General features: G+C 42.6%; 3 protein-coding genes across 6 annotated transcripts; 1 reads left to right on the top strand and 2 right to left on the bottom strand.

Annotated features, from left to right (window-relative positions):
• Window positions 1–41,356: 41,356 nt before the first annotated feature.
• Window positions 41,357–78,119, bottom strand: FHDC1 (FH2 domain containing 1). Its single transcript, XM_055797831.1, is given in 13 exon segments — window positions 41,357–45,249; window positions 47,872–48,036; window positions 50,114–50,231; window positions 52,583–52,653; window positions 53,551–53,658; window positions 53,769–53,839; window positions 56,481–56,581; window positions 56,663–56,748; window positions 65,262–65,364; window positions 65,975–66,036; window positions 72,890–73,099; window positions 73,101–73,521; window positions 78,027–78,119. Coding segments are annotated over 12 exon segments (3,405 nt in total). The 5' UTR covers window positions 73,374–73,521; window positions 78,027–78,119; the 3' UTR covers window positions 41,357–43,212.
• Window positions 78,120–83,656: 5,537 nt separating this feature from the next.
• On the bottom strand, window positions 83,657–127,892 carry ARFIP1 (ADP ribosylation factor interacting protein 1). 4 transcript variants are annotated; one of them, XM_055795478.1, is made up of 10 exons: window positions 127,727–127,892; window positions 123,389–123,468; window positions 118,569–118,670; window positions 109,324–109,432; window positions 106,503–106,598; window positions 104,946–105,055; window positions 99,967–100,188; window positions 96,340–96,497; window positions 93,144–93,318; window positions 83,657–85,294 (listed from the first exon to the last, which is right to left on the bottom strand). In XM_055795478.1, exons 2-10 carry the CDS (start codon window positions 123,464–123,466, stop codon window positions 85,139–85,141), a joined length of 1,206 nt encoding a protein of 401 aa, XP_055651453.1. In that variant the 5' UTR covers window positions 123,467–123,468; window positions 127,727–127,892; the 3' UTR covers window positions 83,657–85,138. The 4 variants fall into 4 exon arrangements, with proteins under 4 accessions (XP_055651453.1, XP_055651454.1, XP_013150785.2 ...); XM_055795479.1 differs by lacking the exon at window positions 123,389–123,468; XM_013295331.3 differs by lacking the exon at window positions 127,727–127,892 and having other exon boundaries at window positions 106,527–106,598; window positions 123,389–123,485.
• Window positions 127,893–128,048: 156 nt separating this feature from the next.
• Window positions 128,049–133,014, top strand: TIGD4 (tigger transposable element derived 4). The gene has a single exon (XM_005232544.3). It carries the CDS (start codon window positions 128,433–128,435, stop codon window positions 129,969–129,971), a length of 1,539 nt encoding a protein of 512 aa, XP_005232601.1. The 5' UTR covers window positions 128,049–128,432; the 3' UTR covers window positions 129,972–133,014.
• Window positions 133,015–135,464: the final 2,450 nt, after the last annotated feature.

Here is a 135,464-nt window from a genome sequence, read left to right as displayed (position 1 = left end):
GCACTGAAGAACAACTGAACTAGAGGCTGGATTTAGTGAGATTCACACAAATTGGTCAACAGCCCCTTCAGGCAGGGCTCTTACTTTTTCTCAGTTCTGTACAGCAGCTAAGCAGCTAGCTCACACCACCCTGACCTGTGACAAGGGTTTTGGAACAGGAGAAGAGAGGGGGGAGAAAAGAGAAACAGAAGTACATACAGAGAGCCACATCTGCCAGTCAGGAAGGAAAAACAAATTGCATTAAAAGGATCCATGGCCTAGAGGAGGTTCCACATTATCATTTACAAAATGTTACCGCTTTGATCTATAATCCATGTTCTTATCCCTCCTCCTCCTCCTTTCACATCCATGGGAAATTGTTATCCTTGATCTTGCTTGGGGTTAGAGCTCTGAGTCTGGGGAGACCACATCTTTCTAAAGTGCTTTGCCCTTTTGTGACAGCATTAAAAAGACAGCTTTCCACGACCGCATTTTTCTGTGGGCGCAGGATTCCCCTCCTGAAACAGCAGGTATCACCCACTAACTCTCATGGACCACTTAGAGATTCTGGACTGAAAACAAGTGCAGAGCATCAGCACATACATTTTAAAACCCAAGAGACCCTCTTCTTTTATTTTAGTGTAACTGGCAGAGCTTCCCAGACTCTGCAAGGATAACTCAAAACCGCTGATCAGTGCTTTTTGCTTTAAAGTTACCACAGTGTCTCCCAAAGTAAAACAAAACACTCCTGCAACAGAAATATCATACAAAATTTTATTACTATTTCTTTAGGACTTAAAGGGCCAAATTCAGCTTAATGAGGCAACTCAGGCAAACACTAAGTTCCAATGAGTTTGACCCATGGTATTCTGTTCTCTGCAACAAACCAGCTAAAGTCCATGATCACAAATATGTGCCCATTTCATCTGTGATACGGGTGCACAAACGAGCATGGGAAAGTGGATGGAGGGATATAGTCAAGAAAAAAAAGTTTTGTGAGAGTCTAGGCAAAATCCAGGTGAGGTAACTGATAGCAAGGAGAATTCTTAAAAGGGACTAAACAAGTTCTCATTTCAAACAAGAAGTTGTAAGATGTTTAATTTCCCCACTGATTCATAATGTCGTGACATTGAAAGCAAGAGGAGGGATGTGCAACAGAAAGGGGCAACGTTTCCTCTCCTGTAACATAGGAGCTATTCCAGAAAGGAAAGAAACAGAGTTCAGATCCATGCTTTGCTGCTCACAGCATTTGCTGACTGGCAAATAGATACTGAATGAGTGAAAAAGTTTAGGGATTTGACATCCATTGGCAAGGAGAAAGCCCATCATCTGCATCCCTTACAGCTGCTGATACTCAGCCAGCGCACTCCAGCTCTGATGTCAGCGGTCTAAATGAGGGCCATAGCTCACTGATAGTTTAATCCCAGGAAATCTCTGCTGAACTATTAGCCAAGGCTGACTTCCACAACAACTGCACACTGCTTCTCAAGCACAGGGAAGATTCCCTAGCTTCCAATTCAGGCAGGGAAGGTTCTGCAACCAAACAACTCTGGTGCAAAGTTCAAACTTACTTTCAAGACAGATCTGTTTACACATGTTCACCACCATGAGCCCTCAGCAAACAGAGAAGAACCACCAGTCCCTCAAGTAATTAGAGCAAGGCTAGGTCAGTAATAATTACTAAGTGCAGCAAAATGCCATCTTGGCACTGAATAAACATATTCAGAATACGTGAAAATACTGCAACAGCTTTTCATCTTCCCTTGCAGTGGCTGGAGAGCTAAAGTCTATTCAGCTTTCAGAGCCTCTTGTGGATACAGTCACTTTATGTATAACTGGGAAACTTGTTCGTGACTCATCTGCCTGTACTACCAAGTGGATTTTTTTAGTCCAATAACCAGACATCCATTATGTGGGCTGCTAAATGATTTACATTGCTTGAGTATGCACTGTACGCACCTCTTGCAAATTTTACATGCTGGCTGTATGGAGAATGAATGCTTGCTGCTTATGCTCCAAATAGCAATGAACCCAATTACCTAAGCTACTAACTCCCAGTAAGGAAGCCAGAAATACAGCTGTTACTTCACTACCTTAAAGAAACATTTATTATTTGTTTCCTAAACTACCATAAGTTGAAATAAATGAGTCATTTACAGTAGTGAACAAGAAGTCCATGAGTACAATTCACCTCTTTCAATAACTGTTGTTAATGCCTTATGCTCTAGAGCTTGTATTCCAGAGTAAGCCTTACCCCACACCTGCGAAAGCAGACAAGAATCCAGCTACTCTGGGAATCTGAGTGACTTCTGAGATGAAGCCACCAAGATGAAAAGCCTGGAAAAAAAGGTAATTTTTGTGAAGCAACATAAGGATACTTTTGAATCATCTTGTGGTAAAAAACTGACTTCTATCATACACAGCCAGAATGAACTTTGGTATGAAGAATGGGTACTAATGGCTGCAGAAGAATCATTTGAAAAAAAGATTTTGGCTGAAAGCAACATGTTGAGGTCACCTAGTCCAAACACCTTTTCTACCCAGGGCTAACTTCACACTAGATATTGAGATCCTAGGCCTTGCGCGCTCAAGGTTCAATGTGGATTGAGATATCACATCTCAGGCACTGGTTCCAGTGCTCTGCCACTCTCATGCAGAAGAATCTTTTTCCATGTTCTACTGGAACTTCCCCTGTTGCAGGATATCACTCTTGCCCCTTACCCCTTCATTGTGCACCTCTGAGCATTTAGAGCATACCAGCTTTGTACCTGGCGACAGAGCAGAACCATCACCACTCATGTACAGCAGTGATAGCAGTGGGCCTGCATGGGTGCAAGACCAAACAGACATCACCACCAGAGGAAACAGCTGAAGTTCTGTGGATTGAAAGCAGCTACAGATTTAGCCAAGAGCCTCACTTAATAGCTCATATTGCATTTCAGGGCTCTGACGCACATGTAATTGTCTGACGTCCCCACACAACCCTGCATTCATAACACTGCTGACTCTGTGCTTCAGGGGAGGACTTAAAGCTAGGACTGGAATAACAGGAAAGTCAGAGGAGAGTGAAGAACAAGCTTATTCTTCTAAGTTCACAAAGCACCTGTCATACAAAACAATTCCTTTCAAGAACACCACAGAAAGTCACAGAGTGTATCAAAGAATTAAATGAGAAAGCCAAAAACTACCAATGCGATTGAAATCGGATCCCTCTGCTCTTGTTCACTGAGCACCTTACGAAGATCAATGGTTAAATGACTTTCCATTTCAATCAGTAATGAAATTGCTGTCATAGTCATAGTCAGTAAAATCATGCTAATCCATAGGAAGGTTTCAGCTCCTGTTCCAGACTCTGAGGTATACCCACAAGTAAATTCGCCACTAAAAACTATGAGGGGGGAGGCACCCCTCACACACATCACACTGATGCACACCTCAGGAGACTCAGCAGACATGTAATCTCTTAAGTTTAGCAACACAACTGATCCAATTTAAAAAAAAATCTTTTTTAAAATGAAGTTTTGCATGTGAAAAACATCTGTCTTCCAAAACTCTCAAATTATGTTTACATATATTAACAGCTAAGGCTTAACCATATCATGGAACCTAAGATGGCTCCTGGCACCAATCCATAGGGTTTGGGAATGGGAAACAGTGCACACCACCAAAATGAAAGTTTCCCAGTTAGCAAAAGGTACAGCTCCAACTGCATAGAATCAGGCAAAGCTGAAAGAAATTAATTATGAAACTCCTCCTTACTCGCTGGAAAGAAAGATAAGGTGCTTTGAAGGATCTTTCTGGAGGCCAGTTTATCTGCCAATTCTCTCTCCTGCTCTGCATCTCTCAGACTACTTTGTACAGTGGCTAAAAGGGAGGATATGAACAGATGGCTGTTTGCTCTGGTAACTGTGTCTGCTCCTAGTCAGATTAATTGGTTATGACCCAGTTAAATATTACAGCCTGGTAAAATGATACAGACAGTCCTTCAGTTACTCTTCGCAGTCCATGTGAAGAGACTGAAATCCTAATATCATTACTAAGAATGAAAACACTTTCAAAACACGCTAGGAATTGTGCAAAACACATTGCTGTAGAGTACAGTATTTGTCCTTCCAGACTACTTAAAGAGTATAAAACTTACAGGAATATGATGGTCAGACGGAGGTTTAGAGACATAAGGCGTTCATGAGGATCAACAAACAAACCCTAGGATATTTGACAGAACAGTATCAGTGTCATGACTACTTTTTGTCTATTCAGGCCTTTGGCACCAAGCTGCTCATGAGACTTAAGGGCTGCAGCAGTATCTATTTTCATCTCTCTTCTGATTATGCTGAGAAGAGATTCCCCTTCAAAAAATGGGGAACAAGCCAGAAAACTATAGCATTGTACAGATACTAACTAAAAAGGATAATGTGTTGACCTCAGTACTTATAATCCTCTGTGCAAGGCAAGATAATGGCAAAAACGATGCCATCCAATCAATAAAGAATGAAAGGATGAGAACATAAGTAGGGCTGGTCTACCTGATTATATGGAAAATACATATTACCTCATAATCTGATTGCATCCTCTGAGACTGTGGGATTGATTGCCAATGATAATAAAAGTATAACAACTTTAGCAGAATACTTGACAAAGTGCTGCAGGGTACTCCACTTAAAAAGGTAGCTCTTATTCTACGCCAATTAAAGCACAAAAAGTGGATTTAAAATTGGCTAATTGGTGAACTCACATAGATAGTGGGGAAACATGATCAGCTGAGGAAGTTTCTAATGGGGTAATGTACAGTCTCATTTTGGGTCACAGCTCATAAAGCTGGGGGTTTTCCTCCCTCTTCTGTGAAACATGCATATATGTAACACATGCATATGTCTGTAGATGCGATACATACACATGTATGTTTACCATACTGAGACTGACAAAGGATAAAAAAACTTGATCATAAGTGAATTCAGCTCAATACATAGTACTCAAGCAAACTCAATGCAATAAATACTAAGAACAGCAAGCACAGGCCTCAAGAGGACAAACGTATATTCTAGAAAACAAAGAACTCTAAAATAATTTGGGTTTACACAAAATTAAGATATTACAGACACATCTGAGGAAAGAAAAAGAGTGACTACAACCCCTGTGTTTGTACTGTGCTACAGGGAAGGGGAGAAGCAGTAGAAAAGGAGCTTGTTTCTCAGATCTTTAAGAACTCTGAAGGAGGCACAAAGAGCCACAAAGAGGTGAGAGCTTATGAAAATGCTTTGCAGGGGAAGCCTATGGAGCTCCAGCTATTCAGGCTATCAAAAGGAAGACAGAGATTACCTGGTTACATAAAAGCTTCAAAAGAAGGAAATGAAAATTTTTAGAGATAGGTTTAAAACAGCAGTGAAAGACACACACACATACACACAAAACCCCAGTGGTTCAAGCCAAGAAAATTAATTTGTGAAATCAGACAACGTTGTAATTTAGCAGGTGATTAACCAGAAGAACAAAGTACCTGGGGTTAGATTTTTCATCTTTGCTTGGTGTTTCCAAAACAAGACTGGATGTCTTCATGAAGAACAGAAGCTTTAGTCTGACTCTTTGGATCAAGGGGAAAACAAAATGGAAACACTGCCAAAAGCACCAGTTTTCGGCCTGTGGTGCTTGTCCATAGTTTACTTCAGAGGTTGCATGATCCCTCTCACAGAGCTGAGATCCAAGTCTTTTGTCACCTACACTCAGATAAAATTCATCTTCTCTCACTACAAAGTTTCATGTTTCTTTACACATACGCCACTACCTTTTAGCAGGGTGGTGAGAAGGCATGACCATTTTTAATGCATGTAACGAAAAAAAAAGTAGTGTTTTCAAGCAGATACCTAAAAGCCCAGGGAAATACACATCATCCACATGATAAATAGCTGTAACACATCCCTAACACAGACTTTTAACTGACCTCATCTCTCCCTCTGCTACCGAAAGATGCACAGATTGTACCAGGCCAATACACGTGTTCCACACGCCCTGCCTCTCAAATAAAATCAGTGAAACAGATGACTTAGCTTTTTGTGTTTTTTTAATCTTAAGAGAAATCCCAGGATGACACTAAAACAAAATATTTATTAGACCCCATCCTCCCCTGTAACTTGGACATTACCTCTGCCCCGGTGGGCAAGAAAGCCTTCAGGAACACACACTGCAAATCCTTCATCTACTGACTGTTTCCTCCTCGTGAAAGAACTTGTGCCTATTCAGAAGCACAAGGCCAAAACATGCCTCATGACATATTCTCTCAGCACTCTGTAGAAACATGCAGCTCCCTCCCGACTTTCACCCTACATGCAACAGCTGCAGCACTAAATTGCCATTCATGGACGCAACACCCCCCGCCCACACACACACACACACACACACACACACGCCAGAGAGCGGCCCCACACGTTAAACGACGGCTGAGAGTCCCTTCCGCCATCTAAGGCTACACGTAGCACCGTCCCCCACCGCGCAGCACAGCCCAGCACAGCCCGGCACGGCACCGCCGCGGCCGCCCAGCGGGGAAATGGCGCCCGGCCCCTCAGGCGCCCTCACGGCCGCGGGCAGCCGCGCCCGCCGCGAGGCCTCTGGCGCCACCCAGCGGGCACTGTCAGGCGTCGCCGCCGGCCGCGGGTGTGAGGGAGCGGGAACCGCCCCGGAGAGAAAGGCCGCGCCCGGGGAGGGTGTGATCCTGCCCGCGGATTAAATCCTCCGTCTCCTCCCTGAGACCGTGAGGGATGAAGGCAGTCGGCTTTCCTGTCAGAGGAGCTGCTGCCATCCACCCCAACAAACTGTATTTTCTGCCCAGAGCCGTACCTTCCCAAGCAGCTTGAGAGGTCCCACTGGGGTTGGGGGTTATGCCACCAGAGCAAAGCCTTGCGGCAGGGAAGGAGCTCGGCTGCAGCCTTGCAGCTTGCTGCCACCCCTGCCTTCGGTGGTTAATTAAACCTTGGCCATGCTCTCACCTCCCATTAAAGAGCAGAAGGAGAAAAAGCTCTCAAGTACTCTCTGAAAGAGCACTGTAAATGTCATCCACTAATGGGAAGCGATGCGAAATGGCCGCCTGCTCCTGCTGGCTTTTTGTGGCCTTTCTCCTTGCCGAGGCTGCAGTCACTGATCATGGGCTCTTCATGTGCCGGGGCAGCAGTCAGCATGGCTGCACCCAAGGCCTTCCCCGCACTGCTGCAGCACAAAACCGCGGCAAATAGTCACGTACGTCACTGCTGCTCAGCAATGCCCTGCTCTGCGGGGACAGGGGGCTTCTGCACAGCCCACGGCTGCCAGGGGTTTCAGGCACCTATGCAGAGAAGGAGAAAATAATGAGATATATGCATTTTTATATATACACATTTTTATAGAGTTGGGGGGTTTTTTGCATAAGAAAAACTGCTTGTAGTTACCTGGGGTTGTATTTGTGAAGGATGCAAGTTTTGAGGTTTGCCTGTTGCTAAGCATAAAGCGGCCAACCTGAGTTTTCCCAGATTTCCCCCCTTCTGTCTGATCAACCCACAGAGTAAATGTGCATTTAGGGAAAACATTTTTAGTTCTAGCACCCAACCCAATTTTGACAAAAAAGTCAAAGGCAAACCCCTCCTCTGCCTTCAGCTGTGAGATCTAGGCCTGCAAATTACTATATAATTAAAAAAAAAAAAAGGGGGGGCAATTTTATTCTAAGAATTGCTGCCAGATCTTAGTGGTAGGACCACACTGAAGTGGGGGCAACAAAGAGATACAACAATATCTGCAGATGTCCTTTGGATGCATTGCCTCTTTCAACTACTTAACTGGTATAATGAGCTAAATGAAAGCATATGGTTTTTTTTATATCACAGAACTGCTGCTTACTTTTTTTTTACTTGAGGTAAACTAACTCAATTTTTAACATAATATCTCAACCCCTTACCTTGACTCTCAACATGTTCAGGAGCTAAGCTATAAAGTCTAACGATAGCTAACCTGCAGACCTCAAACTTGGTCTGAATTGACTCCTGTGCTCTGTCTTTTTTACCCAAGTGCACCCTCTCCCCCCTTTTCTTCCTGGCCTGCCCTCAGTCCTCATGCTGCTTCCCCACCTGCAGTACCAGCAAGCCAAATGCTTCCTTCCTGCTCTTATTTCTTCCCACTGCCGTATACTTCTGCCTTCTTATGCTACAGGATCACTTTGGCATAGCTTTTTTTGTATCTCATTTTGATAGCAATGTATTGATCACTATTCAAAGGGAAGAAAGCACAGGAAGAAGTTTTGTTTCATACATCCTGTAATTTTTATGACAGGGGTTTTTTTGTAACCTGCAAAGTGATCTGATAATCTGCTTGTATTCTTGATTTTCTCAGGCCTTGTCAAATCCTTTTGCTTTTTATATTGTTCGTTCCAAATCCTGAAAATAGCATTTTTTCTTAGCATTGCTATTTAATACTTGTCTTTTGAAGTCTGCAGGCATCTTGCCTCTGAAAAGAAATGTAAGTACATGGTCCAGAACAGCCTGCCCTTCTCCATCTGAAGGGGTTCCACCTGGGTCATCTAAGAAGGATTTTTTAAAAAGCTATTTTTCTTTTAGTTTATTGTGTCAGTGATCCAATGACAGCTCGCAAAGGAGCTGTTTATCAGGTCTCTACAAATTGCGGTTAATGGGCACACATACCTCATACCCACACAAAACCTCACTTGGTGGGCTCTGTGGGTAGACCTGGGCCTCTATTCCTGCAAATACTTGTGGGCACAACCAAGTCACATCCTTACACTTAAGGTAAGCGCACATTTCAGCTTATTTTTTGTCTCAGTTCAACACCCTTTAAAGTATATCAGCTATCCTGTCATCTCTACTTCTTCAAGTGCTTGCCATTTTGGTGTCACAGCCTGCTGGAGGGTCTGCCAGATACTCTGCCAATACACATAAACAACCAGAAGTAATAAACTGAGGCAGGGAAAACTTACTGGTAAGGTTTCTCTGGAGGTAGGACACAAAATATCATGTGTTCTACATATATAAGAAAAGGGCTTGAAAGGGGGAGTTTCAATTATGATTACTTTGGGGAAAACAAAAGTGAGTTTGGGTTTTATAGATGTCTGATTTTCAGAATTGCTAAGCGTGTATAAACCCCCCAAGAGCCAGAGGGAGCTGAGACTCCTAAATATCTGCAAGTTCATCTGCACTATGTTCCAGCACTGAACTTGTTCTTTGTGCTGATTTAGAGATGGTGATCAGGACCTTGATGTCACTTAATACATGTCTGACAGTGCCATTTTAACAGCAAAATCCTCCATCCACACGCTTTTAAGGAATGAGGAGTAAGAGCCTGTCAGGTGGATTAGCCATATGTCAACTCCCCAGTGCACTACAGCAGAGCCATCATTAATCTGAAAACTTGATCGCAAGCCAAAGGGAACAATTATATAACCTAGAAAACTGAAAGGCGAATAGCACAAAAGCAAACAAGAAAGAACAATCATCCTTACTTACACATGTGCACATTTTACTACAACTATTAGGCAATCAAAATTGTCATATAACTGCCTTTTTTTAAATTACAGAAATGATGGAAGGATTGCAGTAATTAAAAACTGCAGGCAAGATGCTGAAAGATGGTAAATTACATAAAGGCAAAGTGCAAATGAAGCAAAACTTCACAAGTGTTTATTTGCTTCCTCACGATTCACAGACTTTGTGGATTTGGTGTTTGTCTGTTCCTGAGTGCCATTGACAAATTGTCAAATTGATCAGAGAGACAGATACCTGTCAGAAGGAATTGAGTCACCAGAGTGGAAGATTACTTTTAAAAAATAGTGTCAAGCCCTAGAAAAGATACAAGCCGTAGGCAATCACCAAGACAGATTGCATGGGCAAGTTCTATGGCACATGCCTGAATTGCCATGAAATCCAAAGTAAACGTTGGGAAACTGACAACAGAAAAAAAGGTCCACTAGCATTATACCTTCTGGTTAAAGGAGATCATCGTGCAATTAATTCAGCTTATGTATTAGGACAGTGCCTAGGGCCTCTCAAGGTGGGGCCTTTTTATGTTAGGCACTTAAAAGCAGAACAAGCCTCTGCCCCAAAAGGACTTATATTCTCCTTGGACAAGGTAGGAGAGAGGAGGATAAAATACAAGCTGAATGAACAAGCTGTGGAAATGAGGTTAAGATAATACTCTAAAACACACTAGAAATTATTCTGAGAGGAAAGTATCCACCCAGGTAGTTTGAAATGCCAGCCTTTCCATACTGCCCCAGAGCCATCCTCCAGAGATCTGCTACAGAACTAGAAGCCAGTGTCAAATCCCACAGGAAGGTTGCCAGTCTTTGTAAGCTCCTAGGACCTACCTGATCCTCAGGGCTGATCTTCCACAGAATGACTCTTGGGAAGCTAATGGTCTCCCTGCTTCAAGGGTCCTGGTAGCAAGGGTCCAAATCTGGCATGCAGATTAACACCCAGTATCTGGACATATGCTTTTGTACCTGTTGTCTCTTGAGATACTATTTGCAACACACGGGTTGCGACCAACTGACTTGTATTTGTAACTTCCTTGTTGGTGTTTTTTCTCCCCCCTCCCCTCCCCCCCCAGCCCCCTACCCCCCTAATGCCCCAAGCTACACAGCTCTCTAGCATTTTACATGCACATTTCTGAATTTACTGTAGATATATGGCAGTGTTCCTCACTGGCACAGGTAAATTCTTTATGCTAAGTACTACTAGTAATAATAATACTTGTTATTTTTCTGTTCCTTTGTATCTTCAAAGCATTAAACAAATTAATTATCTAAGCTGATAGAAAAGCTTTTCTAGCAACATTTCAGATTTCACAAAACCATCCATTTGCTCTGTGGCCAGCCTCTCAAGACACTGCAGTGTGGGCACAACAGCAATCTACAGCAGAGAAACGTCAGACCTGACATATCTCCACTTCAGCACGTGTATGTATACACGATCTTGTAAGTTAGATGCATGAGTCATCCAGCTGAAGTCACAGACTGTGAATACTTTAACTGAGGGGAGTTTTTTATATGTGACGTGTAAAGAGTGAATCAGTGAGAATAGCCCTTAGTTTGGATTAAGGGACTGGAAAGAAACAACCCAAGCAAAAAACTAGTGAAAGGGTGTCACATACAATTCTGTCTGCATTAGCCTGTTCTGAGCTGGAGACAAAATGGCTGTCAGGCTTTCTTGCCAACTTCACCATTGCCAGGAGGCAAGGAAGCCAAGGGATTGTGTGCTGGCCCAGAACTCAGAAAGCCTGAGCCCCGCAAGCTGCGGGCTGAGTGACACGAGGTGCACTTCCCCATGCCCCTCTCTCCTCGCTCACCCGTTGCTACTTTTGTAGATCGTGAACTCATCTGGAGAGAAGCTGTTTTCTTATTCCATCTATGTACGGCAGAGCCCTGAGCTCAGTTGGGCCTCTAGGCACCAGGTTAATATATATAATAACAGTGTGGTACAAAAACCAAAGGCATAACAGTTTCATGACGGAACGCATCTCAGATGAGTTAATGTGTGCAAAGCACTTTGAAGTTGAAAGGTTCTGCAGCATGTAAAAAGCTGAGCATTACTTTCATATGGATTTGTTGATCTTGAGGACTCATGAAGCCACTCAGAACATGCCTCTACTCAGTGAAGAGCAGAGTGCGAATCCCTGCTATGCACTCCTGTCGCAGCACTCTCCAAACTAGCCAGCTGCAACAAGGTCTTTTACCATCACTTTTACCATTACCATGATACTCTTCACACCAGTCCCTCTGCTGCCTTCTCCTAATCTCTCCTCACCCAGGGCACACTCACTCTCTCTGCTTCTTCCTCACCTCTCTTCCTTGGCTGCCCAACAACTTAACAGAACCAGCCACAGCTGCACCTTGTCTACATCAACCAACCCACAGCTGTATTTTGTCAATGGTCATTAACCCAGTTTCATTCCTCTACAATTCTGCCCTCCCACTTTTTTTTAAACATTTCATACCTCATGTTTTTACCAATCATCACAAGCTTTTTTACAAATAAACTTTTCATACAGTCCAGACAACTTGTCCCTGAACTTTTCTTTCCTTCTTAACATTTCATGCTTTATGTATTTAACAATCATCACAACTTTTTCACAAATAAACTTCTCATACAATCCAGACAATTTGTCCCTGAACCCATACACATATTCCTTCTTCACTTTTATCTTGGGCTTTTCAGCTTCTGGGGGCTGATCACCTTTCTCCTCATCTGCTTTCTTGAAATCTGGGATTTTGTTTTCCTCAGAGGGGAGTTCTGATGAGCTTATAGTATATTGTCCTGTCACCTCCTGGGTCACACCGGACAATAACCTGAATGAGCTTTCAAACAGCAGATCTAGAATACAGCACTAATACATTACTCCGTGTCCCAACAAGCTTCTCAACATCTTTGCGGTCGCTCATTTCTTCTGAAATGACTGGAGACACCTTCAATGAGCACATAAACACCGGCAAGAATACCACCAGGCCAAGCAGCAGCAGCAACGGTGGGAGCTGCCCGCGGCACCGCACTGCTCCCGCGCCTTCCCCCAGCACAGCCATCACCGCTGTCTGGCTGGACCTGCTCTGGACCCACTGCTGCTGCCACATCTGGCCGTGTACTCCGCTGCTATCGCCCGTTACCCTCAGTCTCTTAACTCCACGGCAGTCAGGCTTCCTTCTCTTTGATCCCAACGGCTCACCTCTACCGGTGTCTGATCCAGATGCCCAGGCTCTTCCCACCTATCTCAATGTGATCTGGATCACAGGCTATCCCCGCCTGTCTCCACTGTGTTGGGCACCGCCATCACTGTTCAAAACGTCGAATGTCCCCCAGCACAGCCATCACTGCTGTTGCTGCTCATTACACTCAGTCTCATAATCTGAAGGTCATGAGTTCAATCCTCACACGGGGCAACAATTGTCGCAGCACTCTCTGAACTAGCCAGCTGCAACAAGGTCTTTTACCATCACATACCATAATACTCTTCACACCAGTCCCTCGGCTGCCTTCTCGCTCCGAACTCCAGATGAAATGGTATGGCCAAGAAATTCCTATTAGAGGATGTCATTAAGAAAACCCATGTCATTATAGGCAAATAGCCTTACTTTTAGCACCTTTCTATATTAAAAATTAGCATCCCTGGGGAAAAATGCAAATAGGCTTTTCACAATCCTGCTGATTTTGGCATTATCTCATCTCCATTGCTTTGAGTCACTCTCGCTTTCTGGGTCTCCTACGTTAAGTTGCCATGGGAAATATAAAAAATCAAAGAAAAAGTGTTACAACTTGCCAACAGATTGACATGAATCTTATCCATTCTGGCTCCTGGAACTGAACTGGCTTTCCACAGTTCACTGAAGCCCAGCTGATCCCCGGCCAGGAATAAACAGCATTTTATGACTCCATATCCAGGCTTCTTGGCCAGGTCCTTTCCGGGGCCAGAGCTGAGACCCAGCCCAAACACTCCCCAGACAGCTTCCAGACCCAAACTGCTACTTAGGATCATGCTGGCTGTAGTTGCTCTCACATCTCACCACTTCTTTTGGATTATTAATTACCGTATTTCAGGAGCAGGGAGTGCCCTAGCTCAGGATTAAGGACCTGTCTCATGAAGTACCACCCAGGCACACCCAGTGGTGGTCCCGGAGCTCGTCTTCTGACTGAGACAAGATGCAGCAGCTGGGGAAAACATCCCCTAAAGAGAGCAGAAGGGTTACAGGAGAACAAGGGCCTACGTAGATCAGCTTTGTGCCTTATTTTGGTGGATGGGCATCATGTCGACTCTTCTGCACCGTTTTGGTATATGTTACTATAGAGATCCACACCAACATGTACACTTGCACATGCATGCATCCAAAAGGAGAACAGCTATAATTAAGCACCCCTGATGGGCACCCACCGTCCCCACGGGCCGTGTCGCCCTCCCCCGCCCCAGCCACAGCCGTCCTTCCAAAGACGGTGCCACTAGATGGGGCTGAGCAACAAAATTCCTCGCAGGCCATGTGCACAGCTGCAGCATCAGCGGCATTGCTTAAGTCACAGGTTTAAACATGTTTCTTGCTTACCGGGCACTAACGTTGTCTCCCTGGCCAGTTGATACAGGGACAGGCCGTGGCGAATTGTCATTAAGGGATTGCAAAACTGTATTCCCCAACCATGCTGATTCACCCTTACTGGAGGATGATGTCAGTCCAGGTAGATTCTGCAGCCAGAAATGAATTTGGGAAACAAAAGAAGGGGCTTCTGCATGCCCCACAGTTTATGGGGTGGAAAAGCCTCCTCTAAATAGCTTCTTCTGGTTATCTAGGGAACAGGGGTCTGGCACCTCTTGGCCCTTAAGTGAAACACTTCTGCTCATCAACAGCTTCTCGAGAGCCTGGGAGGCAGGCAGGCAGCATCTCTACTTGCCCATGGCTGCCTTTCCAGCCTTCCAAATGATCCAATGACAGCAAACTGGACACGGAACTGCCTGTCTTCCTTGGTGAGAGGTACTGCAACACACAGAGATAAATACAGGGAAAAGCAGCAGTGAAATAAAACCCCAACTTCATGGTCTGGACAGAGCAGAAATTTCAGGGAAACAATTAAAATGCAGGCACATCAGGTATCAAAATTATTGTCACTACATCTTGTATAGGTAGTGGTGCTGAGAGAAACTGGCGCTGTGGAAACATGCAGCCCTGGGATGCCTCCCATGAGAGAAGTGACATTACCAGGGCTTGTTTACACAGAGCATTGGCAGCGATTTGTCTCCATCTCCTCAGAGGCAGGCAGAGGTAAGTGTACTCCGCACCCAACAGCGGAAGGGATTATCCCACCATAAAGGCAGTTAAAACCATCCCGTTTATTTTGTAAACTAGTTTACCTATAGATGCTTCCATTTCTAAACAAGAATGGTGGTGGGAAATCTGCTTAGAACTTCCTAACGATATTATAAACAGGAGAATGTGGAAACAAAAGGGAGGGAATCAGGTAATGGCAACATCTAAAATATTTTTTAGGATGCAGGTTGTCAGGTTAAATTTGAATTCTATATGTTGGCAAATACCATGGAGTTCAGTGAGAAGCAGAACGCAAATACAAGCACAGCTTGTAACATTTAATATTATTTAGGTTATGTGTTGAAACAGGGATAGGGATTAGCTAAATCTGCACCACACTGGGTCCAGTATAAACTTCAGAGAAACTAGTGTGAAAACAGAATCAGATCTTAAACTTTGCAATGCACTTAAACAAATTACATGTTCATGTGAGAAAAAAACATTAATAAATCATTGGGTGAATCTGAAAATACAGCATTTCTGTCCAAGCCTAACCGTATTATCCAAAACAAGCCTATTTTGTTATTTACTTCATCAAGCAGATGTATCTAAAGAGATACAGTATATCACCTCTCAGTTTCTTTATTCCACGTGTGTGTCATATTGTGGTAACTCCAGTTTTAGATCATTGTAAAATGAACACTTTCTGCATCCTGGCTCTTTAAGTGGCAAACATCTGCGGGCAAACACCATTAGGATGTTTTAACGGTACATTATGCAAAATGTGTCATACAGTAGTACCTTTCTATAATGGTAGCCAAGTGGCTAACCTGTCAGAGGACCACTTTTCTTAAGCCAACAATACTAGGATGCTTTTCAGTCCAGGTGTGTTAAAGCCTGCAGGAAAGGGTGTGGTACGCTCACAAAAGTGTGTCTGTGGCCAAGGTGTTCCCAGGAATGTGGGGTGAGTCACCAGTGTCACATTGCTTGGTTGTCTGTGATGGGTGACATTTGGTAGCTGCATTATTACTAAACAGAAGTATGAGCGAGGCTTGCTACATGGAGGCACTGAAGTATGACACGACCATCTGATGCCTTACAGAAAGCTTCAAGGAGCACACAGGACTGAAACTAGGATTACAACCTGAGGAAAAATGTGCCCGATGAACAGTTTTGAGGAGGCTGATAACTTTCAAGACTCTAGCCATATATTACCCCACTGTAACGCACAAAAATAGCTTTTTAATGATTTCTAATCTAATTTGATAATTAACCTTGTCTTCTGAAAGCAAATCGGTATTTACCGTAGTTGAAATCTGATGTTGGGAAGCTGGGAAACAAAACTTTTTTTTCTACCTTATTGGGCTTCAGGCAAACTTAGATGCCATCCTTAGCCAAGAGTAATTCAGCCTTTGAATTCAGCTGTGCTACCTGACTTAGGCCAATGGAAGCCCTGATGTGGCACTGTCACGTTCAAGCCTCCTTGGCCCTCCTCTAAAACGTGCAGAGGTGCTCCGTTTCCCAGGTCCCGCATTGCGCCATCGCCGGTGGCACCAAGGAGCCTGGCTTCCAGACCTGCTGAGACACATCGGCCACCCAGTGCACTGGCACACCAGCCTTCAGTCAGGACTTCCAGCTTCCCTAGGGCACCCTTCGGAGAGGGAAAACTCAGCTACCCTCACACAAACCCAGCCCATCGTATTTGCGGTGCTGAGGGAGCTGGACATGGGCGGCACCGAGCCCCACGTGCCCTGGCTGGGCAGCTGGCAGCCCAGGCGACCCTCTGCGAGAGCGTGCAGGTCACAGGACAAAGCATGCCAAAGCCTGTCCCAAGTGCAGATGTGGTCAAGGGGGTTTGCAAGCTTTGCCTCTGTCCTGTGAGAAACACATGGTGGCCTTGTGCTTCTGGGGTCCTCTCCAGCTCCTGCACTCTCCAATTTTACAGGATCTTGGAGCAGCCAGCTCACAGAGCCTCACTGCCCAATAGCTCAGCTCGACCTCTGTTCACAGTGCATATGAAGAAGGTCCTCCCTTACCCTCACCAGCTCAAGATGATGGTGGCAGCATGCACTGAACTAGAGGAAGAGCCATGAGAGTGTCCTGCCCAGGAGATCCCCAGCTCCCAGTCCCCCACGCTTGATGTTATCTTCTGCACATCCCCACTGCAGGGGTCACAACAAGCACGTTCAGCTGCTGCCTGCCTTCCAGCACCACAGACCCCATGCCTTTTGACATAAATCTGAGCCAAATATAGCCTCAGGGTTCAACTCACCTTAATCCTACTACAGGTTCATACACAGTGGTGTAGCTAAGGAGCTCATTACAAAAAATGGAAGAAAGGGGAGAGAGAGAGGTAAAAAGGGGAAGGGGGTGTGGGTGGTGTGTGTGGCACCTGTGCTAGAGACATGGCAGGGAGCAATTGGATGATTTCTGACAGCCAGTTTCAGATCACCTTTAATTTAAAAGGCAACCCTGCGTATGAGCTGCAATACATTACTGTGACTTTGAATAAAAAAAACAAGCATAAATCAGTTTTGCTGCTCAGGGGGTTTGTATTGCACCGGTGGGAAATGAAAGAGGAGAGCTGGTGAGTCGCAGCATGCAGGAGAGGTGCAAGGGGAGCTGCTGTCTCTGTTTCCACCCAGAGACACTCACTAACACAGCACAGCTGAGTACAGGGCAAGACCCCTGTTACAGTAAGCTGGGTGAAAGGTACTTTTTTCACTGAAAACCCACAAAAGTGGTTTGTACTGGGAGCAGGAAGAAGAGAGGCTCTTTCAGCAGAGGGAGGAATTCTAATGCCACCAGATCTCCACCATGAAGTCATAGTTTGCAGCACCTTCTAGTTAATTGGGGAATTGGGCAAACCACTCTTCCTTGCTAAAAGGCAGGATGGATTTGCCCACTGGCTGATGTGGGGGGAAGACAGACAAAGAAATCCCTTGTCTGCTAGCAGGTTTATATTGGTCCAAACTGATGCCTGGACTCAGGCAGCATCTCTCATGAGTCCATGCACTGATGGGGACAACTGGGGCACAGTGACCCTACAACCACTGCCTCCATACAGCTCCCTGCCTCCCAGCACAGGCAGCTGGGTGGGGAGCTGTAAAAGCGGCCTCTGCCCCGTGGTAGCTGTTTGCCAAAACCATAAGCCCAGCCAGGCACTGGGGTAGCTGTGCTACCAGTGCCAGGCTGCTTCTGGGCCAATGCTGTTGCATACCAAGGCTCAGCTGGGAAAAACACTGCTCCATGCTTGGGGGACAGGAAAAGCTGGGTAAAAACTGCAAGCACATGAGAAATGTCACCGGGATGAAATGGCAAAGGGTTGTTTTGGCTTTGCTGCTCAGCTTACAGGTGACACTGAGGAGAGCAGAACAACCTGGAGACAAAATGACCCCTTAGTTTTTGGGTCTGCTAGAAACAATATTTTGTGTCTTAGGTTTTCTCTTTAGCCACCAAACTCCAAAATAATCTTTTCAGCCAGCTCTAGCAGTGGTTTTAACATCTACCCAGGAAAGATATGAGGTGTGGTGTCTTTTTTTCTGTGTGTGTATGCCTGTTGACACAGTTCATCTGAGGTTCAGCATTAAACATGGTGGTGCTGCTTTTTCCTCCCTTCCTCCTCTTCCTCCCTGCTTTGTAACCCCCAGGAATGGCTCATGCTCTTACAAAGGAGTTGTGTGTCCTCTCAGGACAGACAAGAGATTGTTTTTAAGTCCAGCATCTGTCATTTATTGTTTACAGTGCAAGATTCAGCTTTGAGTTGAGATCAATGCAGTTGCTCTAGGTGTTGGAGAAAGTGCTCAGTTATCACAAATCTTTCTGTCATTTGTTCATGTTCTACTGCTGTGCGCTCAAGCTCCAGGCCACAAGCTCCAGCAAAGCCTGCAGAGCTGGACTGCAAAGGGAAACATGAAACACACACACACAGAGTTATGCCAAGCTGCTAAAATTAAAGCTGGTTAGAGCAGTGTGAAATGCCCTGCAGGCAGCAGGATAGTGTCTTTTTCCTAGGACCCTTTCGCTGGGTAACGATGAAAGCACAACTGTCAGGAAAGCCTCTTGCTGTCCTGCCTTCGCATACGAATGCTGCATTTGCTTCGCCAAAATAAAGCTGGTGCCTCTCAACAGCAAAAATGCTGATGCCTAGAAGTGGCCTGCCCAGCCTCTCCTGAGGTGTCTGTTGTGATCACATCCAAAGACCCCAAATCAAGATTGGAGCAGGTAGATGCTGCGGAGCGATGAGCTGGTGTAGGAAGTCCCACACCCTGCCACAATGTCCAGCCTGATGTGGAACAGGCCAGGGGAGCCAACAACTGGCTGCGGGGAAGGTCATGGCGAATGGCAATCCCATCAGCCTGGAAAGCATGTTCTGGGAACAATTTGATCTTTCAAAATCAGTCATAAAGGAAACCAAACAAACCCTTGTACAAATAGAGCCAGTTAGCTTTGAAAGCTGTTGCAGCCAGCTCTCGGTATCCCTCACAGGCTGACACAGACCATCTCACATTTGTGGCCCCGCTCTGCACCGTGAGGCTGGCACAGACCCCTCCAAGCAGCAGGGAGGGCTGGGGGCAGTGGGGCAGGTGGCACCACAGGGCTGCCCCATCCCCTGCCGCACAGCACGTGCCTGCTGGCACATCCCGGGGGGCTCCCGGCAAGAGCCACCAGCCCCTTACGCCCTCAGTAATCCTACCCCTGTCAAAACCTGGGTGGAGGGGGCCTAGCCCCACACAGCTTCCAGGCAGTTACAATGGGAACGAAAATTAAAGCCACCCATTTATGTAAACTACCTCAAAGTACTGAATGCAAAAGCAGATGAGCAGAAACAGAATTGCAATACCAGTTTCAGGCAGGATCCACTGGAGCACAAAATGAATTATATACATATAGGATTTCAAAGGGGATCGTTAGGACAGGCTGAGTTCTGCCCACGTCTTAATGACCTGAATAGATTAGCCTCTCCCTGCTCGCTGCCTTGTGCTTCTGGCTGTGGATTGAAACTGCAGAGATTTTCGCTTTGCTTCAGGCCTTAAAGCGCAGCTTCAGCTTCAGGGAGGGCAGGGGGGTGATGGTGTGGCACTGCATCACAAGGAGCTCCTGTCACCCTGCCGGGGTGGCTTGTTTGCAGAGGCAAACCCTGGGGCCACCCTCAAAGCAGAAAACAAGCAAAGGGTAAGTAGAGGGAGCCTAGCTGAGCGCGCTTGGAGTGAGCAAGGAAGGACAAAGGGCAAGAATCTGCCTGAAATTAGTGTGTCACTGGTGTTTCTCAAGCATCACAAGAGGAAAAAGAAAAAAACCAGAATAAACAGAGGAAAGAAACAATGAAGGAAAAAGTATGATATTAACTGGATGGAGAGTTTCAACCAAAAAAACCCAAGAGATTAATGAAGGGCATAGGAGATGCCCCTGCATCCTTCCAATATTTCCTTGCAACAACTTCTCTCAGTTCTGCGCAATAAGCGCCCATTGTCCAGTGGTGGAAAGGCTGAGCACGGCCTCCCCCAGCCCGCGCAGGGTGTCCCTGCAGGGCATGCACTGCCCACCCCTGCCTGGAGCAGCTGTGCCCTTCCAGAGCACCGTAAATAATCCCACGCTTCCACACCTTGGGGCGAGTACAGTTTTCCTGGGTGAATACAGGTTTTCCAAGTGATCAAGGTAGGATAAACAGGAGTGAAAAAGCAGATTATACAGCAGGACTCATAAATTTCCATGGAAGCCCAGGAACACTGTGTCACAGGTAAGCACTGCTGTCACCTCCGTTATTTTCCAAGACCACAATTTTCCAAAGATAATTTTTGGTTTGCAATAAACAGCCTTGGAGTCACTCTGGATTTATTCTCTGCAGATCACATCCATTGACTATCTTCTTATCAGGACAGTCGGTGGCCTTATGAGCCCAAACCTACAGCTACAGCGAACGTCCCATCAGGTTTCCCATGTTTTACATGCAGCACAGTGGGTCTGGATGGCCACATGCAACAGCCCAAAACTGTGACTCCTTGCAAAGCACCGGGAGACCTTCAGATAGAGCTGACCTTAGCATCACTTTAACCCCAGGCTGGTGTTGAAGAGGCAGCCTGACACAATCCACATGCTGCCTCTCTCTTTGCCAGGCAAAAAATGCTGCCATTTGGGTTCCCAAGCCATTTATTTTATACCCTTTTATCCTAAAGCTCTGGCTGTGTTCTTTAATGTAATAAACAAATCACAGGTCTTGTTTTACATATCTCCACACACAAAATCTCTTTCCAGCACTTTGTCTTTATACTTTTCTAAAAAGTGCCTAACAAACTGCTGCATTAAACAAAAATGAAGTCAGGCTTGGGGCTCCCATACCCAGAGCCCTGGGGTTTTACAGAGCCTTCTTTGTGCAGCTTCTATTTCTGTCTGATTAAGCTATCTAATTCTCAAAGATTAAGCTATCTAAATTGAGTACTGAAGCATTTAAAATGTAAACGCACCGAGCTTTAATCACAGTCTGCAGACTACCCCCCTCTCTCTCCACCTGTATATACGTGTGGGCTGTTTCCTCGCAATTTTTGACATTACACCTGCATCTAGTGACACTTTCACATCCCACAATTAAAGAGAGCGTGCTGGGGTAAAGGCCAAAATGTCCAGGTGTATGGATGCGAGGCTGAGGGTGCAGTTAGGGCAGCTAACATGATCCTGTGTCCCCTCCCTGTTCTGCTGCCCCCTCAGCCTCGCACGCTCTGCGGCACCCACATTGCTGGTGGCTCGGCTGGCCCTTGGGCAGCACTGCTGCCAGCATGGGGTCAGGGGGAGGAAGGCAAACCCACAGCTCTCCAAACAGGGCCAGTTTACGCTCCCACAGGAATGCACCTCAGAGAAGTGAGAGCTGCCAAACTCTCCTCCCTCCCAGTACCTCACCATGATATTCAGACGTCTTTTGATTTTTTTACATTTGAGAAAAATCCTCACAGAGGGAGTATTTTCAGTCTGGCATGGCAAGCCCTGGGAAGAGAAGACACTCTACAGCTGTTCTGCAGCTCGGGCCCATGGGGGCTATGGGGGCGGGGGGAGGGGGTAAGTGGAGCGAGCCTGGCTCAGCCCTGCAAGCCCCAGCACTTGGCAGCCCAGGGACTGCCCAAGCCACAGGCTGCATCTGCTGCAGCAGCTCTAACAGGCCTCCCTAGACTGCTGTCCCATTAATTTGCTTAATTGCTCTTTGAACCTATGTATAGTTCTGGCACCTGAAGCATCCCATGGCAATGAGTTCCACCAATTAATTATGCTTGTGTGAAAAAAAAGCCTTCCTCCTCTATGCCTTAAAAAATATCTGCCTGATGATTTCATTTAACATCCCTCAGCTCCTGTCTTACGAGCAACTGCTGCCATTCCTCCTGCTATTCGTCATGTTGTAGACCGCTGCCGTAGCCCAGAGTCGTCTCCTTCCTAGGCTGAAGTTGATTGATTCAGTCTCATCTCGTACAGATAGTTTGTGCCTCTCTGATCATTCCAGTCACACATCCTTTTCCCGTTCAAGTACAGCCTGAATTTCAGGAGTGCCGCACACCCACAACCCCGACGTTGCTCAGTAGGAACCACGTCCTTTAAAACCCCAAGTGTGCTGCTGTGGGCTGTGCAGCAAAAGCGAGTGCAGCCACCCCAGCGGGTGTCCTGGCGGTACCCCGTGCTCACCCTGCCTTTGGCGCAGGGATGGCAGCACCATGCCTGGCTCCTGGGGCTTCTGCAGGCGCTGGCTCTCAAGTGCCACCCATGGCTACCTCTGGCACTTGTTTAACTAAGCCCACAAATAATAGGTGACTGCCACAACATTTGTGTTTGAGATCATGGGGACAATAGAGGTAATATGTTCATTGAGCAATTTGAAGTGTTACCTCAATGCAAGAATTACAGGTGCTTGCAGTAGAAATGTTGCAGATAGGAAAAGAAATGACCTCAGACAGGATCAAATATGCAAAGCTAACTGTGGCTGCGGACTTCTCCCACAAGATAAACAAGTGGCTCAGCCCTCCCGCAGAACAGCAGGAAAGGGGAATCCCGGAAAGCTATTCTCACGCCAGGTGGGTTTTTTTGCAGGGCTCCAGCAGGAACCATGCCTGGGAGCCCAGGGGACGGCCACCTCCCTGCTTGCCTGCAGTGGCCCGGGCCACCTGCAAGCCCCGCTAGCCCTGCACACCACGGGGAGAACAGGTTCATGCCTGCTCCATCTCTGCAGTTGCTTTGAGTCCAAGTGGGACAAAACCATAGGCACAGGTTTTGAAAGGAGGGGAGAATTTACAAGGACCGAGCACCTAAGGTGACTTTCTCTTGTTCCTGAGATGCAGAGGCGACTCCAGCTTTCCACCCCCTGCTTGCGACAGCCACAGGAGGAAAGTCAAAACGTGTGGCAGAGAAAAAGCTGTGATCCAAAGCGTTATGTCCACCTCCCCAAATGGCTCAGCTGTGGGATAATCCGCCAGCCATTTCTCCCAGCACCACAAAACCTGGGGGGCTGCAGCGTGCCAGCTCAGAGATTATCTTTGCCATCTCTGGCGCTTTTCTAGCTCAGCCTATAATCCATCCTTCCTTAAGTACTGTTTTTCTTAAACAATGTTGCCATCCCCTTCAAAACATAACTCTGTTTATTGAAAACAAGCAAGTGTTGGTATCGCACCCCGCTGCTGCTGGGTGGTGCTTGACAGCACCGAGCTGGGGTGACGACTCCTTTTCCCAGTAGGTGAAACAGGCAAGTGCCAGCAAGGATATGCCCATAATAAACCACCACTTATCTGTTGGGGCAGAGAATTTTCCTCTGGTTGCCAACACAGATTACAGCCTGAATCTTCCTTTTCTTTAGCAAAAAGCATTTACAGGCACTTCCACCATTCCTTCTCTAAGTTTATTCCGCAAAGATGAGCAAAACAGTCAAACTGTTGGCTTAGCACGAGTGGGACAGCTCTTCTTTTAAGCTTTTAATCTTTTAATCTTTTAAGATTTTTGATTGTGCCCTGTTATTTCATCTCTTTAGAATATTCACTAGACAAAGTAATTTTCCTGTCTCTGAGCAGTGCTGTCAGACTCCTTTTCTGTGAGCAAAAGGTAGTGCAGCATCTTCTCCCCACACAAGTGCTTTTCTGGGAAAATAGAAAAGTAAAAAGGGAAAACACCTCCACTGCCCACTGGTCACTTAGAGGTTTATGGTTTTCCAAAGATAGCAAGAAGTAAACTGTGGCTGTTTCGTGTCAAACCTCAGCACCCAGGAATCGTTCCTAGCAGGATTGCCACCCCAGGAGAGCTAGCCCCACCTGGTAGTATAACATCAGGAGGCTCATTTAGCAGCTAAAATAACCCACCCTGCAAATATCCTTCCGTTTAGTTTTAAACAGCAGTGGGGCCGAAATTCAGCCTCAAGAGGGGGTGGGGTGGGGGTTGAAGGATGGGGGCAGGGCAAAAGGAGATTACCCAGAGCCCTCCCTTGCCACCAGCGCAGACACTGCCTGTGTTGTTTCTTTAATTGAAGAAACAAAGTGCTCTTTCAGGGGCTGCAGGTGGCTCAGGGCATTGCAGAAAAGGGACATTATGGCTTTCCATGATAGGGTGGTTGAAAGGTTTGGAGCCGTACGTACAAAAAAGCCTTTGCTGAGGGTATTGCTGCTGCATCAAGTATCAATGAACGCTGCATATCTGCTGTTATGAATCCGATCGCCACAGAAAATGAATGGGAAGCATTAAGAGTAGGAAAATGGTATTTCAAGCTGCAATGAACAGCTTCCAATTCATCAGTGAATAGCAGGCCTGGGTCAGTGAAATAATAGCTCTGTTTGAAAGAAATATGGAAGAGCCTTGAGCAGTCTGCAAGAGCAGATGTGCAAAAGAAGTAACCAAAACTGCAGGCGCTTCTGAGGTCTAAAGCAAAGCCTGCTTCGAGCAGGGCGGTCTGGCTGGGCATAGGGCCTGTAAACTCCCTGCATGAACCAGTTCACTGGGCCTTTAACACCACTCCCCTGCCTTTGGAAATAAGCTTCTTGGAAGAAGCAACGTGTACGTGCAACGGCACTATAGCCCAGCAGTTTACCTCCAAAGACCATGGTCCACCCTTCAGAAACCAAGCTGGCATGAAAAGCATGAGGGCTTCATCAGCCTTCCCACAAGCAGGGAAAGTAAGGGTGTCTAGTAAAGCCAGAAGCAGAACTAGGATGTCCCAGTTTCCCATCCCTAATCCTGACCCTGCTCCTCCACCAGCCCCCATTCCTCTGATTTCTGGGATGCTGCAGTGATGAGAGCTGCAAAATGCCAAAGCAAGCCTGGCTCACCCCACAGCAGCAGCAGCAGCACAGTCTGGCCTCAGGTTGTTACCGGTGGGTGCTGGGGACCACATGCAGGACCGAATGCCTGCCTGCAGCCTCAGCCCAGTTTGCCCCCTCACCCACTGGCCAGGGCTCAGTGGGCTCCGTGCAGGTTTTTTCTAGGTGTGTGAAAGCCACCCGATGCCGGTGAGACCCTGGTGATGGCACCCTGCCCACACGTACCACAAACTCAAGGGTGGACAGAGAGGCTGCGTGGTTGGCAGGGAGTTAGCTAGGACTTGGCTTCTTGGCCTGATGGCTGCTGGTCCCTGAGCTGCTGGGGGTGCCATGGGGCTGCGCCGGTCTCGGGACATGTTCCCCCAGTTCTGCGCTGCTTTGGGCTGCCCACTGGGCTCTTACCCAGAAATTTTGCTGCCTGACCTTTCCGTGGGAGATGTTGTCTTCAAGGGGCGGTGTCACAGGAATAGCAAGACAGCTGATAAGGTTTGATGGCTTTTTACTTAGGGGAAATCCTCTCGACTGTTGCCCAGGGCAAATAAGACTCAGAGGCCTGAATTCCCAGAGGAGGCATTGAGGCACCAGATCAAAGTCTGCTCCCCAGCTGTCACTGCAGAGGCATCACCTCCAGCCATAACAGGAGGTTATAAAAACAAGGTCTCTCCCTGACACATCCCAGGCTGCACAAAGGAACCAGCTCCAAAGAAGGGAAGCTGAGAGAGACCTGGCTGCAAGTGCAGTTTGGACCGTGGGTCCGGGCAGCAAGCTCCCAGACACACTGTGGGATGGTGGCTCCAGCCCTGGGGATGCTCTGGAGCCATGCGGGACGGGGGCAGGGGAGCATGCATTGCTTGGCTCTGCCTGTTTCTTGCTTTAGTTCCCATAGGCAGAGATGCATCCCTTTGCTTCCACTGTTATGGTCTCACGCAAGGGAACTTAAATCCAGAGCACCATGAGGCTCTTGAGTTAATAAAAGTTCTGGGGTATAGTTCTGAGTTTTTAAACCAACGGGAGCATGGGGTCCTGGCACCGGCAATGTGATTTCTTCTGAGTGGACACTTTCCAAAAAGGCACTTCATAAGGAGCCCAGCTACAGGCGGGCACAGGCTGTATCACCCCGCTCATCATAACAGCGACAGGACTCGCAGGGCACTGCGTGCTCTCACGACAGCGGCTGCCTGTTGGGACCAGGCTACCGGCACTGCTGGCACAGATTCTGCCAAGCCAGTGTCACGAGCAGCCAGCAGCCCCGTGCAAAGCTTGCCTGGTGCAGAAGAGGCCAAAGAGTTGAGCTGTGTTAGTTGATGTTGCTTTGATAATTTATATCACATTTTATAGCTGTTGATGTTACAACTCCTTCAAGGTACTTCAACATGAAAGATGGCAAGGTCCCTGCCTTGGAGAGCTTACAGTCTAGTACAGACAGGTAAACATAACAAGTAGAAACATTAAACCTGAGGTAGGGAGTGGGGACAGGTTGAGGGAGTATGTACAGAAATTATCTTTGGCACATCAAAGAGCTGGAAGAAGTCCATCAGAGGAACCTTTAGGCTATTTATGTATTTCAGGTAGCAAGATAAAATCATGAATAATGAGTTCCTGCAACCTCTTTGCAGAACCAGCACTGAAGCAATGCTTACAGAGGCACTTCCCTGCTAACGTGTGTCCTTCAGATGGGGAACGCTGAATCCTCCCCAGATTTACATTGCTGTCTTTTAACCAGTAATGAGAAAAGAAGCAGCACAAGCACACCAGCACCTTTTCAGGTTCTGGTCCTTGCCCATGGCTATATGATCACATCATCTATATGCCCAGCATCACCCTCAGCATCTCTTTCGTCTCCTTTCTTTTCACCATAGAATGCTCTTCCTGACCTCCCAAGCTACCTTCCTACTGAAAAACCTTGTTTTGAAGTCAAAGTTGTCAATCCTTAACCCTGTTCTCCCTTGCCATATTCAATCCATGCTGTATTCAACTGAAACATTGCTGAGTGAGGAAAACTGCACACCAAAGAGAGGAACAACTAGACCCAACAACAACTAGAGCCAGCGTGCGCTGAGGTGCAGCACAGAGGCTGTCCCACCAGTGCCCATCTGCACAGCTTCTCTGGATGGGGGGCAAAGAACTCGGACCCTTCCCTTAACAGGCTTTCAAAATATTGCAGAACTCAGGATTTCATTAGGGAAACAGAAAGGCAGGTAACCCACTTGTGCTATACTGTCACGCGGTGGGAGGCTCAAAAGCACCAGAGACAGCTTGGGCGCAGACCAGGAGGTGTTTCTAGGTTTAATCTTCTCATTTATGAGGGCTCCCTTGAGCAGACTGACACAGGACATGAACTCTTTCCAGTACAATGCAAAAATATATCACCCAAAAAAAGACACATGTACATGGCGACACTGTTAGCTGTTTCACTGCCAAGTAGCCCGAGCCAAGTCGGTTAGTCAAATCACAAAGAAATCCTGTGTGTACAGAGGCTGGAGACCCTTTACGCCAGGCTGATGTAGGTACTGCCAGCCAAAGCCCCAGCAGCCATGGCGTGAAGTTATAGAAAAAAAAAAAAAAGCAGCTCCTGCCCACCCTGGTGCTCCCATCTCCTGCGCTGCAGCTCCCACCCTGCCAGCCCCAGCACTGCTGCAAGGAGGTGGGTGAAAAAAATGATCCAGCTGAAAAACAACCTGGTGAAAAGTATTATTTCTTAGCCAGACAAATTCTGCAATCCAGTTCAACCTATAACAGCACCTGTGGGCTGTATCAAGTGAAAGGCTCGTCAGGCTCCATCCTTAATCAGCCCCTGGGCAACTGAGTTATGACTCCACTTGATGGCAAATGATTGCAAGTTGTTTTGTTGTTGGGTTTTGTTTGGGTTCGAGTTTTTTTCCCTCTTGCTGTTCCAGCCCTGGTTTGTTGGTCACCATCTCCCTTGTGGTTGCGGCAGATCAAGGAGCTTGGTGGCACAATGATCTTTTTGACAGGAGAAGGCTCCCCCCAGACAACCGGCACTGCTTCCCTGCAGCCTGGCCTCAGGGCACGCAGAAAGACCTGGGCAGAGCCACAGAACCCAAGGGCGACAGCAGCCACCATGGCTCAGGTGGCGAAGGGACAACTGGCAGGTCGCTTCCCCCTTCGCAAGGCTGGGGCACACAGGGCTAGCGAGAGGCTGCCTCTGCCTTAGCCACCTGATAAACTGAGACAACTGTCAAATTTCTTTTTCCCTCCTTCTTTTTTTTTTTGGCCAGCACCACCAGAGACCTGCCCTCTCCAGCCAGCCGAGGGGACCTCCCTGTTCCTGCAGCTCTCCTCACACCTCTCCCTGCTGCTACCGCCCAGCAGTTGTGCAAGCTGGGTTCCACCTCCCTCCCCATCCCCTCCCCTCACCTACAGCAAACACCCGCTTGTTTCCCTTCTGTTTTGACGACCCTATCAAACTGCTACGGAAAAGCAGAGGCAGATCTCCAACATCTCCTTCTCGGGCTGGTGGGTAAACAGAGACACAGCGGCGGGGAGGAGGCACCATCTCCTTCAACCCCTGCGAGCAACCGCTTCTATCTACAGAGGGCATACGGATTTCAAGGCACAAAGCACCCCACAGTATATCGCATGGGGAGTTACAAAAGGCTTTTAAGTCACCAAAGGTCCCCTTTCCCACTAATTCAGCCAGTGGACACTGTAAATCCATGTTACGCTGTGGACTGCAGATCTCTGGGGATGGGGTCATCTACTTGCCCTGCTTGGCACGGAGCCCAGCGCCTTGCACACAGCCATCCCCATCCCTGCCGGGCTCCTCTGCTACAAAATAAAAACTAAAAAAAAAAAAGGACCATGTGAGTGAAATTACCAGTCACTTAAAGGCAAAATAAACAATCAGAACAAAAAAAAAAGTTTGTAAGTGGGTTGGCTTAATCCATGCCAAGAGAAAAGGATGTTTGTTGCACAAATAAAGTGAGTAGGAGCAAGACTTTCCTGACTGACTGGTGGAGAGGTCCGTAAATCAGGACTGGAACTCCTTGCCACGCATATGAAGCAATTAAAGCACTCGATGAATCATTTATTTTCAACATAGGCAATCAGCAACAATGGTTTGATGTTCAATTGATTTCTCATTTGTCTTGCTCCCCTGAGTAATGACAAACAGCTCACCACTTACATGGTGCATGCCTCAACCCGACCGCTCCTGGAGCAGCTTCTTCTGCAAGGAATCATGCTGGGCACCTGCTCCTACCTGCTGACATTTCACACCTCTTGGTCACTACCCACCAATGTCTTTGGCTCTGCTTGTCTCACTCGTCTCACACCCCATGCTTTTCCCCTCAGGTTCCTCCTCCTTTCTTTCTTTAAAAATAAAATAAAAAAAAGCAAAATCTTCATTTTCAACATGTGGCAGTAGAGCCAGGATCCTCACTAGAAAGCATCAGCATCCTACTTCTCAAAAGCTCAGCACATCAGAAGTTGCCAGAGAAGCAGCACAGCTCTGTGTACAGCAGATGATGTAAAACACTCTGAACAAAGGAGGGTCTTTAGAATATTTTCTGTTAGATACCATATCTATACAGTACATTCCCTTCATCCAGAGTGCCTTGTAAAGCGTTTTGTGTAGACCTCTAATTCGCATTTTGGATGCCTCATGGTACATTTTAGTTAAACTCAGGCACGTACCGAAAGGAAGCCCTCAGTTCAGATGCTGGGCTACGCTGAAGTGGCAGCGATGAAGAAATGATGCCGACAGCAAGGAGCCCTGGTAGTCACACAGGTAATTTTAGGATGTGCGATTCTCACAGTCCCAGATATTGGTTCTGAAACAAGAACCCTTGGCTGTGGCTGTTGGTTGTCCCTAGCAGATACAAGGCACCCCTGGGTCGGACCACAATGAACATTAACAATCCTATTGTGACAAATAAACTGAGAGAAGATGGAGGAGAAGAAAAACTACTGGGGGACACTGAGTTTTCCCGTTCATCAAAAAAAGGTGCCCCTGCCCAGCTTGTAGGGCCGAGCACTGATCTGGGGGGACTGGGACCAAATTTCCTGGGGGGTCTGAGCCCCTCACCATGCAATGCCCCCTGCATAAAGCAGAGGCAGGAGCCACACCAGCCCCTGCACCCGGCAGACCACAGCCTCAGCTGGTCACTGCCACACACCAACAACGGTGGCACCACAGGCAGCGCAGAGGCTGCAGGTGATGTTCAAGGCATCCAGTGAAGGACTAAGAGCAGCTCCTTTGGCTGCATGACGGTGAGTATCAGGGATACAGGAGCTGTGCTTCACCTCCAGCCACCCAGGGTTCCCCTGGGAGCGACCCCTCCTCAGAGCATCCCCTCCCTGGCACGAGGGTCCCTGGGCTCCTTTTGCCCTCCAGCAGGCAGGGCAACCGACCAACAGCTCTTGCTTCTTTGTCCTTCCCCATCACTACGTAGCTCTTCAAAAATGATTTTTGGCCATATTTGTGCATAAAGCAGGCCTGAAAGAGCTGCGGGACAATAACTAACTTGTTTCCTCTGCACTCAGAACTTTTGCTTTCAGCCACTTCACTGGAGAACAGCTCAAAAACCTTCTTCCATTTATAGCCACGATTCAAAGATTTTAGCTCCTTTGTCCACCTCCTCACCTCTAAAGCTTTGCGAGATCAAGGGCCACCTTAGGGAACCAGCTGCAGGTGCTGCACTTCCAGCTCCTGCAGAAGTGAGACATGGAGAGCAGCCACTGCCCTGTGCCCCTTCCCGTGCATACACACTCTTAAAACCTGCTCAGTAGGAAAATGTTGGTATTTCCAAGATTACCCAACATATCGCACTGAAAGCTGTTGAGACACCTCTCTCAGAGCAGCCTTTGTGTCATTTGCTGCATTTGGGCAGCGCTGCGCACGCTGCGGTTATGACTCAAAAAAGCAAGTGCAGTGGCTCAGGGAAGTCCTTTCGACAGGCTCCAGATTCACCCCCAAGGAGCGGGCACGTTCAGAGTTCACCGAGCCCGAATTCGGCATCAGCTGCCTGATGTCATTGCAATTGCAGCTCACCTCCTTAAAACCCTGCAAGCCAGAACAGAGCTGGCATCCACAGAGGCTGTGCAAATAGTGTCCTTGGAGCTTCAGCTGTGACTTGGGCCACGCTGAGATGCATGCCTGCACTAGCAAAGCAGCTGTTCTGGAAAAGGCAAAGAGCCTTTTATCTGATAGTTTCCATCTCGCCTGCAAAATCATTAGAGAGCTTTCCGGGTCATGCAGCGCATCCCGCAGGTGCAGGGGGATCCTTTGCTCCAGTTTAGCAGCCCATCCCTTTTACTAGGGAAGCAATCGGACTGCCCTAAGATGGACAAATGTTATAACCAGACTGGGAAGCTGAATGGAAGGAGGAAAACATACCAGGCTAATTTTCATAAGTACTTCAAATGTGGGGCCTGATACCTTTGGACCAACGTGCCACTGAGAACCATCATGTTCATCTTCAGCTGTGATTTTCATGAGGCTCTTCCATGACACACACCAGTGTCGGGCCTGGGGAAGGAAAAATTAATGGACGTGAGCAGGGCTGGGCTTTGGTGGTATGGTCTGACGATCTATAGTGAGGAAGTTCCATCTGGGATCGTTTTTTTCAGTCCTATCAGCTCTTAGCCCAATGATTTCGTTATCTAACCCGCGCTGTCAAATGTGGTTAGCCACCAATATACACCTAACAGAGACAAGGAATGGAAAGCAGCTGTCAAAATATTACTTTGGGGATTGGCAGCACTGTCTAATTAGCACCTGGGATGCCTTGCCCGGGAAGAGGGATGATCACCATCACACTTACAGCTCAGGGAGTGAGCAAGTGTGGGAGCCGCTCCCCGCTGACTGCTCCTCACTGCAGCCCGCTGGCTTCCCACAGCCCCATGCACACTTCAGAGCCAGCTGATGTGGCACCTTGAAATCCCCAGGATCTCTGGGATGAAGTTTCCTTCTCTTTCTCCTGAGGTCTATGCTCCAGCTGCCCACAGCAGAGATAAGGGGCAGCTTTGAGCTGCTTTACTGTCACAGACACAAATTCCAGCTTCATTAAAGCCACTCCACTAGCCTTTCTTGACAAGACATGAGTAGATTTTTAAATTCTGTAAAATTCTCATCCTTGTACGGTTTCAAGATGATAAAAAAAAGAACTATCATTTTTCTGCACTGGTCTTGATTTTACAAGACCAAATGTTTTAAATAAATAACTACCACTTTTCATACCATTCCAAGATTTGTCTTAGGAGAAAAAGCACAGGGTTATTTTTTGTATTTGAAATCTGAAAAAAACCCACTGCAACCTCTCTGAAATAACACAATCAGCAACCTCTTTGCAATAATGACAAAGCCAATGGGAACAGAAAAATGCCATGAATTAAGTTTTTAGAAGAGGCAAAAGCACTTGATTTCAGCTGGAGTTAAACCTGAGTAAATCCTTCAACTGGGTTTGAACCAGTATCGAGGTAACTCAGCTCCATGGGCAGGACATGGTATGCAAAGATTACTTCATCAGACTCCACATCGTGATCACCCATGATAGGCAATACCAACTAGAGAATCCTGCGAGTAAATGAAAACAGGCAAAGAGGAATACTTAAAAGCAAGTCCTTTGTGGACCCTGTGCCGTATCATTCCTCCTTGCCTTACAGGCTTTGTTATGAGTGCCACCTCGAATTATTTGTATGTATCTTGAAGTCTCTTCCTTCCTTCCCTGCAAGGAGGATCTTTGCCTTGTTTGGTCCCACAACACTGAATCACATGCCCATTTAGGTCACCTGCAAGCTCTTTGCTGGGATGCCATTTCCCCCGGTTCTGAGGGCACAGCTCCACGTGACTTTATCCTTATTTCCTTCAGGAGGCAATGAGATCATCCTTCTGGTGGCCCAGGAATTGCTGCAAGTCTTCTCAGGCTGCAGTGATTCATGGGGAAGCTGCCAGAGGTGGCTTTGGTGGAGCATGGTACCCATGACTCACCACCGCGCTGGATAAACACCCGCGCCGCAGCGAGCTGGCCGGGCGCCAGCCGAGCCGCGGCTGCTGGAGCAGGGCTGGGCCCAAACGGCAGCTCCAGAGTCCTTCCTCCCTCCACCCTACCCCAGCCCCAGAGAGTACAACTGCTTCGGTTGCCATAGCACGGGGCTCCGCAATAACATCAATAAAGAAAAGTGACCCAGGATGAGACCATCTGTTTTACAGTCTCCTCCAGGCGCTGCAGCAGAGGTGTCGTGCTCGACCGAGAGACGTTTCGCTTCCGTGGCGCAGCGAACAGGAGTGACTGGGGAGCAGCACAGAGCACGCTGGCTCAAAAAAGGAAAAACATTGGGGAAAAAAGGAAAGGGGGGGGGGGGGGGGGGGAAAGAGTCCCCTCTTTCTAAAAGGCAGCCTTAAAATAGAGAAAATGGTCAACACAGTCAAAAAAAGGTCAACTGAGACGCAGGTGGCACAACCACCATTTAATCTGCAGAATAGCTCCAGGCACCTTGTCAGCCTTAGTGAAGGGAAGGAGGGAATGAAACCCAGGAGAAGAGGGGACAGAGTCAGAGCTCCCTTTTTCAAGGATGTCAGTAAAGGAATCATTACATGTTACCGCCGTCTCCTTAATTACAGAATGCTCAAGACAATCCCAAGTGGAGAGGAAGAGAGGTTTACTAACAAATAAATATTCCTAGCTTAAGGGAGAGCAGGACAAGGCCGAAGAGCTGCAGCCCAGCTCCACCAAGGGGTGAGTCCATAGCGTTTATCAGTGTCCACATTGGCCCCATCAGGGAGGAAGGAATAGCGAGTACAACAGGTCTGAGCAAAACCAGCCCTGGTGATTTCCAGCAGCATTAGGGCTCTGTAATTGTAAAATCAAGTAGTGGATGCTTAGTTGAAAATAAACATTTAAACAACATGTAGTTCTGAAATGAGTCCTTTTTGTTAGTCACATTTTTAACGTGACAGAGCTAAACTTGGATTTCCAAGGGTGGGTTTGGGAAACCACCACAGCAAACACAGGTCCAACCTTCCAGAGCTTCTGCTCTGTATCAAACCGAACTCTGCTGTACGGGTTTCTAAACGGCCCCTGTGGGTCTCTGCTGAGCAGGGGCAGCCCCACGGCCAGAGCCGCTCTCCCAGGGCAGCCTTCGGCACGCGTAGTCACAGGGAACCAGCCAGAGGCCAAAAGCCAGTACCCATGAGCAGGAAAACTGCCCCCGATGCCAAAAGCCACTGTGCCCTGCTGAGAATGAGGTCTCCTGTCCCAGCCCGGCAGTGGAAGCACGTTGGGACACCCTCTCCCACGTATTTCTGCATGCCACGCTGCCCCCAGGGCGTGGGCTGGCCCCAGAGCCACTGCGGGTCCTCACTGAGGGACATCACAGCTCCTGTCCTGCAAAGGCTTAATCTGAGAAGCAGAAATCCGATAATAAGAGCTCGCTAGTTTGGCACACAGCATTGTAACAGATCCAGTTACCAGCAATTAGACACTCCACCCCAACTAATTTGTGCTAGAAGAACTATGACAGTTTCAAACAGAGAGCTTGATTATCTGCTCAAACTATTTACCAAAGGCTGGGGTGACTTCTCTGTCATTTAAAATGTTTTATATTAAGGCTGGACATTTTATTCAGAGATATTTACTGTAGCTTAAATGAGACAGTCAGAGAAGTATTTTCATTAAACAAGAGGTTAGACTTGATCATACAATGGACCTCTGTCATTAGTCACAGACTCACTTTGCCAATTCATGCTGAATTTTCAAGCTACACATTCTTGCAGATCTCTGCTTTATACTCTTTTATAATACTGTTGGTTGCTTCTACAATTACAAAATATCTCCTGCTGTATTTCCACATGCCCTTCTCCCACGGGTTGCTTATGCCACATTTCACGTTATTTCAGATACCGCCTTTGTGTGGGCTGGGGACACCACGGCCACTGGGACCCCGCGGACACGGGGCTGTGCCCGGTGGCCTCGTTCCCCTGCTGGCTGTGCAGATGAAGAGCAGCCTGTGATTTGAGGGATATTTCTCACAATAGTTTAAAAAAGCTCCCCTTGCTAACACCCCACCCCCAGTCACTCATCCCTGCCTCTGTGCTGTATCTTCAGCTGGAAACTCATCTATAAATTGTCTTGCAGGGGTCTGGTTTTGGCCAGTTATTTTGTTTGGTGGGTCCAAGTGGCCAGTGAGAACTAGTTACGCTTCTACTGCAAGGTACATACAGGGAGGGCAGGGGTTGAGGTTTGGCTTGAGCATTCATGTTTTCCCTATAGGCATCTCCTTACTCAGTACAAGATCTTTCAGAGCACGAGCTCTGATCTGGGACTGTCCCTGCTGGGGTATGAATAGGTCTCACGCATTGCAGAGGCCACTAAAAGCACCAGCAGGAACTGCCATGTGATCCAGCCCACGCTCCATCCAGTTGAGTTACAAGTCTCTGGCAACAGATTGCATTGAATCCTTCAGAGCAACCTAGGCAGTATTTTGCTGCAATGAAAAAATATTTGCTAGGCTTACTAGTTAGCTGCTGCTTTACACACTCAATATGCGCATTTGTATTACTTGGGATGACCACAGCAGCTCTCCTGTAAGCGTGGGGGTGCTGACTTCATTAGTAAGGCCATGTTGCAAGAAAAGAGATGCATCAGAAGTAACACATTTTCAGGGGACTTGCTATTTACCTGTACGTGCATAAACAGGCATCCCATCCTGCAGGACACAAGCTAGTTACTGGAAAGACTTACTGTAACTTACTATTCTATTTGGTCCTTAATTCCTTTAAGAAGATGGTAAGCAAACTTCCACCAGGAAGGGTTGAGCTGTTGAGCTCACAAGGGTCATTCCTTGGTTCCCCATGGATTGATGATGGCGCTGCCAGCAGCTGCCTACCTTCAGCAGCACCCAGGGTAACAGTGCCGGACCGATTCCCAGCCTGGCTATGGAACACCTCTCACCTCTGCTCCTCTCTCTTCAACCAAACTGCCAGTGCCCACCCTTTATGACAAGCCTCTGCAACTTTCAGTGGTTTTTTTTTCTCTGGTTTCTCTTAAGCCACAAACTTCTTTCTTTCTCGCACCCAGTAGGCTCCCTCCTGCTTTTGAGGGTTCCTTCAAATTTCTTTCCCAAATCCTGCCTTTGCTTGCTTTACTGACTCCACGACACCGTCAGCTGCCTATGGCAGACTAGCATTAAAAATTGCAATGTATTCCTTGGGCTTGGTGGCAAACGTTTTTCGAGCTATAGCCTACAGAAGACCAGCATTTTCCTTAGTGTCTTTCCATCTTCAGCACCCTTATTTCAGTAGCAAAATCACATGCCTCCCTCTTAGAACCACTGTGTGCTAAGAACAACACCCCATGGCCCTCAGCAAGGTGAGCTATGTGGGAAGTTGGCCTTTCTTGGAGCAGGAGGCTGGGCTGGGTGACCTCCAGAGGTGCCTTCTCACCTCAGCTATTCAATGGCTTAGGCTATAAACCCCTAGGAGGAATGGCTGTCTTAGACAGGATTCAGGTTTTTTTTAGAAAGAACGTGTATGAATACCAAGTATTGCAGCAATAAACGCTGCATAGCCTATATAAATGCACTCTGCGTGCATTCCAAGTGCTCTCCACTTTATGCAGCGATTAGTCACTTCCCGCAGAAGGAAAATGGAGTACCTATCCTCCAAGAGCCACCTTCGGGCTTCCGAGTGCCGTCCTTTATTGTAAAAAAGTCTCAGTCTTTACCCTATGAGAGAAAACCAAATTCTGTTGGAGCCTTAACCCACACCATGAAAAGCTACGTGCTAATTTAAGAAACAATAATACAATTATTTTGCTCTGATGCGCAGGGAAATGGCCCTGAACTGACTGCACAAATCCATTCGCTTGTGGTACCACGATTATGGGCAGGGTTAGGAACTGCTTCGCCAAACGGCTTTTTAAGCTGTCGTCAACACTCTTTCATTAGGGCTTTTTAGACACCGCAAAGCTAAATTACTCACACCTTTATTTGAACAGACTTTTCTCACCCACCTCTGCACAATCACCTCATGCACTCAGCTTCTCAGCTTCCCCTCCTGCCCCCACGTAGGCTGCTCAGCGTAGGGGGTGAGCGACGTGCGTATAGAAAAGATGCACAGATGCACTTCTGCTTGGTAATAGCCTCCTCCAGCTACTCGTTCACAGTGACAAGGCAAAGCTGCAAAATACAGACACGTAAACCTTAAAAACCGAGTCCATTTTGTTGCTCTACTCCCACATCTTACTGGAAGCTGGCAGCAAAAAGTCTCAGCTTGCAGATTTTGCAGACGAGACGTTTGGGGAAAGGCTTGCATTGGCAGAAAGAAGAAAGCAAACGACGGAGCGGAACAGCCACTGGAGTCCAGAAACAGAGAAAGCACGATGAAGTGAACAGAAGAGTACAGAAAGACTGCCATATGAAAAGAAGATAAAGAAGAGGGATGAGTTATTAGTGGAGATTAGAAATTTTAACAGAGGAGGATGGAAAATTGTAACAGGGGAAACAGGAGTGGGAGGAAGTGGTCATGAGATGTAAAGGGGCAAATACAGCTGTAAAAGGGTGGGGGAAAATCAAAACCACATTTACACCCATTTTTCATCCTAAAAAAGGAGATTAAAGATTTGCATAGGGAATATGTCTGATTCAGTTTAGAATGCTGCATGAGAAACACCAGAAACCCAAGCACGAAGCTAGCGACACGTCCTATTTTCAGCTCCAGAACTCAGGCAGCTCCAGCAGTCCACAGCCTGATGCTTTCTGCGGGGGTTCAGTGGAATGAAGCACAGGGGAGTCCCAACTGCTGCTGGAGACTGTGGTTTACACCTGGACCTGCCAGAAACACCAGACACTCGGGGAAATGTGAGGGCGATAATGATAGAGACACAAGGACCCATAGGGCTTTTGAAAATTTGTCTGCAATTGTTCCTACCCATTTGTCGTCATCACATTTTCGGTTATGCGCATTTCCCTCATTTCCATAGGCTGCACACCAGTTACTGGGCTTCAGTAATTCCTAACACCTACTGCGCACGTATCCATCTTAGAAATATACTCACTTCCTTCCCAGAACTTGTGCTAGCCCACCAGAAAGATACCAAATCTTACTCTTTTTGAAGAAACTCACCAGAAACATGTCAAATCTTACTCTTTTTGAAGAAACTATCAAAATCACACATAGTCAGTCAATTCATTTCTTTCCCTAACCCTACGGGAAAGGAGAACACATCAGGGAAACGATGCAGCTGTGGGTGGCGGGTTTGCACCCCCCTGCCCTGCTCTGCTGCTCTCTGTTGAAGGTAGCTTTGTTCCTTTTAGTGACAATGAAATGGAAGAGTAATGGGAAATAAAATTCATTGTAAATGATTACTTAGAAGTGAAATCAAACATTTTCTATCCAGCTCCTTTCAGGTGCCTGAATGAACATTGCCTGTATTGAGTTGCTAGGATTTGTATTTCAGAGGAAAGAGGACACAGTCACTTGGATGTGTTCTGGAGCTGAACAGCGTTCTTGCTTTTATGCCTCTTGGGTTGCTGGATCACTGCAGCCACTAAAAATATCTGGTGCCCCTGTGCAGCAGCAGTTATTTGAAGCTACCAGCTTTAAATTAACAGTCAAAGTCCTATTGTTAAAAAAAAAAAAAAAAGTAGGTAGAGTTCATATCTTTCCTCCACTTGACCCCAAAAGAGGCATCAAAGGCTTTTTGCCTTTTTTTTCTCCTCTTCCCAATAAACAAGGATGGAGTAGGATAAAAAAGGAGCTATTGTTCAGACCTGATCAAAAGCAGAAGACACATCTCCCCATTCAAAGGGAGTCTGTCCAGAGCCTCTGCTTCAGATGGGATGAACGGTCTCAGACACACGTGTAACTCTCCCTCCCCCCCGTGCAGACAAGGCTGCCCATGCCGAGCATTTGCTTGACCACTGCAAACCTCACCCTCAACGCCACCCCTGAAGTCCATGTGCCTGTGTTGCCTGTTCCCTCCATGCTCCCCAGTGGTTCAGTGCTAAAAGGCAGGGCAGCAGCAGCTGGAGGTTAATAAGATTTTCCTTTTTGGTTTTTTTTTCCTTTTCTTTTTTTTTTTTTTTTGTAACCAGAGCAAGTTGCTAGCTGAGGCAGCGCCTATCCTGCAAGCTCAGCCTTCACCCTGAAAAGACACAGAATCCAATTATATGGCAAGGAACAACTGCTGGCTGGAAGCAATTAGCTCTAAGTGCAAGCAGTTGATTGCTGGTGGTCACGATCACACGTTGGGAAAAGAAACACATTTTCTTGCACTAAGAACCTTCACACGTCCTTCAACTCAGTGTCTTTTATGGTTGCAAGAATATTTGCTCACCAGCTTTAACGGCATGCAGGATTTCCAGAATGCATCTTTCAGCCAGGAAGAACATGACAGATTTTTTAATATTGGCTTAGAAGTAATAAAAAAAAAAAAAAAAAAAAAAGTACTTCTGGCTATTTAGATAGTGATGTGACTAAAACAAACTCCTTTGTTTTTAGCAGCTGTTAACAATACCTGTAGGGAGCTGTTCCCAAGGCAGTTATCTCTGGCACTGGCAGCGGTAGGATGTAAACACCATGTATCAAGTTAATGGAAAACACTGAGCGGCCAGATCTGAAAGGAGCCGCGTTAGGCCAGGCCCCTCTGGCAGGCATCGCCTTCTCACGTGTCGCAGCAGCGGCGACGGCTTTCGGAGGGCAGGTCTTCGCGGGGGTGGCCAGCCGGGGCTCTGCGGCAGCGCTGGGGACGCGGTGTGGCCTGGTCAGCACATGGCGAGCCAGAGGTGGCGAGCCCAGCCCAGCCATTACAGCCAGGCTGTGCGAACCCGGGGTCAGCGCCCAGCTAACCCACCGCACGCCTGCAGTGGCTCTGTCGGAGCCAACGCGTGGCTGTCTGCATCTGTCCACACAGACGTAGCCCAAGATGAGAAAGATACCGATGGGTTATTTTGAATGACATAGTCCGGGCTTGTACACTGTGGGAGGTGTGATGGGAACTCTTTCTGTCTTTCTTGATAATTTAATGAGCTGTTGTAATGAGGGATGCACCGAGCCCCTCATTTGTATGCGGTTCCCACATGAGATGTGAATATTAAATTCCTCCAAGTATGAATCAGCACCTCTTACTCCCACAGCTCTTTCCCTTATCTCTCCATCTCGACCAGCTCCGCGGTTCCAGATCCCCTCACAGCCCCCCTGGGCTCCCCCCACTTCACTGCCACCACAGGCAGGAGACACCCTTGCTGACCATCAGAAGAATGAAGCTGGAGAGAAGGTCTCGGTTTCTCCTTCAGAAGCGACTGCAGCCGGGTCAGCCCCGTGGCCTGGTCGCGTTTGGGAAAATTGCATGACGCGGCAAACTAAACCTACAGGGCATCGCTGTCTCTGACAGCTGGTAGTTTAAATAATGAATTGGTAATTATAAACCCTTTTGAAATAAGAATGAAGTTTTTTAAAAAAAAGCTATAAAGTTTGGAGACACACCTTTTGCTGGTGAAGGGCTTTCCCACGTTGGTTCCACTCGGCACGGGCAGGCAGCAGGTGCTTGCCGCTCCGCACAGACACTCACCAAACAAGAAAAGTCGGGGGCTAAAACAAGGTTGCAAATAGCAGCAATTCCAGTCCAAAAATCATTTCCATAGCAGAGGGGGGGAAGTGCTCCCCGAGGACAAGGAGGCTGGCTGGCTTTCACTTTTTTGTGCTGAATAGATGTTCTTTTGTACGCAGTGAAGAAGGAAAAATAATGGCAGAATGGGGCGAAATTGAAAAATTCGGAATTGCAGTGTAAAAGTCACCACCTGCTCCTGCAAAACAGGCTATTCTTTATTTCCAAAGCTGTGGGAGCTGTAAACCAGGATTTCTCAATAAAGTGTGCTAAGCTAAAAGGCATGAAGATAGCGACAGATCCAGACTTGTTAGTGCCATGAACGTTTGTCTTGGACACAACATACAACGTGTAGACAAAGCACTGCGTCTATCACCTAATGCCTTCCATGTCATACCCAAACCTGGGCAGAAAGTCCCACCTCAGAAATACTCAGAAACCAAAGTTAAAATGTACGTTTCAGTATAAAAACAAACCTAGCATTTTAAACGCCAGGATTTCTGCTTTAACGACTTTCCTTTTGGGACCTTCCCACCATCACCAACACCCAGACTCCAGTTGCTTGAGATCTCCAGGACCAAAGCCAAGAGTGTAACAGGAAGGAGAAAGTACAAACTCCATACCCAGTAAACGGGAACTTTATTAAGCTACTGAGTTACTCCGAAATGTATAAATGTTCCATTAAATACATTCAGTTTTCTTTTACACAGATTTATAGAAATTTATTTACATTTTCCAAACACATTTAAATTATTTTTCAAGCTTGCTACCAATAAAATTTTTTTGGGTTTTGTTGTTTTTTTTTTTTGTTAAAGGAAAAAAGTCAATCATCTGCTCTTGCAGATGTGCATACATACACACAGATACAAACAAGGGGGATGATTCTGTATCTAACCCACAAGGGAGGCTGTATCCAAAAAGCTTATAGGGTTTCAATCAAAAACTTACCCTTGCCGAAAAGTGGGCTATACAAATTCTCCCTGTGGGACAGACTCAAACAAGAGGCCCTGTGCAATACTTTACAGTGTTTGGGTATGATGTCTGCACCAAGATTTGCTGGTGCAGGGCAAGAGCTAAAGGCCTCTTGCCAAATTCAAAACACAAAGTGTCCCTGATACTAGCCCATGAGAAGCATGTGAGCAATTAAATGGGGCTCATTCTCATTGAATTACGCTCTCCCAGCACTGAGGAATAGAGCAGACAAACAGATCTACCGCTAGTAAGTCAATGCCACTTGTCCAAAGAGATTTTCCTTTTATTTTTTTATTTTATTCTTAAATGAGGCTTCATTCATAAGTGAATAAGAAGGCAACTTTTTGAACGAGACGCTTAGGAGAACAGTGATCAGTTTCCCCACCTACAGACACTGCCCTTGGGAAGATGTACAGCATGCTGAACAAGTTTTCCCTCGTTCTCTGTACCTTAGTCTGACAGGAGTTAAAATTTGTATCTGCAGGAAAAGAGGTGTTTTTCTTTTGTAAAAAGCTTATCAAATACTAGTTTAACTCATCTTTTAGAGTCTTTAAACATTAAAAACCACGTTTGAAGCAACCAAGGAAGTCTAAAAAACATTGTCATGCGTAAGCTGTGTGTTTCATGCTAAATATTCGTGTTGACAAGGAGAGGGAGAGGAGGCGGCGGTGGCAGGGAAACTAATGGCTCAATCAGAGCCATTGCAACATTCAAGTAATTTGGTAGTAGATAAACCAGTGGAAACATGGAATGGTATGAAAGTGCTCGGCACTACATCGCAGCCTTCAAGAGTTGAACTGCAAACATCCTTGATATGTATCATAAATATATGGCACTTCTGTATGGCCAAAAGCTGGTAAGTTTGCTTGTGACTGAAACAAGTCAGTAGTCATCATCCCAATGGTTACAGATGGCCATTCCAACAGGCACAGCCTCCAGCTGTGCTACTCGATGCAGCACCAGCCGTATCTACGTATGCATGCAAGACAATGCTGCCACATTCTTGGAGAACAAGCCTCCTGCCCAGCAGAAAGCCTTCTCCAGACACACATATACATTCATAAAACATGCTAGAAATTCTTCAGTGAGGTTAAAGACAGCCACAAACGGCAAACCTCTCGTTTTGCTGTTTCTTGGCCAGCCGTTCCCAGTCTGTCCAATTGCCAGCAATGGACTTCAGAACAGGCAAAAAGAGCTCCTGAATCCAAGGAATCGAAAGCAACGGAAAGCACAATCACCTAAGGTCATTTTCAGTACTGTTCCACAGGATTCACTTTGACATCAAATAAGGAACCGACCAGCACAAAGGCTGTCTTAGGAAGAATCTTACTGTCTCGGGAAGAATCTTATGTACACAAAAACTGGCCTTTATCCATGTTTTCTGTCACGTGTTTCATCTTGTAGTTTAACTTTTTGGCTTTTGGTGACCTTCTGTATGACAAATACACAAGACTTGCTGTTACGCTCACATTCCATCACAGTAGCTTCAAATACATTCAAATTCACAAAAAAGGATTTAGACCAGAACTTGCCCTTTTCCAACGGTGTGCCGTACTTTAACTAGCACATGATGCTGCTTATCGGCAATGTTACTGTTTTGAGGAGTTTCATGACACAGACATCCAGTGCTTGAAGAAGCGTTCACATTCCAAGAGTCAAAAACCCCTCCCCCTTACTTCAGTAATGGCTTCAGTATTTTACCAAACGTGGTCCGGTTTGCATCTTTCAGTTTGAGAGAGGCCTTCTCCGCTGTTCCCTGCTCCTTCGGTGCAGCTGTGCTGACAGCTTCTCCCTGCAGGATGCTTCTCCCAACCACTCTGGCACTACTTGCTCTCTTTAAGGTACTCACACTGTTCTCCTTTGGACTCAGATCATCAGAGGTTGCCACGGGCTTTGCTTTAGGCAGCCTCTGGGACATAGACCTTGTGATGGTTGGAGGTTTGGATGAGCAGGATAGATCTACTTTTGCACGCTTTGAAGAAGAAGCCACTGTATTCCTCGCAAAGTTTGGGACAGCGGATGGTGTTTTGGGAACAGTGACTGTGGCAACCTTGGTGTCATCTGTAGGGGTCTGGGGTTTTACACTGGAGCGACACATCTTCATTTCATCTGTCTTTGATTTGACATTACTCCTAACAGGTTTAGAGCTTGGCTTCTTGAGAGAGACTCTGTCCCTCTCAAAATGAGCACTGCTCGAGGTGACAGTGCCCCTTTGTAACTTTGGCTCTTCTACCGACATGCTATGCCTGTAAGGACTTCTTGGCAGCGTGTCTGTTGTGCCTCTGACAGAGCTGCGATGAGACAGCCGGCTTTCCACCGTGCTGGCTTCACGAAGCGCTGGCTTGGCTTCTGGCTTTTTCATGCTGCTCGGTGCTCTGTTTGACCGAGAAATAGGCACCACTTTCCTCATACTTTCATTCTCAGAGGCATTCAAAGTTCTTACAGGTCTGGAAGGAGCTGTATGGCTAGGGCGAGTGCCGCTGGATTTTGTGGAGCTTGGAGACCTATCTTTTAGAGAGTTTCTCTTTGGTCCTGCTGGGTCTTTATTTTTTACAGGCTTTTCTTTAGGAAGGGTGGGCTTGCTATTGGCATCATCCTTACTGTTTGCAGAAGTGTGAAGAGACAGATCCTTGGCTGAAGCAGAATTCAGGTTTGAGAAGAACGTTCTAGCACTGTACTGAGCACTATTCCCAGAAAAGCGTGCTTTACCAGCCTCGCTTCTTACTTCATTGCCTGCTGACTTAAAATCATTTCCCTCTTCAGAGTCCAACGTCAAAGAACAGTCAGTCGTCGTATCTGACACGTAGAACATCGGCCCGTCTTCCCTACTTCCCGAAACACTTGTATCCATAGACACAGGGCTGCTACTGCTGGGTTCTGAAGCTTCACTCTTGCAACCCACTGCCTTGGCTTTATGGTCGTTGGCCTCTCTGGAACTTCTGCAAGCTGGAGGCAGGTCATCATCGCCAGTGCTAAGGGAATGAAAGCTTATATCATCTAGAGTCTCCAAGTCTGGTCCACCAGCATCCTCTAAATATATCAAAGGTGCATCCTCTGCAGGCTTTGCTCCTTGAATATCAAACTTACGTAATCCTTTAACAAGTTCACGCTCCTCAATTGCAAGGGCCAGAGCATTTATATCTGTGGACTCCTCGCAGGACACGTTGGAAGTGTGCATGTTGTAGTCGGTGCTTCTCTGCAAGTAATGGGCACCAGGACTGGCTGAGCCACTGAAGTGACTGACTTGAGCTGGAGGCATCTGCAGGAGGCCACCACCTTCTACTTTGGTTTCAGACTGTTGGTGTATGTGCAAGGTATTTAAGTTGAGATCTCTCGTTTCTTTGGATTCAGTCCACGCTACGTTTGGTCTTGCTTGTCGGGCATTTGCACGGGGAAGGCTGTTAAACTTGTTTGGATCCTCATCTTTGGAGATTTCCAGGAAACTCTGCAACTCTCTGTCTGCAGTTATCCCCAAAGAAAGTCGAGAGCGTCTAGAATTGGGGTTTCTGTACAAAGGGCTTTGAGGTCTCTGCTGCAAGAAGGGAAGGAATTCTTCAAGTCCCTTTTTGGCCAGCATCTCCACGTCATTTTCACTGCTGCTCCGCCCAAAGCTCCCAAGCTCTCCAGCTGCCCAGGATCGACGCTTTTCCTCCAGCTCCTTCCGCCTTTGCAGACTATGAAGTTCCTGGATCTCTCGTTCCCTATTTTCCTGATGAGGAAAAGCATAAATACATGCCTCAGAGGACAGTGTCCTATGCACAAAAACCAGTCACACTCCTTTATCTTTCCCTTTATTTCCTCCCTTCAAAATTAGCTCCTACTGCTACCACTCTCTGCGCCCCCTCCCCCCCCCCCCCCAATACATACACACAAGAAATCACCATGGCAACCCCCGCTTGCAACCATTAACCCTATGGAGAGCAGCTCCCTGCACAGCTAATGCTGGCAACACATCAGTCTGGTCAGCGTAAGAAAAAAATGCACAAGTCCCTGCAGAGACCAAGAATGTGACATATCAAAGCCAAGCAGGTGTCAAGTCCGGCCAAAGAGTTCCGGCTGTTAAGATGGAGAGCTTCGAGTCCCCACCGAGTTTAAAGCTGGCCGTTTTAATCAGGTGAGTAAATGTCTACCTGATCATTACACTCATATTTTAAGACGCACTTCTCTGATGAGCACACACCCTATGTGTTCCTTCCATCCTCCCTTCTAACAACTGCAATGGCTCCTCAGCCATTGTTCTTCAGTTTCTACAGGGTTCTACTTACCTGGGACTGAAAATTTTGTGAAAAGACAACGCTTAATTGCATACGAAAGAAAACAGACGAGTTAAGAGAATGCCTCTTGATCATTACTTAGACATCAGCTGACACCACTCAAGGACCATTAATCAATGCCTCATTCCAGTTTTGGATCTTGCATTCACCCTTGGCTTCAAAAACTGGCAACTATTTGCACAGAAGTTGCCCAGGGCAAGCTGGAGATTTTGGCAGCTAGGCTGAGGAGTTTTTCTTCAGGAAGCCATAGAAGAGGTAGCTTGCGTTTGAAAGACAACACAGTAACACCTCGTTACTAAAATCATTAGCAGTGGATTACTGTGAATATCATTTTAACTGTCACCTGCAGGCTTCCGATTTAATCTAGCTGAACCTCTGGTTGAACTTTCTAGGTTATTTTCTGAAATGGAAAACCTGGTCTTCTAGAGCCAGTATGGCTGTGGCAAGAGAAAGAAGGGGGAGGCTAGTCTTGACAGAGGATTAACAATTTACATAATTTCCCAGCATATTGTTAAATCTGTTTGGAGCAGTAACACATTGTTTTAAAAAAAACACACCTATATTTGTCTGAAGCACTGTCTAGTTTGATCTTCCCATTGTTGTGACAACAGAAGAGCTGCACAGCTAGAAAAAGTTGCCTGAAAGCTTTCAGTAAACAAAAGCTGAATGCTGAAGCTCTTTTTGATGAATGGGTTAATCTACACCTCTTAAAGTGCATTTGAGACTACGCTGAGCTCTGAAAGATAAAATGCATTAGACCTAAGAAACCTGAACAGCTAAGAAAGGAAAAAGAAAAAAACACTTGCATTTCAGGAAAAACTTCTGTGGCAGGGAGTTTTCTTTCACAGGTATGGAATTACAGAATGAATTCTTGCCAAATGCAAAAGCTCAACTTTAAATATCCCGTTGTAAATAGAAATTGTTGAAAATAGTTGCAGGTATTATTATCATATTCTGTATTAGACACAGAACATTTTAACCTCACCCAAAATATATTTCAAGATATTTTATTCAAATGAAAAAAATCTAATTTTAAGCACACGTACACATGTTAAAAAAATTGCAAAAAATATTTAAACATTTAAAGTATGTGCACATGGCCACTGTGGTATGAGTTATCTTTTCAGACTGCTAGCTGTGCTGTCCACACATCACGTTCATTTGTCAAAACTGTATCTTTATTCCGAATTGTTCTGCTAATTTCATAGGAACAGAGGTTCATCCCCACAAAACAGCCAGTAACCAGATCTTCTCAACATTTGCAAGTAAGAGACTAATTTGTCATTTTTAGAGTGTAACTACTTACTAGAGAGAGAGGAGGGAAGATCCCCATTGGGCTTCCAAGTAATAGCTGTCCCAACCTGCACTTGTAATGTGTGACTATGAATTAAATTCCCAGTCCCAAACATATATGAACAAAAATATGCATGAAATCACCTCTCACTAAAACGTCTGGAATAGTTACCACCATCTGGTTTTATATATTTGTATAATGTTGGTAAAGGTTAGGTAAGTGACTGGTGCAACAGGCATGTTAGCTGAACATCTCCTCAGCCTGCGTGTCTAGCCACGTGACGGAGGGCAGCGGAAGCCTGAGCCAGGGCTGATTCAGGCTGGTATGTCTGTATCACGGGCCACCACATCTCAGGGCCTTTCCAGTGACCCAACGTTACCAGTCCAAAGTGTGAACAGCGAGCGCCAGCCAGCAAGCCTGTGCTACCTGCCTCGCTGCTCAGCTTCCCAGCCACCCACCTGCTTGCCGAAAGAGGAGGAAGGAGCCCACCTAGGAGAGGCCAACAGACCACCCCGACACACCACCTCAGCGGTCCAGCCTGCCTGCAGAAGATGGGAAGCAGCGGGACTGCCACAGGGCTGGACAGAACGACCACTCCCCACCTGGCTTCTGGCAAGGAATGCCTAGAAGAGGGCAGTTTGCTGTAGCCATTTGAGCAAATACATCAAACCCCACAAGATATAAGTCCCTTAAGCAGAAAAAAACAATTCATGTGAGTCAATATCCATGTCAAACGTGTGACAATCTCATTCAGTGCTCCTACCTTAACAGCTTTGTTGAATCTTACGCAGAAGTCCCTAAATATCTGGAAACATTCATCCAACTTCATAGTTTCTTTATCTTCACAGAAAAAGTCAATGAGAGCATTTCCCTCCTTTTGTAATTCTCGCTTCTGGTGTTCAAGCTCCTTTAGATGTCTTAGAGCAAACTGTAGCAAAAAAACAGATATGGCATGAACAAGGCAGAAAAATTAAATTGACAACAGGTCATGTATATATTAGGAACTAACGAAATGCATGTTCCAACCTAGGAGCTGTTACAGAGCCCAGGAAATTAACACTTTGAAGGAGAACTCCTACTAACAAAAGGAAACATGTAATTTCAGCAAAGTGAGTATGGAAGGTTATGGAAAATGGATCAATCAAAACGTAAATTCTAGTGACTAGGATACAAACCAGGCAAAATGTCAAAAGCCCTTGAACTTTGATTTTTAGATGAGTAAAATTAAAGACTGTACTAGGACACTGACAGACCACCTGGGAGCCCCTTGAAAGCTTCATGTGCCTTATTCTCCCTGCAACTTTCAACTAAGCATAAACAGATTAATTCCTCCTCCCTACTTTTCCCCAAAACCCACATGGATAAATTCATATATGTATGTCACAGGATTAACTCCTTCCTAAGTTGACCCTAGACCACAATAAAAAAAGGTTTTCATGTCAGAAAGGTAAGGAACTGCTAGAAATATGTATATTTTAAGACATTCAGAAAACGTCACCATAAAGTAGCACTTTGAATCATAAGTATAGAGCTATGTAGGCAGGGTTTGAGTAGATTAGTGCAAAAAGATTCAAGAGGAAGAGAAAAAGGCTATGGTAAGACCTTGAGCAGCAGAATTGCTTAAAACACTTTCAGCAATTGCCCCTCTGCCTCTCCTATCTGCATCACCAGGCATTCACTCCCATCCTTACACAGTCCCAGATCTGAGACAACATGTGGCTTAAAGTAACCTGGGAAAAAAGTTAATTTTAATTTTACTTGTTAGCCTTAAAAAAACCTCCAACATAAAAAAAACACACCCAATAAAAAGATGAATTGAAGATGAACTGGACAATTGATAAAAGCATACATAGAAAATGAGCTCCTCCCACATATTTCAGTAATTTATTCACAAGGATGAGATAATCAAAGCTAACTTTTAAATCAGCTTGGTTATCAACTGTAATTTAGAAACAAAAACCGGAAGTGTTTATGCAAGGTATGCATTTGTAAAATGATTTTTTCCAACATTTCTTTTGGAATGTGGCCTAAACAAGGTTGTAGTGTTACATAAAACCAGCTATTAAATTAAAAAAAAAAAATCCCATACATGTTAGAACATAACATTAAAGAGTCTGGGTGCTATGGCTAAAAGCCAACAATTCAGAGTGAATGAGGACAGGTATTTCAATCTTATCCCCCCACCCCCTCCTTCATCAACTTCTCATCTCCTGAAAAACTACGGGACTATTAACTACATTTGCAAGTTGAAAATCAGGGTGGGTTAAGTTCCAGATCAACACCTGCTCTCTCCTACTTTTAATAATTATCTGTAGCGTGAAAAAGAAAAAATCCTTTAATTGAAGTGTAATATGTATTTCTCCAGGCACCACCACATACTCAGAAAACACCAAGAACTCTGCTCCAAAGTTAAGTGTACAAATTCAGGTAAATATACATTCAGGTCTATAAAGTCAGTGCAATACTAAAAAAGAAAAGGAGAACCCACCCAGAAGTAATGGTGTGGCTCAGAATAATATGCTCTGTGCTAAGAGTAAATTAGTAGAGAAAGCAGTCCCTTCCAGCTTCTAAAAACATCTCTTCAGTTACCCAGCCATCAGGATTCTACGCATCGCACAGCCTCAGCTGGAACTGATGTGCTCCAGTATAACATGACACGCAGACAGTATAGTTTAGACAGCTGCGCCGTACAAAACCAGTGACCAGTCCAAACTGTCTTATATTTTAACTGCTGATCTTCATCAGTCATTTCACAGGCATTAAACATGCTTGCCTAACAAGCCTTGGGCAACGTATGCTCAGTATCCCTCCCTGTAAAAACACAGTCCTTCCAACACTCTCACTCGACAAACAGCATACAGTTGGAACACCTTTGTACCACTGACAGGGTAGACATATTAAAACAATGCTCCTGTTTATTAATGTGTCCACACAAATTACATTCAGTGGAGGAATGCTCCTGTATTCAGGCAATAGTAACACGTTAACATGGACATCCTACAAACCTGGAGAAAGCTTTCCATTTGGTGAAAGAGTTTCGGGTCTCGCCGAATGCTTTCTTTAACAGATCTTGCCTTGAAAGACAGCGAGTGGAGCTCTGCTTCTATATTATCAATGGACAACCTAAAAACAGCATATACAGAGAATGTTCATCCAGGGGGAGGGAGCTGCCCACAGCTTAGCCACAATATGCTTCAAAAATGGATGTTTAACATAAGGTGCAACCTGGCTATCAAACAAGACCTGCCTGTTTGGGAAATCGTTCCAGAGTAGACACGCAAAGTTAGGAGAGAGATAAGCACATTTCTTCTTATTTGCAACCTGAAAAGGTTCCCATGGGGTGTAGCTTCACGATTAACTCCACCAGTCCTACCCAGCCTTACTACCAGAAAGGGTAATACCACCCTGCCTCTGACGAGATGTTCTTTTTCTCTCCCTGGCGCCTGTGCTAGCACTCATTTTCTAGATGGCCAGCCGTATCTGTGCACTGAAAATAACCCGGGAAAAGGAAAAAACAATTTGCTTCCAGATGGATCATTTGCTTGGTCCAGCTGATTACATGACAGTTCAAGTGCAGGAGCTGGCACAAAAAGGTGGGTCACAAGAGACTGTCAGCCAAGACTACCCATTTTGGCAGTAGGATTTAGCATCATGAAACTGCACATTACGTTCTTCTAAGCAGTCACAGCGATGTAGCCTGCATGGTCTTAATTAACACAGCAGTTAAAACATTTCATCCTTCTACCACATACCAGCAGCAGAGCTGCTCCTGTGGAGAAGCAACTCAGAAACTGAAGATGACAGGAAAGAGCTCTGATCTGATGTAAGCTAAGCTTTATCCTGGGAGACCCATGTTCCATACAACGGGAGCTCCCACCCAAATCTCTCAGTCACTGTGAGGGTAAATGCTTCTGAATCTACGGTGTTCCCTTCACAAGAGAACTGAGCTTTGCCTAGGAATTGAAGCGCTACAGTTTCCAAAAGGATAAAACTAACAACTGTACACATGTTTCTAACTCAGGTACTTTTAACTAGCAGCATGACTTTAAAGCAGTAAAGCTGAAGAACTTGTGGCAGACTGACTGAAGTGCACGTGGCAGTGGATGGTGACAGCATGCATAAGTCTGTCAGTGCGCAGACAGATGAGTATCATGTGTGCTGTTTTTTCTCTGCTTACTTCATCTGCAAAGGTTAGTTCCCTGTTTTGGGCAGATCATGGCTACTTTTGCAAATAAGAAAAGCAGTAGAAGATATAGGCTATATTTTTCTGCCTGTGAAGGAAGAAAAGGGTGGCCTACAAGTAAAGGCGGCAAGACAATAAAAATAAAGAACATAATGGTCGTTGCTTTAACATGCTCTAACTGGGAGGATTTATGAGCAATTTGTACATGACAGTTGTGTCTAATAAAGATCTTCCTCATGCCTAATGGTATGACATCTATTTCATTTTGTTTCATTTTCCTGTACAAAGTGCATTCCCTGAGTAGATTTCAGCACAAATTACAACAGAAGATTTTCAGCATTAACAAATGTGATCAAAGAACAAGGTGGCTAGAAAAAAATATCACCAGATTTGGGATTCTGCCTGTTCCTCTGCTGTTTGCCAGAGGGCTTGGATGCCAAGGGAAGATACATTCCCCAGCAGGCCACACGGCAGACTGCCAAAAAGGTGTGTGGGTTGGATGGCAGAGAGCCACACAGGTGGTCCCTCAAAAATTTTCTGCTTAACTTCACGGCCACTCCTTTCCTCAGAAGATTTCAGAGTCCTTTACAGACATTACTTAACCCTGCATCAGGTCTAAGAGACTGGATCTATTTTCTAGCTGGGAAAAGAATGCAAATAGATGGCTCAAGAGCAAGTAAGCAGCAAAACTGGGAACAGAACTCCAGCACTGCTATCTTCTAGTTTTGGGGTTTAGATCATACTGTCTCACAAAACCAAGTACAGTTATTAAGGTATGAACTGGGTTCAGTTTAAAATCATGCAGCTGAAGACTTTTAAGATGAAAACAATACAGACCCAAACCCTTCAGATTTTCCATCCAAGACAGAAATGGAGAAGCAAACGAAGTATCAAAAAGCATCTAACAGAAGCCAGGGCCCGTACCTGTACCTGGTACCAGATTTGGAAAAGTATTGTAGCCTGCTCAGAGACAGATGAAAAACGGTTTAAGGAAAAACAGTAACATGCTTTTAGTTAATCCCTTAAGTGTCACATACATGCACATGTATTTGATAGAGATGAAACTACCAAAAACCTACAGAGATCATGTCATAAAAACCCTCATACCTGAAGGCACATTGCAGGCATACTTCTGCTAGCAAATGGAAATGAAGCCCTCAAAGCTATAGTAAACATTTGTAAAGATCTCAGGTTTTGTGCCAAGACTTCTCTGAACAAGCCTCATTGCTTCACAAATAAGATAATTCCAAGACACAGTCTAACTTAAGTGCTTGGTGTTCTTTTGACTTACCTGGCAGCATCATGAACATCCCTAATTTTTTCTGAAAAGTTGAGAAGAGCAGCATCTTTCTTTTGGGCTTCCTGAAACAAATAGAACGAAACCAAAACACACAAAATCCATTAACATTCCACCACCAAGCCAAAGTCCCTAAGTCCAGCAGTTCTAAAGCCTCTGGGAGGGCACCTGGAGGTTTCTCTCCTGCACTGTTTTTCTTCCCATTCAATTCTAACAAAATTGAGCAAAGGAGACCCCTTAACGAAAGGCAGGGATCAGAACTGGAAATTTTAAACAACAGCTTCCATTTTGCAGGGCACAATAATAGCTGCTTTTGCCAGCGAACGCAAGCCACATGCATTAAAAGGGAATGTCAGGGACAGAACAATTTACTGATGTCCATTGTTGGAGCAGATACGACGTTTCCTGCGCACACATCACTTAATACCCTATTGTTAGCTGCCTGGAAATCTGTTAAGCCAGTTTGTACACAGATAACCAAAGTCACATATAAAAGCATTTAAATTCTCTCCCTTCTAAAATCAAGAAGTTTGAAAGGAAGGAAAAATAACTTGAAAAAAGTCTGCAGCAGTTTTAAAAATACATGTCAGTCACTGAGAGAGGAAAAAACCCTTGATGTTTCTCAAAAGATTCAACAGGAAGACTGAAAGAATATATTTCAAAATAAGCTACTTCCACAGTGTAAGAATTCAGGACAATAGCAGAAAAGCTACAATGAGGAAGTTACACAAAGGCAAGCTTTTACATGACATAAAAAACTTAAGTTTTCCAAGGGTTTCTGGATAGGATGATCAAACATAGGCAAACTGATGAATGTTGTGGCAGGAGAAGAAGGGTGAAGATTAGGATTAATGCAGTAAAAAAGCTCTTTTTCCTGAGGCACATGGCCGCTTCTATTATCTATCATCTTTGGCTCTACATTCATAGCAGTTGCTTATACCAGAAAAATAGTTTTTCTATACCAGAGCAACAAAATGCAGCAGACTCATTCCAGGTTTGTTTGCTTTTGTGTCCGCCAGCTTGAGCAGTGACGACAGCTTAAATCCAACAGCATTGCCAGCATAACCTCCCTAAAAAGAAACGAGCAAACAGCTGAGGCATGACATCAACGGTCTGCAATACTAACAAGGAAGTTTGGAAGTTTGGTCAACCAGCCATCTCCGTTTTGGCTGTCACTTACCGCATTCATAATATTCCCAGCCTGGAGGACCAAGTGCAATATGGAATGCAGTTCCTCACAAGTCATTAACTCTGCAAGGAACAAGAAAACTGCTGTCTAACGATTGTTTATTTAGAAATATACACAATCAGCTACCAAACCTCTCTTCATCTCAAGTTTTAAAGGCGAAAATTTTTATTTTAACAGGAAACCTCAACAAACTGTAAAGGTCGTGTGGAAAAAAATGGTACTATATAACTCAAATTCACAAGCACAGCTGACAAACCTCAAGTATGGTTCAGACTTCAGCTTAGCAAGTGTAGTATTTCCAAGGCAACCCCCAGCAGTTAACAAAACATTTGAGGCCTAATCCTGCAATGTGCAAAGTGTCTCATGCAAGCAGTTAAGTATCCTCACCACCTACTAATTCCAGTGTGAGGTAAGTGTTCCGCACCCTGCAGGATCCATATGCCATCTGTCAGGGCCGGGCTTTTGAACCATTATTCTTTTTTTGGGAGACTTAGCCATCAGGGCTGAAAAGATAACGAGGCAATGTTTACATTTTCCTTCTTTAGCCCAGTCTCACTGCGAATCATAATTTTATTTCTGTATGATCACCAACTCAAAGCAGCATTTATTTTACTTCAGTCACATCAAAGATGATTTAGCACAGTTATATTCAGTGTGATGCAAAGAGTCAAATGGAACAAGATTGTCTTTTAAAACTTTTCCATCACAGAAGCTTGTTTTGAACATATTTCCATTTTTTGCAAAATGCACAGTAGTAAGGCTCTATCTGAATTCATAGACCTTTTCACCCAGATACATACTAACACAAAACAATACATGTGCTTAAAAGTCACCACAGGGATTGCCTTTGAAATAAGATACAGAAATGCAGAACTGTAAAGAGTTAATAAATTAGCATTACACAAGTGGCACAGCACACCATGTAACTCCAAATTTGCAAGTGCCCATACAGCAAGAAAAATAACACGAGCTGGTTTTAATATAAGCTACTATATTTTACACTGATGAACATAATAAAAGGTGGAATCCCTTTTATTGCAGTACAAATACTTCTAAAAACTATTTTGCCTCAAAGTTCATATTCTGTAATTTACCCTGCATTTAATGCTTAGCACAATACACTAATCTATCATTTTGGAAGCAGATAGCCCTTGTATCTTCAGATTTCAGTATTAGCGGCCTAAAAACATAGAACTAATTAAATAACCCTTTGACCTAACAAGCTACAGGTGAGGAGGCAAGGAGGAAGAAAGAGGAGAGAATACAAAAGAAAGTACCAAATTTCATAAGGCCAAGAGGAGAAGGCAACTTCTGAAGATTTTGCATAGTAAGAGCCTGCTCAGCGTCACTGAGATACATCCATCTGCAGGCCAGATGAGAATCCATCAGGCTGTTTAGACCATCCTAACCCTTAGTGATTATCAGCATTAGAATTTAAGTAAATATTCTCCCAGCTTAATTACAAGGAAAGAAACATAGGAGATCGGAATAGGAAAGCAGACCTAATTCCTAAACAACTTCGGGCTAGCAACAAACCCTTAATCGCAAAGACCAAATGGAGAAGAGCACATGACACCAGTGGACTGAAAACAGGGAAGCCCAGCCAGCCGGATTTGCATGACTGGCCTGATGTAGGAGCTGGAGACCAAAGTGTCTGCTCGGGAGGGAAAGAATTCATCATTCACAGATGTCCTGGGTGAAGGACATGAAGGACAAGAGGGCGCGGCTGCTTTGATACATAACATACTCCCTCGCGTATGCCTGCTGCTCAAAACACAAAGAACAATGATTTGAAAGAGATCCCAGTAACAGGCCAAACTCAAACCTCGGCCTAAGCCACATTTTCCTGAGCCAAGGAGGACTACTTCAAACCCCACCGGTGGGGAAACACACCAGGCTTTGCTCCCTCTCCTTTCACTAAAAATGACTTTCCTAAGCACTGGTGCTTGCGGTTGAATACTTTGACTGCTGTGCCTTTTTACACCACAAGAAGCAGCCTGAACAGTGCTCTAGCAGCCTGTCCAAAAATCTGCCAGCATGAAATAGGAATTTCATATTGAAGAGGGCAAATAGGCACTCCAGGTCAGCATCCATGTTTAACTGAAAGCAGGAAATAAACTATTCTCCTGCCGAGTAGAAGACACCAGATTACATTACGTTACCAGCTGCAGCATTTCAAAACTTGTGAAATGTAGAGAACAGAAGTGTAGAGACACAGAGAGAACAAAAAACAGAACACAAAGGAGCAGCAATAGTATTAAGTCTCTAAAAGGCAATGGCATATAGAGAAAACTGGAACTTATACAGTGATTTTCTCTATGCATCTCTGAAAGAGCGAGAAGAAAGGTGTAACCACCACATTCAATCAGAGAGACAGTGATGCATGAATCAGCAAACCCTACTCAAAAGAGCATTTATCCTAATTTGGCCATGGACACCTTTGTTTCTGTCAGTTTCTACTGACTACACACTGCTTGTAGGCTTTGGTCATGGACTCATTGCTAGTGTGTCCAAAGTCTCCAGATTTTGTATTTTAGAAGCAAAGATTCTCCAGGCACACCCTGATGGCATTTGTCAGAGGGGAGTTTGCTTCCTTTTAATAGCTAAGGTACCTGAAATTCAAGCTCTAGTCTTCATAATGCAGACTAATTAACATGCTAACAAAAACAAAAGTATTATGCATGTCCCAACACGCTTAATTACCTTTTGTTGCCCGTCTTATAATTTTCATGTCATCCTGTAGAGAAGCACAGGAGGGTGAGAACTCCCTCTCTAACACCATGGCTTCGATCCTAAGAGCATAGCTGGAGCACACAAACAGGTTTAGAACTGACAGCCAAAAGAGAACATTTACTGTGAACAGAATAAACCTACTATCTCCTTACTTTGGCACCTGGATTAGTAAATACATGAAGGAATCAGCTTGAGACAGTTTTGATACATCTCCATCAAAGGCTTTAAATTTCTTCACCTGGAAAAGAGAAAAAAACACTAGTAAAGAATTTTATCAAAGGTCAAGATTAACTTGACCTTGTAAGGAAAGACCTTGAAAACCAGTAAATTTAACGGGAAGTATTAAAAAGTCCACTCAGTGACTGAACAGTTTCACTGTCCAAGCTCCTGTAATTTGCACACACCCCAATTACAAAAAAAACCCCAGTAACATCACTCTTCTCCCAAAAACCTAGCTACAAAGTCCAGCAGAAAAAAAATACGATGCCACCGTTCTGACTGGGGATTCCGATTTCTGCTGAGTGTTTTCTGATTTCCCATTTGTCATTTTGATTTCTGCTCAGCGATTGCTGTCGTCACTATGTTTAGGACACTGCGGTTCCAGTTTCCATAGAACTGGCTCTTTTCTTCCCTACTGGTCCATTTGCTGATCTCTAGCTGTTCGCCCAGGAAATAGCTGCTTGAGTAATGATCTGAAAAATTATTCTCGACTCTTCAACAACTGTGATAATACACTCGGGTGTAGCTTAAAGTTAACTGTGTTCAGCATTTCCAGCATCAGACTGCCTAGATCTCTTTGGCACAATGCAGCGAAGCTTTTAAGTTATGGGGGTTTTTTTCAGATACTTGCTTCAACCATTTTCTCTAAAACTCTCGAGGGGTAAATGTCATGCTCTTGAATTTTTGATTATTTTTTTTTCATTCATTTGAAATACTTTAAAGATAAATCAAATGCAAGATTGTAAGTCTCTTGTTTTCAGTACTTTGAGAACACCATTTACATGCAAAGGAAATATCACTGCTTTAATTTTGTTGATCTTCCTTCCCAGCTCCACCAAAATCCATATATTTGCATGATCTGGAAGCCACTGATCTGCCCACATACTTATATTTGTTTATATAGAAGAACTGGAAAATACATACACATGTGTTTTAAGTGTAACTGGAATTTCTTCCACATCTTCCAACACAGGAACTGTATCCAAAAGCAGAGCTCAGTCTCAATTACACTATTTCTTCATTCAACCAACAAGTTCACACCCAGTTATCAGTTCTAAATTTCCACTGAATTACACACCAGCCCACCATCTTTCCTTTTTATAACATTACACTTAAAACCTATTCACAACCACATTTACACAGATGGTCTTCAGTTTCAGAAAGCATATTAAGCTATCCTGGAGAGAGGCACGCTACATCAGGGCATCAACAGTTATCAGATTGTCATGATTTAGCAAGATATCCACAGATTTTTTTAGAGCATCAGGCTCCAAATTAATCACTGAAGTTATTTTTCTGCTTTCACAGTAAAAAAGTAGTGGATTTGTAGTGGAAGACAACATACGCTATGTTAAATCAGGGACTTAAAATAAATCCTGGACTAGCAGAAGAAAAGGATTCTTTTAACAGCTTTGTCTTGCTTTATCCCCATTCTTTTTCCACATAATAATGATAAAAAAAGAAACGTTAAGAGCACATTAGGAGAGAGAAAACAAAAATTACATATTAAACCCAGAATAGGAAAAAAATCTTCCTTTTCAAATTAAAAAGAAAAAAAAACCTAAACCACCCTCCCAACAAAAACTTATAGCAAAGAAAGAGAAGCAATTTTTATTCAGGCTATCTAACTCCATTTCCTAACACACACCCCATTTAACTGAAGACACTCAGACAAAAGCTCCTTCTAAAGATAAACAGCATACCCATTTTTTTGAGGCCTGAGAAAACTCCTAATTCACAGAGTCATTCAAGAAGTCTGCCAACAAAAAACAGGAAAGACCAGACTTGACATTCCCTCATGCTTCTAAGGTGTTAAAACGAGCAAGAAAGAAAACCAAAATAACACCTTTTCCTGCACCATGAAGTGGGGAGTGGGCGACATCTATTATCTCAGTTTTATTTAGTCTTTGCACGAGTTCTTTAACCTAGCTTCCAAAAAATAGCGGCCTGCAACCTGAACAACAAAACCTGAAAATTCTCCAACCGCATTTTACTATGTTGCAAATATCAAATTTTGTCTGAAAGGGATACAGGCAATCAGGTTTGGGGTGGGGGGAGAGGGAGGAAAAAAAAAAAAAAGTAGCCCACCAAAAAACCCACCCCAAATCACCAAAATCAAGATCATATAAACCACAGGTGCTTATAGGAAGATGCAATTTTAAGATTTAAATGCACAAAAAATGAACAGGAGATCCTGAGAAAGTCACAGGAATATTAACTTGCTCATGATACCTGTACTATATTTGAATATACTTTTGATAGTAAGTAGTTATTTATGTAGAATGTTAATTTTACAGACACTGGATGAAATCCTCTTTCTTCTACATGATCATATTAGGAAAAACGCCTGGAGTGGTACAAGGAAGTACTAAATCCTAGAATTCATCCAGGGGAGAAACTTTCCTATACGTGCCCAACAGAAGACGTTTGCGAGGCTGCCTTCTGATGGGTAGGACGGGGTGTGAACATCACAACCCAAAAAGCTTTGGGCAGCAGTCAACCCAAAAGGAAGTCTCTGTAATCAGCCTTAAAACGAAGATGTGCTTACCGCCTGCCTACACTTTTTCCAGCCCACATCAGCCATCGTAACCTCCACTGCCTTTGCCTTAGATGCCCAACCCTGGCAAGAAGCAGCAAACAAGCTCACCTGACAAGTCAAAAACGAAAGCAAGGTGGAGGATAGTGACCCATTCCACGAACAGACAAAACAGAAACAGAAAAGAGTTATAAGGTCCTTTTCATCCCGGAATTCAGCACAACACTGCCTGGTTCCCCATACGTGTCTGTTTTCAACACAGGAGGCTAAATCCTGTTAACTTAGCCTTGAAACAGTAAATAGTCTGGGGAATAGCTAAGGTAAAGTTAGGACAACCATTTATTTGGTGTTCCCTTTTTATTACAAATGTCATAATTGAGAAAGACCAGTTATCTCACCATAAGTCAGGAAAAAAAAAAAAAAAAAAAAAGTTCTTTGACTTAATTGACACTACCCATAAACTACAAGATCCCCTTCTGAACCCCAAAGCTAAAAATGACTGAAACACATTTGGGACGGCTGCCCCTACACATTCCAAGGGAGGCTCCTCAAAAGCCCACGGGATCGGCCTCTTCCCTCTGCAGCCACATTGTCCCAAGTCTTCCCAAAGAGACCTGAGATTCTCTGATGGCTCCTAAAAGTGGGGGTCAAATTCAAATACCAAATGCAGCCAGGAACTGCAAAGAAGCTATGGGGATTGACAACGCTGTTCACTATTAATCATGTTAACAGTTACAGTAGATAGGTTTATGATTAGTCTGACAACACAAAAGAGCTAAAAAAAATGTGGTTTATTTTAAAAATCACAATGCATAACTATCAGTTCTGGCCTTGAACTCCTCTCTTCAAGCACAACAAAATCTTTTGCACAACAGCATGCAGCCATATACCAAGATACAGCAGCATCACGTATACAGCAAGAGAGCACAATCACATTGTATGCTCAGTTCTGTACTACTCAAATTTGACGCAGAGCTACTAATTTAATTTTTCATTATATTTGTATATGGAATATGCATTTGCACCGTCCATGCATGCCCACGCACACTAAATCAGATTTTAGATACAGAAGGTTCTCACATATGTAATTTGCTTCATTTTAAAAAGTTATGAAACAGAGAAAGCCTGATCTTTGATTTGATTTGTGAACAATTGGAGTAGATACGCCTATTGCGAGTATCTCATTTATTCCTCGCAGACAGGAAAGCTACTGCATTCCTGCCACTCAAGTTTTCAGTCATTTTTGAGCTACTAGTAGCACTTATTTACAACTAGTAGGATCCTGCTTTATGGTATAGACCAGGTATGTTGCACTCCTATGCAAGATCTTTGAAGAGTATACATCAGTACACCACTCAACCTCAAATATGCTTGCTACTATTTCCCCACATCCCAATCAAATAAATCAAATATTCCCCATGTTACAAATAAATAAGTCAAGCCAAGTGCAATAGTCCAGACGACTAAACATTTTCTCTGAGTTTCTTTTGGTTTTGTTTAATATTTCCATACCATTGCAAACATTCAGGGAACTAAAGAAAAACAGAGTTAAAAAATACCAAAGCCCCAAAAGGCATCACAGTGGAATCCAACTACAAGGGCACGTGGGCAAGCACCTGATGTATTAGGTGGGGAGGCACCACGGGGCACATGGCTGGGCAGTGGCAAACCTCCACCAGCAAATGATAAAATGAAAAGGAGAAAAACCTGCAGCCATCGTAAGGGGCGAAAAGGAAGCAGGAGATGAAAACTCTGAAGGACAGTCAGCCACATAGAGCCCTGGCAGAGGAAAGAAGGGGCAGTTAACTACACAAACATGGTCTGAAAAGGGTAGAGCCAACAGGAACCACTCCAGTAAAGCGGGTGACAGATGACTAGGGTTTTAAAACAGAGTATACAAGCAAAGGACAGGCTTGAGACATTATAAAGGAATTTAAGACACCGTGTTGATAACCTGGGCGTGCGTGTGTATGGGTGAACTGATTAGCAGGCCGATACGCTCTCTTCTGTATATATTTAAAGTACAAATTCTGGCTATTCTAGCTCATTAAACACTGGACTCTCCCAACTTTTACCAGTCTGGGCCTGCTGAAGAGTGCAATGTTATGCACATAAAAGCAGCTGAAAGCTTCCCCTTTGCTTTTGTCAGGATGACAGTAAATGACAGCTGTCAGCCATTCTGACAGGATATCATTAGGAACCAGGAATTAAGAAAAGGAATCTTTTTTAGAAGTGATATAGCAGAGGAGGCCATTGCTTCAGTCAAGACAAAGGCTCCCTGGAAAAAAACAGGAGCTGCAAAATGGATGAATCACAAGAGATTCCAAATAGGCATTTCTTCCTCTTACAAAACTGCCAACCACAGTAAGGTACAAAGAGCAGGACTGCTAACAAGGCTTACACAAAATCAGTGATCTTATCTTACTTATTAACGTGTTGAGAATTTTTATACCTTTTTTTGGTTGGGTTTTGTTTGGTTGGTTTTTTTTTTTAACCACTGTATGATGGCTAGGCTGGTGCCACCTACGCAGACCTGAACAAAACACTGAGTAGAACTTGCAGCAAGCTCCAGGTTTGCCAGCTTCGAGAATCTATCAAGCTTTTCCACATTAAACATTTGAAAATACCCAAAAGTTTTCAGTTTGACTTCACAGCAGTGCCAATATTTCAATAACGGTCATACTCAGTTTGACAAAAACGTACAGCAACGAGACAGTATTTGCCATTTATACACAAAAATCCCAACAGATTTCATAGCTATTGGGATTTTTCACAGAAAACAGCTAGAAAATTACCAGTACTGACACCTTTTTCAGCACATAAACAGAGTTGCCACATTACAATACTGAAAAAAAGAAAGAATAACTTTAAAGACCACAAATGTCAAATGTATGTGTTAGCCCGAGTACTTAGCCTGCACTGCCAAAAAACTGTTCCATCTCAAAGACGCTGGAACATCCATCAGGTGCCTGAGATAATATGGACTGAAATGATGTAAAATGTGCCACATACCTCAAACTGGTGACCAGGGGCACATTCAGGTAATGTGACTATATATCACAACACTTTGGATAAGATAAGATTGGAGTATAAAGCCAGTGTTTATTCACATAGATAAACTGTAAAGGTTGTTGGTAAAAAAGAAGAAACACTGTCGGTCCAGAGTTGCCCCTTCCACGGCTACGACCAGGAATGGTGTTCCTCTCTCCGTCCTTTCACTTTTACAGACTAAGAATTTATGGTACTGTATAAAAGAAAAAGTAGAAGGTATCTTCAAACAGTTACTGGGGTGGAGCACATGCCTGGCAGGGAGTACTTGGCTCTCACTCCAACCTGCAAGACAACTGTGCTACCAGGAAATGTGACTGTAAATACCTGAGCTGCTGAAGAGCACACAAAAAAGAACTGCAGAAGCCCACCCATGGTTACACCAAGACAGTTAGCACTGATAACAACTCACCTTTTAGTATCTGACTGCTTAAGCCTCTGCTCAGGGTTAATTCTCAACCCTTACAACAACAAAGCAGGTCTTTAGGAGATGGGGAAGTATCCAAAGGTAACCCCAGGGAACCCTGGCTGAGGATGGGTGCAACATCCTGCAGGGACAGGCCAAGGTGTGATGACACCTTGCCAAAGCTATCTCACGTGATACAACACCCAGATCAAAAATAAATGAGGGACTATTAAACATAATAGGGAACAGCAGGACAAATAACACCACTTCACCTAATACCTCTAGTGATTTTGGATTATTTGCATGTGGAGAGGGACTGTATAGTTTTGTTGGCTACCCCTTCGCAAATGGTGACCCGCCATTCCAAGAGATGAAAATTTAGACTACGAGGCAGACAACAGATGAACAAAAAAGGGGACATACAAGGAGAACAATGAACATATAGGGGGGGGAAATGCTGAGAAAGACAAACAACAAAAGCTCTGAGGTTCCTAGACAGAATAGAATTTTTTACCAACTCACTAAAATTTTAGGAGCCACAGCAGTAAATAAGTTATTGAACCCTTTATTCTTTGAACCCTTGAAGCATGAGGACATGAAGACACCGAAACATTTATTCATACCAGCAGAAGTATCAGTCCCTCACACTCAGGATCTTCTCTCTGTCCTGCCCTCTCACCCCAGCCCTTACGGGGAAAACTCCCAAGAAGTTAAACAATTATGGGGAGAATAACAAAAGAAAAGGGTGTCTTTCCTTTTCCTGATGGTGAGCAATGAGATCTCTGCAGCATGGAACTTTATAAATACATACAAATACCTGCACACTGGGAACAACCCTCTTTCCAGCCTTCCCTTGGGAACAGCAACAAATCAAACATCTAATACCCCTTAATTTCTGATACACCTCTGCACCATAAAATCTCTTTTATTCATTTTTCAAGCACCTCCTTAAAAGCACTTCTTAAGTGCTCTGGCCACACTGTCTTGAGGGGCAGGCCTGTTGTCAAATCATCTGCTAGGAAATAAATACACGTATCTAAAGCATCTAGCCGAGTCTCGCAGACAAAATTCAACAGCTTATGTTAAATCCTAGCCGAATTACAATGTGTGTATCACATAAGAGCATGGTATTTGAAAGACACTCTACTTGTCGTAAAGTAACAGCCAAGATCTAAACCAGAAAGAGGAACAGAAGAAAAAAACAACCTTTCTTTCAGTTTAATTTGCTGAATATACAAAAAATTAGCTAGAAATCACTTTCTGTTAAGTTAGTACTTCACTGTTCTCCTCTGACTCTTTCAGAGGAAGGACATAAATTCTGTTTAAATACAGGAACACGTACTGAAATTCAAACAGAGAGGGAAGGGGGAACAGTTCTGAGCTCCCAGAACTAGTCACTTTTTTTTTCCTCCCCAAATTAATTAGATTTCAACCTGTTGATATCCCCCAACTCTAAAAAAATACATTAATAAAATATAATGTCGGAGTTTTACAAGATTCCCCACAAAAGCAACCCAATTTAGGATTATATATTTGACAGCAAAATAATACGTGTTTTGCTGTTGACTGGGTCTGAGATTTGCTGCTGCACAGAGGAAACCGAGTGCTCTGACAGCATGACCTTGAAGTGGTAAAGCATGGAGTGGAGGTTCAGCTGTATGTGGATGTTAACTACCAATTTCCCAGGTTTCAGCCATGGCTTTGATGTGGAGCACCCAAGCAATTCTAATGCTAATTTTGTCAAGTTTGTGGTATACGTTTCTCTCAAGTACATACAAATGGGTCAGTGCAAATAGAAGAGCAGAGGAGGAACTGTGCATCATTAAGCAGGGCTCCCAGGTCAGTCGATGAAGCTTCACCTCTTTAATCATGTGAATGGACTTGAAGGTTGGGACTGGGCGGGGGGTGGGGGGGGTGGCGGGGGCTGCAGCAAGCAGCACTTGCATGCTGGTCATATGGTCAGCACAGAGACGTTGCTGAAGGTGCTGCTGGTAATTCTGTACCTTCTAACATGTCTCCTCTGGAGCACTAAGTCACGTTAGCAGATTCTACGGGTGCTGCACAGCAAAGCTGCCTTTCTGCCCCGTTGGAACCCTATGACCTGGGCTCAGGAGCAGGCAGACCCTAGATGCACCAAGCAGGCAGCAAACCAAAAGGCAGAAGAGACAGTAGCACAGGGCTACTAATACTCAACTCACAGGCACCGCAATGAGAAAGCATAAGGCAGGTGCCAAAGAAGGGAAATTTCATTTGTTTGCATTAGGATATACTTTGAGTTTTCTGACCACCCCCTCCCCAGAGCTGAGCTATCTGCACACAGGAGGGTTCCAGGTCTTGCTAAAATGTTTACAAAACAAAAGGAACATCATAAGGGACATCAGAGAAACGCATGTCAAATGAAGATTAACCCTTTGCACTCAGTGGTTTCCTATCCCCTGGCCTCAGGAAGGATTTGGGATTCCTCTTCTACAGACCTTCATGTTGGCCTCCCAGGCAGTAGAACTCTACGAAAAAATACTTTCCATGTAAAACCATTATTTACCTCCTCTGCTTCTGGTAATAATTTAAGAAATTCATGCAGCAGTTCAGAACCATAGGGCTCACTTCTTCCATGATAAATATCTTCAATGATGGATTCAGCAGACCTTGAAAAAACAATTGAGCACACACATTTCTAACACTTGCAGGGTGAATAGTTACACAAATTGAAAAAAAACACGCCTGGGCACACAAAGGAATTATAACGAGGTTATGTATCAGTGTCCACAGCAGCACTGTGCTAACACCACTTTCAGTGATGCCTTTACTGAAGGGCAACATTATCAGTGAATACAGATAGCATTGAAACAGCTTGCTCTTTAAAAAAAATAATTCCTCACCTCACCCCTTTCAATCAATTCTTCATAAAGAAAGGAAGGCAGTGAAAAGCAGCTCTCACGCAGTATTACATGACACAAAGGCTTCCCTTAACTATACCTGAAAACTCACTTCAACTGGTTAACAGTAGCAAACTCTGTATGTTTGGTGCTAAGTCATAATGGCAGTCAAACCTAAACATATCAGAAATCAAATTATGAAATAGTTATTTATGACACACCTGTACAGAACTATAAAGTTCTGTATAACTATAAAGTTATGACATACCTGTACAGAACACAAGAAATCGAGCACAATATACAATACATTTGATGAGAACTACAAAGAATTTTGCACATATGTAACTTGCTGTAGCTGCATGGAAAAACCAAATCTTACTTTTTGAATTGTTTGAGAAATATCCCAATGTTCATACTTCTTTTTGCATCCAAAATGGCAACCTGAGAAAGAAAGCAAGAGAGATTAATCCACCAATACCTAAGAAAATAGCATGTAATGCAGACATTTCTTAAACTGCTACAAGATAATTGTTCGGAGTTGCCACCAAATCACAGGCCAAAGGAATACGGAGTCACTTCGTATCAACAAAGATCATATGTTACAGAACTAGTTTTTACCAGGGAATACACAGCACACCCACACCACCTTTTTCCAAGTGAAGAAAAAAACCCCCATAGCAACATTTATAGGAGGAATGAATCAAGGTAAGTTCTATTTCATTACAAAGTAAAAACATTGTTCTTGCTTATTGCATAATGCTGCACCTGCAAAATGTCGCTTATCAAGTGTGTTGTATTGCATTCAAGGGCCCAACGGTTAGCAAGCACCACACTTCAAAATCCATCTAGTTCAGAGGTTTTGCAACAAACATGAAGATGGGCTTTCTAAGCAGAGCTGAGTATGTACTCCTGCTTCGTTCACCCAAACAGCCATGCTGATCCACAGAAAGATATGTCAGTCAGTTGATCTTGAATCAAAACCCAAGACAGATAATGCTCAAATCTGTTTGCTTTATCTAGAGGCAAACTGAAACCCATCATAAAATAATAATCTCCCCCTACTTTATATTTTAAAGTAGATTTGCTATATTATCTTATGTGCACAATTCTGGAGATTAAGCGGGGCGGGGGGGGGGAAGAACCTTTTTTTCCTTAATTCATTAAAAAAAATAATTAAATAAAAGTATTAGTTCTTTTAATACTAGTTTTTCTTCCTGTAACAGGATACAAGCTCAAACCTGAGATGTTTGCCCTGTTCTAGCGAATCGCGTCCTTAAGGTTAAAATTCTACCACAGCTATTTTGGTGATAACAGCTACAAAAGTCATGAGATTTACAAGGACAAGAGAATTGTTTCACGTTAACAGTGCCACCTGACTGCTACAATAAAACAACTCCATACACACAGATGTTCAAGACTGCTGTTGGACCCACATGATGTTTGAGGTTTTGACAAGACAAGGTGTCTTGACCTCTGTGAGCGCATGAATTAGAAATACATATATAAATGCGATGTTGGCATTGTCATCAAATTGAATTAGCTGGTAGTCAGCTGGTGACAGTGAGAACATAGGTATGATTAATGTGCTGTCCTCAACATACACCCAGGAGACAGCCTCCTCATCTGCTGAAGAGTCAATCAAACTAAAAAGTTTTCTGAAATTTTGGAATTTCCTCTCTTCTGAAACCCACAAAGACTAGAAAACACAGGAAATATCAGCATATTAGTTTTAATTAGATGACTGCTAGCCTGAAGCCCTTCAGTGTCAGCATACGCAAGATAAGAGGACAGATTGTGGGTTATTCTCCTGTTATCTTAGGAGTTGAGAGGCCCCCAACAGATCATTAAGGGAAAACCCCTTAACATAGGATAGGTTCAACTATCTCTCCCCCTTGCAGTATCTAATCTTTTTCAAATGTTTTACTGCAGGGACCTCTCGCTGACCTCTCAAACTGCAGCTCCAGACTCAATTGCTCTAGTCACTCCTAATTTTCTGATTTCTCTGTACTAGTTTAAGCCTGTGCGCTTTGCCATCATGATTTGGCTTTTGGTTTGTAGGTTTTTTTTAAAGCACGTTCACAGTTAACATTCTGTACATATTATTTTCACTCACAATCTGTAACTTAGAATAAGACTGACCATCAGCTGGGCAAACCTTTGGTTTCCATGGCACAACTCAGATTTACGGTACAACCTCAAACAAAACTAGAGAACATTTTTTGATATCTTCTCTTGAAGCAAAACAACAGATGGCAACATATACAGCTGCATCTGCATTATCAGCGCAACATAAAAATGTCATAGCTGTTCTTAAGGACAAGGATGTTGTACACACTTCTTGCTCTGTATATGACTGTATTTTTTCCTCTTGATTTCTTGTTCAAACACACAATCAAAACACGTGGCTCAGTTTTTGGTCACTCTTTGCTTTGTGTCCACTTCAAGATTATCAAAAGTGCTTGTAAAAGCTGCCATTACTTAACTACCTTCAAGGAGTTTCCAGATGGGAACGTGAGGAGAAAAGGGGAACATTTACATCTGCTTGTAATGTCTACTCTTCCTCCCCACCAAGCTTGCATTTGATTTCATCCTTGCAGAAAGCTGCCTGCATATGACTTCCTACCAAGCTGTTGCTTTTTAACCTTTAAACATTATCCTAGCTTTTTATAAATTCTGCTCAGTCTGCTCCTGCCTTCTGCTCATACACACCTTCAGCACTGGTGCCGGCACACCATGTTCCAAATCTCTGTTCACCACCTAAAGAGATTTTAAAGTGCTGTCCACCAGTAATACCCTTGGACCCCTTGACTCAGAAAGTTACGCTGGCCTGTGATTAAGAAATGAGAACAGACTTTCCTAGTCCCAGTGGGATTCTCCACACCAAAGAAAACTCTCATATGGTTTCTATGATTTACTTCAGACACACGCAGAGGAGCTTTCTCCATTCTCACCCTCTTCAACTCTCCTGCCAGAGAAAACTATTAAGTTTTTGTTTAGCCTACTCTGGAAATACTACAGTTCTCTCAGACACTTTGCAACATCTCAACACCTGCACTTCGCCAGCCAATGCAAGTGCCCCTGCCTCACACACTTGCCACCCCTCCCTCATAAACGGTGCAATTTTTGCAGCGAGGAAGCTGGTTCTCCCATTAATCTGCTTCTCAGCACCACAGCATACCAGCGTATTTCTGAAATCTGCAGCAGGCACAGACCATGTAGGGGGTAAGGGCATCAGCCTGACAAATTGTAATCCACCACTGAAATACTCACTGGTTTAGATGTATTAAGGGAATGGGAAAATTAGCTTGAGTACCATAGTGAAGTTGTGATGATGGTAAGAGGAAATCTGCTCCTGAAATCTGACACTGATTTGCGATCAACGCGAAAGATTCAGGGGAGTGTTGCAGGAGACACAAAAAGCCCCACACCAACACTCACCTGATAGTGACTGCAAAAATGCAGTAAGAGTTTCTCGCTGTAAGGTTGTCAATGAGAAACGTGACAAAGTGGATTTATGACAGATTAACGAAAGCAAAATATTATATGTATTCTTTGGTTGAGAACAATGGGGTTTCACATGGTGGGATGCAAGCATGGAACAGCCTGGTGGTGCTGGCTTGGTGCTGGAGGTTAGGAAGGGTATAAACAGCTCCTTGCTTCAGCTTCCACTTCACTTTACAGCACACTAACCATCACTGCTGAGTTTGCTATTTTGGCCTCTATTCTCCAAGGCAGATGCACTCACTCCCTGGAGCGGCTGAGGAAAAGGTGCACTTCCACAGTGCAGCACAGTGAACCTCGCAGCTTGTTGCAGTGCTGTCTCGCTCCATGTCATCCTCCCTTGTCACATTCCTAGCCTGCTCTTTCCCTTACGCAGGCACTGGTGCTCACCTCATTGGGTTTTTGCTGTGCTACCCCTTTGCTGGATTAACAGGTTGAATCAGCTTTTCAAGAAGGTGGAATGAGCATCAGAGCCGGTACGGAGAAACGAGAGAGGGCATGGCTCGGAGAGGGGAGAAGAGACACTCTGTTCACCCCTTCCGTCTTCCTCTCTCCTCTCACTACCCCCTTACACGGGCTCTGGAATTCACTGCACCCTTTCGCAAACCATCAAAACTCACTAACATAGCAGAAAACAGCTCCAGTAGAAAAGAAACAAAAAAACCCCCAACAGCATTCTGCTGAGCCACTTACTTAAACCTGTTTACGGAGGGTCCGATGTCTGCCAGAGCCAGCGTGCGGATGGGGGGAGGCGAGGGACAGGAGCAGAGGGACCGAAAGAGAGCAAGACCAGCTCCCTTGGCTGCCAACAAGCTGCTCTGCCCGCTCTGCCGCCAGGCTCGCTATAGTCTAGGTGAGCATACGTTGTGCCATGCTGTGACACCGCAGAAGGATGGGGAAAGCAAACCGGTGTGTAAACTTAAACCTACACCCCCTATTTTTCAGAGGCTGAAATTACATGAAACCATAGGGCAAATTAAGCTTTTAGTCAAGGAAACATGTTAATTGGTCTCCTAAGGGTTTGGTGAGGGATTGTTTACAAGAAGGAAAGCATTTGCTGTAGGAGTTCTATTATAATGATGTTGTTTAGTGCCAAGCCTCCAGCACTGGGATTCAATAACCCGAGCTGGGCACCAAAATTCCCTGTCTACATCACTGACAAGTGAGGAACTGAAAGGACACGTAGTATCGTAAGCTCCTTACATCATTAAGAGACAGCTTTTTCCGAAGCTGCTCCTGCCTTCATAATCAACGGTGATCTCTGGAGGAGGTATGAAACCCCCATCCCCATGGCAGTCTTGGGGGAGCACCCTCATCACTGCCTGATGGGTCACTCTCCACCACTTCCACTGAAGCTACGCCACAGCACCAAGAAGAAACCCACCGAGACAAAAGAGCAGACTCCATCCGTGCCCTTTTGCACAGCACTCTGGACACGTGCTGGGTTTTTCAGGCTTGGATCTAAGCAGTACTTGCATGTATGTGCTTGAAGTTATCTTGAAAATTCATTGTTGACGTACTACACCAACTAGACTAATTCCACTAAACTCCAAGGAACGTTTTGCACTGCTAGATCAAAACGCGCTTTCTACAATCAACCGTGTTTTACACAAAAGGAATAAAGGTACTGAAACACAACATGTTTTGTCCACCTTCCCCAGCCAGGCCAGCGACGCAGCCAGGAACCAGGAGCTACGGCTTCCTTGGCCCCATGCTAATGCAGGCACCACAAGGTCGCGCAGATGCTGTGCACCTCAGCCTGCCCCAGCTCCTTTCAACCTCCACGGCTTTTACTGCAGTGAACTGAGGACAATCATCACACAGTAGAGCGAGCAGCAGCCGACAGCACCAGTGACGGAGATGACAAACATCGGCCTATGCCTCAAATCTCCGCTCTCTTGCTGAGTAATGCCTGTAGTAACCTTAAGCATGCGAGCTGTTGCGTATCCATGCTTCCGCGCTTCCAGCAACACATGGCTCTTCAGGATTATCTCCTTCCCTCCTTGCTAAGCAGCTAGTACTGCAGAGTCCATTAACACACAAGACATTGCTCATCACTCTCTGACACACTGCTACGGCACGCTTGACAAGCCTAGCAACGGAGCTGAACGTTTTGTCACTTGAGTAGCGTAACTCAGAGGCAAGTCCTGTTGCCTCACCACCTGCCATGTGCAAAAGGCACCACGGGAGCCCTGACCCAGGGTGCACAGGCACTAAGTGGTGACGATTCCTTGGATCATGGTATAAGATACAGCTGGATACACAAAAACATTAACTTCCAACAGGGTTTTGTTTCCAAGGCACTGTACCTTGGAGAAACCCTTGCTTTGCAGGTCTGTAATTTTAATCTCTAACACTGCTCTTAATCTCCCTAAAACGCCCCAAGTTTCAAGCTGTACATGAAAACACATGAGTTCTGGAGCATGCTGGTGTTTTCTCTGCCCCAGCTACTATACGCTAGGGACCACATTCAGTTTTTGAACTTTATCATCATTTTTACTGTAACTAGATCTTCACGACCACAGCTGTCTTGAAAGGAGCAGCTTCTACACAAGCGCACGGGGCCAGGCCTGCGTGCATCTGTGCGCAGCCCAGGAAGTCCACTCACAACAATCCTGATGCGAAGATGAACGTAGCCTGAAAACAGCGCAGAGGTTAATGACTACCTCTGACGATGGCCCAAATTACTCCTTCCCAATGTCAGGGTTCCACAGTCTGCAATACACCTGCCTGTTTCAAACCCCTCGTTTTAGTCTATGTACAACACGTATCAGTACATCAGCTTCCCACCCTGTCCCTGCTGATCTTACTTCCACATCTCCCACATCCTGCGCCTTCAAGTCCCTATTTCCTCACTAAGAACTGGTACACCGGTTACATCTCCTAACCCTGTGCCCTCTGTATTTTGTTTACAAGCTAACATGTGTGTAGACACACACCAGTGATTACATCTGCATTTCAGCCCTCCAATTACTTCACAGAAAGATTACCTGAGACAATTCAATTCAGGCTTCACAAAGAGGCTGTCTACAAATCAGGATTTAAGAACTAGAAAAGCTACTTAGCAGGTCACTGGGGAGTGTTTGAACCTGAAAGTACTTGGTATACACAGTCTTGCCACCAGAACAAAACCCAGTAATGATCTTCAGACCTTCTTGGAAGGTTATTTTAGTGTCCAGAAAAAGCAGAGCAGATGAAATAAAGTTTTCATTAGCAAGAAAGTAACATTTATGAAAGCTGAAACTTTAAAATTATCCCAATTAAATAACAAATTCTCTTAATCACTATATTATGTTTTATGTCCTTGCTGCCTGTGCTTCCCTTCCTGGTGCCTCTAGGACATCAAGGGTACATATAGCATTAACCCTTGCAATAGGATTCTCTTCCCTCCCACCTGGTGCGTGTTTTTATGTGGAATATTTTGTTTGCACGACAGACATGGTAGAAGAGCTGAAAAGTTACAATGCACCTATGTTTCATACTCAAACCTGAAGGGCTACCCAACATGAGTAAACACAGATGCCTTCATCTCCCTCCACTTACTTATATTTATTTTAACAGGTGATCAAATCACAGCGCTTACCAAGTTAAAACAATAAAATGCTGTTAGCTCTTTGAAAAACAAATATGTACCACTAAGAACAAAGAGTTTATCCTCCCCATCGTTCCCTTCTCCTTCAAACAAAGACAAATTTGCCATAAGGATGAAACACGATGGGAAAAGAGACAAAGACGAGTCAGAATTCACACCAATTCCTACAGCATTATGTAAAAGAGAGGTTTTACTTCTTACCTCCTCTTTAGTCTCTTTAAATGAAGATTTTAAAGATCGACTTCGGGGGTCCTGGGGCTTGGTTTCTTCCTGCTGCCCAAAAAGTTCCTCGATTGTCTTTGTATCAATCTGATACTGCGGTCTTGCAGCAATCGTCCAGATATTGTTTTTACCGCGGACTTGTTCTTCAGGGATGGTTTTCCAGAAAAAGCTCCGCATTCGTTTTTTTTTTGCCATGGCTGTCATGCCCGTTCATCAGCTGTGGAGGCAGAGGTATATTCGGCCCAGGCAGTGGAGGAGGGGGCGGTGGTGGGGGCGGCATCCCCGGGGGGAGCGGAGGGGCTGGGGGTGCCCCTGTGAGGGGACATGGCAGAGGGGGCAGTGGCGCTGCAGGCTCAGAAAGTTGAGATGCTGTCGTCGTATCCTCGTTCATTAATCCCGTTGCAACTGGAATAGCCCCATTTTCTTTATCATTGACCAGGGAGAGACAATTCATAACATGCATTTTATGGGCTCCCCGAAGAGGAGAGTGTCACAGCCTTGGATGGGTCTGACACATCGAACAGTGAGGGCAGCAGCAGCTGACACCACGCGCTCAAGCTCTAGTCTGCCAGCAGGAACAACACAAGAGGGGACTGTACCATCTTCGCAACCTACAACAAAGGACAATGGGGACACTCAGATCAGAGAGAGTGGGTATTGTCCCTCGCACTGAAAAGAAACTGAAATTAACAGCTATCAAGTTTTTAATCCAGAAGGGAAACTTCTGTGAATCAACAGTCTTTCCCAGAGCAACTGTACAAAATTTATCCACATCAAGATTTCAAATAGCTTTGGGTACTTAGATTTCAAGAACACATATAAAAGTACTATCTCTTAAATTGCCCACAGTAGATACCTATCTATATATACAAATATATATATATTTATTTGTGTATATATATATATACACACACACATACAAAACTACCTATTAATCTCAGCTCAGTGCAATTTCGTGAGAGAATATTTTTATCTCAAATTACTAAACCAAACAAATATTATTCCGCTCCTGATTTTAATTTTTTTTTAAAGGTGATTACACACAGTTAGAAAATATAAGTACTAACCACGGTATTGGATTAACTAGATCAAACAGACCCTGTTTGAATCCTTTTAATTCATGGCTTAAATCCAAGCTGCATTAAAATAATGAGCAATATGTCAATGATTTAACAATCTAGCCTACTGTACTGCTTTTTTGCCTCCGTATTTTTCACTCAAATGTCAATAAGGGAAAAACAGCATGCAGTCCCTAAGCTCTCTACCTTCACTGAGCATAAACTTATAGTATTTGCATTTTACCATTACTGGTCTGGTTATGCCACCTCCCAAAATGCACTACAAGACGACAGACCACAGTTTGACTGAGCTGCCCCTTGTAACTTACTTTGGTATCTAAGTTAACGTAACCAGCTCATGAAGTGGAGAGAGACACAAAGGACCGAGGAGCTGACAGGACAGTAACCCACACATCCTACATATGTACACCGCTGTACATATGCAAAGCTTTAAATATTTAGGAAAGCTACTAGATCTAGATTACCTCTGGAAGCAGCTTAACAGGAAGCACAATAGTTCTGAGCAATTTTTCTTATACTGCCACCTACTAAATGAAGATGCTGTTATTGACGGTAAACCTTCAAAGTAAGTGTGTGACTTCCATAAAAAGCACAATTTTGACAAGCCAAATCTATTAGAACAGATTTACTTCATAAGTCTCAGAGAAAACAAATTAAGGTGTTTCAAATACAGACCAATGAAGAATCCCATGGTTTTATGGAAAGTTTTAAGTGATCTCAAAAAAAATCCAGAACATTTTTTTTCTGTAAATTCAAGATACCACACAATACAGATTTACATAGAAGAAAGACAGCCCCCGAGCAAAAATCAGTCACAGGAAAGCCCAACAGAAAAAGCTGAAGGCACTGGCACAAGAACAATATCAAATTGAGATTCGGCACTGATTTAGTTGTATGCGTCTTCAGCAGGGTTCACACAGACCTAACAGCAACGAAGATCAATTTGACATTGTGCAACAGTGACAAAAACCCTTCGCTATTTTTGCCAGGGATCCATCATTAGAGTGCACGTGAACAAACAGACCCAAGTCACAGAAACAAGCCTTAGGGCAAATTCCCTCTTGGGCTGCACGGACTCAGCCCCCCACAGCTTCGCTGCGATCAATGGAAACCGACACAAAGCCATCCACTGTACCTCTTCTTCTCCAAAGCTTGCATAGGTAGCGACAAACTCCTCTTCCCTGCTTCGGATTTTCTAACCTTATACCTTAGGTTATCAAGGTATTTCAAGAATAGAAAACATGAAAACCTGTATGAGGTTTAAGTCATAGGAAATATGGAAAATATTTCAACAGCAGGGTAAAAACGGGAAGAGCTACAAAGAAAGTGGATCACAGAACTGTTCGCGTTGGAAAGGACCTTAAAGATCATCTCATTCCAACGCCCCTGCCATGGGCAGGGACACTTTCTGCTAGACCAGGTTGCTCAAGGATCAGGACAGAGGGATTCAAATTCAAGTCAGCATTAACACCCAGTTGCTGTTACAGAGCCCAGGGTTTCATGCCTCTCCTCCCAAGTTCACGATCATAAAAGCAGAGAGGCATAAAAAAGGCAGGTGCAAGGTGGTGGAAAGAGATTAACCACTCAAAGCAATTAAGCGTTGCATTAATTTAAAGAAATAGTCAAGTAGGAAAAATATTTTCTTCCCTACCGCTTATTTAAAAATGCAAAGCGTATTAGCTAGTCTTCCACCATCACAAAGCAGCATACAACAAGTTGTTATTTTCTAGCCTGGGTTCCCACAGAGTTAAAAAAAAGAAGAAAGGAAAGAAGAAAAAAAAAGACAAACGAACCGACCATGCCCCTGGGCAATGTGCAAGAACCTCATTCTGGAACTTCCAATAATTCTACATGCTTTAAGAAAAATGGGATCAAATCCTAATGGAACAAAGTTGTAGGCGATGAATCATCGGAGTCCCAGCGCTAAGAGACAAGAGTGGAAAACGACTGATGTCAGACCTGAGCTTCCCAGTTTGGACAAGGGACACTCCTAGTGAAAGGAGCGGAGAACGCAAGGGGAAGAAAACATCCCAATCTAGATGTAAAGATAGATAGATAGAACAGGAAAAACAGTTTTCAAGCCAACGAGCCCTGTACTGCTTCAGATGAGGTAACCGTCACCCAGAACCAGGAAAAGGGAAGAATCAGCGCTTGGAAGGAGGGCACGAAAGAAAGGCACACCATAAATGCTGGCACTCAGCTTTGTCCTCTGACAGATAAGCACAATGCAGGTGAGAGAGGTCACCTGCTCCTAAGAGGACAGTGGTCTCCTGTTACCAGGACACCAGGAGACCGGTCAAAACTCCCTTCTCCTGCGGCTGGAAGACGTTCCCAGCTCCCCCACCATCACTGTGGGTGGGAGAGGAGAGGAGCTGGCAGCCGGGACAGCTCCAGGCCGCTTGCTGGTATCAGCAGGTGCCTCCGCCAAGGAAGCGCAGCAGGAGGAGGTGGGGAACACCAGGGCCCTTCCAACTGGGAGCTACAGATTACCAGACAGCCGGGCGCGTAATGAAACTCAAGGAAAATTTTAACTCCTAAGGAGCCTCTCTGTGCTTTTCAAAGGAAAAAAAAAGCTATCCAAGAACAAACATTTAAGATGTCTCAATTACACATCATTATTGTACGTTTGTTATCCAAAACAGCCCAAGCAGCGCAGGAGCTCTAAAGTAACATCTTTACCGCACGCTTTCATTGTGTCCATATTTAGCATAAAATAAATATTTTATTTCTTTGTCTCATTCATTGTTTTAGCCAACCTAATCTAACTTGGAAACATATTTCAAAGCGAGAGGGTGCGGACAACCTTCTCCCTAGGTAAGAAGACAAATGCTGCAAAGTGATTTGTTTCTTGCAAAAAAGGCAGTTGCCGCTGAGACGGACATTCATTATATTTGCATACTAAATTAACAGGTGAAATGCACAATATGCTGAAGGGCATTTCGTAACTCATACTGCAAGGTATTACTGCCTTTAACTCACGCCTTATGTTCTCTGCTGCCCACGTTTCCATGTCAGGTGTCCTCCAAATTCTCATGAGAACAACGCCGGTTTTGACACCAAAGCTCAACCACAGTATTTGGATGTCTGGGTCCCTACAGCAGCCGTACGCAGAGGTAAAGGGCACAACCAGTTGCCAGCTGCTGATAAAAACCACCCTGGAAACAAACGCCGCCTCGTATAACTCATCGCAGATCTCGCCAAAACGTGCGGGTTACAAAGACGACAGGGCTCGCGCTACCGCAGCAACTCGGTGCTTAAACACTTCACGCACCCAGAAAAACTCCCTGTAGGGCACGACCCCCCTGCCCGCCAGCACGGCTGGGCAGGGACCCGCAGCGCTGGGCAGGGACCCCGCGGGTGCTGTCAGGGGGCTCCGTTCCAGCCGGTTCCGCCACGGCCCTCGGCCTTACGGCGTTACCTCCGTGCGGAGCGGCCGTTCGGCCGGGGCACACGCGACAGGCGGGCGGCGGGGGCCCGGGGCAAAAGCCCGGCTCCGCGGCTCCCTGCGACCGACGCCGCGAGAAGCACCGAGGGCACCGCCGAGGGCAGCGCCGAGGGCAGCGGGGCCGGGCGCTGCCGCCGGCCGCTCCCGCCGCCCCGTCGGACCCCGGGCACCCCGAGGGGCTCCCCCGCGCCCCGCCGGCAGGGGGCGCCATAGCGAGCTGCCCGAGCCCCCTCCCTTGCAGAAACCGGGGGGGCCGCGCTCGCCGCAACGGCAGCGGCCCCGGCGGAGAGAGCCGGGAGTCCCCGCGGCTGCCGCCCCGCCCGGGGAGTGCAGCGGCGGCTCCCACCCGGTGACAGGGGGCGGACGGAGAGGCGGAGGTAGCGCCGCACACCGGCGTCCCGCGGGGGGGGGGAGGGAGCTGCCCGTTTGCCCGTTTCCCCGGGAGCGCTCTCCCCTCCGCCGTCCCGGGAAGGCGGAGAAGGACCCACGCAGGCGGCCGCGCACCCCCCCGGCAGCGCGGAGCCCCCTCGCCCAGCCGGGGCAGAACCGCGCGGAGACCCCGGCCCGGCCCGGCCCGCCCGCCGCCGCTCACCTCCGCGCCCGCGGGAGCACGCGGCGCCGCGCGCAGCAGGGCCCGGTGCCGCCGCCGCCTCTTCCCATCGCGCCGCGGCCGCGCCGCCGGAGCGGGGGGGGGGGGGGGGGCGGGGCAGCGCGCAGGCGCGGCGCGGGCGGGGCCGCGGCAGGTGACAGCGGCGGCAGCTCCCGCCCGGCAGCTCCCGCCCTGGCCGCGGGGCGGCGGCGCCCGCCTCCTGCCGCACCTGGCGGCCGCGGCACCCGCACGGCGGCGCGGGGGGAGGGCGGCCCGCTCCCCAGCACCGGCCGCGCCGCCGCGCCGTCCCGGGGGGTCGCGGTCTGGGCAAGCGCCTGCCGGGCTGTCCGAGCCCCGTATAAATGCACACGCCGTTCACCAGAGGCCGGCGCCGAAAGCACGGCAACTACTTCTGCCGGAGCGGGACAGCCGCGCCGCGGGGCCCGGTCGCGGCTCGAAGGGGCGGGCGGGCGGGCTCCCTCCCATGGCTGGCGCCCTTCGCCCCTTCCCGCCGCCCCCCCGGGCTCTCCCCGCGGGGGGATGGGCGGGGGGCGGCAGGGCCCCAGCAGCGGGCCGGGGCCGGGCTCCGGCGGGGCGGGGTGAGGGGACCGTGGGCAGCGCGAAGAGGCCGTCAGCGAGCGGCCCCGGGCTGCGTGTCCCGCTGGGCAGCTCCCGGGACCTGGGGACACCTGGACACAGCTGGACGCCCGGCCCCGTGCGCAGGTGGCACCGCCAACAAGCGCCTCGCGCTGAGGTGCTGCGCCCGGAGATGAGACAACAAAACCGTTTCCCCCCCAGAAGCGTGAAGGACTTTGCTCAAGTCAACAGGCGGTCAGGAGCGATGGCAGCCCCAGCGCTGCGCACGGGAGGCCAACGGGCAGAGCAGAAACGCTTCCCGGCCGAGGAGGGGGGGAGGGAGGGAGGGAGGCAGAACGCCCCTCGCCTCCAGCCTTGCGCCGTCAGCCACCAGCGCCGGGGGCTGGGCACAGAGAGAGCACGGCACCCCGAGCACCCTGAGCACGCCGCCGGGCCGCAGCGGGAGGCTGGTAGCGGGTCTGTCCGGCTGCGGAGGGCCCAGGCTGCGCTGCTGGGGCTGGGGAGGCACCAGAGGATGAGCAGGAGGCCAGGCAGCCTCCTCCGGACCCCCCCGACCCCGGAGCCCTCCTCCAGCCCTGAGCCCTCCTCAGCCCCCCAACCCCAGAGCCCAGGCACGTGCTTGCGGAGCTTACACCATCCCAGCCTGCGGTTTTGCAGCCAGAGATCTGACCTACTGGTCTGGCAAGAGAGCCTGTTTGAGTCACTCCATCTACAAAAAAACCAAGGAAAATTCAACGAATGCGATGTCAGAACCTGGTCATTTAAGCTGAAAATTCACCGAGTTGAAAACAGTTCAGCTGCAATAGTCAATGGCAATTCATATCGTGTCTCCGCTTGGCAGGGTGAGCAGCAGCTGGGGAGGACACGCTCAGCTCCAAGCCAGCATGGACATTCCTCGAGAGTGTCAGGTCACCCCCGAGGTCGCCAGCAAGGAAGCGCATTGCCGCTTGGACTGTAGCTGCTTGTGTGGGAACCAAAGAGGCTTGTTTTCATTGCTGCCAGTCACGAGCACAAATGTTCACTCAAAAAGACGGAAAGAGCAAGCCAAACAAGAGACTTGCGTAATGACATTGTATTAAAAAAAAACACAACCCAACAACAAAACCGAACAGGCCAGCAGAGGACCTGGGAGCAAGCCTGGATGTGAAGTTAAACTCTTAACTTTTCCTCACCTTGCAGGTTTCTTGCCCAGAACTTTTCCAAAACACAACGTTAGCAGATTAATTTTAAATTCTTAGCTGATTCCTCCCACCCACCCCACCCCCCAAAATGTGAGCACTTAGCAGGCAAAGATTTTGCCCACATGGCTAAAATTCATCCGAGTTACAAACATCTGAAAACAGGTCTTTACAGTAGGAAGTATTAAGCAACTTTAATATTAGGTAGATCGAACAGCCCCACCTATAATAAGCTACAAATGCACCTCCCTAGAACAGATAGCATTTAGATGAGTTGCTATACTATGAAAACAAGTCCTGTTGTTATATTTTAAAATTTCTAGTTAACGAAATCCTCAGGACAGTTTTCAAGATGACTACTTTTCTTAAGGCATGACTTCTTTTATGAGAGAAAAAAAAAAAAGTAGTCTTTTGCAAATTCTGCTTTTCTGTAGAGCACAAATAGCTTGTAATGCTTTAGGCTGAACATGAATTTAACAACCAAACAGATCTAATGGTAACAAACCAATTTATACCACTTGAACAAAAGGTGTAGTCATCTTCATTACATGTCCTCATTTCTACAGCATTTGGACAAAGGCAGGAGAGAAATTAATTGTAACACACCAGTCACATTAGAACCAAGCTCTTTTTGGTTTCAAAATCAGGCACTGTAGTAGTTAACCTCTCAAACCCCTAGAATTAATTACCACTGCCACACAAAACTCCCATGATGCATACCCATACGTAAGAAAGGCAAATCAAGATGGAACAGGCAACGCTACTTTTAGAATTATTTAACTTGAATATACAGCTTTCAGTATTCTTTAAAAGGCAGCAAGGTGTATAATTATTTTTTTAATTAGCACAGTGGGACATACTATTTAAGTACCATTTACTAGGAACATACTGCTGATAGCTGAACTGCTCCTGACTGAACCCATGGATTTATGCTGGCATAAACAGTAGCAACAGGGCACACCTGAACTAAAAATTTGTTTCAGATTTACTCTGTCTATATCTGATCTCTGCACTTAATTAAGAAATGTTATCATACAACCACACTGGTACCCATCTAAGTTCTACCAACTGATGATGCAAGGGAACTCTGAAAAGATACTCTCAATCTTTTTCTGCTTCTCCTGGAACATCAAGTATTTCCATTCTTCTAATAGCTGTTGCCTTAAAAATGGGTTCCATAAAGAGATAAGACAGTGTATTTGCTCAGAAAACTAAGTTTTTTTAATCTACAGTGATTATTAAAAGTTGAACATGCATTTTGTACTTAACATAAATAAAACAGAAAAACTAATAGTGAACAGCACAGAATTGTTGCTGCTCCTGCCCCCTTCTTAATTGTTTTTTTTCCTTTAGAAGGGCAGCTGAGGTGTACAAAGTAATGCTTTTGTGCCAGCATGCGCAGCCGTAAGAAGCAGAAGATTTGAGATTGAGCTTTTGTGTCCAAAGCCATTGCTCTGCAAGGTTCATACGCTGCTGCTCTGCATTTCAGTATAGGGACTCTGACAAAAGAGCAACACATCACTTCTCCTTTCCACTGCTCTCTGTCAACTTACGCCCTTCTCCAAGACAGGCACAAGCCATCCTACTTGCTACTCTTATGCTACAGCGTAAGGTACTTCCTTAATTCGCTTCAGACGACTGCCATGACGACAAAAAACACACCCCATCCACCTGGCCACTTGCCTTCCATATAAGACTGGCAGAAATTAAAGATAAAGGACCTTGGTGGAAATACGTGCAGGGAGGTGAACGAGGCTGCTGTCACAGGCACAGAACTGAGCTTTCTATGCATCAAACAACCTGAAACAACACAAAGACATCAAATAGCTACTAATAAGGCCAAATAAAAAGAACAGAGAGAAAAATATAAACCAAGCAAAGTCAACTTCTCTGTGGATCTTCTCATAAAAAGAAGAAACACCTTTCAATTTGACACAGCTGCCAGTACTTGGATAACTTTGGGGTCAGGGCAATCACAAAATATGAAAAGATTAATGACCAACTGAAAGATCTGTGACTAGTACAACCCCCACATAAAGCACGCAGCATGGAAAAGATAACCAGACAAAAAAAAAACAAAAAAAACCCCCAAAACCAACCCTAATGATAATTGCAGATGAGGAATGCTAAATAATTATAATACCTTATTATTCTTGTAACACCACAACAAGGAACAAGAGCAGATAAGCAGAGAATACAAACTGAAATGCCCCCCATTCAGTTCAAACAGAGTTGAGGGGAACATTTAGCTTTCCTTTTATATTACTTTGATCATTTTTTGAAGCAGAGACAGAACAGAGATAAGGTTGCTGGGAAAACCAGTCGACTGAAGACTGAAATCAAGCTGTTACTTTAATGATGCTGGTGTCTTACCATACTCTACTTGCATAGACCTCTCTTCAAATACAACTATAGATACATTTTATAACCAGAAAGGTTCTTTGTAAGGGCTTAATAAAGCATGATGCATGTCAAAGAACGTTTTTAGAGCAGAAGACCTGTTTGTAGAACTCATACAAACAAAATTACAGGAGCTACAAGTCTCAAACCAGCCAGGAGTGCAGATAAATCACAGTATGGTCATTGAGGAATGAAACAGCTCCCTGGTCTCTGGGTAAAGCAGCTACAGCAGCATATCTGAAACATATTAACAGCTTTAAATTCTTCTTCCTGAGAAACCTCACACCCCACTATAAGCACTAACGTGATAACAGGTAACAGAGATTAAATCTTTCACAGACAAGACTCTATTTAAGTGGGCATGGCCCCCTCTTCAAACAAAACAAAAAATCCATCCTGACAACTGTTTACCTAGATAAATGCCAGCATTACAACTTAAGATATTTATACAGCCTTTTCGTTAGTATCAGAAAGCCTGACAACCATAATGACTCCCCATTAGAAGCTTCAGAAGTCTCTTCCCCTCGTGATCTCCAGAACCAAAAGTTTCTAAATTTGGTTACATCTAAAGTGCTAACTTTGACTAGAAGACATGAGCTTGAATTATTTCATAAGTACATATATTTGAATAGGGGCAAAGAATGAAGTTACAGCATTACAGAAGGCAACTAGCTTAATACCCTCTCGACCAGCTGAGCACAGAGCTCTCCTCACTGAGGCTATCAATTAGAACAATCGCTTCGGTAAGCAAAACGGAAGCCATTCTTCCTTCCCCCTAACATTAAACAATACGCAGACAGATTTTAGTGAGTATCCTCTTTTGTCCAACCTTTTCTTCCAGGTGAGGAGACTCCAGCAGTTTTAAGCCATTGCAAAAGCGTGAGGGTTGCACAATGCCACACGTGAGCCATTCCAAGTTCACTCTTACCATTTCCAACCGATCAGTTCCTTCTGAGCAGGGACCATCCTCACAGGAAACATGTGAATCTGAGATAGAAACCAACAGCACATGTTCAACGTGTATCCTTTCCCTACCATGCTCTGAAAGCTGGTTATTTCAGTTGCAGCCAGCAGGTTTGCATTCTTCATCCCTGCTACCATGCTGCTATCCGCATTTCCTAGCTCAACTGTAGTTACACAGCTAACTTCTGCCTTGCACCATCGTTACCATACACACGCCAAGATTCAGACACAGTGGAAGTCAATGGCTTCATTAGAAATTTCCTTTAAAAGCTGAAGTCAAGAGTTACATATCCTGAAAGGTTTGTTTCACTATCAGTTTCCAGTCAAGTTGAACTTGCACCCTATTAAATCATCCTGAAATAAACCGGCATCAGTGTTACCACCTAGCACCGCTTCTCCAGAAATTCTTGGGCAGGGGTGGCAACTCAGAAAAATGGGACAAAGCTTTCACTGAGAAAGCCAAGCTCTGCTCTTAACCATCACGAGTCAAGCAAGTTTGACTGCAAACACCTTTAATATGAATACAAAATTCACATAGGATATACATTCTGGGGAACATAATGAACTATTACAAGAGATTCTGACAGAACAAAAACATAAAGAAGGCTCTGTCAGGCCAAGAATTTAATGAGGAATGATTAAAAAGTTTGATTTACAGTTACATTACAGTTGTGTTAAGCACTGAAAACTAAGAATGTCAGCTGAAAGGCATTTGAACATACAGTACATAAATCATACAATCCACACTGTTGTAAATAACATATTTGAAGTATTTCATTTTACTTAATAGAACACAAAGCAACATAACGTGTGCAAATGAGGACTCCAATATATTGAATTTAAAATGTCTATGATAAAACTGACATAGAATTTTACATTTAAGGACTACATGATTGATGGAGAAATTAAAAACATAGCCTCCATGTTACCTCCCCTCCTATTACCAAAGTATGCTTGTCAATTAAGTAGAAAAACCATACTGGCCCGATTTCCTCTCTCAAAATCATACCTGCCCACAAAGGTCAACTAAAGCTTGAACTTGATCTAATGTACAATGAAACAACATTTACACAGTTGCCTTCCCCTTGCTGGGAACTGACAAACCATTATTTGAAAGGTTCTTGGATTATGTACACTGGTGGAAAATATTATCTTAGAAAAAGGCACATACCTGTGATTTAAGGCTAGTACGGTATTTATTTCATAGAGAAAGCAAAATTTTAAGTGAAATTAATACATTGCATGGTTGGCCTTACTCAGCAAACCACTTGGTGCAAAGCAAAAATATGTGCTTAGAAGCCTCAGACTGACAGTGATTCTTGCTTTAGTGTTTTTCTTTTTTTGTTTGTTTGGTTTGTTGTTTTTTTTTTTTTTTAAAATCCATGAGGGAAAGGTACATCTTTTAAAAAGGCGTTTGCTGCAATTCCACTAGTCAATGAGCCATCTGCTACTGCTGCCTTACATGCAGATATTGCACATAGGCCTTATATTATTAATCTGCAAAATATTCTTTTAACTCTCTCCTTTTTAAAAGTCATATGAAAATTACTAAAGATGTTCTCTATATTAGTTTATAAAATACCAGATGTTGGTACAAATCATGTAAATCTCCATTCGGAAATATTTTGACTAGCCACCAAAATGACCAGAAATCACAAACATCATTTGTCAGTGCAAATCTATAATAGTTTTGTCCTCCCTCCCTCCCTCCTTCTCCCCCCCATCCCATTACAGAAATAACCACCAACCTCTACATACAAAAGGAGTGCTCTGTATTTGACATGACAGTAATTACGTTTGGTTACCTTAAAATCACCCACTTTCCCACCAAATTCAGTTTTAGAGTATTATAAAAAGGGGGAAAAAATTAAAGCTGTCTGTGCAAGAATCACTACAACAGTCCTTCAACCCCAACCCTTAATTGCTATCAGATTTAAAGATTTTCAGTTAAGATTGGGTCCTCTTTTTCCAATCCAATTACTGTTCTTCAAGCCAGGATGGGGCATCTGCTCCAGGAGTTTTCAATTTGATGTGGAACTGTTTAAGTGTCTGTTCAAGCTGCTTTTGATTCCCAGCAAAGTAGGCTGCAATGGCATTGTGGAACAGAACAAGCTGATTGTGCAATACCTTAACCTGCAGGCAAGGACAGAGACAGGTTAAGAAGGAAAAAAGCAGATGTTAACAACATCACAGGTCAGCAATATAAAAATGCTTGTATTTGAGATGGTCTGACTTCATACAATTTTATTTAACAAAAGTTAAAAAAACAAATACAAAATGCAAATACAGAATAACATTAAAGTGATTTAGAGTTTTCATGAAGTATGCTTAACAGTTGATACCAACTCGGGATGCATGGACCAAAAGCAATTCACTGAACAACATAACGTTATCAAATACCAAACACTTGATTACAAGTACTTGATTCCTTGAAATTAGATGCCAAAACTCTGTTTCAGATATCCACCTGCAGGCCAAACGGACTCCCCTGAGACAGTACATGACAAATACATTATTTAAGTATACAGTTCATTTCTTTGCCCCCCCCTTGCAGAGAGCTACCGTTTTCCAGCACACATACACTTAAGTCAAATGAAACTGATACTCTTTTTCCGGCGATATTTCTTGCCTATCTCCTGTAACACAGGATTATTTACAGCACTTAGTCAGTATCTTCACTGTAACATTTGTGCAAAGGAGTCGTGAAACACACCGGTCACAGCAGTAAGCAGAACTTGGGGAGAAGAGCACAAAAGCAGCTGGAAGGCATCACCTTTTTCTCTTCTAGTCTAGTATGACAACCTATAGCAGTGATGAAGTAAAAGTTAAACAAATGCTACATTTTCATCCTAGTACAGCAGTAAAGCTGAAGTTGTGACTGATGAACAGCAAGCAGTATGCTGAGAAGGCATCTGTCCAGTTTCTCCTGCAGCCAAAACCTGTCCTTTTTGTTCTTGGTGCACTCTCAGCGCAGCACAACTCCCCTCTTGTGTCAGAGCCCAAATCCCTAAGGTGGTGGCCCTGTGCCTGTCTTCAGCCTACGAGTCCCCGAGCCCAACAGCACGTAGCCAACACAGAACAGAATGGCTAATGGAGCCCAAAGGGAGGATGTGGTAGGTAGCAGATGAAGCTTTCTCTACTCCAGTTTTGCATCCCTGCCTCATCTCTCAGCATAAGCCACAGGGGATAATCCACTTCTGTCACACTAGAAAGCAGAACTGTGCTTGGCCCAGGTTTGGCCTGTGCCTACCAGTTGGCCATGCCTGTTTTAACAGGTTCTTCAGCTAACACGCCTTTCTGAAATGCATGCAACTCTATACAGAAACACTTTATTGCCTTCATTTAAGAAAAGATCTCCAATTTTAAAAACCCCAACATATATTAGACATGCTGTTACACTAGAAGAGTGTAACATTTACACTATTACACAGAAGTGTTATAATATACTTCTAAAATGAAATGCCTTGAGAAAAAAGGGCTGAGGATGTGTGTGTGTGCGTGCATGTATGCAGGTGTAAATAAAGGTTTCAGCACTAACAGTTGAAATGTCTTTTATGCATATACAATTGGTTTTTTTACTAATAGTCTCATTTCATTAATTAAGACATGCCTGGTTTTCAGTTTGTATGGGAATATACGTATATAAATACTTTTTTATCTATAAAAATGTTCATCCCAAAATACTACATCATACAAGTAGAAAACATCACAACAACATAAATGGTTTGCTTTTAAAAGTTTATAGAGCAAAAAATTTAGCAGGTACAGTCTTTTTCTTGAGCAGATTCTTTCATCATCAACATGGAAGACTCCAAAAAATCCAAGGCAGGGTTTCTACACAGAGGTACACTCACTGTTCTAGCATATTATTAAAATGCTGCAAGGGTGTTATTCATACTATTTATAGGAACTTAAATAAGATAGGTAATTAACCCACCCTCCCATCCCAAGTTCATCCATTTGAGACCAAACTGGTACTTTGTTAGGGCAGCTTTTAACACAAAGCTTCTGTGAACTGCCCTGAAGTCTTCTGATAATCTTAGAAATTCAGCCAGGTCTAGGCTCAGGTATGCACGTGCACACACACACAGAGGCAGGGACTGACAGCGTAGAGGCAGGTGATTCGAACTGAAAAAGATTTGTTTTGGTGGAGTTTTTTGAACTACCAGGGCTACCTCACTGTATGAGGTTCTACCCCCAAGCCAGATCACTGTGGTGTAAATTTTGTGATCATTATCAAACTGGTTGCAGAAGTTCAAGGTGTTACAACTTCTGCTGTCCTCCTTCAGAAGCCGATTGCTAAGCAAATCCCAAAAGTGATGTGGGGATCTTCTTATCCATAGCTTCATTCAGGTGACTTGAAGATTAAATTTAAAGAAAAAGACCACTTAAACTGTCTGACGCTGTACAAAGAAGCTCTTTGGAAAGAGAAAAAGCTGTAACATCTCAAATCACCCGATGTCCACTGCAGAAACACCTGCAGTCACAGCTAAGAACTGGATGACAAGTATTCACTTAAAGCCAAGTTCAACCCTAGCCAGTCTTCCCGTGAAAGAATCTCAGCCCTGAATCTCAGCCTTACCCACTCCCATATCCAGCCACTGACTCCTACTTCCACACTGTGTTTCACCTTAGCCCTCTGTTGGCAAAACACCCATGCAGTTATGCAGTCGGTTGGATCAGGGAGCAGATCTAGATTAAAACCAACCAGACAACAACATAGTTGCTTTAACCTGGATCAGTTCCCCAATCTGATTCTCTGCACAGCTGCAAAAACACTTTTGTAAACACGACAGAGAAGGCAAATGTGGGGGAAGGGGGGTAGAGGATGAAGGGACTGCTTTTTTTTTTTGCCTTTTTTTTTTTTCCTTCAGCAAAGCCTTGAAGTGACTGTTAGACAGCAGCGCTGAAGGCCAAGTCTTGAGCACTAAAGCTGTAGCACCTGTTCATTAAAGGAGCATTCGAAGATTTCCCTTTCAATCAAAGAATGTTAATGGTATGTTGCTAAAATATGGATTCCAATGTATGACGAGCATGTCTGTCAAAAAGCCATCATATTTTACAGTTGAACATCATCTAAAATCATTGTTCCTTGTTAATTAACTACACACACCTATTTGTTCCTAATTATGAGCAGAGTAAGCACTCCCGTAATAGACTTGGCAAACTTATGTCTCAAAATTGAACTTTGTGGATAAGCAGAAAAACCAGGCATGCCCCAAACAGACAACTTAAGTTACATATACAGAAGACACTATACGTTGGATTCGAGTTTTCACATTTCCTCTGGATGCTCTTAACATTTAATTTCTTTTTAAATATTGTCCTTTTCCCCGCTGACTCCCTGTGAACACCCTATCTTCTGTGGCACAGATTTCTTTACAGCCTCCTCATTCAGACTGTTCCAGCCATCTCAACAACCAAAAAGACTACGCCCATTCTACTCTTTCTGTTGGTTTGTACCTCCTCACAACCACCACGACCCTTTCTCCTAGCTATCTTTATTTGAGGTTATTTGGTCTAAACAGTTACGTCATCTGGGTTTCCATTACATTGCATACTGCCTTCATTTGTAGAAGCAAGAATTTAAACTTCAAACTCCTCAAGTATAACTCACAGAAGTGCACTCAATTTCTTTCTCTACACAGAATGGTATTTGACATTTCTCAACTACAGACATGAATAACAGTTCTTCCTTTCTCAGAAAGATGCCTTTTCAAAAGTTTTTTAGTGGCAGAAATCTTTAAGCTAAGAACAGGCCACCAGCCTTATTTTAAAATAATTTTAAAAAAAAAAGAACAACAACAACAAAACAAAAAAGTATTGTAAGCTATGAATTTTGACTGCAGCTGCTCTTACACTCATTATCCAACGCCACAAACTACTTGCAGAACTCTGCCAGCTGGGGATAGCACCAATATAACTTTGCAGCAACATTAAAAAAAAAAATAAAAAGATCAGTTCTAATTTCAAGATCAAATGCTATAATGAAATTAGTGAACAGAAATCTTGTTATCTTAGTTTTACAGACAGAAACTTGCAATCCCAGGTTTACTGTAAGACAGTTCTCAGAACCTTTGGGGGCTTTTAACTGAAATATTAACATATGAACCCAGAAGAAGAGGCACAAAGCGACTGCAATCACGTGATGCCTATTTCCCCCAAATGTAGCACCAGCTTGATTATGGCTGTTTGGTGACACCTGCAGCAACACAGACCGACCAGAGCCCACCAGCCAGTTAAACTGGCTTTATAGCTCCTTTGCAGCGACAGATTGAATCACCTCCCAGTTTTCCCCGCTCTCCTCATATGCCATGCCTAACCAAATACGGGACAAAATTTTTGAGTAGGAACATCACTGAGAGCATCTAGTCTAGGTACATTTACAAAAGAACATCTAAGATTTTGTTTTGATGTTAATTTGACAGGCAAAAATACACAATTTCTTTTTTCTAAATGTTTAATATTGGTCAGACTGTAAAAACGTATTTATTGGGAGATAATCATAAACTGATTTATCTAATCAAAAAATTAAACCCTAAATTGCTTAACTGTTTTGCTATGGCAAGGTTTCATTACACAATTCTGTTTTCAACACAGAAATGATAACAACTAAGCTTGAGACTACACTGTACTACATCCTGTATCAATATATGCAAGACTTGAAGCTCAAAGGTTTACAATCTACAACAGAAAAAAAATATATGGATACTGTACCGTTTTCTTACCTAAAAAGGCTTCCCTAACTAGACTGAACAAGCACTAATTCACATCTGGGTTCAGCACCACAACAATACATACTAATAATGTTGACTATTAGACATTTGCATGTTTAGTGTATTGTAACGAAGTCTGGCAAGCCCTGTTACAGCTGCTCAAATACTAACCTTCACTTGCCTTGTATACAGTAAGCCTGCAAAACACACGCTTTCTAAAAGAGGCTACAGAAATGCTCTTTGCGAGAGTGAGTAAAACCAGTATTTTGTCCGTCTGATGTTCCTTTATTTTGATCTCCCATTTCATTAAATGGGCATCAACATGGTCCTGGGGATAGACACACAAAATAGCAGGTTCATGTTACCAAGAATACAGGGTCAGTCTAACTCCCTCACCGGGACTACTGTAACAGCTTAACAATACCAAAATCGCCCTTCCACATCATATATGGTCTTCAGTTTAAGCCCTCTCCTAAACAGCGCACTATTCCCACAGCTGAAACAACTCTGTTGTAGACACACTCCTACAGCAGTACCCATTGTGATCTTCCTCCTTTCTTTCTCCTCTTTCATGTTAGGCACATGCTGTATTTACAGATGTTTAAATTATGATGGCTGATAGCAATTGTCACCATGTACCTTTGGAAAAATCTGACATTATTAAATCTAACTAAATTAAAATGTAGTTCCTATACTTACTGATCCTATGCTTATTGAGTTAAAGATCCTTCACAATATAAAAAGTGACTTAAGAGCAGTCACAGCCACTTTGTACACAGATAAAAGTAATGTTTATAATGGTTATAGAGTTGTCTGGCAAACCAACTGTGCATTCCAATTTCTTAATACTAGCTGCAGGACAAGTATGAGGTCTAACAGGAGCTCCCCACCATTGACATTAATAAAAAAAATAAATAATCGTGGACAAAAGAGAAAGGAATGAAGATGTCAGATTGGTAAGAACTTCATCTCCCAGATAACCACTGCCTCCCACTAAACCCCAGGAAGCATTCCGGGCACAGAACAAAAACTATCACAGACAGACGTGAGCTGGGAAAAAAAAAGTGCCCCTGAAATGAAAATTTAGGATTGGGATTAACATTATATATAGTTTACTATGGAGAATCCTATACAATAAATAGAACCCACCAAAGTAAAGCTTCTCTCAGTAGAAAATTACATTGAAGCCAATAGTTGACTGTAAAGGAAGTCCTTTCTATGGCTTATTTGGGAACAAAATTACATACACCCTTCAGTAAATATTTTGACATCTTTAGTGTCAAAACTGAGAAATGTCAACCAGTGATAAAAAGGCTTAAGCATGTGAAAGTCCCCTCTGTATTAATCTAAAAGAAAAGGCAGGAAGGAAAAAACAATCTCTTTCAGAAACAAAATTTGTAGGCTGTGACTGCTAACAGGATGCTTGATCTAATTCAAGACTGTCACTAGGAAGCCAGTTTCTTTAGTGTTCTCTAAATTGCCTCATTTAGTTTTTTAAAAAAATGTGGAAACTTTTTTGTACAAAATGGTAATAAAATGCTTTCACTCTGAAGTTTTCCTATCTATATGAACACAAATTGATCAGTCTGTTATACAGTTAATGCAAACCAAGAAGAAGCAGGGTAAGTGCTGTTTTCAATCAATTTGAACTTGAGCATCAGAATTGCTATAAAGATATGAGCTGGAAGGATCAAACAACTTCAACAGAAGCAAACAACTTACTAGAATGTTAAAAAAAGGGGGGGCGGGAGGGGAGACACCTTCAGTACATCCATTTTCAACCTAACACAGTTAAAACTCAGGTTTTATGAGCATTTTTAAATTTATGCATAAAGTAGCAGCATTTAGACTACGCTTCAGCTTGTTCAAGAAAATTAATTTCAATATGGATTTTTTCAATTTGAAAGTCAATGGGCTACAAGTTCAGCAAGAACAACAAATGAAAGTCAGGGCAATACCAGATTTTAATCATCTGATTATCTGGTTCATCAACTCCTAAAGGCTGTGATTCCAGATCCCTGGTCCTAATGCAAATGTCTGTATGAAGTAACAGTGCTCACAAGCTACATTTTTAGCGTATGCTGTTTTGGAAACCAAAAGGTTTGTTGATTTTCTCCACTTTTTTCTTCTTCTCCTCATCTGTCGATGGTTTCTGTTTCTTCCCTGTCTTCCATCTTTATTCTAAGTAGCTGATGTAACTGCACATGTGATAATATATGCAAGAATTGACAATAATCAGTTTTAATCTGTTTAGTTTGTTGCTGTGATTTTCCCTTAAAGCCTCCTCCTTCCATGCAAGCAGCACGGTTTGCTACTGTTGTCATTTGGGGCCCCTCCTGAATTCTCTGACAAGCAGTTGTTACCTACATTGAGATCGTTAAAATATATGAATTAACTCATACTGAAAATGTTAACCCACTGCTAGCCATTGACAAACTAACAAACTGCTACCTTTTATGTAAGTTTTGATCCTATTTTCCTCCCTCTGAAGACATAGGAAATATAGCCTTAGATAATTATAACCATTTCATTTATATGAGTATGAACAAACACCAGATCTTGAAAGACCACTATTTTTACATCTAATTAGAAACAACTTAGAAGGCTTGTTTTACCAAAGAAAGCACAGGTTAAAAGTGTTTTCTGTATGACAATTCTCGATCACGAACAGGGTATAGATTAAATGGTAAGGCTGGAATGAACACATATGAGAAAAAAAAAAAATCTTCAAGCCAACAGTTCAAGAGCTGTGTTTAGAATTAAGAAACTATAAGGGCATTAATTATAGAAAATTGTATTTCTCAGTTCCAAGTTATGAGTTTAAAGAAAGCTTAATTTTGAAGATGCCTCCTTACAGTTCTCTCACTTTCTTTGAGCATACCCTCCACGACAGTGTTGTCAAACATAAGTACTACTTTGAATCTTAAATCAGTAGTTATACGACTCATGTAACTATTAAGTGCAATAAACTTGAAAAGTAATGCTTTTCCAAACTTGGAAGCTCCCATATCAACAAGAATCTATACAAGTGGCCATAATGTTTGCCATTTGTAGCTGGAGCAGCTTGATACGGACTTTTAAGGTTGCCTGCTCTCAAAGTGTGTCCTCCAGTGATACAGTGAGAACTCAGAAAACTCAGCTTGCTTTCTTTGCTCGCTATTTTTAAATTAAGATATATTTTAAGATCTAACAATTAAATTATTTCTAGCAAAGCAGAAACTTCCAGGACAAAACTCCTAAACGTAACATCAGAAATCATAGCTTACCTTATTTTCTTCCAAAAATTTCAATTTGATAGATACATCATTACGCATTTTGTCGTACTTCTCTTTATGCACTTGAAAGAGTTGTTGTGATTGCTCAATCCTTGGCAGAGTGTTTGCATCACGAGGGCCAAGATTCAGCTCTTCTAGGTCTGTTCGATAGGCATCATATTCAATCCTGCGAAGAAAAAGGAGGAGGGGGAAGAAAAAAATATCTAAAGGCAAAGTGTCTCAAAACAGTCCTCACATACAGGGCCAAGTACAACAGAAGATGAACAAAACAGTCAAGTATGGAAAAAATAAAAAACTTAGGCAAGGGTTTTTTTTCCCCCTCCTCCTATTCATCAAACAAAACCACACCCTTAAGTACACTGTATATATCTGCCTCAACAAGCATCCTCCCTCTTCTGTTCCTGTCTTAGCCACATGCTCCCAACCCTGTTTTGTGCTGGCTTCAGTGGTCAGAGCCTTCCCGAGACATCTCAGCTTAGTAACCCAGATCAAGCTAGTTAGCTTTTTCCCCCAGGTTATTCTTCTGCTGTTGAATTAGTTCAGTGAACAGTTTGTGTTGAGAGCAAGAGAAGCACCACCAGCCGGACATGCCCTTCAAGCAGATTTGAGCAATGGCTCGCTTACACCAAACCTCGTCCCATGGCTTTTTCAGCATGCTCTAGGCTTCTCTGTATGCATTAATTGGAACACTTTTACAGTTTTTCCACAAACAGTTTTGCATGAACTTGTCTGCCCTATGGATAAACAGGCTGTAAAAAGATGACGCGTTATTTATACTCTGCTGAGGGCCTATCTTGTTTTCCTAGACAAGTCAGACTCTCTGGATCACTACCACCACTGAAGGGGGCAGGCGAAGAGAAAGACACAAGGTTAAGACTAACAGCCATCTAAGTACTTAAGCCAATTCTGCACCAGATATATATCCCACTTCCAGGTAAGACTGATGAAAAATATTTTCTAATTTACTCTCCTTCTCTCTAAATTATCTATTCCAGATACTCCTAGCAAAAAAAAAAAATTATATTAGGGTACAAGCTCTTGCCCCCAGATACCTAACAATTTCTTAATTAAACAAGCTAGTTTTTATACAACCTATTTATTTAAAAAGTTATGAACCTCCTTGATATCCTTCCATGTTAGAGTGTACCATTTCATTACATAGAGATGAACCAGTCATACCTTCTTTCTCATTTTAATGGGAAAAAAAAAGTCTTTCAGTATTTTTTAAATATAGAAATCAGTTTGAATATTCATTTTCTATTTGAAAACATCAATTATTTGTTTTCCAAGTTTAATTCAAGCTTTCTATTAATCAAAATATAGCATTTATAAGTGGGAAAAGCACCTATGGAATGCTAGTTGTTTGAAGACTGTACCACTAAATTCATTTTCTGCTTTCCACTGTTACATGCAAGTCTACCAAATGTTGGATCCTTGCCAGATAAACGATTTTATATTTTATAACATTACTGCAAACGGGTAAGACAAATGTAGTAACGGCCTCCTAAGTTTTCTCTTCCCTCTCTTGTGCAACAGGCACTCCTCTGTTCACAGCCATCTAGCACTTGACGAGGTGAAGCAACAGACAATACCCATCACTCCAAGGTCATGGGCAGCCCTGCCCAAAGCTTCACTCTTCCTTCCATACTTCTTTGCAGCTTTCAAGTAATTGAGCCTAACACACCAGCGTGTAATGGCAATTTTAATGGAACAAACCAACCTATTTCTGGCTTTTCAAATATGCCTTCTCACAGATGCTTCTAAAACTTGAAATCAATCAGGATTAAAATCTGGTTATGAAAAACAACTTTTCAGCTGGTCTAACTGCTCCAAAACAAAATACAGTATTTTCAGAGGTAAAAGGAGTAATATTCACAGGGCTCTTCCCGATTCTTATTGCCACTATGACTCAGGCTTGATTTAGAGTTTATGACTTGACTCTCTGTTGGTTTGCTTCCTTTTCGGAATTGACAGAAGAGGGAAACAGATGAATGCTGAAGTGCAACTCAGGACAGGGAAGAATAGGAACAGAAATAAATGTGACCTATTTTCACACAGCAAAATGATGGACTGTCTATGCAAGTAAAGAACATTTGTCATTTATTCGCCTTATTGAAGTGGCAAAATACTTGATTTTTTTAAATCAACAGAAAAGGAAAGTAATGAAGGTAATTCAGGAGGGAAGAACCAGGTAATGAAAATGATTGGCAAGAACAATTGTAGCAGATTTATTTTGTACAGATTTTCAAGGGGATACCTGGAAGTTGTGGGAAATGGTTGGCTGTTCAATTTTTTTTAAATGCTTTAGTGTCAAAAATAAAACAATACATGATATTCATATTAATTCTGCCTTTCATGCCTTTTGAAAGTTTACCTAAATATCATAACAATAACATTATTTTGCTTATAAATAAGCACTAGAACAGAACAATTTAAGGGGTGGGGAGGTGGATGACTTCAAAACTCAAGTGGCTTGCAAATTTTGATCTTAAAAAAAAAATCACAAAAAATTACATGCATAAACTGCATCTTTTGGCAAATTAAAAGAAACACAACTTTGTCCTATTAAGTGAAAGAAAGTCTAAATGGAACCAGGCATTGGAAAGAACCGCAGGTCCAAACTCTGGCAGGAAAAGGGAACCTGGCTTTAGAGTACCATGCCACATCTGAAAGTAACCTTCTCCAGGGCAGGAAACCCTTTATCTACTGCTAGATGATTTCACTCACAAAGAAATTCTTTTTTTTTTTATATTCTCCTTTGTGACCAAGCCTGCAACTTCTGCGTGAAAAAAACTGGTGTGAATTGCACATATTGTGCATCAACAGAAGCGCAAGATTAAATGTTTTTCAAAGAGGTCATTTTATCTATTACAATGTACCTGGATAAAAGGGTTAATGTTACACTGTCACGTTGCTTAGAAAGCCAGCTTAATCTAGCACACAGGAGAAAACACATATTATTACTCCTAGAGCTAACAAGTAAAATTAAGTCTACAACAGAATATTCACAACACATCTGAAGATATGTGCAATAAGGCAGTTAACTGTAAATCTTAATTATATGAAAGTTGTGTTATAAGGTTTTTATCTGACAGGTTAGTCACTTAAATACAAGGACTAAGCTGATACAAAGTCTGTTTCCTGAAGATTAGTTCATAATGAAAACAGCTAGACACAGAATAGCTACCTGGCACTTTCATACTGTTTCACAGTCAATAATGTATCCTCAATTGTTTTATTCACCAATGTAGTCACACTGGCAATAAAAAAGTTAATAGCCCCAAGAAGAGTTTCTCCATTTTTAGCTAGAAGTTTCTGCGTATCTGCATTGTAGCCAAACTCCTCCTATAAACAAAGAGCAGAGAAAACAAAACTGTAGATCATTTAAAATCATAACATTCATCAGCAACTATATATAAAAAAACCCAAACGTACAGATGTGGTAGTTCTTTCACTTCTATTTGGGTATGGTTATGATTAAACAGATATGATTTCAATACAATATTCAGTTCCCAGTTTTCAAGAAATGATCTAACATCAGTAAACTGTGGTTTACAATTTTGTTACCACGCATCATGTCAAATCCTATTTTATAATGTGATTTTCCTGCACTCAGAAATCTTGAATGTTACCTAAAAGTAAGTGCTAATGTAATCTTTATATTGTCATTCAGCAGGGGTTTAATCCAGGATCTCTCATGTGGCTGTCCAGGTAATGCTTTAATACCAATAGAGACACCACTACATTAAATACAGTAATATAACTAAGTTCACAAGGGCACACAGCATTAATTAGCTATTAAGTTTTATTCTTACATTCTGGAAAAGGGCACTGCAAAAAGCCCCAACATCTATCACAGTTTCACAGGCTGTAAATAATTGAAGAGCACGGCATTATAATGGATAGCAAATAAAAACTGTAATGTAGCTCAGCCATGAATTCTAAAGTGACAAGCGCAAAATTATTTCCAAGGCATTTCCAAGTCACATTTAGATATATGTTTGTTCATGTCTTTTTGCTAGCAGAAGCGTAAGCCCTGACAAAGGCTGCAAAGATTTTCCTAATGCATGGATGCCAAATGAGACCAATTATTATATTTATGTCATCCATATGGCATCTTCATATTCTGCAGATGGGAGTTCTCACAAAAGAGTACAATCTCTGGTTGTAATAGCTGTAAAACACACTAGGTTCACATTTGGAACTTGGTCTTTTTAGGCTTGCACCCTGCCAACAACTGACTCAGAAGTGCTGTATTCTCCCAGTTTCCCTTCATCTGACAAGGACACGAACACCAAAGCCAAATGATATTTCATGTTAACATTCATGACCTCATGAGGGTAAGGAAAGAATCCTCTAGAAAAGGAGGTGCAGTGAAAGCACGCAATTTGAAGAAAAAGAAAAAAAAAAAAAAGGAGAGAACTTAGGGCAATTTTTCATGAGTTAAGGCTTGTAAACACCTCTAAAGACCTGTCACCTTTGCTTTGCAAAGCTGCTGGGCTGGCAAAAGCAGTCAGCCAAACCATTACAGATCCTGCTGAAATTAAAAAAAATAGCCTATTTTCAGCTGGTTTTGGTCTAACACTGCCAGCTAAACAGTAACACAGGAGGCTATCACAGGGAATAAACAGCAGCATACAGGCAGAGACAACACCAGTAGGACTGCCGCTGCAGTGTCTAGGCCCATCTTTTCCCTCCTGCAGGCAAAACTGCAATTAGTTTTCCAGCTGATCCTCTGACCCAGATCATCGCAAACCCAAATAAGCAACGCTACCAATTCAAAGGAAGGGGCTAAGGATGGGACTTCAGTGGCCTGCAGCACTTAAGAAACACGCTAGTCACCAAAACTGTCCTACATTTTCCTATAAACTTGAGTTTTGTCCATGACTTCTGCAGATACCTCTTATGAAATGGACAGGAAATCCTTTTTGTATCAAAGCGTTTATACTCAGTTCATACTCTATGCACAGGTCAATTAAAATTGGAATTCATTTGTCTGTGTAATTAGAGGCACAAGAGCCTGGAACCAGGAGTTATCTTTGTATCCAAAAGAGAAACAGCAAAACATTCATATTAAGTAATACCTCTGCAGATACCACACTGAGATCTCATTTTGTTATCATGTAAAAAATAAGAAATATTACCTTAAGAAGTGGTGTAGATTTTGGTGGGGGTTTTTTTAGTTGTCTTTTTTTAAAAAAAAAATTATACTGTTATCACGTTAAACATTAAAGACTAACTGTTCAGAAATTTTACTTTCAGTCTTTCACAAGTTTTAGAGGCAACAATGCAATCCAAACATCCAAAAAGAACAGGCCAGGCTACAGATGGTAATACAGTAAAGATTAAACAAAGGGGAAACACAAAGAGGAAAGAGACAAACATCAGGCAAGTCTCCAAGAGGCAAAGGTTAGATAACTTTTATTACAGCAGAAACCTTTATTTGATTTTCATCAACAGCCTCATTCAATAATCTACACAAGAGATGAATGACTGAAACAAATTCCAAGACCAGTACAAGATGCTGAAAGAACCTGGAAGAACAGTATTCCCTTTGGAAGTTACAAACTATTCAGGGCCGGGGCGGGGGGAGAAAAAGAAAAAAGAAAACTCTTTAAACAACAGCATGATGCCAGATTTAATCCAAGTTTCAGAAGAAACACCCAGCTTCAGCACAAACTTCATAACAATCACTAAGTTCTGCCACAAACCACATGCCCATATGTGTGTCAGGAGTAAACTGATTATTAAGAACTTCTTCCTTTAGCAGATGATTTAATTTCTTAGTGCTCTACTTTCACAGATTTTCATCTGTCAGACTGTAATATTAAAAGTTCCTGTCCTCCACTGCAGGAACCTCAAATTTTTTGAGCTAGCTATCAGTTAAGGTTCCTCTGTGCAAGCATGAGCTGCATCTCCTCCCTTGAAACTCAACAGGAATAGATGTTCATGAAGAGGGAAAAATAGAGAGACAGATGTTTTAGCTGTAATAATCACAAAGATAATTTGGGCTGTTTCAGCAGCTATGTTTTATGGAATCAGTAAACCCCTTTATACTGGTTTTCCAAAGCATGGGTAGCATTATCAAATTGCTTTAACTTTGGAACTACAGAACAATCAATGTAGAAGCAAGCCAGCTACTATGGTTTGTACACATCTACCCTTCCCTCCCTTTACGGCAGTTTTTTTAATCGCACAAAAAGTGCCAGTGATACATACATTTCTAAACCAAGGAATCATAACAACCCAAATGCAGGTATCTAAAGATCGAGTGTCTCTCAGAAGCTCCAACCACGTAAGAATACAGACATTAGTCCTATTAGTGGCAAAAATCTGATTAAAAAAGGCTTTGAGATGAAATCTCAATGCTTAAATATGCTACAGAACAATAATTTACTCACATTCAATGTGCACAAGTGAAGTAACGTGCCCTATTCTACTTACTCCCAGGCAAATTCCCCAAAGACATCCTGTAATTGAAATGACGTAACACTCTGCAACACTTTGATGACATTTCATTAGAAGCAAAATTAATAGCAAAATGCATTTTCCTATACAAAGAAAAGTTGTCGGTTCTTGAGTCAGACCGTCAGCTAAAGGTAAACATTTAAGAAACATTATAGAACTACAGTACTTTCCATAATTTCCTATAGTTTGAAGTGAATTACATAAGCTTTTAACACAAAGAGCATGTAATGTATCGTTAACAACAATGTTTAGAAAAGTAGCTGCTAACTACTATATACCCTGCACGGGTCAATTAGGCTTATCTTCATCTCTGCCATTTTATTTTTTAATACTATAAAAGTCTTACATGAAGTTCCAATGATTTCAAACTCAGGTCAGCAAATGCATCTCCAAGTTGCCTTTGGGTATGTACCATCTGGAAGAGTTGTGTGGACAGCGTCTGTGCCAGTCTCAAGATATTTTCATATTTTTTTTTGTTATCTCTCAATATTTCTATTTGAGCTTCTAGTTCCAGATCTACTGTTCTTGAGCCACGACCCAATTTTTCAGAGATGATCTGACGTGTACACTATGGAAAAAAATAATTTAAATTATTAAGAATCAAATATATTCAAGACAACACAGCATACACCCATTTTCAGCTTCAAGGGACGTATAATTACACACGATTCTTTCACAATCACTCGTCCCAATATAAGTTTGCACAACAAACTGAAAAAACAACACAGTCTTTAGAAGTTTATCAGGACTCAGCAAGAACAGTTGGACAAGTCTCAACTCCTACTAGGATGAATATTCAAGTTAGCAAATCAAGAGCATAACTAATTGTTTCTCAAGTAAAAGAACACATCTCTTTTCAGGTTTGGTGAATCTCATTAAGTTAAAAGAAGTAATTTAGCCCACTGCATTAAAGTCAGTTAACAGGAGTATTACTAGTTCTGCATAAAAATATCTAGCTAGTGATCTTTTGGGCTTTGTTTACTAACCATCCAATTCCAGATCATCCATGTTATGTTCTCCAAAAATGTTATTTTGATTTTTTTGTTGTTGTTGTTGTTGGGTGGTGTGGGTTTTTTTTTTTTGTTGGTGGTTGTGTGGGGGTTTTTTGGGGGGTGGAGCGGGAAAAGTAAGGAGGTGGTGGGTTTCTGCATGTTTTTTAAAACTGAATGGGAAACTGGGGGGCAGAGCGGCTGCCAAGCTGCCCAGCAGAAAAGGGCCTGGGGCAGAAAACGGCCATCTGCATATGAGCCGGCAGCGTGCCCAGGTGGCCAGGAAGGCCAACAGAGGAGTATGTAAAACTATTAAAATGCATTTCTCATTATTAACACATCTATGAAGTGGAGCTGATTGTCCCAAAGACTTACACTATTTCTTTTCTGTCACAAGTCATATTCTTAACAGATTTGCAGTTCGTTAACACAGTGAGCAGAGAATGCACTCTGACAAGGCTGTAAGCACTTTCACCCAGCCAAGGGCTGTGACAGCTCAGGCTGCACCACATTCCATTCATCCGCGACACCTTCTCTGCCAGAGATCCGAGCCCAGCCTGGCAGTGAGCCTCCTGAGATTCACCCCAGGGGTCCCCTTGACCAAGACATGGGAGAAGTAGTTTGTAAAGCAGATGTCTAGCAAAGCCGGACAATTTCTCTATGGAAAGCAGGAATTATTTACTGCTACGGTAAGCTACTTGAAGTTGATCTGTGGTCCCAAGAGGTGAGGAGATAACTAAGTCCCACATGAACAAATTCCCCAAAGACATTACAGCACTGGATTTCCCAGTGTTTCCAAATTCAAGGACTTTAGTTTAGTCCAGTCTTTACCTGCATCCAAAAGAGATAACACGTTTAACCTGCTAGAACTTTCAGGTCTGTTCAAGAATGATAAAGCAGAATGACTTGGTCATAACTCATAAGCTTAAGATGGGAAGGTACAGACTATTTGGGCTACTTCATTAGATTCAACCAATTAGCAAGAAAGAGCACAGCTAATCTAGGAGACATTTGCCTGTCAAGAATCAGAAATTTGGGAGAGCATAACAATTCTTATCAATACAGAATACAACTTTACGACCAACATCTGCAACGGAAAACACAAAACACAGCTGAGCAATGAGTGTGGTCAGAGCATAAATAAGCCTTTCACTAGGAGCTACGGAATTGATGGACAAATTTTGGCTACTTTCCAAAAAAGCTGAGACACACACCTCCTCCTATGGAAATGCAAGACAAAAATCCGAATCATGGAAAGGATAATTTTTGGAAGGAAGAATAAATTACAAAGGAAAGAATTATTTTCAGCCAAGGAATATTTGCTTCAGAAGTTACAACCAAAACCACAGCAGTGACAAGTGAGGAAAAACTAGTAATTGCAAAGACTTACACTACGCACTTCGTTAAAATGAGATGTAGCTGAAGTTGAACACTGAGACCGAACAAGAATAATTGAGAAGATGCATTAGAACCAGAGTAAATCAAAAGAGATAAGCGGACTAGTACAGACACACATGTTGCTGTATAGTTTCACTAGCAAATGGAGAAAATTCCACATGTTAACTCCATTTTGCTTTGTTCTAAAGGAGAACGCTGTTCTGAGTAAGACCATGCTTCTCAGAAAGTCACACAAGGCAAAGTGTAACTCTCTCAAAGAAAAAACAACACCACCAAAACACATTTAAGAGAAATATATTTAAAACTGCACATGTTAAAAGATGAACAGAGACATTACTGGACACGCCTGAGAAATAAATGTTCCACTAGCAGCCCAGCATTAAAGAAAGGCTTGTAAAACAGGTATATTGGGTTTTTTCCTCCCTCAAATTTTAAGAAGTTACGTGAAAAACAAAAAGGTAAGTTTTTTATTAGAATTGCTGGAAAAGTCACAACTTTCTTGTGCTTAGGTCTGTTTGCTAAACTGAAAATGCCTTTCTCATCCAAAGGGGGAGGTAGGGGAAGGAACAGAAAAAGCTCTTGCCACTGCATTATGGAATGAAGGGCAATTTCTTTTGATGCTAACTCACAATTACTAGGGAGACTGGGAGACTGAAGAGGGACAGTAGCTGCAAAGGCAACAGAATAATCTTAAGTTATAAATTAGGGGAAAAGTTAAATACAGTCTACAAAAGTCCATGGTTAACTAGGCAGAAGAGCAGCTTTACCCTCCTGTGATTTTTTCAATTGGAAACAGTTTCTTAAAAAATAAGCCTTAACAAAAGGGATTGTTTCTCATTCACAGAAATGCATATGGGACAAAAAGCAAGGTACCCAATATATACGAAGGCATACTTAATCATCTTTTCACAGATGGGTATGACTTCTGAATGTATTAGTAATTTGCGCTTCACAGCTCCCAATACAGACATCACGACAGAGGAACTACTCATGTCAGATTCATAAAGAGCTTCCTGACAGCAAGTTTCACCACTGACTCCCCTTTGCCAAATTGGAACATTGTATAGCACGGGTTTCAGCTCAGAGGGGTTCAGTCGCTGACTTCCCTCCACCAACCATTTACTCCTATCCTTTATATCTGCACCTCCTATGATCAGTTAGCTATTATGAGCTAAGGTGTAGACTTCTTCCCACGAACTTCCTAATGGGAACCAAAGCAAGCCAGTATGTCCACAAATTGAAATACCGTCCTTAGTCAGATCAAATATACTTTTTGTCTGTAGCCTACATACAAAGTGTTTTCAAGTGTATGGCATCTCCAGGAACATTTGCATGATGCTCCCTCAATTCAGAATAAATTCATACGTGCACTCTGAACAACCCTATTCCTCAAAAAAAAAAAAAAAAAAAAAATCACACACAACAAGTCAGTATGGGATTCTAGAAAGACTAACTGACCTATTACCTTAGGCATATTTGGAAAACAACTTCTAGCATATAGATTTCAAGAATACAGATTCATTTAGTTTTCTGAAAGTCTTATTCTTTGTTTGCTATGCCATAACTGGCAGGATACTGGATTTCAAGGAGGGGGAGGTTTAAGCCAAGAAAGAAATCTAAAAATCCAGACTTTGCAAAGACTGCTGCCAAAGAAATCACATTCTAAACAAGGATCTAAGACCACTTTTCCCAGCATTTTCCACTAGTCCTCCAGCTATTGGTTCACATAAGTGGATTTCAATCATTCTGCAGTTGAGACATGGGGAATTTTTTCATTTTTTTTTTCTAAATTAAGGCACCAAAAAGAGATAATAAGGTCAAGTCCTCTCCCGATTTAATAGCGGTATAGCAGATTCAACCTCAAGAGTCAATGTTTCTTAGTGAATTTTAAAGAACAGCTTCAGCCGAGTAGCACATATTCTGCTTGGACCACAGCATGCTCCAGGAGCAGCTGACAAGACTTCTGTACAAATTCTAAAAGTTGTTTAATTAGACATAAAAAAACCAAACAAACCAAAAACTTCTGATTCTGGCACAAAGAACACCATAAGCATTTGTTAGTGGGTAGAATGCCTCCATCCCTGCTTCCCAACCTCACTGGGGAGGAAGTCCTTATCTGGACTTAACACTGGAGGGATTCAGACCTGTGTTTTAGAAGGGAAGTTTTTTTTCCACAGATTCTTCCTTTCCTCATGGTTTGATGTAGAACCCACCAATGCAGAGCCCATCTGTCCACACCTATATCGTTTAAGTTGCAAGCATAACAAAAAGCTGTTTTTCAAAACTGGTCTTTGCTTAGAACTGCTGACAGTAATGCATTCCCTGACAATTTTTCCTTATCTTATGGCTTTTTAATGAGAGTCACTTCTGGCAAACTGCTGTGTTTTAAACACCTTTTCTTTATTCTTGTGTTATTAAATTCATCAAATCCCAATCGATCACAAAGAAGCACCAATCAAGAGTAAAACACACATGAATCAAAGCAACAATTCCAAGACTAAGAAAAAACAATCAGCCAAGACAGAACAAAAACATCAGAATAGCAATTAACAAGTATGGAACTTGTAAGTGGGCCTGACTTTTTCCCATCAGATAAAATTTTATTGTATCAGCAATCAACTCAAAGATAGCAAAAAGACTTAATTATAAGCATCAGTCCTGAAATCTGTACATTCTGTACGTTGACGGGGACATTAGAAATGGAACATTCTTTGCCTTCTTAAATCAATACCACCTATGGAAAGATTTTCCCCTTAAAACCAAAGATTTAAAAATGCTTACAAAGAATGTTAGACTTGAAAGAAAACTAAGCCTTCTCTATGCATTCTTGCTGATGCTCACTGCCTTAATACAGTAGTCCAATACTTTGAAAGCTTTAGTGCCATCTAGTAGCAAACTCGCTTCTAGAATCTATACATACACACACAAATATATATACCTTGTAAGTGTTTAGGCTCCACTTTCTCACCAATTCCAATTTCTCCATTGCTGGATTCTTTACTTCATCTGCTAACACAACAGGTCCGCTCTTCTGTTGAGCTCTGCCCCCTATGTCAGACACAAAGTAAATCATCAAGGCCTTGCGTATTTTTGCTTTAAGGGATTAATAGCAGGTATGGAAGATTTGTGCCATTGAACATGCAAAAGCAGAACAAGGTGACAGCAAGAACTTGAGAAATATGCAGATTTTCAAAATCAATTCCAGAAAGAAAAAATTATTTTAAAACTGATACAAAGCGTGTACGTATCTCAGTATTTCAAGTTGTAATAGGCTGAATAAAGCTTACCTGAATGCATGCAGTTTTACTAACCAACCTTAAAACAGCTTTTGAAACATGTTTGCTACTTAATCTATGTTTTATAATTCCACAAGGTGAACACCGTTCTTGGATTTAGCCAATCTAAAAGTCTGTTTACAACCTGCAGACCATTAAATGAAAATTATCGGCATATAAAAACTGTTGTCACAAAGTACAACCAATAAATTTCAAAACAGATTTTATCTTTTCCAATGAACATCACCCTTTCCAGATGTGTTCAGCCAATATTTAATTCATTTATTTCAGCTTTATTAGCTGATTGTATTAAGAATAATTAATTCTACAAGCCACCAATATAAAAACAGCAACAAAGAAAATATTTAAAGCAACAAATTAAATATCTAGGGCAAATCACCATGCGTTAATTGCCAATACTTAGCATTTTCAAGCTAGTATGGGATATCATGTGAATTTTAAGTTTTCATTTTGCAAAAATATTTCCTAGTGTCCTAAACAGTAAGTACTGCAAAGCACTACCACTTTTTAACATTGCTTTTTATTTATGTACAATTTTGACTACTGCTGCCTCTAACCCCTAGTGCTACTCAGTCACCTTAGCCTTGCCAGGTTATTTATGCAAATAAGGGTTTGGAAAAAAGTCTATACAGATGCCTGAAGATACTCCTTTAGCATAAAGCTCTACTATGTTCTTTAAGTCTTGAAAATGCTGTGCAAACATCAAGTAATGAATCCCTTCAACACCCTTATGAGGTAACTGAATAGGTTTTCTCCTTTTATATAGGAGGAAACAGACAAAGATGTTAAGTAATTTGCCTGTAGGTGCAAAATGAGTCAAGTGGCAAAGCCTAGTTTGGGTGTTGTGAATTCCTAATAGCCACCTCATACTCTATTCTACTGGAGTATGTGATTATTTTGGCAAAAAAAGCCAAAAGTTCCAGCTTTAACCCAAATTAAAAATTTTGGTTACTCCCATTTTAGCTACTGTTTGTTATTATTAACATTTGGTAATTATTTTTAAATTTTATAGAGCAAAAAGCAGCATACAGAGAGGAAAGCAGAGGTTACTTTGTGAACTGTTAAAAGCCAGAAATGAGAGCCACCAAAAAAGCCCAGAAGTCTTATTTCCAACTAACAGCAACTCAAATTATTAGAGACATGGAAGAGTTAGTAGTGTCAGCAGAGACGAGGGCGTTATCCATTCAGTGCTGCGATACCTGTGGGAATAATTAAATCACAACCTTGTCCAGCCAGTCTGCTAGCTGCTGCATTGCTAGGAGATATAATAGATGATTTGGGTGATGCTGAGGAACCTGAAAACGGGACATATTTAACCATGAACATCTATCATCTTCCCCTAGAAGGCAATGTGCACTTTTACACAGATAGAGGTTTTTTTACAAAACAAAGAAACATTTACTTCAGCAACACACTAAATAGAAGCATTCACAGAGAAGTTGCTGGAATTTCTGATGGAAACGCTTTTTAAGAGGTGCAGCTGTTCAAGTGAACTACTCCAAGTTTTCATGATTTCATCTTTTTCTCTAGGTCATGATGCCAAACATCTTTTCTTAAAAGAGTAATCAAAATACAACTAACAACTTCATTAGTAATGTATACACTATCAACAGAAAATTCCATGAAAGATTGTTATTATATACAGCTTCCACAGCTGAAACCACCTTTTTGAGGTCTAGGTAGAATTCACTCTGCACTGTCACTAAATGGTACTCACAGCATTAAGCGGTGAAGTAAACTGCAATCTGTGCCAATTTCAGATGTATTTGATTAACATCTGCTCCTAAGTCTGTGTAAACACACAGCAATAAGCTATCCTGAAGATCATACGAGCCATGAGCTGTTAAGGTATGTAATCTCCTTCCCAAAAAGAAAGATTTTACAGCACTTGCTTGTTCTCTTTAAAAAAAACAAACCCAACTTCAAATGACCTCTACCACGTGTGTTCTCTAATCTGTTTCAGGATTATGCTTTTCAGAGCTTTGCTACTCTTTCATAACACATAAATGTGAAGTGGCATTCTTACGAAGTTTTCAGGATTTAAACTCCAAACAAATTAGGTTTTCCTCTGTGGTGACGAGTAACCATCACATTGGGGGGGAAGTTTTTATTGCTATTGCTGAGAAATTCTGCAATACTTCAGGGCTTTGCAGTGTGCTGGGGAGAAAGTATATCAAAACTAAATTTTAGCAGTTTCAACAAAATGTAGTTATCAGTAACACCAAAAATATCACTCAATGTAACTGAATCAACAATTGGCTTTTACCTTCTAAACATACTACAGAGCAGTACTAACAAGAGGTACATGAATACAATGATTTGGATCCAATTGCACAGAGAAGACACGACTGAAAGACAGCTCATTGCTGTGCCCTTCTGTAGTGCTATGCTGCAAAAGAGCTGCAACTGGATTCATCCAGCCATAAAAGTTTGACTGCAAGATCCTGCTAAAGGCCTAAAGACTGAATCACTTTAGCAAGCGAGCCAAGACAAGCAGTTAAAAAAATTCTTATCATTTAACAGAGTATTAATGCAGCCTTATACATGCTTCATCTTTCAACATCCCCCAAATCCTAAAAGCCCTTCCCCTCCAGTATCATCTACTCTGCGTTCAAAAATGCAGTTGTAATAAGGACACTCAAACAGAAATTTTTTAGAAATAGGGCAATCATTCTTCTGTCCATAGTTTCATAACAAGCCTTAGTTTCTGCCAGTTCTCCCTCTCTCTCCGATTTGGCTACAGCAGTAGGAAAAATCTGAAGAAAATATCCTCGGAGGAAAACCTGTAATATCTAAAGTGTTAAAAATTCCATGTGCAAGGCTCAGCATTTGTGTACATAACTTTCTACAGAACATTTGTATTTCAAAAATTTGTTAGTATAGCCTGAAACCCATCTTAAGACACTTTTCCCCTTACAGACTAATGCACCTAACAGGTGCAACAGTTATCCTGCTAATACAGAAGGGCAAGAATGGTGAGCAGTTTGCCATCTGCCCAGTTTTTAGCTAGATATTTTGCTAATTTCAAAGACTTAAAGAAACCACAACATTCACTTTGTAATTTATGTAAAGTACAGTTTGTCAATCACTGTTTGCATAAGCACAGAATTTTACCAAACAGGAAATGAAGCGAAATGTAAATTAAATCTATGACTACAAAGATACTTATTTTCACAGCTGCTTATTTGATATCATTTCAAACCTTTCAAATTCAGTAAAAGCTACATAATTCCATAATTCCTTAAAATATCATTTTCACACACTATATTGTGGCACTCATTTTTAGATAGATGGCAAACACTGACATTACTGGCTTGTTTATCACTCTCTACTTCTCATTGTTTAATACTAGCTTAGATTCTCTAAAACATATATTAGTACTTGCATAGTGAATGAAATACTAACTAAAATCCTTCTGCTATAAACAATCACAACACTGTGCTGTGAAAACATGAGAACCAGCATTTTTTTGTTAGGTAGCACCTGGTGAGAGAGACCCAAAGCATTATTACTCCTAACAGCAATACATTAAAGTAATATATTCACTATAACAAAAAAAAAAAAAAAAAAGAAAAAAAAAAGAGACAAGTCTTAGGACCAAAGATCAATTCCACTCAGTCTGCTCCAGGTAAGTGAACTGTGTATCAAGAAATAACTCTCCAGTCATGTTTCAAATCAGAACAATACCTGCACCATTTAAAGAAAAGTTCAGGGCAATGTAATAGTAAAATTCTTCAGTCTGACACCATTTCAAGGTGCTCAAGGACTTCCCCTCCTGTAAATGCAGACTAATTTAACACCAAGTAGTTTCTACTAGTCCTACGAGCATCGCACATATTCTCTATTTTAACAAACCAGCTCCCAAAGAAGACAAAAAGGTTGTTACTAACACACACCTCAATGTGTAAATTTACACCCAAATGCTCAAAGCAGCTACAGAGCTTTGTATTTCTGACCACACGAAAATATGCCTAAAGATTTTAAACTAAGAAATGAAGACAAAAAAGCAGTTACTTTTACCTGGAAATGGTCCTGCCTCAACGACTCCCTCTTTGGTGCTGTCAAAGCCATGAGATGTTATTTTGGTTTCAGAAAGTCCAAGTCCAACAGGTAATGAACGTTTCAAGTCCTTGGAAATATTTCAATAAAAATTGGAAGTTAAGGTTTAAAGATAGATAAAAGTGGCTCAAAAAAATATTACCATGCAATTTCAGCAGCTCTCAGACTGGCAATTCTGCTTTTACCCTAGAACATCTTTGCTGGTGTCACAGCATTCTACTATGATGCACAAATAAAACATAAATAAGTGAGAAACACTGTAAATATAGCCTGTGTATTTATTGCAGAGGGGTTTTTTGTATTGCTGAACAACTAGAATGCCATCTCTTAGAGCAGCAGTTACTAAAAACGTTGCCCAGAACATCATGTTACGTGGTCTGAAGCTGGTCCAAACAACCGTATCAGTTTAATAATGTCTCCAGTTAAAAACCAATAGGAGTACAGAATGATCTAAGACTAAAAGCAGACAATATTTTACAAGCCAAAAATGCAGAAACTACCTTAACGTTAAAGATTTTAAAATAATAATAAATCACTCTATGTAAGAAATAGCTTTAAAATTCGCAGCATCCTCAGTTTCTAGAAATAGGACTTGTAAACTCTTAAATGTTTGACATAGGAGAAGCATCCAGAAAGGCATCTCTTCAACAGCTTCCTTCCGAGCAGCCACTCTACATAAGGAGTGCTCACAGCACAAAGTTCCCATTTCCTTCTGCTTGCTTTTGAAATTCATTGATTTAAAATTGCCTGAGATCACCTTGTTTAACTTTCGAGAGCTAAACTGACTACTACAACCAACTTTCAGGCAACTGAATTCTTCACCGAAACCCAGTGCAGGCCTATCACTGAACTATGAATTCACAGGCCGTAATTCACATACCATCCTACTGCCCATTTTTGCTATCTTGCCGACCTCTACAAATAACTCACAAAGGTCTCCTGGACTGTATTTCCAGCCATCTAACTGAAGTTAAAGCCTCTGGTGTTATGGAATATACCTAGGGCTTTAAGAAAAATTCAGATATTCAAAGCAATTTAAACCCACCAATTTCTAAAACTAAAATTGAGTGAAAAGCTACTCTGGAAGTGAAAGCAAAAAGGTAAATACGCTTGCAACAAACTAAGCATCAAGAAATTGGAAAATTAGCAGTTTCTGAAGTCAGGTACCCTTTTGCATCCCCTTTGCTTCCATACAGAGGCAGAAGAGATGAAGTAGTATAGAGAAGCAATAGTGAAATTTGCAGAAAACAAACTATACATAGTTTTAAAATGTCAGTGTCTGCACATGTGCAGTAACTATTTATGATATAGGCAATGCTTCTAATTACAAAGAAAGCACAACCTTTAAAATCTAATCCATGTTTGACATATTACTGTAGTCACTCCATCCACAAACCAGAAGCAAGCTCGAGCATAAGAACGATACTGCCTATAGACTCAGATCTGTCAAGAACTGGCTTTGGATCACGTCCCCACAGCTTTAGTTAGTTGTCTTTAGTTGAAGACAAACTCCTGGGAGGAGGAAAAAAGGAAGAGCTACAAACTGATGAATTCCAGCAAACCCAGAAATCCTGCTGACATGGAAAATCCTGGGTGTTACTGCAATCAGAGTAACCAATTCGTACAGCTATACTTTCACTCAATGAACTGGCTATTTAGTAATAGATTATGCTATATTTGTTTATCTGAAGCATTACACCACCAAAAACGGGAAAAATAAATAGCATGAAGTCACATGCAGAACCTGTTCTCACAATGTTGGATACATACTGTTTTCAGTCTTCACAACTGACTTAAAACTGGTGCTTTCGTTTCAGTACTCCCACTTGGTTGTATGCTGGAAAGCCTTTGTTTCAACTTAGTTTAGCTAAGAGTCCAGTTAACTCAAAATGTAGCAAGTCACTAGGAGCTCAAAAAGCAGAGACTTGAAAAAGGATAACCAGATTGCAAATATGCACTGATTTAACGAAAAGGACATGGCATCATTTTTTTTCCTGAAGGCACCTTGGCACGTTGTATAGTTTTCAGAAATACCTAACTCTGTAGCCAAACAAATGTAGACAGCTAACCTGCTTAAGCATGTTCGCAATAGGAATCTAAGCAATCATCTGTATTTAAGGTTAAAATGCAGAACATCTGCTTTGTAAAGACAAAAGTTTATATCTAAACTTAAGCAACTGTACTACTTCTGTACATTCCACTTAATTCTAATTTGAAGCTAAACAAGCTCCAGAGTTAAATAAATCCAAATATTACAACACATCCTTCTCAAATAAAACCCTGATATTTGGATCATGAAAATTGAGAGCTAAAATTGTGCATATATACACATCAGGATATTTTACATGAATATATATATGTATATATACACAAACACCTATTTGTTCAAAGATATCTATTCATTGGCAAAAAGGCAAAGTTCATTGTAAAGAACTGTATTAAACCCAGTTTTTAAACACTTATATTAACCAGCTGAAACAGACTCTGCTGAAAAGAGATATCCTTGCATAAGAATTTACAAGGAAGATTTACCATTTCTTGATATGTGACCAGAGTTGTCATAATAAAGTCAGTGATCATTAAAATACTACCTTTTTGTTGTTTATAAACATGCAAATTACTGCTCCGTGGAGATGCACTTCTGCATGTAAACTTCAATTTTTAAACTTTTAACATGTCATTCTTGCAACTGACTGTGCTTGCCTTTTTTTTGTTGTTTTTACGCAAGCATAAACAAAAAAACTACACAGAAATCTGTAATCATTCTGACAAAGTAATGTATCTTTTCAATCATTTACAAAGAAGGGTAATTTGTAAACTGCCTTAGAGTAAGGAAAGACATGCACAAAACTTCATATTTAAGGGAAGGTATGATAGTACTTAAGATTCTAGTGTTAAGAAGGTAGTACAAATATCTTTCTTTTTTGTTCACACCAAGTGTAGATTTGCTGTTACAACACAGAAGTGAGGACAGATTCCCCTACCACAATAAGGTGATTGTATTTTGTCTACATATTGCTCTTCTAGCTAAGAGGAAGATTTTGATGACCAGAAGATCTGCTTTCAAACTCATAAGTGATTTTTCCCCTTCTTCATAAAAAGGTAATCAAGTTTTTAAAATTCATCAAAATTTACTGATACATTGCAAAACCACAGGTCTGTTAAGGGATCGCCATCCCAAAAAGAAAAAAGAAAAAAAAAAAAAAGATTCTTCATTCAGAATTTTCAATTGTATGAGGCTGAAAACCATCGCATATTTATGCACTTCCTATCTAGCAGAAGTATTTTAACATTTTAAGCTCACGGAGACCCAGAGCTAGAGGCAAAAACCCACTGCAACTCGGAAGAGGCCTTCCAAGAAGTCAAAAGGTTAGATCACCTACCCCATTCTCAGCCATTTAACATGTTAAAGACTCAAAGAAGCGAAAGTGTGAAATATACATCCACAGAACAGCTGCCCTAACTTAAACAGGTCAAGACAGTGCAAACCTCGTTGTGTTAAGCATTTAAACCACTTTAACCCCTTGTTTAAAATGCCATTTTGATTAGTTCAATTCACCATATTAAACTATAGGTATTTTAGTAAGGTTAGCCTTATTTAAGTGACTAGCAGAGATATTAATCAGTTTATTATACACAACATCTTAGATGAACCACATGAATTTTTGACATATCAATCCTGTTGAGACAGTAGACACAGCGAAGCAGTTGCGCAGAATGCATGCTCGTGAAGGAATGTTGGCTGAATTACAAGGCTATTTCCAAAAAGATACTTCTCATCCATGCTATCTGCAACAACGTAAAACGAAGCGGGGAAAGATACCAAACTGCAGTGTTCCTCCACCAGCAAGAACCAACCTAGTCAAGACTTGCTTACTTTGGAGAAAACTAGTAAAAACTAAGGAATAAGCAAGCAAACAACATTGTTTAATTTCTTAGTTATATCAGTCCATTATTAATGCATGACTAAGCGTTATTTTTTGCTTAGTACAAACAGCAAGTTCAAGACATACCATTTTACCTGTACTTACTACCTTGAGTAAGCTATTTTAAAACCCCCACATCACTAGCTAGTTCAAGGAGTCCATCAAAAGTAGAGCAACTAAACTGGGAACAATCATACACTCATTTATGTTTTAACAATGGATGATATTTTAAATAAAACTACCCAAGCTGCCTTCAGGAAAAATCTGCACCACATCTTACTGTAAAGTTCACAGTTTAAAGTTGTAAAGATTACAGGTCCCGTGAAACAAAAAGCTATGTAGATAGACATAACATTGATCCAGTAAGATAACTGCCTCTGAACCTTAAATTCTTACCCTAACTCATGTGCAAGTGGGGCTCCCTGTACGTATCCAGCATTTTCTTCTTCTTTTTTTTCCATGAATTAAGCCACTAGATCCTCACATCAATATAAATTCAAGCATAAAATTAAGCGGGAGGAGAGGGGAAGGCTTTAATCTATGCTGAAGTGGCAAGCAACGTGGACTGACATTTCTTCTATTCTCCAACGCGTTGCTCCTCACTCGGAAGACTCACTCTTCTACTACATCCCTTTTGGCTTACCTAATGTCATACTACAACCCAGTTTTAAATGAGTCTCCTGTCTACTGTCATCATTAACATTCATGCTTTTGATTTTTAAGACTGTATGAAGCAGACCACTTGGCAACAAAAAGAAAGACTGGTTGTCTGTGTTTCATCTCTTAAAAATGAACTAACATAGAAATAGATTTTAAATCAGTCAACATTAATTAAAATATTGCCCAGAGTAAAATCTAACTATGCCAGTCAACATAGCAAAACCTACGAGATGAGGTCAGATGTTTCATATAGAATGTGAGTGACAAGGCTGGTGGTTTTTTTTCAGAAGGCAAATGACAAAAAAGAATTTACTTTATCTGTTTGTGCAGTCTGGCCATAAAATTATAGAACAAGATGCTGAACACACGCACTCAGATTCATCAGATCCCAGAGCTTATTTTATAATTCTAGTAAGATAAATTGAAGACTCATAACAAAGTTAATTTATCTTTTGCAACAGTGTGTTGCAAATACAGTGCGTATTGTATACACATACTTAATAATGGTTTTGTCCCCATAAGAGTATAAAATGCCAGGAGAGGAGAGTTCATACTGAAAATGGAAGCAAACACTCGGAACAATTTCAGAGACTCAGACTGATTAAGAACTTCATATAGATTTTGTACAACAGTTTAAACATTACAAATAGCTTACAGCTGCCTGAATACCTTTACAGGCAGACCAGTATTTTAATTAAATTTATTCCTATGCAGCTTTTACACTATATGGCATGTTACTAAATTAGTCCTCACTCCTTCCCTGAGTCCTCAGCTCCCAATCCCCTCAGTGACATTAAACACTCTATTCTGATCACATAATTGTAACAGCATGGGAAAAAAACCGTGTTCTGGAAGTCAGGGATAAGTGAAATAAACAGCGAAGAATATAAACCAGCAAGACACTTTTGAATGTTGAGTTTTCTTGTACGAAGTATTAAGAAAAACATGTTTGGTTAGGAAATGCTTAAGCCCTCTGTTATTAACACAGACTAACAAACATCCAAACATTGGCAAACAGTTCTAGATATCAAGTTTTTAAAGCTTAAGTGAGTTCCAATAGAGCTTCATGAGCTGCAAAGCTCTGGGTCAAGCTTTTTCATAATGAAAGGACATCAGACATTTCATCCAATGATGACTGAAGCTACAGCCTTTTTAGTTAAAAAAGTTTCCATCCATCATAGGGCAGGACAAAACTTGTCAGAATTCCACAGGCATCTCTTATTATTACAGACAAGGCAGAATTAGAATGTAGCAGTGTATTTCTGAATGAGACTTTACAGTAAGGCAAACACTTATTTAAGTTACCTTATAAATAATGCTTTTGATTCTTTTTCTTGAACATAAGGAACAAGAAGATGCATCAAGTAGTGCTATACCACATTCCCACAAGACTGGAATTAATATGCTTCCTTCTCAAACAACATTATGGCAATCTATGCTGTCTGATAAACTGCAAAATTGTCGGCATATTTCTTCAAAGAAAGAGCAACCCTACTTGCCATGTCCAGGTAAATACATTTATACAGCATCTCCTTGAAAATTAAATACTTCTCATGCTTCAGTACATAAAAATACTGCATTTGGTGGAAAATAAATGTGCATTTTCATGCCTGAGTGAGCAGCTTATGGATGAGGTCTGATGGAACTCCAAAACAGAATGTGAATCTAGAGGAAAGCTTAATTTTGCTATTAAAGAACCCTGAAGTAAAGGTTGTACAACTACCTCTTCACTCAGTCTATCAAAAATATACAATCAAAGCTGCTCAAGTGTTTGTGGCAACATAGCTGTAGAAGACCAAATAAAAAAATACAGAAGAAACGATGTCTTATTGTTTACATCCGAACTGTACAACGTCTAGATGAATGGCTCCCCGATCGCAGCAATAACAAACCAAGAAACTAAAATAACCTTGTTCCCCAGCTTCCCAAGAAGGTGGAACTGAAATCAGTATCTTGGAGTTTGAGTGCTCTAAACTCTACTGTGTTTATACATACTCTTACCGAGCACCGTGGTAACAGTACAACTTAAAAGCGGCAACGGTTTCTTGCCTCTTTAAGTTACCTCCTAAAAAAAATCAGTACTTGGCTTGCCATTTCCATAAATATATAGGAAAAAAAAAAAAAGACTCCTGAAAACTTGGCACAGAAATTTTGTGGTGCAATGCATATTGCTTGAGATTAAAACAAAAAATTACCTGGCAAGGAAGTAAAGAGCATAACATCAAGTATTAGAAATAACAAACACAAAGCAAGATGACTAGAAGTTAAATATTAGAATTTGAGACTAACAGATTGGTAAACAGACCTAGATGTTAATTCCAAGAAGTTTGTTTTCTTTGTTTTGTTTATAAGCAGTCCCGATTATCAGATATTCTGAGTTTAGGTCACACATGCAGGTGTTAACTTGTACAAGATAGTTCAAAAAAATAATTGAAGTGCACTTCATCTTCATTGATCTCAGAATAAGCATTGTGGAAGTAATTACAGCAGCAAACTCAACTATGCTTGCATGGTAGAAATTTTTCTGCAACTCCACTGAAAATTTGATACATTTTTGTGGAAGTTCCAAAATATAGTTGACTCCAAGCCAGCAAAATAATTAGCATGCCAGCAAAAACCTACTTCAAGTTTTATATGTGGCCATAGACAAAAACTGCCTTAACATTTCAACTTTCCATAGCAAATGGAAATATTTTAGACTGGAAAAGGACTCTGACCCAGTCAACAAGAGTGCAAGTTGCAGATAAGTATTGGATGCACTATACTGAAGAAGCCATTATTACATAAGGAACAGATAACAGCCAAGTCACAGCAGCATCAAGGTCACTGGGCTTAAAAATAGTAAATCTGTTTCTCTACTTCTAGGTGAACCCAAATTCATTACCACTTCAAGATGTATTTTGATTGTTCCCCTTAAACACAGGTACATCTTTATCAAAATTTAGGTTTTTTCATTAAACATCGTCCTAATTTTTACATTACATTACTGGCAGATGTTAGTTGAATGAAAAATCTTAACACACATAAGCCCTACCTCATTGCAGTGCTATTAAAAAAAAGAAACAATCCAAACAAAAATCTCGGCCCATTCACAAAAGTAGAAAAAATCCCCAGTAATACGTGCAGTATTTTTTTTAAATAAGAGCTCTAATATGGATGCATTTCCATTTAATGAAGTTTTATACTTTTTTATAGCCATGCTCACTAGACAGCTACTCTGCAATCACAGTCAAATGGTCTCAGATGTTGTTTTCACGATGTACTTTATATTTTAATATGTAAAAGACATATTTATACACATTTAGAAAGCATTTTTGTTTTTAATAATAATACATGTTTATACTTTTAGTATATATATTTAAATGCTTGTTTTCCTGTTTTATGAATAAAATCACTGGACCAAAAACTAGTATCCTCACGGCTTAGAATCAACAATTAGAAACATATACACTTGATTGTGCATTACAGAGCACCCAATATTTTACACTATTTAACATTCAAAAAAAATTGCCACTACTAATATACCTTTCATACAAAAAAGTTACTGCACATATTCTGCTTCATTTTTTTTAGTTAACTTTTTAACTTATCAGCTTCGAAGAAGCTTCTTCATTAAAGCTGAAACCAGAAGACAAAACTAGACAGATGCTTATTTCACCAATATTCAGGATGCATATTTAATTTGTTTTAAAACTTGTAAAGGCACCCCCCTCTAATCAGCATTTTATTAGGGCAGAATAAAATAAATTTCTGATCAGTATTTCTTTTAGAAATAATCCTGCACTGCAAGTCAGCATGGGACCTTAGAACCCAAGTCTCAACAAATATAAAATAAATGTGGACAATTAACTAGACTGAAAAGCGAAGCAAAAATAAAAGAAAACCGAACCCAAGTTCCATAAACTGTGTTACGGCACCCCCTGCTGGACAGCCAAACACAGGACAGTAAAATATGAAGGTTAAGGGAACAAACTCAAAATTGCATACAGAGGACTATGGAAGTATAATTTTTTTCAACATACAACAAATAAGATGAATCCTGATACCCGTCATCTATATACCTTACTGCAATACAAAGTCATTTTTCAGTTCAACACAAGTTACTTCTCTCCTGTTTACAACTTCAAATCAGAACGTGACCATCTTCATTTACTTTTAGGCATGTTGCCTCCAAACTTAACACCCCTTAGAAGTAAGTAGCTTGCCTTGAACAATCTGATACTTTGTCACAAAAAATTTAGGATTTGGTAGCCTGAATTCACAGGATCTGTTAAGTCTCATCTTTTAAAAATGCTTGTTGTCCTGTTTTATGAATAAAACTGCAGGATTAAATATCAGTATCAAGGATCAGAGACAAGAAATTAGAAGCATATACACTTGATTGTGCACTACAGAGCACCCAATTCTTTACGCTATTTCATGTTCAGAAATATTTGCAAAAGGTTATTGCAATGTGGAATCACAGTATGTAATGTCAACTTTAAAATTATTTTATATGAGCTTCAAAGGAATTTTTCCATAAACTAGACAACTATGCCTAGTGAAATCTGCTATGCACTGCATTGTAACTTCTGCATTTCTGATAATGTTACCTTGTTAGACAGCAAAGAAAATTCTTACCCTGTTAAAGCCGTGCTCATGTGAATCTTCCAGCTGTCCATTGCTAGTCACAGGAATTTCTGCTGCTGAATTTTTGGGAGACTCTTGAGCCATTGTACCTTCCTATAGTATGAGAAGAAACAGGTTAGCATTTGTCTTAAATTTCCAGTGAGTCATCTATATGAAAATGTTTGATGTATAGGTTTCATAACAGTTTATTTCAAACTCCTATTGGTAATATTCTGATATACCAGCTCTGTATACATTTATTTAAACACATACCCAAATCACATTAATATGCTAGCACAGCTCAGATATATGTAGTTTAAAGCTTCAAGAGAAAAAAACCACTGAAGTTTAACCCATTGATATGGGTGGCGGGGAAGCATCAGACACAAATGAGACATGCAGGGTCAGACAAATATTTTCTATGCGCACTTGACCCTGAGAGTAGTTAATGTATCTCAAACTACAAAAAAAGGGTGAGCCTGGCTAAAAAAATAATAATTGTACTAGCCAATTATAAGCAAGAACTATTAGAGAAGTGCAATGAGTTTAATCACGTGTTACAAAAAGAAAAGCAGTAATTCCAAACTTTAAAATAGTGTAACTTGCTTCTTGTTTTATCGTAACAGTGCCACCTTCTGGCTGACCTGTGGGTTGCAATGCTTCTTCAGGCACCAGCAGTGAATCTGAAGTGAAATGCAGGAACAAAAATTTCAAAACGCCAATGCAATTCAAGCATTAAAGTTCGTTTCAAAATGCAGCTGCATTGTGAACAGTAGCAGCAGCTGTGAAACCACTGCTTTAAAGAATGTTCCAAGGCACAACCCTGAAGAAATGCACACTGTTCACAAGCACCAGAAGAGGGAATGGCACTCTAACACTCTCTGAAACTAAGAGAAACTGAGAATTTTGGCCCTCTCGAAAAGCTACTCCTAACTCTGTGACATCTTCGTTAGTCAACTGAAGCATAAACAGTAGAAAAACCAACAGAAAATTGAAGCAGTGCTTGTTCAATTACTTACATAAAGTGGTATGCAGTCTTCAAACCAGCCCGTGCACCTGTGCAAGACTGGGAAGACTCGTTGATGGTATACCACCAACAGGTACTCCATAATAGGTGCTTCCTTCCCTTAAAGCTCCTAAATCAGCAAACTGAACCAGCTCTTTTCAGTCAAGGGGCAGGAAGAGGCCCAGTCTGAACTCACGCTGAAGTACCAGCAGCTTTGCCAACCACACACGAAGCCTTTGCAGGATATCCATATCAGGTAAAGATTTTACTGGTACTTAGGATCACCTGCGTCATTCTTAATTGGCAACATCTTCTGCCATACCGCATGGCTAACATTTCCCCCACTTTGACCTATCACCATTTCATTTACATCAGTAACCTTGATTTCCGTAGCAAGCTTTGAAGCTTCCCAAGCTTTTTTCTAACTAGTCGCTGTCTGTGGGGTCCAATGAACATGCTCCTCTAACCCCAGATCGCTTTCAAAGCTATGTTACCGTAACTGCTTCCAAAGACTGTAAATTACTGAGACTTCACCTCTGCTGGTCTTTTGAAGCAGAGCTCACTACTCAAACTATTTGGTATCTGCAAGATCTGTTTTACATTTCTGAAAATGTAATCAGCTTCTTCAGTTAGCAGCATAAACCACCACCAGAAGTCCATCAGGTTCTGAATAAATGATTTTACCCATACAAAGAAGAGAAAGAAAAAGGCCATGGACAAGCCACTCTTAAGAACCATACATATGAACTACAATCCATGGATGCACATGCATAAAATACTGTCTGAGGTTAAACATTTTCCCCTCTTGAGGATGAACACTTTCTCTACAACGGACTTGGCAAAACTGAATTGAAAGCTACTGCTCCAAAAAATAGCGCTTTATGAAGCACATCCCTAAAATCAGAAGCTAAACATTTAGGCACAGCTTCAGAAAAAAATCTAAATATACAGAAAATAGATCTCAAATCATTTAAGAAAAAGCCAGCATGCTATAAATTCAAGAAAAAGTGAACTTAACACACTAACTTACCCCATCAATCCCTCTCATTTAGGATCCAGTAAGTGCCTTCTTTCAGCACTGGGAAGGAACAGCTCACATACCAGATATTCACACTGGCCTAACATATCAAAATCTGTACAGCCCAGTCTTCACACCCAACTAGAAACAGAACAGCTTTTTGGGGGTTCATCCCTTATACAACAGAACCAACTCAAAACTCATAGCCTTTAAGTCGATGAAAATACTGAAGCACACCAAAAGTTCTACGTTTATTTTATGAGAACTTTTAATAAAGTAATTAGTTTCATTTCATAGAATACAGAATATCTTCAATTGGAAGGGACCCATAAGGATCAAAGTCCAAGTCCCTGCTCCTCACAGGGAGCTGCTATACAGCACCATTAGATCAAATGTTCTAGTTACCTGCCATATTAGATTTTCATTTAGGAAACCTCTTCAATAGCTCAAGCTTCTTCAGCTTCCTCTAAATCTCACATCTGCTTAAACTCCAAAACTAGCAACTACACTTCTACTTAACATGGTAAAGTCAGGTATTTTTCAAAATGCTTGGTCTGTCACAGCTACCTGCTAGGACTGAATGTTGCAATACTGAAACGTCAGCATAAGCTAACACAACTATTTTTGTTCCTCTTTCTGAAAATTATCAGAAAACACGGTGTCAAGGGGAAGTCACACACCATCAGGGGAAACACTTTGGCAGGGATCACAAACAAAACTGCATCTCCAAATTTAAGTAAAGGCAAAACAAGTATTGGGCTTAGGTGCTTCTCATCAAGAATCTCAAATTATGTTGCCAACATTGTACACTGATACATGTTTATGCATTTATTCAGAGATATACATGCTCATGCATATACATACATGTCTCTAATAAATACATATATTAGAAAACAAAGATTCATCAGCTTGTCTGGACAACTTTGGAAATCTAAGACAACCTAGAAGCAATTCACGTTTTTTTAGGTATTCCTACTTGAGTCAAACCTACTTATCAAGTTCAGAGAAAGCAAAAAATGACTTGCTAACTTCAGTTTCATGCTACACCTGAATGGAAGCACCACTTCCCATTGATGAAAGAAGGCCATTTCACCACTCTGCTTTTCCAGTGTTCTGTTTCCCAACCACTCACCCGGCCACAGAGTAAACGCAATCAGCTCACTAGCCTGGCAGTAGACCTTTTCACCACGTCAATTTTCCAGTTTCACTGAGCTGAATCAGTTTGCAGTGAGGTCAGACAAGCACCAAAGACATGAAACGAGCAGCTGAAAAATGAGCGGGATAAACTGCTATTTGGCTCAGCCATAACAAGAAGGCACGGACTGCATTTTAGCCAACAGTCTAATCTAGCACTGCTGCCAAGAACAAGTTCTTGCCCTATTTTCTGCCCTTTACCCCTAACTCTTCCCCCCATCAGCTTTCCACATTGCCCCACCTCTTCCCTGGGCCAGAACAATGCATTTGTACACCAAACAAGATTGCTGAAATGCTGCAGGTTAAAAGAAGGTGACCTATGCCCAGAAAGAGGATGGGTAATTTTTCCTCTCAAATTTTGGTTCTCCAAAACAGTTCATTAGACAGCTGCAACGGTTTCACCCGTGAAACACAAGGGGTAGTAACGCAGTTAGAAACTACCGAAAATGAAGGACTGCTCTCAGCCATAGCATCAGCTTACTTCAGCAGTGCAGTATCTCAAAAAACTCACTCAAACTGTAGGCTATTGCCAAAACCAGCAGCCATTTCTCTTTACCTCTGGATGCATGTTCCTGCAACCTCACACAGTCACAGTAAGCTTACTGATCCAAGAGAAAACAAAACCACCAAACCACAACAGTATTTCTGTTGAAACCACGAGTATGATTGCTGAATCAAGTGTCCCTCTGGCAAGTGTAGCCCACAGCTGATTTAAACTAACTATATAAAGAAACTGAATCCTCAGAAGAAAATTTATCATGTGTAGGAAGAGTCTAAAGTAAATCTAAAGAGGTTCCTAAATTTGTATCGATGTATTAGGCATGAGTGACATAAGCACTACAGAAAATCATGAAGTTTCAGCTGGACATTTTGAGTAAGTGTTCATCCTTTAGTAGCTTAATCACCGTCTTCCTCACACACCTCCCTTTACAAATCTCAGTTTTGGAGATATGCTAAGTATTTGTGAAATTGCTATTCTGTTTTTATAAAAAGTTTAAAAAAATTTCACTGACACTGAAACTCTGATAGTGATAAAGTCAGCATCATCTTTTTTCATTCTTACTCACAATTGGGGAAACACTTTTCATGTTTCTGAAACAGCCTCCCAGACACATCCAATTGGCTAAATATTATTTGGAAACTTAAAAATTTGATCATAATTTTTAAAAGTCACAGACTTTCCCACAAAGAATGTACAAGCTGTATCTGCTTCCAAGAAAAAAAAGAAAAAAAAAAAAAAAGATTCACCACTCCAGCAGCAGATAGAATGCCTTGTTATACTGAGGTTACACAAAGATTGCTGCCTTTTAAATATCAACCCTTTCTTCCTGCATTATTTAAACAATTGAACCTCTGCCACACCTAAATCTATCCAATTTACAAAACAAGCACCACAGCACAGAGACAGACTACTGGCTGAAGTAATCTTTTGTTACAAATTAATTGCATTGTTCTTAATAGGGTCTCAAAACCAACCCCACCCATTCAGATAATATCTGTAAACTCATATACCCATACTAACTTCACTGTGCTACATATATCAGAATTTTTGGCAGTCTGAAACTGTTGCTGGGATTGGTTGATTTTACACTAATATAACTATCACCCAATCACCTCAGAGTCAGACTGGACCTCTTCTGCAGCTGGATGAGATTCATCAAGTGTTGTGGATTCATTGCTGTGTTCTGACATACCTGAAAATAAAATAGGTTTGGCATGCATTAATTGATGTGAAAGAAGCTGGATGTTGCAGCTTACAGAAACAGAAGTAGGCTTTCAGAAAACGTTTATTTCGTGAGTTCTGCTAAAGCAAAGAGAAACTCCCCTCTTTTGACAGTGACCGTGTCTTTAGCTCTCCAAAACCTAACCAAGACTAGGAATACAGACCAGCACAAGCTTCCCCTGCCAAAACAACCTTCCCCACACAGACAGCTAAGCTTGCAACATAAAACCCAAGAAGTGAAACAAGGTTCTTCAGCTGATATTTACTTTCACCTGCAACAATACACTGACTGTATCCTACCATTGCAAAGATCACAATTCTGTTAAGACATGAGATTTGTCTGAACGTTGCAAGTTTATACGGATGCTAAGCCACTGGAACCTAGTAAGCTGTTCAATATGTTGTGCCTAACTAGAAACAGAATCCCTTTCATTTTATTCTCAAAAAAATTTCTCACCTACAGAGCCAAAGGAAATCAGTAACACTGAGCATGTGCGCAAGAAATCAAGTCTGTGAATACAGCGATCATGAAAGAAAGTTACATACCTAATATAGCTTCAATAAGAAAACTATCTAAATTTGATTTCAAAGAGCTGGCAACTACAAGTGACACCAATTCACTCATTTGTTTGCAAGGAGGAGACAACTGATCATTAAAAATTAAACCGAGTGTGTCACTATTGAGTATAATCACACATGACTTCAGTTCATTAAGTCTTGCACCATTTTATACATGTTCAGTCACATACCAGATCAAGAAAAATCACAAAAAGATAATTTATATTTATATTGTATTTCAATTTCCTAAGCTATAAAACATTTTAACTAAAGCAAATAATTGATAAGGTAAGCAGCTCACATGACAAAGGAAATAAAATAAGGACACAAAGGCTGAGAAACTGAATCATCTAGATCACATTACACTGAATAACCTATGACTTGACTTTGGAAAGCCAAACATAAAATAAAAGAGATTTTCTCCAGAAAAACAATTCATTCAGGGCTATCACTGAATGAAATTGGATTTTTCTCCAACCAATACAAAGTTCCTTTCAAAGTAATTAATAAATATAACTTCTTCATAAATCTTTCTTAATTTTCTATAATTCTTTTCAATATGAAAGACTGTACAGCAGAGGTGCCGTTTTCCCACACAGTACTGTCCAAACTCTGCTTGTGATTGAAAACTACCTCCGTGCTTAACAGCTTTCTGAATGGATAAAAAATTTCCACTATGGACTAGAAGAACAAGTGCGATTTCTTTGCTCTGCTGGTCAAACAAGAAGCTGAATACATCTCGTAGTGCAGTCCTGATTAAGACAATGCATACCTCAGTTTTACCACATTACTTGGTGATCCTAGAGTAGCATTTGTACCTTACGTACGAACTTACACACCATGGTAATGCTGCTTAAACCTATTAAATGCTGCAAACAGCAAAAATACTTTCTTGATAGCCTTAAGAGCTATTAATGAACTTATCTAGAGGTATGAACCACCTCACAAACCTATGTAGAAGACACTGCATAAAGACAAATAATTCATTTTTAACATCCAGATTAAATTTACCATGTGTGTTACAACCTTCCCCCACCAATTTTTCGTTCAGTATTCTTTTCCTGAGAGCAGCATCATCACTTTCAACATAGCTCGGCAGGATCACACTGACTAACTTTAAAACATCAGAAGGGGAAAACTGGAGATTCAAAGTGGCTTTTGTAAGAAGTTTAACTGTGCATTCTAGTTTAACTACAGAATTCCTTGATGACTGCTTCTGTATTAAAAAAATGGGGATCAAATGCTGGCTGTAAGGATGAAAACTTTCTACATGTTTTGAGGATTCAGAAGTTAAGATGTTCACGTGAAATTGTGACAAACATGGCATCTACATACATATTTTACTTGTATTTAGGGTTCCATTGCAGAAATGCATATAAATTTTTTTTTATCTCAGTATTTCCCGATTTTCCCTTGCAAGTGTCAAGAGAAAGGGCCATTATTTATAAGAGCTTGCTAATCTTCAGTACGGTATGAATTCTGCATACTTATTTTTTTGAGTAGCCATGACTTTAGAACATGCTAGGTGACTGTTCAGTGTACCAAGGCATTCATTACCATCAGCTGCAATTACAATTCAGAGATGTTCTACTTGGAAAAAACATGCCTGATCCATATTCTGACACGAATTTATAAGCCTGCACCCCTGCCCTCATCACTCCTGCCCCTCTGGATTTACATTTTTTTCACCACTAGATCAATTCTGCAAATCCACTCAAACACCGCACCAGAGCAGGACAGAAACAGACTGAGAAGCTTCACCCCCCCACCCCGCCCCCCCCCCCCCGGTGACTAAACCACCTTAAAAGTATGACTGAGGTTGTAATCTGATATGCTAAGTTCTGCTCACCATAAATAAAACCACACAATTTTTAAGCCCTAGGGATTTACATAGCACTTCTTTAACTAGCAAAGTACAAAGCAAAGCAAATCAAAAACTTAAAATCAATATACTAAACTTCCTCTAGGATGAAGACTTCAGAGACATCAAGCCAATTACAATCAGTGGTTATAAGAGCACTTTTATGGACTTCTCATAAAAAAGGCAAATTCATATTTGCTTACTCATGCAAATATGAATTACATGTCATCAACAATAAATTCGGTTTGAATAAGGGGTTTATTCTTCACACAGTTATGTTACATAAGTAAATGACTTGTGGTCTCAGAAACGAGAACCATGGGATTTTCAACAATGACATCTCCTTTTCTAAGCAGGACGCACTGGCTCCTTCATTTAAGAGTTCCTCTGAAGTTAACTGCCGATAAGGTAAAAGCAAGATATCTTCTGTCCAAATAAAGTCTATTACACACTTTTATTGTTCTTACTACTCCACTGCATAGATCAGCAATAAAAGTTTTTGTAATACTGCAGGAAATGCAAGTGCTGGTGGAAAATAATGATTTAACATGTTTTCTTAATTTCAGTTTCTAAGAACACTATCACTAATTCTTGTCAAGATCAATTGCGTTTTGAAAAGAATTTAAAGAACTTCATTAAACGCTTTCTGCTGCAATCACACCGTATTCTCCTCTTCATGCTGAAACTCACTGGCTGCTCCACTTGCATCAAGACATGATGGAGATAAGGACCGGAGAACAGGGCTGCTGTCACGAACTTCCGTACTCCCGACTACAGGTCAGCCTGCCCCTAAACGCTTTAACGCTCTGCTTGTCTCCAGCTTAGCTAAGGCATGGGCTCCCATTACAGTTTCAACTTCTACCAAAACAGAAAGAAGCAGTTGATCAAGATACTGCCTCCGCTTCCAATTTTGCCAATCTATGTTCTTCTGTATTACTTATTTCTTGCGGTCTTAACTATCTCTGTGTGTGTACATACAGATATACATAAACATATATATGACTTAAACAGCCATTTAGTTTTGGAGTTGCACTGATCAAATAACATCCTTCTCCAGCCCTGCAAAAGAGCCCTTTTGTCATGTTTTTCTACAGAATCAACACCTACATAACAAAGCCACTGACTGCAAGTGTGAACTCCTCGTTACCAGTTCCACCAAGCATAAAAAGCACATATTAGACACTGAACCTACATGCAGTTCAGGGGATGCAAGATTAAAGGCTATGAGGGGGTTTCAGTGAAAAATGATAGATCAGGGATGTCCTACAAGCACCACTAGAAGAATTGCTTCTAGTTTGTAAACAATACCAAACACAACACCCGCTTGTCACACACCACCACAGTATTTCCATGTCTTTAAGAACAGCGAAGCCAGCTGCAACAGACAAACTGGAGCACTTCAAACAGTAATTGTCAGGGTGTGGAACCAAGTCCCAGGGGCACGAAATTCATGCGGCACCTCGAGTTTTCTTCCTCCACCAAGCCTTCGCTCCCGACCCTGGAGGCAAGGGCACCCGCTCAAGGCCTGTTGGCGGCGGGGGGGCAGCCCACAGCCCCTAGAGGGCCTCGCTAGGGGCTGTGGGCTGCGCCCCCGCCGCCAACAGGCCCTGCCGCTCACACCTCCAGCCTGACCGGGAGACCGAGGAAGCAGAGACCGCTCCCGCGGTGCAACACACAGGACAGGCCGGAGCGGGGCCGGTGAGGTGCGGCGCTCCCCGCCCCGCCGCTGCAACCCCCGCACCGGGCAGGGCCGGCCCCATCCCAGGCCCCGGGGCCCAACAGCCCGCCCCGGCCACGGCCCGGCCCTCACCTGCCGGCGGCGCTGCTACGGCCACGGGGACGTCGTGCTGACGGGGGACGGGACGGAGGGAGGGAGGGGGGGAAGGAGGAAGGCGGGCGGAGCGGCGCTGCCCCCTCTCCAGCTTTGATTTTCTTCCTTCTCCGGTACCCGCAGGAGCCGGAAGCGCTTGGCCGGAAAGGCGGCTGACGGTGGCCTCGCCGGGGAAGGCGCGGCGGGAAGCGGCCTCTCTAGCCTGCAGCGACCGTGTCTATGGTCGCTGGCCCGCCGAGCCGTTGCCGTAGCAACCAGAGCCGGGGCCACCGATCCCCGCCCCTACCCGGCCCTGCCGCCGCTTGTGTGTTACCGCCGCCCAGCGGAAGCCTCGGGAGGGGCGCCCCGGGTCTGGGGGGGGGTGCCCAGAGGCGGGGCGGGGTTACAGCGGTCACTGCGGTGGCGGCCACCCTCAGCGGGCGGGCTGTCCCCTCCTCAGGGCCTGGGCTGGGCCTGGGGTCCCGCTGCTCGGTGCTGGCGGCGGGGCCTGCGCCCCGGCCGAGGCGGCGGCAGGGTTGAGCTCTGTGGCGCCGGCGGGTGTGTGCCCGCTGCGGTGGGAGGCCCTGCGGCTCCTGCCAGGTGCCGTGCCCCTGAGATCGGCGGCTTGGAAACCCGCCGCCGCACCGGGGGCGCCGGCAGCCGGCAGCGTTGGGGCGGGAGCCGCCTGGAGCCGGCGCTCGGTGCCATGGCAGAGGCTGCGGGGAGCCCGCTGCCCGCCCCCGCTGTGAGGAGGAAAAAAAGCATATCTATCGAGGAAAAAATCGACATCATAAGTGCTGTGGAGAGCGGCGAGAAAAAGGCAGACATCGCAGCCAAGTATGGCATCAAGAAGAATTCCTTGTCTTCAATTATGAAGAATAAAGAAAAAGTTTTGGAAGCTTTTGAATCCCTACGATTTGATCCTAAAAGAAAAAGGCTGAGGACTGCTTTTTATACCGACCTGGAGGAGGCGTTGATGAAGTGGTACAGAATTGCTCAGTGCTTGAATGTGCCGGTAAACGGTCCGATGTTGCGCCTCAAGGCTAACGATTTTGCCCAGAAGCTCGGACACAGTGATTTTAAATGCAGCAATGGCTGGCTCGACCGTTTCAAGTCGAGGTACGGTTTAGTGTTCAGAGGTCAGCCCGTAGAAGCGGCTGCTACTACTGCAGTGGATGCTCCAACTCCTTGGTACCAAAATGTTCTTCCTGGTTATTTAAATGATTTTCAGCCAAAAAACGTGTTTTATATACAGGAGACTGGATTGTTGTATCAGATGTTACCACATAACACGTTTGCATTTAAAGGGGAAACTTGTTCTGTAGGTAAACTAAGTGAAGAGAGAATAACCGTAGCGGTGGGTACAAATATGGATGGCTCTGAGAAACTTCCTTTGCTTGTTATAGGAAAAAACAAATGTCCACAGCCTTTCAAAGATGTGAAGGCGTTACCTGTGGATTATGAAGCAAATGATAAGGCATGGATGACTTCAGAACTGTTTGAACAGTGGATGCATAAACTTGATCACAGATTTCAAGCACAGCAGAGACAAGTAGTTATTCTGGTTGATTCTCTCCCAGCTCACACAGAAGTAAAGAACCTGAAGTCTGTCAAATTAGTGTTCTCTCCTCCAGACTCATCTTCATGTGTAACTACAAAACGAGGGGTTATCAGAAGTCTGAAGGTTAAATACAGGCATTGTCTTATCAAGAGATTTGTTGACTGTGTAGAAGGAAATAAAGAGTTTATGCTGTCTCTTCTTGATGCAATAGAGATGTTGTACCTGTGCTGGAAGGAAGTAACACCAGAGACTATAGTAAAAAGTTACTCTGAAGCAGGATTCAAATTAGAAACCAAGGCAAATGGTAATGACACAGAGGTTAAAAGCCATTTTGATTTGATTGCACATGCACAGGCGGCTGGAGTGGAGTTTCCAGAAGGTTTATCTTTGGAGGACTATGCGGCTCTAGATGACGGCTTGTTAACTTATGAAATGCCCACAAATAATGAAAGGATGTGTGCCAAAGAGAGCGCATCAGATGAAGCTGGGACATTTGCTGGTGATGAAGATGAGGATGAAGGTGATCGATGTCAGGGAGCTGAACAGCCTTTACCATCAAAAAATGAAGCTTTGAGTGCTTTAGATACCCTTCGAAAGTTTCTCAGAAGTCAAGACACAGATGATTCTCTTCACGATTCCCTAGCTGACCTGGAGAATTTTATTCAACATGTAGCATATAAATAAATACTTTAGCAAATTGTGAAAGTATGTAATTGAAAAAAACAGGAATTATATAAGTAAACAGAAATAGGCGGTTTAATAACAAGTATTGCTGCAATATTCTCTAGTGTGTCTTGCTCAGGTGCTTAATGAAAGAAATTGGAAATTGTGAAAAAGGCTATGGACTGAAGTTTCCACAAAATCACAAGGAAAGAACATGAAATTTGGGTTGGAGAGTGGAAATGAGCTGAAACTTTAAAATTATAACTGTAGTAAGTACAGTGGAGGGAAAAGCCATGCTTCAAGCAGTTTGGTGCACTCTGGATGAACTAGTGCCCACTTTGAATCCTTTCTTCAGGAAGAGATTAGCACTTCTTCACATTGATAATTTCACTGGTGTATTAGGTGTTGTTGACAGTGGAACAGTAAGTATTAGCTTGGTGCTTTTGATACTTAAAAAATTGAATAACACAGAAAATACATGCTTAACTTCTGAGAGCTAAGGGTTTTTTTAAAATAAGGGGGGGTTGTCCTGGTTCAAGAATTCTGGCCATAGTTTATTCTTGCAGCAGAAAGTTAGCAGATTTGGATGCGTTTTGTTTTCTTTAAGCTGCTCCTGTGTGAATATACACAAATGGCATAATCATTTATCTGAGAGTCAAAAGACAAACAAACCTTTACATAGCCTTTGAAGAGGTCAAAAAGGAAGGTCATTCTCTCCCTTTCAGCCTTTTTGGTATTTGGATTTCAGGTAGGCCCTTCTGTGCAACTCCATGTAGTGCTACGGTAAATACAGGAAAAAATCAGCCTGTGTAGTATCTGCACTCAAAACCTTACTGACTCTTATAATTTACTACAGTTGTAGGCTTTGTTGTAGGATTCAACACACCAACGTGGTTTATTATTATAAGTACCCTTAACAAGGATGCTGTTTGCATGAATGCAGTGTGAAGTTGAGCAAATCACAGTACATTTACATGTCTTCAAGTATGCATTTCAAGTAATGGTAATCATACCAGAGCCAAAAATCTCCATTTATATGAGACATAGTGCTTGTGACTTTTTTTCAAAACCTGTTTTAAATATTTTCCGTATCTATCAATTTATTTTTTTTCAGAAGTTAGAGATAATAATTTTTCTAAATTAGAGGAAGAAGAAAATATTTTATGGAAGGCCTTTAGGAAATCTATGTAATAAAGAATCTATTATGGTGCTTATAATTAAACCATGAGAAACAATCTCTTGCTTGTTTGAATCTTCAGTTCAATAAATAGTTTGGCTAAAGCTTTACTTTTCTTACTGTTTTCTTGCTGTTCTTGCTAGTGGAAGACAGTTTATCCATTTATAAAAGCATTTCAGAAAATATATGAAAATGTTGGAAGACAGTGAAAATATTGGAGGGGGTTAGAAAATTCCTATGGCATACATAAACTTTATGAATATTTTACTAGAACCTCTAAAAAAAAAAAAATTCTTGTTATGAAGTATCTGATGTGAATTCCATCCAAAGGATATTCTGATTAAATAAGATATTTCTGTTGAAATTCCAGTACATGAAGTCACACACAGAGATACATTGATTCTGTGAAAGAAGTACCCCTCTGCATTATCTCTTTTAACTATTATTATGTTAAAATCCAAATCCAAAGTCTTTTAAATTCTGAAGCTGTGTCAAATAAATCAACACATTTTGCTTGTTTAAATACTTTGGAACAAGCTTATGAAAAGTACTTTTTATTTTGGCTAAACTTGTTTGAAGTTCATATAAATCCCACAGAGCCCTATGGATAATTTTCCTGTAGTAATTTTTTGATTTAAAATGTATGGTTTTCTTTGCAACAGCTTCTCCTGCTAAAGGCAAGTTGAGGGAAAAGTTTCTATTAGCCATACAGTAAGTGTGCATACTTTTTAAGATTTGACTCCATGTGGACCTCATTAGCCTGGGATCCAGGCGAGGAAACTCTCTGTTTCCTTCTAAGAGAACTTTGAGTGTGAAAGTGTTGGACCCGAGTGAGAAAGACCTGCATAAGTAAGCAGCAAATCTTGGTTAAACAAGGGTTCAATCTACAAGAAGTGTAATCTTTGCAAGATGAAGCTCAGATAATCAGGAAACGGGAAATAATGTTAGCTGGTAACAAGGGAAGTGTATTACTGAGGGCTGTGAGATTTCCTCATGAGAACAACAGGAAGGATTTACTAATTTGGCCTGGACTTTGAGGGTGAGTTGTGGAACTTGCTTTAAAAAACATACAATCCATCGAAATCATGTATCTTTAGAGAATATATGACTTTTTCCTAGATTACTAGTTCATTCTGGGAAATCAAGCTAAAATGCGCTCACTGAAACTGTTGGGTTTTTTTAGGTCAGACACTTCATATTCTAATGCTATAGCTTTCAAAACCGTTTGGGAGCCCAAATAGTTCTTTTCACTTGGATTTTGGTCACGTTTGTAGTCAGAGAATGTGAAATCCATTTTGAAGCTTGTTGCTGTTTCAGGTGTTTGTTGACAGGGAAGTGCAGACTCCTCAGATCCGAAATGCTAGCAGTGAAAAAGGAAGTGGTATGCTATGTAAATGTTACTTTGTGTACACAGTTTGAGCTAGAGATTTTTTTTACATTATCTAGGTAAAGCACCAGGACACTGGTTTTTCGCGTCTGGGGCGGTATCTTGGAGGGAGAGAGAGCATATTGCTTTAGACAGCACCATATTTAAAAAGAAGAACCTTCTCTACAAAAGGCAGGTTACTAAGGCTGTCATTTGCTTAATACTTCAGGTATTCGTTTGGACAACTGTGTGCTCTTTCCTATATGCTCTTCTACTTTACGCTATGGTTAGATAATAATTCCGTGTTTTGGCATAGTCAGTGAGGTCACTTTCAGTAACCCAAAGTGACTTCTAGAAGTGTGAACTGAAAATACAAAGTTTTAAAAATATAACTTGACTTCCAAAAAAGGCCAAAATAGAAAAAAATATTTGGAAAGTATGTTTCGTATAATCAAAAGCATCCTCAGAGTCATTCTTGAGACAAGTAACCTGTAAAATCAAATATGCTTTTCAAAGTACATCTGCATTTGAAAATTTTAATAAATATTACAGTGTTTCTGATTTTTTTTTTTTGAGTGTTACTGTTGTGTGCAGTTCTGGTTATTTACCTTTCAGATCTATAAAACTACATCTCCTTTTACAACTGTTACTCAAAGGTTACTCACCTTCTCTCTGGTAAAAGGAAATTGACAAGTTTTTGCATCCTTAGGCAAAAATAGAAGAGAGGGGATGGTCAGGGGTTTATAGGACAGTAATCTATACGTGCCTATATACCCAATATTTGTGATAAATAGGTAATTGAGGGAGTAATTAAGTCCATGGTTTCTCATTATTATGTAAGTCCTCAGAATTACAGTCTCAAACACTCAGAATCTTCAGTGGTTTTAAATTTTAACTGCAATATTTTCATACATCTACATTAAATTATAACCTTAAAATATTGGTAAAATACCTTCAAGATTTTTTTTGGTGGTTGTGTGCATTGAAATGGCAGAGTGAATATTGGCCTGCTCAACACCTAACTAAAAAACGGGGTGACTGGGCAACCGTGGCACGCAATGACAGCGTTTCACCGTATTTTCTTCCTTTCATATCAATAAAAAGCTGGTGCTTCCTATTTTGGGGACACCGTTGTTAAAGGAAGACTTTGCAAAGTTCTTATCAGGAACTGAATGGTGCTGTCACCAGAGAAGAGGTTTTATATTTAATCGAGGAAGTCATGTGTATCTAGGTGTTTTAATATGCCTATTTTGGGTGTTTCTTCCTTGAAAATCAGAACAAAACGCAGTCAATTCAGGAGCAAACAAATCTAATTGAAATTTTGGTGATGTGATGAGTGATAGCGCACTTCTACCAATACCTTCATTAACAATAGAAAGATCTTGGCGACAGATGAAAAGATAACAATTTTATGTCCAACAGCCTATGTTTTTACATGTAGTTTTTATATTGCTAAAGCAGTGTCATGTAGACATGTGATTCCCTTTTGCTGCTGTAATGCACTGTGGTATAACCACATCATTGTTCTGTAAGTTTACTAATTTGGGCGTAGCTCATTGCCCTTATTGCTAGTACAGTTGCTCCGTTTGAGATGTATTTTCTCTGTCACAACTGTAGCTGTGTAATGGTATTGGTCTATTTAGAACCGTACAACTTCTGGGTTAGGGCAGAGTGGGAAAACCAGTAGCGTATGCCAAATTTTTCATAGCTGTGTCACCTCTGCTCCTTGAGCGGAATGGAGAAGTGTAAATTACAAATTACTGCGATCAGTAAAGTGAACAAATACCATGCTGAATTACCACATCTGCTGAGTGAGAAGGTGCCATATTTACAATTTTTTAAATGCCTTACTGTGTTTTAAAACGTTTCGGTTGAAAGGCACGCTCTTCCTAAGCTTTCGTGCCGTCCTACCTCTGGCACAGCTTTCCAGCCTTGTTGTGTGAGTAGCACCGAGGGGAACAGGTCAATCCCCTCTCTGCACACGTAGCTACAACCCATGCAAATTGTCACCCTGCGCGCAGGTGGTCGGCCGCATCGCTGGGGAGGTGAGCTCCAGGGCTGGCGGCTGTCCTCCACCTCTGCGTTTGCGTTGCTTTGTGTGCCTGTGCGAGCACTTGGTTACAATTATGGGGGTAGTGACTCATCTGTCTGGGAAAGTTGTGGTCTGGTGGGGTGGTGCAACCTCACCCCAAACGTGGGATGAAACACCATTCGTAATACATCGATCGGCTCTGGAAACTCTGCAGGACCCGGGATTACTGATAGAGACATCCCAGGAGGGGAGGAGGAGGGCTTGGCGCTCCTGGGCCCTGCACAGCAGCAAAGCTGAAGAGCCCTACTGTCTGGAGAAGTTCTTGCAAAACACTCGCTATGCAGGAAGGATTACTTTGACGTGTGATAACTAGTTGCTGGATTTCTCACCTGAAGTCAGCCACTTCTCTTGAGACGTGTGTGGTGGGGCTGCCACCGTGTCACGCGTACAAGGAGACAATGTACTGAAACCCCTGCTTTGCTTCTGGCAGTGCTGGTGCCTCATACTTCTAGGCTGTATAAAAGATGCAACATGGTATTTTGCTATTCAAAGTTGTATTTCTTTTCTCTTCCACCTTTTTTCATCCATTGTCTTCTATCATTTTATAGTCATTGATACCCTGCTAATTCTAGTGTTAATGTTAGGATCATTGGCACAACCTTCTGGCCAGCTGCTTTTCTCCTTAGTTTCCCTATTTCTAATATTATCTTATGCAGGTGGTATTTTTGAATCATCTTCTGTATCAGCTAGTATCACCCTCGATACACACACTCGTGATCTTGGGCCCTAATTTCTCCATTGCTGTATTTAGTGGCCTTCCCAAATCCGTGCTTCATTTAGCCAAGGTCATTTAGTATGTCTATTTTTTTTGGTCTTGTCTTTTCGTGGAGGAGTGCGAGCAGTGCTTTTTCCAGCAGTCGCCTGGGATGTCTGAGAGAA

This window comes from Falco peregrinus, chromosome 2, assembly GCF_023634155.1.
Source record: "Falco peregrinus isolate bFalPer1 chromosome 2, bFalPer1.pri, whole genome shotgun sequence".
In the NCBI taxonomy this organism is placed as follows: Eukaryota; Metazoa; Chordata; class Aves; order Falconiformes; family Falconidae; genus Falco; species Falco peregrinus.
This window is presented reverse-complemented; position numbering and strand designations above follow the sequence as displayed.

Coding starts and splice junctions, on each gene's coding strand:
- TIGD4 (XM_005232544.3), top strand. CDS start 128,433: ATGGCAGAGGCTGCGGGGAGCCCGCTGCCCGCCCCCGCTGTGAGGAGG.
- ARFIP1 (XM_055795478.1), bottom strand. CDS start 123,466: ATGTCAGAACACAGCAATGAATCCACAACACTTGATGAATCTCATCCA. Junction 105,056..106,502: donor TGATTTAATTATTCCCACAG/GTATCGCAGCAC, acceptor TGTCTGACATAG/GGGGCAGAGCTCAACAGAAG. Junction 85,295..93,143: donor AATTTTTGGAAGAAAATAAG/GTAAGCTATGAT, acceptor CCTTGCCTGCAG/GTTAAGGTATTGCACAATCA.